Source organism: Carettochelys insculpta, chromosome 30 (genome assembly GCF_033958435.1).
Source record: "Carettochelys insculpta isolate YL-2023 chromosome 30, ASM3395843v1, whole genome shotgun sequence".
In the NCBI taxonomy this organism is placed as follows: domain Eukaryota; kingdom Metazoa; phylum Chordata; order Testudines; family Carettochelyidae; genus Carettochelys; species Carettochelys insculpta.
This window is the reverse complement of record NC_134166.1, coordinates 12,014,360-12,141,491: the sequence shown is the minus strand read 5'-3', so window position 1 is coordinate 12,141,491 and position 127,132 is coordinate 12,014,360. Positions and strand designations below refer to the sequence as shown.

Here is a 127,132-nt window from a genome sequence, read left to right as displayed (position 1 = left end):
GAGGTTGGGAAGGCCAAGGCTATAACAGGGCTCAAAAATGAACTAGATACATTCATGGTGGAAAGGTCCCTCAATGGAGATTGGCTGGGCTGGGCAGGGTGGTGTCCCTGGCGTCTGTGTGCCAGAGGGTGGGAATGGGTGAGTGGGGAGGGATCATCTGATGATTCCCTGGTATCAGCTGCTGTCAGAAGACAGGGCACTGGGTGAGATCACAGAATCAGAGAATCCGAGGGCTGGAAGGGAGCTCAGGAGGTGATTGAGTCCAGTCCCCTGCCTAAAGCAGGATCAACCCAACTCAATCATCCCAGCCAGGACTTTGTCAAGCTGGGACTTAAAAACTGCTGGGGATGGAGATTCCACCACCTCTCTAGGCAACACATTCCAGTGCTTCACCACCCTCCTGGGGAAATAGATTTTCCTAATATCCAACCTAGACTTCCCCCTTTGTAACTTCAGGCCATTGCTCCTTGTTCTGCCATCTGTCACCACTGAGAACAGCCTCTCTCCATCCTCTTTAGGGCCCCACTTCAGGAAGCTGAAGGCTGCTATCAAACCGCTCCTCACTCTTCTCTTCTGCAAACTAACTAAGCCCAGATCCCTCAGCCTCTCCTCCTAGGACATGTGCTCCAGATGGACCTTTCGTCTGGTCCTTCTGCACATTGTTATGTTCTGTTAATTTCATCAGGGTGTCCCTGGTTCTTGTGATCTGTGAAGGGATAAATAACACTTCCCTATTCCCTGTCTCGTCTCCACCTGGTCAGCCTGTCCCGCCTGTGTGGTCTCTGTTCTCAGCTGGCTGGTGGCAGCCTTTAATCTTTCCTCCTCCTGAACCCGTTCTACCCTCGTTCTGTTTTCACTGCTCTTCTCTGCACCCTTTCCACTTCTACTTCTGCTTGATTCCAACAGGGCAACCAGAGCTGCCCCCAGGCTGCTCCTGGGGTCCTTCAGCTGCCTGTGCTTGGCTCCCAGATGCATTCTCTGGCTGGCTGTGTGAAGCAGAATCAGGCTCGGAGGTGGGTTTTAGAAGCCATTGAAATGTCGGCTTTTATTCCAGCAATATGGGCAGAAGGGCAAAGCTTCCTGATGGTGCTCCCAGGGACAGGCCCCACACACGTCCTCTGGAGCCTGTGTAACCTCCCATGGGTGGACTCGAACCTGGGACCTCTGGAGCTTAGTGCAGGAGCCTGGGTAGTTGGAGCAAAAAGCTGCCTGGTGCTCACCAAAGGCTGCAGAGAAGGCTCATTCTTCCTTTATGTGAGTGGTTTCAGTGCCACCACACAGGACAGTGAACCTCACCAAGGTGTGGGGTTACACCTGCTCAGGACTGGGCTCAGACTCATGTTCTGTCTAAATATGGCACCTCCAGCTCATTTGCAAGGGAGCCCCAATGTGTTTCAGCCACTCCAGCTCCTCCGGTCAGCTTCACTGCTGCTGGAGAACCAACTTGCACCCCGAGTGACCTTAGCCACTAACAGAATAGAGGAGAAGAGGCCTGGGCCACCTCCCACGGCTGAGGTCCCTGAGCCATAATAAAAATAAAAACCGTCAACTCAGGAAAACATCAAGTAAAGAGTGAGAGAGAATTGGAATAGCTGAATATTAACGATCCAGAGCCGTTTCCGGTGCACTAATGCACTAATTACTGAGGGGCGCAGATAGAAATGAGCGGTGAAACATACCCAATGTCACAAAATCCACCAGTTCTAAATCGGAGGCCCCCTTAGAGCTTGAGGCCAAGGCCAAATGGCTCTCCTGCCCCATTGGCCCTGGACGAGGCAGAAACCCCAGAATCGATCTCTCTACGGGGCCCGAGTATGACTGTCCTGTCTAGGGTGGCACATGGGTCACAGGCTCCTGAAGCCGTTTTTGTTAAAAATTTATTGGTAACTTTTCCCAACATCATTTGATCCTCCTGATTTCAAACCCAGCAGTTACTGCGACCAATACATGCGGCCACCGAAATTCATTGGTGGATTTGTCAACCAGGCATGCAAGAACCTGTCTGCAAACTCAAAGGGGCTGTCATAACTTTGCTCAGTCTATTCTGACCAGAAATGAGCAGACCTGGACCATGGTCTGAACACCTCTGCCCCCCTGATTTCAGCATCTCAGAAAGTTTAGTCATCTGCTTTTCGGGACACTTGAATGAGGTGTCACACACAGCAGTTTATTTTCACAACACTCTTGAAACAGAGACTGCTGAATTCTCTTTTATATTCAAATTTGACACATTAACATGTGGTTTGAACCAGGATGGGAATTTTCTGGGTCATTATAGGGGCTCTTGTGCATACTTGGCTTAATCTAATTCTTGACTCCCCCCTCTTCTGCCCCTCTACTCTCTGATTTGCTCACCTTGATAATTTTTTTTTCTGATTTGTCCACCTTGATTACTATTTTTGGTTTTCTGTGCCATAAATATTGAGTCTGTTCTGGTCTAGGTATGGTCTGAAGAAGTGGGTCTGTCCCACGAAAGCTCACCTAATAAATTATTTTGTTAGTTTTCAAAGCGCTACTTGACTGCTTTTTTGTTTTGATAGCAGTTATTCTTCCTGTTACATGTGAAATTGTTTTCTCCTTTTCTCACATGCTTGCTACTCGTTTTACTGCACCTGAGGCTTTGTAATGAGACTAGAGTTAACACAGACGTGACAGGAATGTTTTTTAACAAATAGACCAATAGGTGTGGAGCAGTTCGCCTACTTGGGGAGTGTTATGGGCAGAGACGGAGGAGCAGAGAAGGATATCAGTACCAGGATGGGGAAAGCAACAGCTGCATTCAAGACTCTTTGTCCCATATAGAGATCACAAATAATATCTGCAAAGACAAAACTGTGGATCTTCCACACCTATGAGAAGCGTGTGCTCGTGTACGGATGCCAGACCTGGTGTACTAAAAAGTCTTCAAACCACAAGCCACAAACATCCATAAACAGATGCCTGAGGTCCATCCTTTGCATCAAATGGCAAGGCTGGGTCACGGACGAGGAGCTTTGGAACAGAGCAGGACAAGAACCAGTTGACATTCAACTCAGGAGAAGAAGGTGGGGATGGTTGGGCCACACTCTCAGAAAACCATCATCCAGCACAGTCCGTCAGGCTCTCACTTGGAACCCACAAGGAAAACACAGAAGAGGAAGACCTAGGACAAGGTGGAGATCTCCCAAGACTGAAGGACAACAACTGGGTGCTCCTGGAGTCAGCTAGAAGTTTTACCCTGAGACAGAGTGAAGTGGAGGAGGCTTGTAGATGACCTCTGCTCCAGTCAGAGAACAAGGCTTTAAATAATAAATAAAATAATAAGCTAGATGCGGTGGAGGCTTATGCCGCTCATTTGGGGTCGCTGGAAGCAGTGATAAATCTCAAGACAGTTTCCTTTAGTCACTGCATTATTTGCCGAGCATCAAGTAAAAACCACGCCAGTGAAGCCGGATTGCACAGACTAAGGAGGCAACAGACGCTAGAAAGAAACCACTTGGTGTCAAACGCAGAGAGGCCCCTGACGGAACTGAGTTTCACGGAGAGCTGACAGTACCAGTCACATGGGGCAGAACTCACTGTGCCCTAGGCAAAACCTCACCAGCTACAACTGACAGTGCCCGAGATTCTTTTAGACCCCGTCCTCCTCCACCGCCGGGTTCTGTAAAACCCACGACCGGGAGGTGCCGGGTGGGTTTGTCTGGAAAGGTGCCCTCGGCGGAGACACTGCTGCTGCCTCTGCTTTCAAGATAAGCAGTGACCAAAATCAGCTGCCTCCAACCACAGCACGAGGGTTCCTTGCGCTGACGGCTGGCATGAGTTACCACACAGCTGTGGGAGGGGGGAACAAGCTGCCTTGGTACAGCCACTTGCGAGGACACGAAGGACACCAGGAAGCTTTGGGTGTGGGTCCCAGGGCACTCGACCGACAAGCCAGGGGAGGGAGTAGCTTGTGTTGGACTGACGTCTCTTGCTTTCAAGCTACATGGAGCTGCAGGCGCCACCTGCCCAGTGAGGCGTGTGGGCCACTGTCCCATGGAGTGGCACCTGGACCATTTACACAGAGAAAGATCGAGTCTCCTCCTCAACCTTAGGTGGGAGATTTTAGCCCCAGCTCTCCAGGCTCCTGCACTAAGCTCCAGAGGTCCCTGTGTGGGGGTTCGGTGCCCCCAGTCAGGCCCCTGTCCCTCTGGAATCTGGGCTGATGTCAGATGGCTGAGACCATCCCAGCTCGTTATAACGGGGGGGTTTGGCACCTCCCCAGGCCTCATCCTGTCCTCAGCAGTGGGTCTGTAGTGGGACCAGGATGGTGGCTGTGCCCCACGGCCCTGCCTCCCCCACTTGCCCCTTTCCACCCCACTCCTGTGCAAGACGTGAGTGGGGCTGGGGGTGGAGCATCGGGGTGGCTGTGCTGGGCCCCACCTCCGAGATGTCCCAGCCCAGCCTGGCCTGCGATCGGGCAGGAAGGAGGAAGCTGCTGGTGGGAACGGTCTTGTCTCAGCCCCAGGGACCTGCCCCCCAGATGGAGCCAGAGCCAAGATTGGGAAAAGCCCCACGGCTCAGGGCGGGCCTGGCCCAGGAGGGGGGATCCCCTCACGTCCCACCAGCTGTCACAGCTCAAGGAGAAATCCTGTGTCCCCCTGTGCAGCATCATGTCCCCCCCTCTTATGAAGCATCTGCTGCAGCCCCGCAGCAGTACTGCCCCCGGGAAGCGCTGGCAGCCGGTGCTGGGGTAGGCTGGGGCGAGCTGCAGGGGAAGGCCAGACTCTAGGCCTTGGAGACCAGGCACCAGACCAGGTCCCAGCTGTGGTCACCCCCCTGGGTAAACGCCCTGGTCACAGCGACAGTCGCCTATTCACTGCCCCTGGCTGGCAGCCAGAGGGCAGCTACGTGAGGCCCCCAACCCCACAGTTGCTGCCCCCTCCCCGAAGCCCGTTGTCCCCGATGGACACATCCCCCTGCAGCCGTGTAACAACTCGTCCCTAGCTGGAGCCCGGGTCCCCCTGCGGCCCTGACCTGCCCCCCTTGGCGCTGGCCCCGACCACCAGGACGTCTGCAAAGAGCCCAGCGCCTCCTCTTCTGTTTTCTTCCATCACTGCTTGGGTGTGAAACCGCGCAGGGCTCAGCACCGTTCCCTGCAGCCCCCTGCAAACCGCGCAGGGCTCAGCACCCATTGCCCTGGTTCCTGCCCGGGTGTGCATTGGCCGACCGCGGATGCCCTGGGAAATGTGATCCCAGCTCTGGGGAGGCTGAGGCCGGCGGTCGCTGGAGCTCCGGTGTTCTGGGCTGCAGGGGGCTGTGCCCACGGCTGTGGGGTGATCCCCGGGCAGCTCAGGGTCACCAGATTGCCTAGGTGACAAAGGGCGGCGGGGGCATTGCCTGCGGGTGAGAAGTCCTCACCCCCAACCTGCCATCACCACTGTGCACTGATGCCGTCTAGGGAAACTGAGGCAGCGCTAGAGGACAGCGGGAAACACGCCACCCCACCAGGGGGTACAACCCTCCCGCGCCCCCACGTTCGCACATCAGCTTGGCCCGGCCCCCGGCGTTCCCTGCCCCCCAGCCCCCCAGCCCCCCAGGGGGCCCTGGCGCTCAGCCAGCCTGGGGCAGGGCCTGCAGCGGGGAATGCAAGGGCGCTGCTGGAGCCGGCTGGGCCACAAGGGGGAGCCCGGGCTCCGGCGCCGCCGCATCGGCCCAGTCCCAGGAGAGCGAGTGTCTCCCCCGCCCAGCGCAGCGCGGCGCCCCGCGGCCGGTGCCCCCCGCTCCAGACCGGCAGCCCTCTGCTATCCCAGCCCCGAGCTCCCTCGCAAGCCCTGCGGCTGCCCCCGCCGCGCCCGACCTGCCGCCCCCTGGGGACGCGCAGCGTTCGGCGGCCGGGCCAGGGGCGGCAGCTGGCGAGAGCGGCCGGGCAGCGTTTCCTGCCCCCGCCCCGGCCGAGGCTGATTCATCGGCCGGGCAGAGGGGCCGTTTCCAGGAAACGAAACCCCCGCAAGAGCCGTTTCTCTGTCCTGCCCCCCCACCCCGCTGCAGCCCCCCTAGCCAGCCGCTGCCCCCGCACCCCAGCGCCAGGCGAGCGGTGCCCAGGTGCTGTTATGTGCGGCTGTTCCCCAGCTGCCCTGCCCCAGAGCTGGCCGCAGCCCAGCGCTCGCCGAGCTCCCCCTGCGGCGCGGAGTTTGCAGGAGTCCCCTAGTGAAAAGGGAACGAGATGGGATTTAAATCCCGAGTCGGGACCGCCCATTCCCGGGGGGCGGGGGGAGCAAAGTGTGCCCGGGCATCGCTCGGGTGGATCGGCACTGACTGCCCGGAGAGACCACCCCCAACCCGCCTGCCCGCCCCCGCAGCGACCCCCGCTGCACAGCGCCCCCTGCTGCCCTTGGCTCTGTCCCCATCCAGCCCCTACCCCGCTGCCCAGCCCCAGGCGTTGGAGATGGCTGGGCTGTAAGTGCGGGACAGGTGCAGAGGGGTGCGAGGGGGAAGCTGCAGCTAAATCCCCTTCACTGGTGCGGGCAGGCGAGGGGTGGCCCAGTGCACAGGCCAGGGGCTGAGGGCTGCCTGAGATCTAGGGCCGGTGGGTTCAGGGTCCCTGCCCCCTGCCCCACCCCGGGGCCAGGCCCCCTTTCACCACTGCTGCTGCCTGTGCCAGCCTGACCTGCTGCTGGGAACTCCAGGTCTCCGAGGGGCTGGGGGAGTCCCTGTCCCAGAGAGAATCCCCTGGGGTATGCAGCAGGGTCACCTCAGCCAGGAGCCCCTGGGGCTTCCCCTTCCTCCAGCCAGGTACTGGGGGTGTGAGGCCAGGGATGACTCACCCAGTTCCTGGCCTTGGGGACAGTCCCTACCCCAGCCAGCGAGAGGGGCTGAATCAGCAATGGGGGGCTGCGGCACCAGCTGTGGGTCACACCAGAATGGGGGATCTGGGCTGTGGATTGCACCAGCCCCACACCAGGCCGGAGGAGTTGTGGGTCTCCCCAGCCTGAGGTGAATTGCTGAGTTTCTGGCTCACCCCCCTTCACAGACAGTTACAGGCCCCAGCCCCTTCTATTTGCATCTTCCTTTCGCTATGAATCAGCCCAGGGAGACGCTGGCCCTGCCCAGGGGCCGTCACTTCTGTGGGGCTGGAAACCCCAGTGGGTCCCACCAAGGGGCACCTACTACCCAGCTCCTCCTCCCGACCCCTCTGCCACAGGAGAAACTGAGGTACGTCATGGCAAGGAACTTGTCCAAGATTAGACAGCAAAGTCAGTGAAAGAAGTCAGGCATCCAGAGGACCAGTTGCACTCCCACCCCCACCCCAAGCCACGAAGGCCCACTCCTCTCACTGGGGCAGGGAGAGACCCCAGGAGTCCTGGCTCTCAGCCCCCTGCTCTGACCACTAGGCTTCAACCCTCTCATTGGGGGCAGGGAGAGAACCCAGAAGTCCTGGCTCCCAGCCCCCTGCTCTGACCACTAGGCCCACTCCCCTTGCAGAGCCAAGAAGAGAACCCAGGAGTCCAGGCTCCTGCAATTTTAGCCTCTCTGAGGCACTCTCACGCTGCCCTCCACCACCTCCTGCTGCCCTAACATTCTGGTGGCTAAAAATCCCACCGGGGACCAGGCACTCACAAAGGGAACCTTGTTGGGGGTTTGCAGCCCCCACAGCCACCCCTGTCTGGGCCCCCTTTGGTCCCACCCCACCCCCTTGGAGCTAGGGATGTGTCAGCCAGCGCCTGCCCTGCCACAGGCCCAGGTGTTGATTCGTCTTCAGCCCCTGCCTGCCCCAACCCCCTTCACTTTTGTTTCTCTGGGAAACTAAAACCAGCCCTTTTCGGGTCTGTCTCGGGAGGGAGGGTGCAGGGAGGGGGCAGAATCCCTGCATATGTGCCTGCCCCGCCCCCAAGCCAGCCCCTTCCCTGCCTTGGGGCCAGATGGGGGCTCCCGGCCCCCAGCCAGGCAGAGGGTGTACAGGCACAGCTGGGGTGGAACAGTGAGGACTGCTAGGACGTGTGGGGGTCAGGCTAGAGTAGGGTCTGGGCCGGGGAAGGGAACAGTGTTTTTCAGGGGCAACCTCCTCATGCTGCAGATTCCCCCCCACCAGTGGGAAGCTGCTAGGCCTGGGCTCAGCCTGGCACCCCCAACAGAGGAAGAAATCCTGCTGTGAGGGCGGCAGTGGGACAAGGCAGCCCCCCCTGCCAGCGAGGGGCCCTGGTGAAATGGGCGAGGGTGTGGGCGGGTGGAAAAACTGGATCCCAAGTCTTCCCCTCCCAGTCACTGGGTGTGTGTGTATTCAGTCTCCCTGTATTTAACGTCTGTTCCCCAGCTGCCCTGCCCCAGAGCTGGCTGCATCCCAGTGCTAGGCGAGCTGTCCACATGCAGCGCTCTGTGCGGCTGCTCCCCATCTGCCTCACCTCAGAGCTGGCTGCATCCCAGTGCTAGGTGAGCTGTCTCCATGCAGTGTTCTGTGTGGCTGTTCCCCAGTTGCCTCACCTCAGAGGTGGCTGCATCTTAGCTCAAAAAAAAAAATCAAGTTTCCCTTCAAAGAAAACATCATTTTTTTCTCTGAAAACTCATATCCCTCAGGGTGGTGCCAGATTGGTCCTCACTGACAGCTCCCTGTGTCCAATGCGAGCTCACCAGACACCTCCCCCAGCCAATGGCAGGGGTGGGTGGGTCCCCTGGCCCTTCGACGGGACCCAAGACCTTGACATCTGATTGACAGGGCTGTCAGTGGAAGAGGCACCTGCAGCGAGGGGAGCATGGACGGGGCTGGCTCGGTGTCCCTGGATGGGGTGAGTGGCAGGGCCTGGGCTCTGGCAGGACTGCGGCAGGGACCAATCCCGCGGGGAGCTGTGCCTTGCTCTTTCTCTTCTCTCTAGGCTCTGGGCACGGCTGTTTCCTCATGTCATGCACAGGATGTCCCACGCTTGCTGTCTCCCCGCCGCGGCATGCGTAAGCCTTTCCGATGGGGGCAGCCCCTCTGGGCCCCCGGGGAGCGCTGGGGAGAGTAGCTGTGTGAGCTGCTGGCCCCCCGCTGCTGTGTCTGGGACCCACTGCTGGTCCTTGCTGTGCCTGGGGACCCACCTCTGGTCCTTGCTGTGCCTGGGGATCTTCCGCTGGTCCCTGCTCTGTCTGGGGAGCCGCTGCTGGTCCTTGCTGCGCCCCAGCTGCTGAGCAGCAACTCGTGCCACCAATGCAGGGCTTCCGTTCCCGGTACGTGCTGGGCTGGATCGGGGCCTGTACTGGTGAGAGGGGACAGCCCAAGCCCCATTCCTCACCCCTGAGCTAGCGCCTCTTGTTTTCCAGCACCTGGAGTCCTGCAGGGGTCCCTATCCCACTCTTCAGGCCTGCTGCCCATGAGACTATGCAGGGCGTGCGGCTGCAAGGGAGGGAAACCGAGGCAGGGCTCCCATGGGATTAACCTGCCAGGTGTAGTTAACTCCCTGACTGAAATACACAGGTGCCAGCTGTGGGTCCCAATCTCAGGCCTCCATTGGTGTGTGCTGGCCCCCCAGCCCCATTGTGCCAGGTGCTGCCCCAGCAGACCAGAAGCCCATTCCCTGCCCTGAGGACAGTCCTAAGTGTCCCCACAGACCTGGGGTGCAGCCCTGTTCCCTGTCCGACCCTGAGCCAGGGCACACTGAGCTGCAGGCTGGACTAATGGGGGGACTCGCCCAGCGGACCCCATGAGCAGAGGGACAGGAATGGGCAGAAATCCAGCCCATGTTCCCCATCTCAGCTCAGGGCCAGAGCCCCTTGAAAGCCAGTCCTGAGAAGTGTCCATTTGCTCTGCTAATGTGTATGGCATGTGCCCTATACTGCTGATTCCCAGGAGGGATTCTTTCCAGGCTAATGCTGCTCCCATCCGGGCTCTGGGATCTATCATACTCCGGCAACCCTGGATTAATTGCAACCTCTTTCCTTTTGCACTTATTCACTGGGGAGCTGGGAAAAGGGGAGGAATGTCTGTACCCAAATAACCAGGAATTTACTGAGTTGACAGCAACTCCAGCTGCTGGCAGATGCCGTGTGGGGGCCACATGGCCAAGCCACTGGCCCTCCAGGGCTGGCACTCTTCTGTCACCTCACAAGTGCCCTGGAATGTGGGGGTACCCATGAGGGAATGAAGGCTCCTGCAGCTTTCTGACAGCAGGTGCAGCTGGTATTTGGGGGGGCCTTGTTGTTCCCCCACTGGAAATAGGTCGGGGTCCCCAGCCCCCCCCCTTTTGACCCAGGAACCTCTGCTCACGCCCTACAAAGGAGGCTTTGCAAGTGTCTGAGCTGGGTGACTGGGGGAGTTTTGGGGTGTGGTTCTTTGGGGGATTGTTTTCTGTTTAATTATAACCAACATGGTGAGTTTGGGATGCACCCCACCTGGGCCCAATCTCCAGCTTCGCCATGGAGTCCCCGTGGCACCTACAGGGCATCGCCCAGGCTGGCTTGGCCTCAGTTTCCTGATGGAGTGCATAACTGTCTTTTGTGTGCAATGTCCATTTGAATTGCCAGCTGTTCAGTGGGGCGGGGGGGAATCCCTCACTTTGTCTGCAGCTCCCGGCACAGCAGGGCCTTCATCTCCGTCAGGTCTCGGCAGCATCTGGCACAATGAGGCCCTGATCTCGGCTGAGCAAAAGCCCTAATATTAGTGGTGGCTTCTTGGGTTTAGGTGGCCCAAGGAGGGCCGTCCTGCTGCAGTGGGTGGAAAGCAGTTTGCTGGGGCTGAATGCATCCAGCTGAACCCAGCCAGAGCCCCCCGCCTGCCCAGAGCGACCCTGGGAGACCAGCAGAGGGGCAGGAGCTGGGGGGTGCGGGTGGAGCTGGTGTGTACGGGGTAGTGCCTATTATGACAGCCCGTCTCGCTGCCTTCCGCCCAGTCCCCTGCATCGGGGGCCACGTCGTGCTGGAGGTTTGGGGTTGCCAGTGGGGTCCAGTGCCTGGGCAGGACCAAAGTCTCCCCACATCGGGCTCTCATTACACAACCTGGGAATTGCAGGTCTGATCCCCAGCGACCCCATGGGGGGGGACAGCAGTGCGGAGCGCATTTTGAAAAGTGTCGGCGGGGGTGGGGCAGGGCAGGGTGGCGCAGGACTCCTAGGTTCTCTCCCTGGCCGGGGGAGGGGCACGAGGACTGGTGGGCACAGCAAGGGGGTCGGGATCCAGGTTCTCGCCCGGCAGCTGGTTGCTCTGAGCACTCGCCCTGGGCACGGGAGTCAAGGGGAGTTCTCCTGGGCGGGATGGGGCACACAGGGATCCCCGAGCTGGCTGCCAGCTGACCCCCCCCAGAGCACCCTGCTCCCCTCAGTGCCGCTTTCATGTGCCAAGCCTGCCCCGGTGCCGCTGGCTTTGTTGTGGGAGCGCAGGGGGGCTGGGGGGAAGCGGGGGACATTCTCTTGTGCATTGGAGAGACCCAGGCGCTGCCCCCCCCAGCTTCCTGCCGCGCAGACAACAAAGTAAAAACCCCAAACCCCACAGCGCTGTGCTGCAGAGGCCCTGTCCCAGGCGAGCCAGGCTCACGGCCCCCCCCAGCCCCAGTCCTGCCCCTTCCCCCCTCCCCAGCCCAGCTCCTGCCCCTCCCCCCACCGTCAGCCAGGCTCACCGCCCCCCTCCCCCCAGCCCAGGTCCTGCCACCCCCGCGGGTTGTGCTCACAACCTTCCTGCTGGCCCAGGTTCCCCCCGGCTCACAGCCCCCCCCGCCCAGGACCTGCCCCCCGCAGGGCACGCTCACCCACCCCCAGCCAGCCCACACCTTGCCTCGGAGGGATGGGCTCACTGCTTCCCCCCCAGGACCCCCAACCAGCCCAAATTAAACCAAGTGTCTCCCCCCCTAAGCCCCCACTCCTGCCACCCTCCCCCCATCCAACCCTCCGCCCCCTACTCCCGCCAGCCCTCCCGCAATGCACACTCCTGCTGCTGGACGCTGGCAGCCATCTTGTGCCCCCTGACGGTCTCCCTCTCCCTTTGTCCCAGGAGGAAGAGCCCCGGGGCTGATGGAGGAGCGGCTCTGTGGCTGGCTGTGCCCCTGAGCCCTGTGGCAGGGAGATGGCGCAGCGGGTTGGGCTGCACAGCCCTTCCCACCCACAGCAGCTGCTGCACCGGGCCGGTGAGCTGAGGCGAGTACGGGCCTTGTGCGACACACTGGTGCGTGTGGGCCACCAGGACTTCCCGGCCCACAGCCTGGTGCTGGCCTGTGCCAGCCGTGCCCTGGCCCGGCTCCTCCTGCCGCAGGGCCCCAGCAAGCTCTGCAGCCTGGACTTCCTCACGCCCAGCACCTTCCAACAGGCCCTGGACTTCGCCTACACCGGCTGCCTGGATGTGGCAGCTGAGGAGCTCGCCAGCCTCCTGGCCGCTGCCCGGGACCTGGAGATGGAGGAGCTGGAGCAGGCGTGTCTCAGGGCACTCAGGACTGGAGTTCACAATGGGACAGGCACTGGTGACAGGGCTGGCAGCCATGACGGGGCTGCCATTGACGACAGGACTGGCGGCCATGATGGGGTTGCTGTTGGCGACAGGACTGGCGGCCATGATGGGGTTGCCGTTGGCGACAGGACTGGCGGCCATGATGGGGTTGCTGTTGGCGACAGGACTGGCGGCCATGATGGGGTTGCCGTTGGTGACAGGCGTGGTGGCCATGATGGGGTTGCTGTTGGCGACAGGACTGGTGGCCATGATGGGGTTGCCATTGGTGACAGGACTGGTGGCCATGATGGGGTTGCCGTTGGTGATAGGGCTGGTGGCCATGATGGGGTTGCTGTTGGTGACTGGACTGGCAGCCATGATGGGGTTGCCGTTGGTGACAGGGCTGGTGGCCATGATGGGGTTGCTGTTGGTGACAGGCTTGGCGGCCATAACGGGGATGATGCCCAAGACCTGAGGAAGGAGACAGTAGATGGAACGTCCCAGAGAAAGTCTGTGGTCACCAGCCCTGTTGGCGAGACTGTAGTGCCAGGCAGCCACGACCTCGTTTTGTTGGACGATGGGCTCTGTCTGGCCCCGGTGAGGCCAGACTGCCAGGGGAGCCACCTCCAAGATGGCGGCTTGGCACCCAGCTGGGTTCTGTTTGAACAGTCCTACAAACCGCGGGGCAGCGTCATCCCAGCCACAGCCCGGCCGCTGCCTCCGGAATGCCGCGCCCATCCCTGGCCGCCAGATGCTCTCTGGGGGCCAGGCCGGGTGGCCGCTGGCTACCAGCCCTGCCCCCCACTGCTCAGCTACCAGCTGCGGATGCTGCCTTCGCCCTTGGGCGACCGGGGGTCCGGGCGCACGGCCCTCTCGGCGTCGATGGGACTCCACAGCTGCCTCTGGCCCTTCCCTTGCGGGCCGGATACAGGGAAGCCGGGAGCCCCCACTGGCTCGGCGGGCAGGAAGAAGCAACTGGACAACCAGAGGTGAGCAGCCTGGGGTGGGGGCAGCCACTCAGAGCTGGAGTCCCGGGGTCTATCCAGGGTCCCTCTAGATTTTTCCGGCGGGGGCACAGTACATGCTGCTCCGGGTGGAGGCGTGCATGTGGCCGGCGGGGCGCTCGGCTAACCTCCTGGCTGGCCACCCACACACTCAGCCCACAGGGATGCTGGGTCTCTCCCAGCTCGGGGAGCAGAGCAGGACCGGGTGCCTCAGGGGAGGGGGGCCTGGGGAGCTCGGGACCCGCTAACCTTTTCCAGCCACGTGCGCAATAAATGTTCGTGTGCACGGAGGCATGTGCGGTTGTGAAACACCAGCAGAAACAACCCCACCGGGGGGCGCTCTGCTGATCGGTTGGGCCGGGGCCGGCTCCGGCTCTTCCTGAGTGGTTGCACAGGTGCCCAGCTTACAGGAAACATCGGTTCTGGGAGCCCGGACTCCTGGGTTCTGTCCTTGGGAGGGGAGGGGGGACTGGGAGCCCGGACTCCTGGGTTCTGTCCCTGGGAGGGGAGGGGGGACTGGGAGCCCGGACTCCTGGGTTCTGTCCCTGGGAGGGGAGGGGGGACTGGGAGCCCGGACTCCTGGGTTCTGTCCCTGGGAGGGGAGGGGGGACTGGGAGCCCGGACTCCTGGGTTCTGTCCCTGGGAGGGGACTGGGGGTCTAGAGCATTACAGCAGGGGAGCTGGCGGGGGGATGATTCATGGCCACGAGGCTGCTTCCCCCGGGCGCCGTGGCTCTGGGGCTCACTGACTGTTGGCGGTGGGCCCAGCTCCGTGGGAACTGGCCACGTCATTTGTTTCCTGCCCGGTGTCCTCCTGGCGCCCTCCGCTTGAGAGCAGGAGTCGCGGGCTCTGCTGCAGCTCAGAGCGGGGGGCCGGGGGCTGCTGCACCTGTGCCTCTCCCAGCACTGCTGCCCTGTCGCAGTCAGCGGCCCTCTGAACCTGGGGTCAGCAATGCAGCAGGGGGTGCCCAGGGGGAAGCACTACCTGTGGGGAGCTCCCAGGTCCCCCAGCCTTGGCCTGGGGCTGGAGGGGGAAAATCCCCTGAGCTCTTTGTCTTGTCCTTTCACCGGCCTGGCTCAGGCCCTGGCTCCCCGGTGACGCAGGCACTCTGAGCCCAGGGAGCGGCAGTGCAGGCCTCCGCGGGAGGGGTGGGCGGGTGACTCGTCCATGGGGTTTCCCCCCGCCGGCCCCACACCCACACACCCGACTTCAAAGGGCCCCGTTGTTCCTAGATGACACATTCTCCCCCAACCCAGGGCCGTTCACATTTTCCTCCAGGCAAATGAGCTTCAGGCGGGGGGGTTGGGGAAGGGGAGAGGTATTGGGGGCTGTGGAGATGCATCTGGGTGGGTAGCGGGGGATATGGGCTGTAGGGGCGAAGCCGGGGGGCATAGGGGAATCTGGCTGTAGGGATATATCAGGGAGTAGGAGGTACATGGGGTTCAGAGGTGGATAGAGGCAGAGGGATCTGGGGTGTAGGGGTGGGTCGGGGAAGGGGGATCTGGGGTGTAGGGGTGGGTCAGGGTAGGGGAATCTGGGGCGTAGGGGTGGATTGGGGCAGGGGGATCTGGGACGTAAGAGTAGATCGGGGCAGGGGGACCTGGGGCATGGGGTGGGTTGGGGCAGGGGGATCTGGGGTGTAGGGGTGGATCGAGGCAGGGGAATCTGGGGTGTAGGGGTGCATCAGGGCAGGGGTTCTGGGGGATAGGGGTTGATCAGGGCAGGAGAATCTGGGGTGTGGGGTGGATCGGGGCAGGGGGATCTGGGGCATAGGGGTGGGTTGGGGCAAGGGGATCTGGGGCGTAGGGGTGGGTCAGGGCAGGGGGTTCGGGGGCGTAGGGTTGGGTCAGGGTAGGGGGATCTGGGGCATGGGGTGGATCGGGGCAGGAAAATCTGGGGCGTAAGAGTAGATCGGGGCAGGGGGACCTGGGGCGTAGGGGTGGATCGGGGCAGGGGAATCTGGGGCGTATGGGTGGATCGGGGCAGGGGAATCTGGGACGTAGGGGTGGATCAGGGCAGGGGGACCTGGGGTGTAGGGGTGGATCAGGGCAGGAGAATCTGGGGCGTAGGGGTGGGTTGGGGCAGGGGGATCTGGGGCGTAAGGGTGGGCCATGGCAGGGGGTTTGGGGGCGTAGGGTTGGGTCAGGGTAGGGGGATCTGGGGCATGGGGTGGATCGGGGGAGGGGGATCTGGGGCGTAGGGGTGGGTTGGGGAGGGGGACCTGGTGCGTAGGGGTGGGTCAGGGCAGGGGGTTCGGGGGCGTAGGGTTGGGTCAGGGTAGGGGGATCTGGGGCATGGGGTGGATCGGGGCAGGAAAATCTGGGGCGTAAGAGTAGATCGGGGCAGGGGGACCTGGGGCGTAGGGGTGGATCGGGGCAGGGGAATCTGGGGCGTATGGGTGGATCGGGGCAGGGGAATCTGGGACGTAGGGGTGGATCAGGGCAGGGGGACCTGGGGTGTAGGGGTGGATCAGGGCAGGAGAATCTGGGGCGTAGGGGTGGGTTGGGGCAGGGGGATCTGGGGCGTAAGGGTGGGCCATGGCAGGGGGTTTGGGGGCATAGGGTTGGGTCAGGGTAGGGGGATCTGGGGCATGGGGTGGATCGGGGGAGGGGGATCTGGGGCGTAGGGGTGGGTTGGGGAGGGGGACCTGGTGCGTAGGGGTGGGTCAGGGCAGGGGGTTCGGGGGCGTAGGGTTGGGTCAGGGTAGGGGGATCTGGGGCATGGGGTGGATCGGGGCAGGGGATCTGGCGTGTAGGGGTGGGTTGGGGCAGGGGGACCTGGTGCGTAGGGGTGGGTCATGGCAAGGATTTATAGGGTGAATGGGGAGCAGGGGGATCTGGTGTATGGGGGTGGACCTTGGGGGTACTCAGGCAACTGGACATCAGGCAGCCTCAGCTCTCAGCCTCTGAGTCCCACCCTGAGCCTTCCACAAGTTGCCAGCCCCAGCCCCCGCCCCACTGTTGCAGCCCCGCAGGCTCTGGGTGCGTAGCTGCTGTGCTCAGGTCGTGGTTTGAAGACGTGAGCCTTTCGGCTCGTGTGGGGCGCTGGGCCTGGGGGCAGGGCGGTGACTTTCCTGTCCCCAGCCATGGAGCAGGGCAGTACATCACACACCGCAAACTGTGCACACTGCCCCCACTGAGCCATGCCCGTCCCCTCACCATGTGTCAGCCCCCCCGCCCCAGCCTGCACCCGCCGGCCACCCTCTCATGCACAGGGGTGGCTGCTTTCTGGGCTGAACGGTCCTGGGTTCAGCTTCCAGCCTTCCATGGGGCAGATCTTCCTGTGATGAGCTGTGTCCTGTGGCCAGCTAGATCCATCTGGCACTGGCAGGCTGTCCTCCGGGGACTCCTTCTCCCAGCTGTGCTCTGGCCCCCTTCCAACATACCCACGTCCAGGGCCCCTGGACGAGCCGAGCAGGGGGCACCTCTGGGCTCCTTCTCCCTCTTCTCCGGTTTGTGTGGCGCACTGAGAGTTTTGGGCAGCCAGTTCTTTGCCACACCCCCAAGCCCTCTTGGGGGCCATCCCCACTGCCGTTCTGGGGTCCCGGGGCTGGTCACTGCCACTGAGCCTTGTTAAAGTGCAGAGCAGGCCCATGGCCTCTGAATCGGTATTTCCCACTCCCCAGCTGCGAGTCAGAAGCTCCTTTCTCAGGGAGATGTTACGCTTTCTCCCAGGACAAAAGAGGGCAGTTCGGGTTCTTCTTTGGTTCCAGTATATTTCACAAACTCCTCCTCGCTGCCCTTCTCTCCGGCCCCAGAGCCTTTGGCTTCCCTCAGCCGGTTTCTACCCTTGTGAGTTTCAGACTGGCAGCCATTGCCCTCGCTCTGCCTTGCTGTTCACCTTCTTTTTGTGCTCTAGAGCCACTTGCTGTGCCGCTCGCACCCAGGCAGCTTTCAGCACCAGCAGGGCTGGGGGCTGGGTTGGCTCTCCTGGCGCACAGAAGTGTTTGCATACTGCAGTTCCTCTGGTTTTGCCGCCCAGAGCCTGTCTCCTGGCTAAGGTTTGCTGGTGCATGGAGCCCTCTGGTGCCCAGCAGGGGACAGGCACCGCATTGCCCACCCTGTGTTCAGAGCTGGGCACCTGCCAGGGCTGTGGGGGTGTCCCGGAGGTGCAGGATTGGGGCTGTGCCCCCTGCTTTGGGACAGTCCTGCATGGAGCCCCTGGGGTGTGCCAGGCCTCTGAGAGTGGCTCACATTCTTCTGCCATGTGGCTTCAGCATCTCCCAAGCTGCCCCTCCTGCCACACTGCTTTGCTCTGTCCGGCGCAGCCACCGCTGCCTCACCCACTCAGCTGGGACTGATGCCAGCTCCTATGCCCCTCACTGTGCACGCCCCTGCCCAACTCCCCCACAGAGAGCAGGAACAACCTCTGGGGTCAGTGAGGCCGTGACCCTATTACCAACCCAGTGCAGGTTGGCAGCCAGGCAATGTCCGTTGTGTTGTCTACAGCCTGGCCATGAGCAGAGCGAGACCTTGCCTGTCCCTGGGCCGCCCTGCATAGGGGAAACTGAGGCACACATTCGGGGCATGAAAATATTACAGCTCTTGCCACATCGTCAAAGGGGAATTCTCCCCACATCTCTTCTGCTGGGCAGTGCCCTGGCCTGGCAGCCCCCAGGGGGCCCTGACAGGCCCCAGGCACAGGTGCCTCTCACCTCCGGCCTCCAGCTGCTGCATCTACCCAAAGCAGCCGCAGCAAGGATTCTAGAGCCCCAGGAAAACAAGGGCGCAGAGGGCCAGGCAGCAGGGTGCAGGCTGGGTTCGGGGCAGACCATGGGCAGGTGGGGTTCTAGATCATGCAGGAATAGCCCCTTGCATTGCATTCCCTCGCCCTATAGAAATCAAGAGGGTTCTGGAGTAGACTCAGGTCTGCCCTGGGGTCCAGATTCCTCCAGCACATTGCTTCTCCTCTCTGGAGCATAGCTCATGGCTGGGTGGGCTCCAGAACTGCTCTGATCCGCAGCAGCGAGGTTCTAGAGCACTTCCCAGCAGCACTGCTGGGGGGGTCTCTCGCGGGCGGTGCCGGCTGCTGCTCTGGTCTAAGGTGCCCATCCTGCACTCTGGAGTACGAGCGCAGGGGCCTGGGCTGGGCATGGGGTGTGCCCAGCCTGGCTGGGTGTGTGGCCTGAAGGGAAGGCAGCTGGGCTCCAGATCACCTGCTGGGACCGGCCAGGCTCTGGGACCAGTGCTCCAGCCCCCCGAGGAGCAATGGGAGGGGTGGTGAGCCCAAGGCTCGTGCTGTGTCACAGGGCTCAGGGAGGGGGTCGGGGCGATGGGCACGAGTGGGGGTCACTGGGGGGTGATGGGATGAGATGGGGAGTCTGGTGGCAGATGTCACTTGGCCCCAAGAAACCTGTGGGTTACTGGCCATTTAACCCCTTGTTTCCCTCTGCTCAGGGTGCTGGCAGCTCCAGCCAAGAGCTCTGGCTACGACCTCAGTCCCCAGCGGGGTCCGGACCCCCTGCAACTCCCGCGGCTCTGCCACCCACGTACGGACCCCTGCCCTGCCCCCGCTGTGCCACCCACGTACGGACCCTGCCCTGCCCCCGCTGTGCCACCCGCGTACGGACCCTGCCCTGCCCCCGCTGTGCCACCCGCGTATGGACCCTGCCCTGCCCCCGCTGTGCCACCCGCACACGGACCCCCGCCCTGCCCCCGCTGTGCCACCCGCACACGGACCCCCGCCCTGCCCCCGCTGTGCCACCCGCATACGGCCCCCCGCCCTGCCCCTGCTGTGCCACCCACGTACGGACCCCCCGCCCTGCCCCCGCTGTGCCACCCGCGTACGGACCCCCGCCCTGCCCCCGCTGTGCCACCTGCACATGGACCCCCACCCTGCCCCCGCTGTGCCACCCGCACACAGACCCCCGCCCTGCCCCCGCTGTGCCACCCATGTACGGACCCCCCGCCCTGCCCCCACTGTGCCACCCATGTACGGACCCCTGCCCTGCCCCTGCTGTGCCACCCCCTACAGCCCCTCTGCCCTGCCCCTGCTGTGCCACCCATGTACAGACCTCACCAACTATCCCACCCTGCCCCAGCTTCCCCCACACTGGCTGTAGCAGCTCCTGGATCCCTGTCCCCAGCCACCCACTGCCCCATTCCCTCCCACGACCCTGCCCTAGATCCTCAGCTGCTTCACCAGCCCCACCCCCGCTTCCCAGGCACTGTCTCCTGAGTCCTCCTGCCCCACCCCAACTGCCCCTCCCCCGATCCTCGACCCCCTTCCTCCCCCTCAGTTTCTCCTGCCCCAGACCCCTCCCACCTGCCCGACCCCCGCACCTGCCCCTCTCCCTGTCTGACAGTTGCTCCATGTCCCCAGGGCCCCAGCCACTTCCCTGCTCCCCCTGCCGGGCCCAGCAGAGCTGTGATACTGACCTGCCACACCTGAGCACGGTGCCTCCAGGAGGTAAGGGGCAGGGCCAACAGGGGAGACCCCGAGGGGGCAGGGACAGGAGACGGACCTGCTGGGGTGGGGGAGAGAGAATGGGCAGGACCCTGGTGGTAGGCACAGTGGGCACCCTGCCAGGGCAGGCCCAGCTGGGGGTCGGGGAGGGACCTGTCCCAGCTGGGGGCAGTCTGCTCCAGCACAGGAGAGGGGCTGGAGATTTCGGGCAGGTTGTTATTGTTGCATCACCTGGGGCTGGGAAAGCCGGGGGGGCCGGTGGGGTGGGGGGAAACTGGGTCCACTGGGGAGGGGCTGGTGGGGGCTGGTGGTCCGCCATGTTTGAGCCACGTGCTCTGCTCCTCCCCAGAGGCAGCTGCCACGGAGTCGCCCAGCTTGTACCTGATGTGCAGCCCCCGAGCCCTGCCAGCCGGTGCTTGGAGCTACATCTGCCAGCTGTGCCACCGGCGCTTCCCCAGCCAAACGGCGCTGCACAGACACAGCCGCAGCCACACGGGTAACAGCCAGGACATGGCACCCCTGCCCCTCCCCCAGCTGGCCAGTGCCCCTCACTCCTGACCCTGGGCTCCCCTTCCCACAGTGCTGGCAGGGCCCCTGCATGCCAGCAGCCAGCCCTGACCCCGGACTGTCCCTGCAGGCCAGCGGCTGGTGGATGCGGAGCTCTGCGCCCGCGGGTGCCGGGCTGGGCTGCGGGGGTCTCGGCGGGTGCCCCTGGGCGAGAAGCCCTACGAGTGCAGCCAGTGCAGGAAACGCTTCACCCTCAAGCACCAGATGGAGACACACTATCGGGTGCACACTGGTGAGTGGGACCCTCTGGTGGGGCTGCCCCCACCCCTGCCCCCAGCCGCGCACCCCTCCCCCGGGCACCAGCCCCCCCAGCTGCGTACCTCTGCCCCGGGTACCAGCCCCCCTGCTATGTGCTCCTCCCCCGGGCACCAGCCCCCCCGCCACGTGCCCCTCCCCTGGGCCCCAGCCTCCTCCTGCTGTGTGCCTTTCTGCCATGGGCATCAGTCATCTCCGAGCCAGGCGCCCCACCCCCTCAGGCACTAACCTCTGTGCCACACGCCCCTCCCCTGCCGGAGTCAGCCCCTGGGGTGGCCCTGGCATTTGGGGTGCTCCTTGCTCGTGTTGCACCCTTCGTTCCCCCTGGGGACTGGGTAGACACCTTCCTAGTGCCCCATTGCCCCCAGGCCTTTCCCCCGCCCCCGGGCCACTGCTGGGGAAGGGGCTGGAGCTGCCGGCCTCACACCCCCTCACCCCGCAGGCGAGAAGCCGTTCCAGTGCAAGCTCTGCCCCCAGCGCTCCCGCGACTACTCCGCCATGATCAAGCACCTGCGGACCCACGGCGGCGCCGCCCCCTACCGCTGCACCCTCTGCTGCCAGTTCTGCCCCAGCCTGGCCGCCATGCAGAAGCACATGAAGGGCCACTGCCCCGAGGAGCTGCCGTCGGACTGGACGATCGAGACCACCTACCTCTACTCCTGCTCCACCTCCTCCTGAGCCGCCTGCGCTGGCCGGTGCCCACCCGGGGGTGCCGGGGGACTCGTGCGTGGCACAGAGAGCGGGTGGCCACCACTGCGGGTGTGCGAGATGCACGTGTAGCTCTGCAGAGCACATAGAGTGGGCAGGCACCAGCGTCAGCATGCGAGGGGGATCTGCGATGGTGCGTGGCACGGGGATGGGGCAGGGAGGCGTGCCAGCGTGCAACATGGCTCTGCGATGGTGCATGGTACAAGGACCAGCGTTGGCATGGCAACGCAGACAGGAGTAGGCACAGCCAGGCATGGCTAGACCTGCAGAACGTGGCTGTGCGGCTCACGCTCCTGCCTGGCGCACATGGCACATCAGGAGTGGCGCCTGCTGGCTGGGAAGCTTCTCTGCGTGCAGTGTCCCAGAGTCACAAGCAGCTGAGAAAGGGCCATTACCCAGCGGGCGGGAGGGGAGGTGCGTTAAACTGGCAGCAGGTGGGACTCACTAGTCCCTGGGAATCCTGGAAGTGCTAAAGTGACCGGGGCTGCAAGCAGAGAACTGGACATGGCCTACGAAGGGGTGGGAGATCGGCCTCCAGGCAAGGAGTGGAGACCGGGGCGGGGCAGGAAGCCGGGGTTCGTGTGGTGGGGTCCCTCTCTCCTGCCCCCTGACCTGCTTTGACTCCCTGGTGCTGTGGCTGCTGCATTGACATCCCAACAAGACCAGGTCCCCATCACACTGAGCCCTGCAAGGACACTGACTCAGAGAAGCTCCCTGCCCTGCATAGGTGGTGCCTCCCCATTACATGGCTGGGGAAACTGAGGCCAGCAAGCCCCAGCTACTGCACAGCCTTGCCTGCTAGACCATTGTGTTCAGCTCTCAGCCCAGCTTGTCAATGGCCGTCGTGTGTTGTGTCCTGTCCCTTGCTCCTTTGTGGCCAAGCCCCACACATCGTGTGGGGGGGGTGGGGGACAGGCACTCAGTTCCTATTAAACGTCTCAGGGATACTGCAATTCTCTGTTATTGTCTCTTGATCACAAAGCTTCTGTCCCACACCGTCTGTGGATCCCTGCGCTGTGGCACTTTGATCTTGGGGCCTTTACCCCCCTCCGGACCTAGCTTCTGGAGTCCTGTGATCGCAGAGTCTCACAAAGCCATCCAGACGTTGGTTCCCACCCGCTGGGACTACAGCTGGGAAAGGCGCACGGGGGTCTCTGCTCCCCCAGGCCGGCTAAAAGGGCTTATGCCTGAGCCATTTCTTGTGGGGGAACCGCTCCAGTAAAAAGATGCTTTGCTACTGCGTGCAGGTCCTCCTTCCTTATCCCCTGGCTTTCATCAGTGGGACCTCCTCAAGGAGAATCCCCGATGGCTGTATGGGGCACATGACACGTGAATCAGCGTGACACCTGCTGGCTGGACACCTAGTGCCAAAATCCCCGCCGCCCTAGGTAGGACTACATGCCCCATAGTGCATTGCGGTCTAGTGCAGCGCAGTGTTTGCTGGGAGTTGTAAGCTTTTTCTCACCTTCAGCCCCGGGGAGGCTGGTGATACGGACGGATCAGTGTCCCAGAACTACATTTCCCATGGTGACCTGGGCTGAGCGGGCGGGACGAGCCAGGTGCACGATGGGAGCTCTAGCCCTCGGGCATTGTACGAGCAAACTGAGCGTTCAGGTCAGTCTTCCCATGGCGCATTGATGCTGAGCCTGAAGGGCCGGGCTGCAGGGGGATGGAAAGGCAGCTGGGGCCACGTGTCCCAGCATGCATTGCTTCTCTCTCTCATGGGCAGTGCCATCTGGGAGCGGCGGTCTTGTCCCCGTCTGAGTGCTACACAGGACTACAACTTCCACGGTACCCTGCGGAAGGCGGGACGGCAACCCCATCATGCAACAGCACCCGAAATGCCTGCTGGGAACTGTAGTCCCTCATTATTGTTTTCGGCTTGTGACATGGCCTCTCCCATCCCAGACTCCATGCCTCACGGTGCCCGGGGTCAGTGGGTGCCGCAGTGCCCGCTGGAAGTCTCTGTCCTGCTTCTGGGGCCACCTTTCCCAGGATGCATGTGGCGCAATGCCTTCCGGGAGCTGCAGTCCTCCCGTCCCCGTCTGCGGGGGCCCTGAGCGGACTACAGTTCCCATGGTGCATCGCAGCCCGGCCCTCGCCCCATGGACTCCAATCTCCACAATGCATCGGGGACTCGCTATGCGGCTGGGAGCACCAAGGCCTGCTGGGAGCTATTGTTCCTCACTGGTGGACTCCATGCCCCAGGATGCCCCGCGGTCGGGCGGGTAGAGGAGGCGCAATGCCTGCTGGGGGCTGCAGTCGCCGCCCGTCTTTGGCCGGTGGGCGCCCCCGCGTCCTGGATTCCATCCCTCATGGTACCCCGCGGCCAGGCGGGACTGAGGGCGCAATGCCTGCTGGGCGCTGTAGTCTCGCTACCTCTGTGGCCAATAAGCGCCGTCCCCGCTCGGACTCCATTCCCCAAGCTGCACCGCGGCCGGGCCGGCCGGGCGGAGCGAGCCGCAATGCGTCCTGGGGACTGTAGTCCAGACCCCGCTCTGGCCAAAGGCCGCCGCCGCTTCCCGGACTCCATCCCCCAGGGTGCCCCGCGGCCGGGCCGGGCTGTTATTGCGGCGGCCCCGCCCCCTCCCGGGCCAGCCCCCTCCCAGCGGTTAAAGATGGCGGCGGCTGCGGCTGCGGCGGGCGGCGGCGGCTCCGCCTGGGCCCGGGGCCGCTTCCCTGGGCGGCCGGGCGGGGGCCGCCCCCTGCCCCGGGCCGGGCTGCGCGCGCGGCTGCCCCTCCGCGGCGGGGCCGGCGGGGACGGGCCCGGCCTGGGGGACCCGGCGCTGCGGAGCCTCCTGGGCCTGGGCTGGAGCCTGCGCCGCCTGCGGGGCCTGCTGGGCGGGGGCAGCAGCGAGGAGGAGCCGGTGAGCGCGGGCGGGGAGAGTGGGGGGCTGGGCCCGGGGGTCGGGCTGGATTTGAGGACCAGAAGTTGGGGGAGGGGTGGGCGGGCGGGGCGGGACGGGGCGGGGCCCGAGTTGGAGGGGGGGCAGCGCTTGCGGGGTGCCGAGGGGACTGGGGGCTGGAGAGCAGCCGGCCTGGGGGGAGCTGCCCCGAAGTGAGGCAGGGCTGGGGCTGGGGTGCAGTTGGGGGGCTGGGAACGTGAGGCGCTGGGGGGCATGTGAGGTTGAGGCGTGGGGGCGGCAGCATCCCGGGGCTGACCCGTTTGTGGGGCAGCTGGAAGTGAGGGGAGGAGCTGGGGAGCAGCGCCGGGCGACACTGTGGTGCCAGGGGAGAGGGTGCCTGGGGCTGGGCCAGTGTTAGGGCTTTGCTTGAGGGAACAGGGCACTGCTGGTGGGATTAGGGGTCTGGGTCACCTGGTGGGGGGAGGGGTTTGGCTGCTGTGACAAGAGGGGCCCCTCGTTAGGGGAGCTCCTCCCAAACCAGTTCTGGTTGCCCCGTGCTCAGGTAGTTGGGTAGGACCGGGCAGGGCTGGCAAGGGCAGTGCAGGAGGAGCCCTGCCCCACCTAGTGTGCTTTGGGCAGCAGTCGGTGTGCCCATCTCTGCTGGCTGTTCTCCTCCCTTGGTAGCAGTCTCTGAGGGGCGCTATCTGGGGCTGGGCTCATCCAGCTTTCCAGGCCCCCTTCCAGTGCCAAAACTTGGTTGGTGACAGCTAATGCTACCCCCAGTAGGTTCCTAGCCTGCCCCAACAACAGCACCACTGGGGTGGTGGATCGTTGCCATGAGCCAGTTGGCATCGGCCCTAAAGCTGTGTGCGGTTCCTCACCTGCCGCCTCCTTGCTGGGTGGGCCTGTTTTCATGGGCATCAACAGATGCTCTCTCCTTTCACCTGCCTGTACAGTGGGCTGGGGGCCTTATGAGCACCACCTGCTGTGGCTAGGGGGCCAGTAAGGCACTAGGTCACCCTGCTGGCAGTGCCCAGCTCCAGGAGCTGGTCTCTAGTACTGGTGGCCCTGCCCCTTGTCTTCCTGCTCCATGCTGCTCCTGCTGGGGGCCAGCCGGTTCTCCCTCTGCTCAGGCTGGCTGGTGCTGGAGCGCTGGGTGTGTGGGTGGGTCTTGTCCCAGCTCAGGGCTCCCTTTCGCTTCTTCCTTTGTGGGCAGAAAAAATTTTATGTGCACTGAGCCATGTGCGGATGTGCACCGCCATGGATGCGCTGCCAGCTGGGGGTGCTTTGCTGGCCGGGGGCAGCACCTGAATGTCTCCTGAGTGGTCGCCCAAGTGCTCAGCTGCCAGGGAGCACTGCTGGTCTTCCTTGGGGCGTGGGGTTGAGCGGTGTGGGCTGTGCCTTCGGGGGAGTGGGAGCTGCCCTGCAGCAGGGAATGCGGGGGCCTAGCAGACAGAGCACTGGCACCCGTTAGATGTGGGGTCCAACCCTGATTGTGCTGCAGGCCTGTGCCCCTGCTTGGTGCCTCAGTTTCCCCACCCACGTAATGGGGTGACTTCCCTGCAGTCTTTGGAGGGAGGTGGAAGTTTACAGAGGCAGAGAGGGGTCGGCCCTGGCATAGGTGGGGGGGTCGTGCCCTGGCCCGACCCTGATCAGCCTAGATGCTGCGTGCACCAGCTTCAGCTCCACAGACTGAGCCGTCACTCCTGCAGCTCTCCCTGTCCGCCAGAACAGGGAACTTGCCTTTCCTGCTCAGAGAGAGGAGCTCTTTGCCTGCCTGCTCACAGTACTCCAGGAGCCTGGCCTTGGGGAGAGGCACCAGCCCTGCTGGTATGGGCAGCAGTCAGCGCTGGGCTGGCCCTGGTGAGGGCAGCCAGGTGGCAGGGATGCTGCGGGTGGTGGATCAGCCTGCCTGTAGAATGGGCTCGTCAGTCTCTGGTCTGTGGGGGAGCAGAGAGCCCCGGCCCATGGGCCTGTGCACAGCCAGTGCAGCTCAGCTTTGCAGGGGAGTTAGGAGGTGAGACCCTTGGCTCACGGAGACACTTGGGGTAAGATCTCTGTAGCCTGGGGGGGTCCTGATTCCTTGTCCCTACATCAGCCACCCTGCTGGGGGCGGGGGTCTGCTGGAAGCCAGTGCCCCGGAGAGGGGAAGGCTGCATGTCCCTGTTCCCACATCCCTGAGCCAGCCTTGCTTCGGTCCTTCCTACTTCTGGGCCCCATCTTACTGCAGCTCTGCCAACGTGAGGTTGCTGGTTCCCTGCCCTAGACAGGCTCCTTTCTGGGACCTGGGGGATGCTGCAGCCCCTAGCAGAGGGGACTGGCTGTCAGGGTGGGGTGTGGTGGCATCTCCTGGCACCAGCCCCAAGGTGTTTACCCAGCAGTAGCTTGGCCTGCTTTGGGAAGCAGTGGGCGTGTCTGCAGCTCTGTGGCCGGGCTGGCCTCGGGCAGTCCCCAGCTCTCCTCCAGCAGAGGTGGATGCCGCCTGCTGCGTGGGGTGGGATGTGAGGAGGGAGCCTGCCCAGCCCCTTGTGAGGTGCCTGTGGTGGGGGCACTGTGTGGGGTTCATGCCCTGGGGGGCCTCTCACTGTACCCAGCTGTGGGGCTGGTCGAGCGCAAGCCTGTCGCGCAGGGATGGCTCACCCAGCGCTGAGATGCAGCCACCTCTGGGGGGTGCTGGGAAAGAGCCACACAGCGATGCAGCTCTGGGGCAGCTGGGGAGCCGTCGCTGGGGCAACGGTATGGGGGTGATGAAGAGCTCGTCTTGTGTGCTTGCTGGGGCTCTGTGAGGGCAGCTGCATCTCGGGGCTGGGCAGGCCTCTGTGTGGCGTTGTATGCTGCTGGTTGCCAGCTGCTCAGCCCCAGGGGTGGCTGCAACCTGTTGAGCTCCTTGCTATCCTCCTTTGGGCCCTGTGTCGCTGCAGGGGAGCAGTCGGTACTTCCCTTGGGATGCTCCCATCCCCCAGCTTAGTTGTGTCCCGCTAGGGCCCTGCCCTTGCGCTGTCCCAGGTATGGTGGCGTGGCAGCTGGCCTGCATAGCTGGGGCCATGGGCCCCAGCCGTGCACTCTGTGGTGACCTGCGGCTGGTGGCTGCATCTCCCCTGCCTTGGTCTCCTCCAGAAGCTAGGGCAGGGGCCCCCCCGGCTGGGGCTGGGCCTGGGCCATATCAGGAGGGCCCCGAGTGTGCCTGCCACAAGAGCCCATGGGCTGTGTCCCTGGGCAGCAGGGAAGCCAGGCAGGAAGCCGGTGAGCCAGTTATTTAGTGGTTAGTGCTGGGTCAGTCTCTGCCAGTGCTCCACTGCCCAGGCCAGCCGAGAACATGTGGCTGGGGGGCTGGGTTCAGAGGAAGGGTTGATTCCCGTGGCCTCTCCAGGCCTTGTCTCTCTGCCCCACTTGGTGGCTCAAGGGGAGTCTGCATCCCTGGGGTGGGAAGCCCCCGGCTCACCTCCACCCCCACTGGCCCGGCAGCACACCAGCAGCTCTTCCTGACCCTCCCCAGCCTGCAGTGGGGTGTGCCGGCCGCCCTGTCTGGCACTCGCTGCCAGGAGCAGGTGGGGCAGCTCAGTGGGGGTGGCTGCAATGGGTCTGTGCAGCGGGGGAGGGGCAAGCGGAGGGGGGGGAGAGCCAGGATTGGAATGGATCTGTGCAGCATGGGGGGGGGGAAGGTGGGGGGGGAGCTGGGGTTGGAATGGGTCTGTGCAGTGGGGGAGGGGCATGGCCCAGCTGGGCTCCCCTTGCAGTAGGTCGGTGGGGCCCAGGGCTGCACCTGGCAGGCCGGTGCCTCCCATCTAACCCTCTGTCTCTTCCTTCCCGCAGGAGGAGTTCTTGGGCTTCCCTGCCGAGGAGCCCGTGTCCCAGAGCTCCCTGCGCGCTGCCCTGCGCTCCCAGAGAGGTGAGGGCCCCAACCCAGCACCGCGCTGGCAGGAGCCCCCCAGCCTCCGTTCCAAGCTCCTCAAGCCAGCATGTCCCTGGGGACCGCGGGTGCTGCTCGGGCTGGGCCACGGGGGTGCCGGTGGGGGCTCTGGCCCCACTACGAAGTGACAATGCCGGACGTCCAAGCCGAGCTGCCCCCGTTGTGCCAGTCAGGCAGAGGCAGACATGTGGAGGTGACCCCCTTGTAACAGATGTGGGGGGCCTGTGCAGTGCCTGGTGTGAGGAGGGGATCTCTCAGCTGGGGTGCCCTGGTACAAATGGGGCCAGCCTCCACGCGGTGCACCCCCAGCGCTGGGGTGATGGCTCCTGAGCCCCCCAGCAGTGAGGGGCTGGGTGGAGAAGGGGTGTGTGAACCTTCCTGGCTGGCTGAGCGCGTGGCAGGCCTGCGGGGGCGAGTCCTGAGTCCTGGCCCCCAGTTCACCCCGTCTCCCTCCTTGCAGGTGCGTTGCCCCAGTCCGGCGGCAGGAAGAAGCCGGAGGCAGCCCGGCCCGCCACCCCCTCCAAGGCGCTGGCCAGGCCGCGGAAGGGCGAGGCCCAGCGGGAGCGCATGGTCAAGGCCCTGGCCGAGCTGCTGCAGAAATCCAGGCCGCCACCGGCCCGGCCCAGCCCGCCTCCGGGCACCAGCCCCACCCAAGCCAACAGGACAGCGCCTGAGCAGGACCCAGGGCCCTCTGAGGCCACTCTGCCTTCCCCATCCCCCAGCAGCCCCCCTCGGGGGCAGAGCCAGGACCCTGCCATGCCCCACCGCCCCCGGGGCCGCCCCCGGGGCTCCTTCAAGAAGAAGCCGGGAGCCACTCGGCGGGGCCCCCCGGATTCTCACGGCTCCCTGGCGCCCCCCAGGAGGCGTCAGCAGCCAGCCCCGGGGGCCAGCTCGAACTCCCAGGGCAGAGGCCCTGGGCCGGGGCGCAAGAAACTGCCCCTGCTGCTGAAGTTTGTCTCCAAAGCCAAGCGGCTGACGTCGGGGCGGGCGGCGCTGGCCCGGGCCCGGCTGAAGCCTCCCGTGGGCCGGAAGCGGGGCCGCAGGAGGAGGAAGAGCAGCCCGCCCAGGCGGAGGAGGGGCGCCTCGCCGGGGGGCTCTCCCAGCCCCCCTGCTCCCTCCCCTGAGGAGCTGCCGGCCCAGCCGGCCTCGCCCAGCCAAGCCCGCTGGAAGCGGCGGAGGCGGGCGCCAGGGCCGGCCCAGGCCGAGGGTGCCAAGGAGGAGAGGCTGGAGCCTCCGCCCCCCGCCCAGGTCGAGGAGGAGCCAAGCGCCCCGGCCTCCATCGCCCAGTCCACGCGGGCGCAGTGTCTGAAGCGGGGTCGGGGCCGGCCCCCTCTCACCCCCAGCCAGCGGGCCGAGCGGGTGGCGGCCGCCCAGCGGGAGGGGGCTGGCGAGGAGCCCCCCGGGCACAAGGCCACCTTCCTGAAGAACATCCGCCAGTTCATCATGCCCGTGGTGAGCGCCCGCTCCTGCCGCCTCATCCGCCCCCCCCGGCGCTTCTTGGACGAGCCCCCCCGGCGAGTGCCACGGGCCAAGGCCCCCGGAGCCGGGGGGCCCCCCTGTGCTGAGCCCCCAGCCCCCCCTCAGGCCCCTCTCCAGGTGCCCGCCCAGCCCCTCTGCTCACCCACAGAGCCCCCCTCCCCGCCTCCATCCCCACTGCCCAGCAAGCGGCGCTCCATCCTGCGGGAGCCCACCTTCCGCTGGACCTCGCTCAGTGCCTCGCCCCCTCTGCCCCCTGAGACGGGCAAGTCCCTCTTCCGGCTGCCCCCAGAGGAGCCCCCCCCGCCGGCCCGGCGGCCCCCGCTGCTTCGGGCGCCTCAGTTCACCCCCAGCGAGGCCCACCTGAAGATCTACGAGTCGCTGACGGTGCCGGCCGAGGAGCCGGAGTCCGCGGGCCTCTCTGAGGCAGGGAAGGAGCCCCCCCTGTCCCCCGTGGCCCGGCCGGAGCCCCCCTCCCCGCACTATGAGCCTGTGGTGACCCGCAGTGGCAAGCGGCTGCTGGGCCGCACCAACCACCTGACCCTGCCCCTCTTCGGGGCGCCCCCCCAGCGTGCGCCTGCCCCCCCAGACACCGAGCTGATCAAGATGGAGGACGTGGACGCGCCCGGCGTGGTGCGCAAGGTGGCCATCCGCCGCGTGGCCTCGCTGGCCGGCCAGGAGTCCGAGGGGGAGGAGGGCTCGGAGCGTGAGGCCGAGGAGCAGGGGGCCGCGGTGACCACCCGGGAGGCGGCGGTGCCGGCCGTGCTGCCGGTCCGGCTGTCGGGCATGGACAAAGTCTACAGCCTGCTGACCCGCGCCAAGGTGCAGCTCTTCAAGATCGACCAGCAGCAGCTGCTCAGGCTGGCCCCGGTGAGAGATGGAGACCTGGGGCTCCGGCAACGGGGGGCGGGAGAGGAGCTGAGTGGTCCCAGCCGGGGGGGCGGGTTCTGGGAGTGCCTGTGGGGGGCATGTCCCCAGTGGCGTCTGTCGGGTCAGCTCTGGTGCCCCACGGCAGTGGAGCTTAGCACCTGTCGCTGTGCTGGCTGCTGGTCTCCAGCTGGCAGGACCTTCGCCCTTGCCCAACAGTAGAGCCCCGCAGAGGGGCTGATGGGGGAAGTAGCTCGTTAGTGTAGTGGCAGCGAGCAGCACCCCTGGGCCGCCAGTGCAGCCTGCCCCACGCACGGGCCCCTGGGTGGCTCTCCAGAGAGCTGGGGCTGTGCCAGGGCTGCAGGAACCTCAACCCAAGAGCCAAAAGAGAGCGACTCCCCTGACGTCCCTGCTTACAGACCCGGCGCTTCACCCGCTTCGGCACCAGCCAGGCCCGACGTGCACCGAGTGCCCTCCCCGGTGCGCTGGCATCTGGGCGGAGAGCCTGGCTTGGGCCCCCGGCGCCAGCTCCTCTGTTGCCCAGGCTCGCTGCCGAAGCAGCAGGCGATGGTCTGGGCACGGTGTGTGGCGCCCGCTGTCGGCGGCGTGCAGATTGCTGGCACTGCTGACTTCCCCCACCCCAGGAGGGAACCTGCCAAGGGGCTCCCCACTTAGGGTGCCCTGAGACGTGAACAAGACCCTGGCAGCTGCTCCTTCCCTGGAGCCAGAGGGCTGCTGTGCCACTCCAGCGGGTGCACGGATCCATGGACGCCAGCTTCCACGGGCACCAAGGATCCCTTGGGTTTGTGGTGAGCCAGAGCCACTCTCTGGGCCCGGTGCTGCCCCTTGGCCTGTGGGCAGCTGCGCGAGGCTCCCAGACTGCAGGGCGGCGCTCCCCGCAGCGGGCTCGGCCTGGCCAGCGTCCCGGTGAAAGGACGGGCCCAGGGCCAATGGAGCGACATGGGGTGGTCGCCCTGTCCTCTTTCCAGAACCCGGGGCTCCTGCTGGAGGCCTGGAAGTGCCCTGCCCGCCTGTGCAGAGGTTCGGTTTGTAGGCACCATCCATGCCATGAGCCAGGGCCGCCCTGGCCACAGACCCACCACCCCGCAAGGAGCTGGGGCTGGTGCCGGGGCCCCCTGTGCTCGCGTGGCGCAGCGTGAGCATCTCCGGCACGGGCTCCGCCGCTGTGGCTGGCGTCGGCGGGTGTTAGAAGGCCGACCCCCTCCCCCAGCCACACCTCCAGCCCAGCAGTGGAGGCGGGATCATGGCCTGGTATTCCCTCGGCAAGGCCTGCGCCAGTGGCTGAGCTGGTCGGGTGCCCCAGCCAGGCCCTCCCTAGGCCCGGAGCAACTACCCCCTGCCTCAGACTGTGCCTTGCCAGGCTGCTCCCTGGGTTCTGCCCCTTCCACTGAGCACTGCTGGGGTGGATCACTCCCTGGTGCTGGCACCTAGTCCCCCCGCTAAGCTCCCAGGCTAACCTGCAGTGTGGGGTCCCCACAGCACCCGCAGCTGGAGTCTGCCCACTTGGCACCAGTTTGGCCCTGGCCGTCTGGATGGGGGGAAGCAGCTAGATGGGCTAGGCCGGCCCATCTAGCTACATGGACAAAGGGCTCGAGCAGGACGCTCGCCCCTCTGGTGGCCCTGCTGCCCCATAGGCGGGACTGCCCGCTCCATCAGAAGGGGTGGCCTGGCTGGCTCTGCCATCAGCCTCCACTGAGCTCCAGGAATGGCGGATGGGCTTTGCCCACCCTGACTGTTGCTGGGCGTTGCACCCGCTTCTGCCGGGGGAATCTGGCACATGGAAAGCAGCTGCCTTGGCTGGAGTCGTGCAGGAATGAGCTGGGGATCATAGGGGGCCATGAGGACTATGAGCCAATGGAAGTGTCCTAAGCAGGACATGAGATGTCGCTCTTCCGCTGTACTCTGTGCTGAGCAGGCCTCAGCCGCAGTGTTGTGGGCAGTTCTGGGCAGCACAGTTCAGGAAGCAGGTGGAGAAATTGGAGAAGGTCCAAAGAAGAGCAACAAGAATGATCAAAGGTCTGAAAAAACAAGGCGTCGAGGGAGAGAGAGAACTGGGTTGGGTCAGTCTGGGAAGGAGGAGCCTGAGGCGGGGCCGTAACAGTGTTCAGGTACCTAAAAGGGTGTTACAAGGACAAAGGAGACAAAAATCTCCTCCTTGGTCTCTGAGGACAGGACAAGGAGCACCGGGCTCCATCTGCAGCAAGGGAGGTTTAGGTTGGCCATTAGGAAGCTGTCTGTCAGGGTGGTTACACTCTGGGACGAATTGCTGGAGGGGTTGTGGAATCTCCTTTGCTAGAGACATTTAAGAGCAGGTTGGCCGGATGCCTGTCAGGGATGTGTGCGTGGTGCCTGGTCCGGCCATGAGGGCAGGGAACCAGACTTGACGGCCTCTCAAGGTCCCTTCCACCTCTGAGTCTGTGGTGCTGTAGCGGTTGATGGATCCCTTAGCAGTGTGCCAGACGTAGTTATCTGGGACGACTTCCTTTCCAGCGGCCTCGCCTCTGCCAGGCGGGCATCAGACCTGGGCCAACGTCTGAGCCGCCTTCCGGCTCTGCTCAGGGATGACGTCTGGGGGCAGCCACATCTTTCCTGAAAGTGCTTTCCCGTCGTCCGTCTTAGCCCCCGGGCTGCTGACCCAGAGCCGAGGCTGCGCTGCTGCCGCTCAATGGGCTCTGGCCTCTTGCGTCGAAGGTCCCCTTGGCAAGGCCCCAGATCGCCCTCGCTGTGCAGAGAGGGAGAGGCAGCCGGGTCTGGGCACGGAGGATCCTCCTGGCTGGTTGCTCTGCGCGTGCTACAGCCTGGCACAGGGGCTGCACTGGACAGTGCGCCCTCTTGCCGGCAGCAGCGGAGGGTGGTTGCCTGCGAGGTGGAACGTGGTCCTCCAGCCATGCCTTGGAGGTGCCCTTACCCACAGGCAGGGGATGATGCCGCCCTCGGGGTAGCGGCACTGGGTGTGGCATGGGAACTCTGACCCCACCGGCCGGCCGATGGCTGGGGACGTGTGAGCCAGAGCTTCAGGAGGAACCGGTCCATAAGGCTTGTTCTTAGGGACGTTCCTGCCCGTCCCACCCCACAGTCTGCCCCCCTGCCTCCCGGCGGCATTGCTGGCGAGAAGGAACTGGGGGCTGGGTGCTGATCTACCAGTCGAGCTCCAGGGGTGCCAGAGCTGACCCAAGAGAGACCCTGGGGGGAGTTGTGGGGACTGCGAGTGCTGGCGCAGCAGAGCAGGCACAAGGGGGTGGAGCTGGGAGCCCAGGACTCCTGGGTCCCGTCCTGCTCCTTTCCCAGGCGTGCTGGGTCCCCAGGCCTTAGCTGGGGGGCGGGGAGGGGCAGGGTTGGGGCAGGTGAGCTCTGCCTGCAGCGTTACTGGCCAGGTCTGTCCCGCCTGCAGCCCTCGTCCAGCGTCAAAGCGGAGGGGAGCGCGGAGGCTGTGCCAGGCGGGGCCGAGTCGGACCCAGCCATCGCGGACAGGACGGAGGCCAGGAATCTGGTATGCTGGGCTGGGAGCTGGATTCCTGCTGGGGGTGGGGGGAGACAGCCTGTTCCTCACCCCCCCGCACCTTTCACGGGTGGGGGCGGGGCTCGCTGGCAGCCCCAGCACCCACTCTGCTGTGGTGTCCCCGCAGGGCCAGGAGTCGCCGGTGCAGGGCCCCCGCATCAAGCATGTGTGCCGGCATGCGGCGGTGGCACTGGGGCAGTCGCGGGCCATGGTGCCCGAGGACGTGCCCCGCCTGAGCGCCCTGCCCCTGCGTGAGCGGGAGGAGATCGCCGCCTCGCCTGCCGCCGAGGGTGAGTCCCTGCTCCGGTGCCAGGGATGGGGGGGGGGAGGGGGTGGCTGGGCTCTGCAATGCCATGTGGCGGGGAGGGCTCGGAGAGGGACTGTGCCGTGGGGTGTCCTGCAGGTAACCCCCCTCCCCACAGAGACCTCCTCAGCCTCGGAGGGCGAAGGCGGGCAGGCGCGGCGGGGGAAGGTGGAGCCGGTGGCCGTGAAAGCCCCGCCCCCCACGCGCCGTCCCATCCCCCACCACCACCACCACCACCACGGGGGCAAGAAGAACCGCATGACACGCTGCGGGAAGTGCAAGGGCTGCCTGAGGCTGCAGGACTGCGGCACCTGCGTCAACTGCCTGGACAAGCCCAAGTTCGGCGGCCCCAACACCAAGAAGCAGTGCTGCGTGTGAGTGGCTGCCGCGCCCGGGGCCGGTGCAGGGGCGGGCTGGAGGTGGGAAGGGGGCTGGGGGCCAGCGTCTAGTGCTTGCTCCCCTGTGCCCTGCATGGCTTAGACAAGTCATTGCATCTTGCTGGCGCTCCCTGCGTGCCCCCTGGCGCTGTGTTTCATGCTGGCTGCCGTCCAGTTTGCATGTGAAGGACCCACCCCCTTGCTACCCCCTCCCAAGTGCTGAGGCTCCCACTCTGACAGGCCCCCTCTGCCCTGACAGGTACCGCAAGTGTGATAAGATTGAAGCACGCAAGATGGAGCGGCTCTCCAAGAAAGGTAATGCTGGGCCAGGGGGAGGCCTGGCTGGGGGGCCGGGAGCCAGGACTCCATCTCTTGCACAGCAGCTCTGTGACCTCTGTGCCGCGGCCCATGGGGGTGCTCTGCAGGGCTGCCCCCCCACTACATCAGGGTGCTCTGGGTCCCACTGACCTGGTGCTCCTGTTGCATAGGGTGACCGTCCGTCTGTCCCGTTTTAGCCAGGACTGTCCCTTTCTTTTGCTCCCTGGAGTGTGTGCAGACTCTTTTAGAAATAGGCTAATTGCCCCCTGCATTGCAGAGCAGGGCCCTGAGTTTAAGGACAGCTCTGTAAGCAGCTGGGGCTGGCCGGAGGCCGGTGCTATGTAGCTCTTTCAGCAGATGGGTTAAACCCCAGGCGCTGTTACCAGCAGCCCCAGGGCGATGGTCGGGGAGGCTGGAGGGGCAGAGCTAGGCTGGAGGCTGCCATGCACTCTGCTTACACTGCCTGAGAGAGACAGAGGCGGCTGTGTCTCGGGCAGCCCCCCTGACTCCTGGCAGGCAATAGGGGTGGGGTGGGGAGGGGGCAGCTGCTGGGGGTTGTATTTAGCTTGGTAGTCCACAGGCAGCGTGGTGAGGCTGCTCTCTGGAGTGATGGGCAGCTGGGCCCAGGCCTGGGGTTAGATGGGGATCCTGGGCTTGGAGGAGCCCCATGAAGGGTGGGGGACAGGAAGAAGGGGAGGAGGAAGATGAAGCGTGGCCGAGGGCTGGATTAACTCTGCTGGAGGCCAGGGCTGTCGGACTGCGTGGGCCTCCCAGGGTTTGGGGTGAGCGGAGCAGTCGGGTTCAGACTACGGGAGGGTTTGCACTGGCCTGGGCCAGAAGGTGGGGGTGTGAGATGGGGGAAGGGTGCTCCAGCTAGTGGTGTGTGCGCTGGGGTGAGCCTGGGATGAAGGGTTTGCGGTGTAGCAGGAGGGGGCCCAGGGGTTTGGAGTGTGGGACGGTGCTCAGCTTGGCCCACTGCTAGATGGGGGCAGAGGGTTAAGTGCCCAGGTCCCCAGGCAATTTAAAATGGCCTGGAAGGGCCAGACCCTTTTAAATTGCTCAGACAGGTGTGGCAGGTGGAAACACCCCCACCCCCTTTGGGGAGGCTAAACTTCCCCTCCCCCACTCCATTCTTTCTGCCTGTGCCTTCCCCCTTGACCAGGGTGGGGGGGGGGGCGGGGGGAGGCTTGTCCGCTCCACTTTGTGGAGGCGTTAACGGGTGAGGAGAGAGACAACTCTTTTTACAGCCTAATTCTCTAGGAGTTTTGTAGCTTTCGGAACCGGACGAATATTTAAAAAAAAATAATCCTGTTACTTTGCTGTTTGGTGGGTAGTAAATTCAACGCTGGCAGAACTTTTTCCATCGATCCTGTTGTTTTTGACTTCTCAATTAGAGTTGGATTTCCAGCTAACTGATTTCCATCAAGTTTTAGCATTTGTTTGGGGAGGGGTAATTGAGCCCTTAGGCCACAGCTTTTATCTTCATGTGCTCTCGCCCTGGGGAATGAGAGCCCTAGCTAGGCCAGGACTGCCCAGCGGGGGAGAGTCTGAGAGGCAGCCAGGTTAGTCTGTTGTCACAGAACAAACAAGCCATCCTGAAGCACCTTAAAGGCTATTTATTAGCTTCTGAGCTTTTGTGGCACAGACCCACTTCCTGGACGGGGTGGCCCCCAGGCAGCATCTGGCAAACAGGCACCATGTGGCCTGGGCGTCTCTGGAGTGGAGAGGGGCAGTAAGGCCTAGTGGTTAGAAGGGAGGTGGTCAGTGTTTTGGGGAGAGGGAAACCCATGGGCTGTGGCTTGGAAATCCTCGCCCTGAGGTTTCCTCCTGCTGAAGTCCCCCATCACGGCTGTGGCCACACTTGGCCAAATCTTCTAAAGGGCCATGCTAATGGCCAAGTAGATGAATAGTAATGAGGCACTGAAATGAATATTCAGCACCTCATTACCATACTGATGGCCATGGCACTTCATAAGTGCAGCATTTTGCTCGCGCGTGGGTCATCTACACAGGGCTCCTGTTCGAGAAGGCCCTGCAAACATCAAAATTCTCTTATTCCTAGTAGCTGGTAGGAATACGGGGATTTTGAAGTCTGCGGGCCCTTTGAAAAGGGCCCTGCGTAGTAGCCGAGCCGCTGGCGAGCGAAACGCCGCACTTTTGAAGTGTCACGGCCGGCAGCATGTTAATGAGGTGCTGAATATTCATTTCAGCGCCTCACTAGTATTCTAATCAAAGTTCTGGCCAAGTGTGGCTGCAGCCATGATGGGGGACTTCAGCGGGAGGCAGCCTCAGGGTGAGGGGTGAGGATTTCCAAGCCTTTTGGTGCTGTACAGATACGTGACGAGCTCTGAAAATCCCGTGTACGGAGCAGGCTGTTAGCATGCAGGTGTGTGGGATGCAGACTGGTGGCAGGTTGGAAGGGTTGGCGATGGGCTTGGCACAGCGTGCGTGGCTGTTCGGTTGGCCGTGCTGTACTGGCTACGCTGAGGGGTTGGAAGGTATCAGCTATGGGATAATACGTTGTTTGTTTGAAAGCTAAGGGTTTATCTGTTGGAAAGACACTGACTCCAGTGCAACTAAATGGGGGGAGCGGGAAGCAGCCTAGTAGGTTTCCTTCTCTTTTTATACTGCTACAAAAATATCCAATGGCTTACGCCAGAGTTTCCCAGGGTGTGGTCCGTGGCCTGGTACTGGTCCTTGGAAAACATGCAGATTGTCGTTGTGTGCTGTTAGTGTTGTGAATAAACGACAAACAGTGAAAATTTATTCGTTTTTTCATTCTTTTTTATACGAGTTTATATTTTTAGGACACAAAAAGTGGTATGGAAAAAACCGGGTCCTAATGACATAAATTCTGGGAAACCCTGGCTTATGCTGCTCCAGAGCCCAGCCCCAGGGCTCCTCCTGGCTTCTGGTCTCCTGCACACACACCCAGCCCTGACTTCTAGCAGCTCCCCCAGCCTCCTGCACCTCTCGCTGCCAGCGCAAGCTCGGGGGCACAAGGCAGGCGCTTCCACAGAGCGATACCCGCCTACGATTGAGTGGGTGTTTAATTCTTACCTGATTGGTTCCAGCAACGCTGTGTGAGTTTAAATGGGGGCTCCATCACCTTAGTGGTGTTGCTGTGTTTGCGTTGCCCTGTTGTCAGGGGTGGCTCTTGAACTCGCTGAACTCCAAGCAGTTTTGTGGGTGTGCCCGTATTTCCCCCAGGGAAACGTGGTCAGCCTGCAGCCTGGTGCCCCCAGCAGCGCCCTGGGCTGGCGGCACCAGCAGCGGCCACAGGGAGAGCAGCCCCATTCCCAGTGGCCCAGAGTGGAGCTGCTGAAACTCGCTGGGGTGTTCCGTGGGGCTGTCAGGAGCCGCCTCCCCCTGCAGCAGTGGGCTGTGGAGGGAGTACGGGCGCTGCCCTTGCAGAGCTCCGGGGTGGGCGAGCGTTGGTGGGGGGTGGTTGGAGCAGAGCTGCTGTTGCCTCTCTAGCTGTTGGCAGAGAGGACTCCCCGCCCTGTCTGTGTCTGCCTGGCCAGCTCCAGCCCGGGCAGGGTCAGCATTAACACCACCATCGTCCTGGGGGAGTAGATAACGTGAGCTGAGGCAGGCGCTCCTGGGTTGGCCGTAATGGAGGCGTCGGCATTTGGAGTGACGGGGCAGCCAGGCTGTCGCTCGGGTTGTGTGTTAACACAGTGTTTGGTTGATGCACTGTCCTTAAGGCTCTGAGCGTGCTCACTGGCCAGGGAAGCACCTGAGTGCCTGGCCGGGGGTTTAAGCTGGCGGCCGTTGGGGGTCCGAGAGGAGGTGAATGAACAATGTTTGGCGGGGGGAGGGCTCGTGTGCACTGGGCTGGCACTGGGCGGCGCTGGGGCTGGGCCGGAGGAGGGCAGTGAGGTTCGTGAGCGTGGTGCCGGTGTTAGATGGGGTCTGTGCACAGCGAGGGTGGCAGGGACGTGGGCTGAGGGTGGGGTCGGGGGGGTGACATGAGGTGGGTGCCTGGCCCCAGCGGGGGCAGGGGGGAGGTGACGACGTGAGCAGCGGTCATGTGGCGTTGGCTGGAGGTGGGAGCAGCGACTGGTCAGTGGGGTGGGCGGGTGGGTCTGTGCCCTGTGAGAGGAGCTGGCTGGGGGCGCTGCCTGCCATAAGCTGGGGATGTACCACTCTTCAGGGTGCAGGAGGTGGGGGCGCTGCCTGTCTCCCCTGCCCCAAGGGGTTACGTGGCCTAGGGGCTAACGTGCTGCTGTGGGGCTGGCCCTCTGCACTAGGGCTCGTGCTGCCGTGGGGCTGATGCTTCGGCCGCTTGCAGCACGTGTGGGGCAAGCGTTGCTATAAGCTCCATTTCTGTCTGGCCTGCCCACGGGTCATTGGTGGTCCAGGCGCTGTGGCATTGCTGGGTGCCCTGTGTTGCGCAGTGACAGGCTGGCGGGATGGTAGGTGCTCCCTGGGTCTCATCCTCCTGCGGGTGGCGTGGGAGTAGGGCTGGCAGCACCGAGGGCAGGTGCTACCATGTCTGCGTCTTGGATGTGCGGCAGTAGGGCCGGGGGTGCTGTGGGTCAGTGATACCCCGTTGGTGTCTCGGGTGTGGGGTGGTAGTGCTGGGGGCTGGCAGTACCAGCTTAGTTACATGGTGGTAGGGCCAGCGGTACTGCCTGTCTTGGGTGGGCAGTGGTCGGGCCAGCAGGGCTGGGGATGCTGTTTTGTCACAGGGTTGTAGGGCTGGCGGTACTGTTCTGGTTGGGCGGCGGTTGGCCTGGCAGTGCGGGGGCGGGGGGGGGCAGTGCTGCCTGTCCTGGTTGGGCGGCGGTTGGCCTGGCAGTGGTGGGGGCCGGTGGTGGTGGTGCCTGTCCTGGTTGGGGGGGGCAGTTGGCCCGGCAGTGCGGAGGGGGGCGTGGTGGTGCTGCCCGTCCTGGTTGGGCGGCGGTTGGCCCGGCAGTAGCGTGTCTCACCCCCTGGCAGGCCGCGGGGTGGTGAAGCCGGCAGCGGCTCGGGACTCGGAGGACTCTCAGGAGGAGTTCCCGGCGCCCTGGGAGCTGCTGCTGGGGGCGACGGAGACGGCAGAGCAGGAGGCGCTGCTGCAGCGCAAGTCGGCCCGGCGCTGCGTCAAGCAGAGACCCTCCTACGACATCTTTGAGTCCACGGACGACTCGGAGGCGGAGCCCCAGCCCGGCTCTGCCACGCCCCGCAGGAAGCTCTCCCGCGACTCGGGTGAGCTGCCGGCCGGCACCTCCGCGCCCCGCCCCCGCCCCCGCCCCGGGCACTTGCTGCTCGGGGATGCAGAGGGCCCAGGGCTGGGGACCTGGCTCCCTCTGACCTCCCCCTTCCCCTTGCCCAGACCTGCTCCCCATGGATGCGGAGGAGCAGAGCCGCCCCCGGAGGACCCCGCTGCAGCCGGTCGTGCAGCTCAAGGCCAGGCGGCGGCTGGAGAAGGTGAGGTGCCCTGGGCACACAGCGGGCGGCATGTGGGACTCAGGCCCCAGCCCTGGAGTGGCCCAGGGCAGTGGGGGAACTGCCACCAGGCTGGGTGGGCAGGAGTCTGCTGGGGGGCAGGGGTCCCCCACCTGGGTCTCCAGGACTCCCCACAGCTGCATCCCTCTTGCTGGTTGGGGCCGGATGGGAGCTGCTGCCCCATACAGGATGCAGATTCCCCCACTGCCCCCCCACTGACTCTCCCTCTCCTCAGGACTCTCCCTCCCCCGGCTCCTTCCCTTCCCTCCCCAACGGCTGGAATGGGAAGCAGAAATCCACCGATGGTGTCCACCGCCTGCGAGTTGACTTCAAGGTGAGGGACAGCAGCGGGGGTGGGGGGAGCTTGCCCCTCTGAGCAGGGGTGGGCACAGGGTCCTGGCCCAGAGCAAGCCCCCGGTCCCTCCCCATGTGCGGTGCTGAGGACATGGGGCAGCTCCGTCCCGGGCGGGTGATGGGCTGAAGGAACAGAGTCCTGGCTGGGTGCCCAGCGGGTTGGGGTACCCGGCGGCAGCTCCTCGCCTGGTGACTGCACTGGGGGCGGGGAGGCCCTGGAGATGGCACAGGGGGCCAAGTGCCCCCCCCCCCCCCCCCCCGGGATCATGGGGTGTGTGGCTGCAGCAGGGGGTTGGCCCTTCCCTGGCTGTCGGTCTTGGGGCTCACGCTGTGGGCCGGGTGCTGTCTGCGCAGGAGGACTGTGACCTGGAGAACGTGTGGCTGATGGGCGGCCTCAGCATCCTGACCTCTGTGCCCGTCACCGCCCAGCTCATGTGCCTGCTCTGTGCCAGCAAAGGCCTCCACGAGGTGAGAGCGGGGCCTGGGTGCCCCTGCCTGGGGAGTGGGGAGCCAACACCCCGCGTGCCCTGCCCTGCCCTGCCCTCGAGGGGGGGAGTCGGTGGGGCCTGGAGCCTGGACTCGGGGGGCGGGGGGGGGGGTCCCCTCGTGGCTCTGGGTGGCTCTGTCTCAGTGGCCCCCTCCCCTCCCTGCCCTCCAGCTGGTGTTCTGCCAGGTGTGCTGCGACCCCTTCCACGTCTTCTGCCTGGAGGAGGACGAGCAGCCGCAGCGGGAGCAGGAGGAGAACTGGTGCTGTCGCCGCTGTAAATTCTGCCACGTGTGCGGGCGCAAGAACAAGGTCTCCAAGGTAGGCTGGGCCTCTCCCCCCGCCAGTGCCCCAGGCCACCCCTGGGGGGCGCTGTGGTGTGGGGCACAGCCTGGGGCTGCTCAGGTGTGGGGGGGCGGCCCGGGGTGCTCCCTGGCAGTCAGGGCTGGTCGCTCTGCCCCCTGCTTTGCACACGCTCGACCTGAGCCCCCGGGGGCCGTCCAGTCCCTTCCCTTCCCTTCCCAGGGAAGCCGGGTGCAAACCCGATGACCAGCCCTTGGTCCCCACCCGTGAGGCTGGTCTGCCCCCTGGCCCGGGCAGTCTGGCGGGGGCTCTGCTCCACTCCCTCCCCCCGGGTGAGTAAGTGCAGCTGGGGGTCCCAGCGGGTCAGCCAGGGGCTCTGTGCGACCGGCCCAGGGGAGATTCGGGGGCTGCCCAGCGCCCCCTGCAGCAATGTGCATTGTGAGCCTGGCTGGCAAAGGAGAATCCTGCCCCCAAGGCGGCTGGTTTGAGCCCTGCCTGGTTTGCTGCCCCTGCCAGCCGGGGCCTGGGGGGCTCTGTCTGTCTCCCACCTGCCTTCTCCTCTGTGCCCATCAGCCCCTGCTGGAGTGCGAGCGCTGCCGGAACTGCTACCACCCAGCCTGCCTGGGCCCCAACTACCCCAGCAAGCCCGGCCGCCAGAAGAAGGGCTGGGTGAGCACTGTGGGAGTCGGGGGGGATTGGTGGGGTACTGGGAGGAGGGGCTGTCTGGGGATTGGTGGGGTACTGAGGGGGGGATTGGCAGGGTACTGGGGGGAGGGGGCTTCCCCCACTCTAATGCTCCTGTTGGCTCTCCAGATTTGCTCCACCTGCATCCGCTGCAAGAGCTGCGGGGCTGCCCCGGGGAAGAACTGGGACACGGAGTGGTCTCAGGATTACAGCCTCTGCGCCCCCTGCTCGCTGCTCTACGACAAAGGTCCGTGGGGTGGGGCTAGGGCGCGGTGTCAGCTCCCTCCAGGGGGTGCCAGCTCCCTTGTGGCCCCAGGCTGGCGAGTGTCTTGGGGTGGGGGTCGGGGTAGGGGCACAGAGCCTGGTCCCTCCCAGGGTGCTGGCACGGGGGGAGCCTGGTGTCTGTCCACCCCAGCCCCATGTACAGCCCTAACCCCTCGCCCCGCCCCCCCAGGTAACTACTGCCCCATCTGCTCGCACTGCTACGAGGACAACGACTACGAGAGCAAGATGATGCAGTGCGCCAAGTGTGAGCACTGGGTCCACGCCAAGTGTGAAGGACTCTCAGGTCAGTGTGGGCACGGCTGTGCCGCGGCTGGCCAGCGCGTCCCCTGCCCTGGGCTGCCCTCAGCCTGGCCGGCCGCTCTGCTCTCACTCCCTGCGCTCTCCCCAGACGAGGACTACGAGATCCTGTCCAACCTGCCGGAGAGCGTGGTCTACACCTGCCGGCCCTGCTCCGGCAGCGACAAGGCCAAGTGGCGGGACGTCGTCAGCGCCGAGCTGCGCAAGGGCCTGCGTGGCGTCCTGCAGGGGCTGCTGGCTTCCCCCCAGGCCGAGCCTCTGCTGCAGTGTGCTCAGGTACGCCCCGGAGCCCTGCCCCCGCACACCCCCCCCCCGCCCCCGGCCGAGCCCCTGCTGCAGTGCGCCCGGGTACGCCTCGGAGCCCTCCCCCCTCCGGCCGAGCCCCTGCTGCAGTGCGCCTGGGTACGCCTCGGAGCCCTGCCCCCGCACACCCCCCCCCCGCCCCCGGCCGAGCCCCTGCTGCAGTGCGCCCGGGTACGCCTCGGAGCCCTGCCCCCGCACACCCCCCCCGCCCCCGGCCGAGCCCCTGCTGCAGTGCGCCCGGGTACGCCTCGGAGCCCTGCCCCCGCACACCCCCCCCCGCCCCCGGCCGAGCCCCTGCTGCAGTGCGCCCGGGTACGCCTCGGAGCCCTCCCCCCTCCGGCCGAGCCCCTGCTGCAGTGCGCCCGGGTATGCCTCGGAGCCCTGCCCCCGCACACCCCCCCCCGCCCCCGGCCGAGCCCCTGCTGCAGTGCGCCCGGGTACGCCTCGGAGCCCTGCTCCCGCGCCCCTCCCCCCCCCCCCCCCCCCCGGCCGAGCCCCTGCTGCAGTGCGCCCAGGTACGGCCCCAGCGCCCTGTCCCCCCTTGCCCAGGTATGGCCCTGGTCCGTGTGTGCTTGGCCTCCCCCCCCGGCCATGCTGAGCCCCTCAGAGGGGGGGTGGTGGGAGGAAGGCCCTGGCCTGAGCCAGTGGAGTGCAGTGTTGTGGGGGAGGGGTTGGCCTTTTCTGGGGGGCGCTGACCCCTTCTCCCCTGCCCCCAGTGCTGCCTGGCTGATGGCGTGAAGGTGCACCGGCGGCCCTGCGACCTGCGCACTGTCAGCAAGCTCTTCGAGCAGGGCCACTACGGCTCCGTGGTGAGGGGGTGGGGCTGGAAGCGTGGGGGGTGGGCAGTGCGGGGAGGGCCGGGGGCATTGGGGGCTGGGCATGCACAGGGGGCTGGGCAGTGGGTAAGTCCGCCCCCACGCTCATCCCCCCTCCCCTCGCAGCACGGGTTCAGCGAGGATGTGGTGGGGATCCTGCTTCAGCACCTGGAGGAGCTCCCGGCCCCCCCGGAGGAGCAGGGCAGCCCCTCTGCCAAGGACCTCTACCTTGAGGTACTGCAGGGGGTGGCTGGGGGGCCCTATTGATGGGGGGTGTGGTCTGGGGAAGAGGCTGCTGGGGTGGGTGGGGGCAGGGCCGGGGGGCAGGGCCTGGCTCTCTCCTGCCCCCTGCGCAGGCCCACGCCTCGGCTTGGCTCTCCCCCACAGCTCATGGCGTGCTCCTTCGGCTGGTTCAACGCGCAGGATGCCAAGCGCTGGCAGCCACGCAGCTGCCTCCCCAAGTGAGTACCGGGGGGGCAGGGCCACGGCCGCCGGGGGGTCTGGGAGGGGCCAGGCCCCCGGCCTCACGCTGCTGCTCTGCCCCCCCCAGTGGCATGCTCCCCGAGGCCGTGCTGCCCCCCTCCTCCGACCACATGTACGCGCAGTGGCGCCAGCCTGAGGAGCCCAGCGCCACCGAGAACGGCCACCTGGTGCCCAGCCCCATGGGCAGCGGTGAGTGCGGGGCGCTGGGGGCCAGGGCACCGGGGCTGTGCCCCTGGGGGGTGGGGGGAGCTCTGGGGCTCAGGACACCGGGGCTGTGCCCCCAGGGCAGGGTGGGGGCGGGGCAGGAGGTCCATTTGCCGGCTGGGTGGGTAGGGGGGAGGTACCAGGCGGGAGGCCGGTGTCCCCCATGCCCCCATGGTGCTGGGCGCCCCCAGCTGGCCGGGCTGCGCTCACCCCATCTCGTGCAGGTGGGAAGGGCCCGGAGGTGGCGCTGTGGAAGCAGGGCTCGGGCAGCGGCTCGGAGGACAAGCGGCAATGTGCCCTGTGCCTGCAGTACGGGGACGCCCCCTCCAAGGTAAGGCCGGGCCCAGCCCCGCACTGGGGGTGTCGGCGGCCCGTGGGCAGGGGGACATGGGGGGCTGGAGTTTGCGCCCCGCCTGGTGACGCGGCTCCCACCCCCAGGACGCCGGCCGGCTCCTCTACATCGGCCAGAACGAGTGGACGCACGTCAATTGCGCCATCTGGTCGGCCGAGGTCTTCGAGGAGAACGACGGGTCGCTGAAGAACGTGCACGCGGCCGTCGTCCGGGGGCGCCAGATGGTGAGGGGTGGGGCGGGGCGGGGGGCTTCAGGCCTTGGTGTGAGGGTGGGGACAGCTGGGGGGCAGGTTTGGTGGTGGGCGTGGCAGTAGGGGAGAGGGCGAGGGAGTGGGTGCGGGGGAGGGGACAGGGTGTGTGGGGGAGGGGGGGGTGGCCAGGCCACCACCCCCCTGACCCCGCTGTGCCCCCAGCGCTGCGAGCACTGCCAGCGCACGGGCGCCACGGTGGGCTGCTGCCTCTCAGCCTGTCTCAGCAACTACCACTTCATGTGCGCCCGCCGGCGCCGCTGCACCTTCCAGGAGGACAAGAAGGTTTTCTGCCAGAAGCACACGGACCTGCTCGATGGGACGGTGAGGGTAGGGCCAGGGGTGGGGCGGGGCTGGGATGGTGAGGGTGGGGGTGGGGCCAGGTCAGGGGTGGGGCCAGGGGCCCCTCTCTCCTGGTGCTGACCCACCCTGTCCGCTCGCCCCACAGGAGATCGTCACGGAGGACGGGTTCGACGTGCTGCGCCGGGTCTACGTGGACTTCGAGGGCATCAGCTTCAAGAGGAAGTTCATGGTCGGCCTCGAGCCCGACACCATCAACATGATGATCGGTGAGGGGGGGCCAGGCTGGGGCAGGGGGCAGGGCCTGGCCTGGCCCTTCAGGCATTTACCTTCTCCCGCCTTCTCCTCCAGGTTCCATCAAGATCGACAGCCTGGGGCTGCTGACGGACCTGTCGGAGTGCGAGGGCCGCCTCTTCCCCGTCGGCTACCAGTGAGTGCCCCGGCCCAGCTCTCGTGGCACTGGGGCAGCCCGCACCCCCCAGGCTCTCCTAGGGTACACGGCATGTGCTGCAGGGAGGATAGGGTGTACTCGGCCTGGAGGGCAGGACACGGGGGGGGGGGGCCCCAGCGCAGGGCGCCTGGTGGAGACCAGAGCCAGTGGCTGGCAGCAGCTCATGCCACAAATCAGGCCCAGGGGGCGGCGCAGCAACCTGGGGCTGAGCTCAAGGCCGGGGGGTTGCTGGCTCCGAGCGGGAAGGGGCCCCCCCCGCGGTACCTCCTCAGCTGCCGCCTCCTGCCAGGTGCACCCGGCTGTACTGGAGCACGGTGGACGCCCGGCGGCGCTGCTGGTACAAGTGCCGGATCCTGGAATGCCGGCCCCGGCCCAGCCAGGAGGAGCCGGATTTGCTGGGGGGCCAGGAGGAGAACCGGACCATCGCCCACAGCCCTGCCACAGGTGAGGGCAGAGTGGGGGCTTCCCCTGGGGCTGGGTGGGGGGCATGGACCCCTGCTGGGCAGCTGGTCTCCGCGCGCTCAGGGTGACATGCCCTTGGCCCTGGAGCACAGGGTGGTGGGGCTGGTCCCCAGAAGCGGCCGCATCTCTGCGCGAGGCCCGGGTCGTGCGGCCTCTGCCATGGCTGGTGTCTGTGTCCCCATTGCAGATGCTCACCTCGGGGAGCCGCCTCTCCTGTGCGCGGCACCGGCTGGCCTGGCCCCAGAGCACCACTCGCCCTCCCGCAACCCGGGGCCCCTGCCTCCGCCAGAGTCGCCCGCTGCCTCTGTGCCCCGCTCCCAGGGCGGAGCCCGCATCAAAGTGCCCAACTACTCGCCGACCCGCCGGCCGCTGCCCGGGGTCTCCTCCCGCCCGCTGCCCTCGCCCGGTAAGTGCGGCCGCCGGGCAGGAGGGGCCAGGCCGTGGGCAGCACTGCCAAGGGTGCAGGGAGGCTGGCATGGGGGGTGGGGGGGAGGCACTGTTTGGGGCTCCAGAGGGGGGCACTGTGCCCACATGAAGGGGGGTGTGGGGTTCCAGCTGGGGCCGCTGTGCCCTGGGGGATTGGGGTTCAGGCTGGGGATCATTCCCCAGGAGCTGAACGTCCCCCCCAAGGGCATGGGGACCCCCCGCTCCGGTTCCTGTGTGTCACCCCCTGTCTCCCCCCCAGGTAGCACGGCCATGGCTCATCACATCCTGACAGTGGGGGACCCGGACTTCACGCCCCCACGTCGCCCCCGGCGCCACAGCCCCCTCTCGCCGCGCCCCCTCCCCCGCCGGGCCCCATCCCCCCTGCGCCCTGCCAGGACTCGGATGTCGGGCGCCACCTCTCTCAGGGCAGGGGCCGCTTCCCCCGGGAGCAGCCCCCAGCACCCCCCTACCTCAGCCGGGCTCGGGCAGCCCCCGGCCCAGCCACCTACCTCGCCCCCCGGTCCCCCCTCGCCCCCTGGCGTGCCCCCCGAGCTGGCCTTCGACGAGCTCAACGTCTCGGACCTGGAGTTTGACGACAGCCTGCTGGACGAGCCCTTCCAGGAGGGGGGCGAGGGCCGGGGGCCTGGCCCCAGTGACGAGGATGAGGAGGAGGAGGAGGATGGGGCTGGGGGCGCTGGGCGCTACTTCCGCTTCCCCCGCACGGTGGTGACACGGGAGCTGGACTTGCCGCCGTACCCCCTGGACCTGCCGCTGCCCCACATCGACCAGCTGGATGGGGTGGACGATGGGGAGGGCGAGGGGCGGGGCGCCAGTGCCAAGCGGGCAGAGCCAGGGGCGGAGCAGGGCTCAGGTGGCCCTGCGCCTCCACCCGAGGACCTGCCCTCGGAGATCGTGGACTTTGTGCTGAAGAACCTGGCAGAGGGCAAGGCCCCTGAGGCCAGTGTCAACGGCAGCGAGGCCGGGCCTGCGCCGGAGCCCCCCCCGGCTGTGGGCTGGGTGCCGGGCAGCCCGGGCGTCCGGGTGCTGGGCCCAGAGGTGCCCACACCCCCCAGGCCTGGCTCCAAGGTCATCCTGGTGAACAAACTGGGGCAGGTCTTTGTGAAGATGCAGGGGGAAGAAGCGGTGGGGGGTGGCCTGGAGGGGCTGGGCCCCCCTGCCAAATCCAGCCCGGCCTTGCCCCCGCAGCCCCCGCCCAGCCTGGGCACGGTCGTCTTCAGGGCAGCGGCCCCCCTGGGTGTGGCCAGGAGCCCCGGGCCCACCTGGACCATCCGGGCGCCAGTGCTCAGCATGATGCCCATGGTGAATGTGGTGCAGGCACCGGCTGCTGGGGGGCAGCTGGCCCTGGGCCCCTCGGCCCTGGTCACGCCCTCCCTGGGCCTGCCCCAGCCCTGTGTCCTGCAGCGCCTGGCCCTCAACTCCGGCCTGCTGCACCTGCCTGGCCCTCCGCCCCCCACCGGTACCAAGCGGGGCTCTGCAGTGCCTGGTGCCCCCCCCAAGCGCCCCAGGCTGGAGGAAGAGGAGGAGCCGCTGTCCCCTGCATCCCCGGCCAGTGTCCCCGAGAGCCAGAGCAGGAACGGTGTCGCCAGCCCCCCACTGGGCCCCGGGTAGGTGTCCCCCGAGCCCCGGCCTCCTCCCCGGCCAGCCCTGCCCACGTCCTGGGCTTCCCACAGCTGGGCCAGGCCGGGTCCCTGTCCCTGAACCCTGCTCTGCTCTGCTCTGCTGGCCTTGCAGGCCTGGCCGGGTGCGGATGAAGACCCCCTCGGTGAGGAGTGTGCTGGAGCTGAGTGACGGGGACAGCCCGGGGTGAGTGAGAGCCCTGCCCCGTCCTGCCTCCTTCCCGGCAGCTCAGCCGTGCTGAGCTCCTCTGCTGTTCTCTGCAGATCACCCTCAGATCCTTCCCTGGCCACTGTGTGCAGCCCCCGCAGGCCGGACCCCAGCCTGGCGCCTCCACCGGAGCCCATGTGGCACCGCTACACAGGTACCGCCCCCAGGAGCGGCTCGGGGGAGGGTGGGGTGTTGCCGTGCGGGGGCCGGGGAGGGAGGGAGGCAGGCATCCTCGCTGTGCAGACGTGGGTGGGGGCCGGCCCTGTCTCAGCCTCGCCCTGTACCCCCAGGGGAGCCGTCCAGCTCAGATGATGATGCCCTGTACTGCGAGGACAAGGAGAACGAGGCGCCTCCCAAGAGCCAGCCGCACCTGCGCTTTGAGATCAGCAGCGAGGATGGGTTCAGTGTGCAGGCGGACAGCGTGGATGGTACCGGGGGATGGCCGGGGCCGTCATCAGACCCTCCCCGGCAGGGCATGGGCAGGGGGTGCTGACAGGGACCTCGGCTGGGCCTGGGCAGTGCCAGCTGGGCTCAGCCCCTCAGCAGGGTACAGGACTGCCTGGGGCTTATGCTCTCTCCTGCTCTCCCCAGGTGCCTGGAAGGCCGTGATTGAGAAGGTGCAGGAGGCCCGAGCCCATGCCCGCCTCAAGCACCTCTCCTTCGCCGGTGAGTGCGAGACCAGGACTACACCGGGGCCGTGGGCTGGGCTGGGCTGGGCTGGGGGCCGGGGGCCGCCGGGCTGGGCCAGGCGCTGGGGGCATCGCTGGCTGAGTCCTTGCTCTGCTCATTTCTCTGGGCATTGGGCGGGAGGGCCCTTTGCTCTGAGCCAGTGGGGCTGCGCCTCAGGTGGGGGCTGGGGCGCGGGCGCGGGGAGGTGGCCACGGCCTGGCCCTCTGAGCCCCAGGGTCCCGCAGGCATGAGCGGGGTGCGCCTGCTGGGCATGCACCACGACGCCGTCACCTTCCTGGTGGAGCAGCTGCACGGTGCCAAGTCCTGCCACAAGTACAAGTTCCGCTACCACCAGCACGAGGAGGAGGAGGAGCCGCTGCCCCTCAACCCCAGCGGCTGCGCCCGCGCCGAGCTCTACGTCAGGTGGGACCAGGGGCCGTCTCTCGGGGCGGGGGGGATGAGGGGGCGCAGGGGGTCAACGGTCTGGTGATCCTGCCCCTCCTCTGCCAGGAAATGCACCTTTGACATGTTCAACTTCCTGGCCTCCCAGCACCGCACGCTGCCCGAGGGCGGCGCCTACGATGAGGAGGAGGATGAGGTGCAGCTGAAATCCACCAGGTAGTGATGCCGGGCGCCAGGCTGTTGGGGTTCTGGGCCTGGGGGGGGGGGGGGGGGGGGGGGCGGGATGCTTGGCATGGGGGGGCTCCAGTGTGACTGTCCTGTGCCTGGCTGGGGGGAGAAGTGGGGGGCTGGGAGCCAGGACTCTGGGGTTCTGTGCCATGGGGGCTGGGGGGGGCGGTGCTCTGGCGTGACCTGCTTGGTGTCCTGCTGTCCCCAGACGAGCCACCAGCCTGGAGCTGCCCATGGCCATGCGCTTCCGGCACCTCAAGAGAACCTCCAAGGAGGCCGTGGGCGTGTACAGGTAGTGGCTCCACCCCTCCTGAACAACTCCCTGCCAATCCCAGGGCCTGCCTGCGGCCCTTCCCACTCATTGCATGTATGGGGCAGAGCAGAGATGGGCAGCTGGCTGCCCTGCTCCTGGCCCCACTTGTGCTGCCCCCGGCCAGCGCTGCCTGGGTGCCCAGGTCTGCCCGGTGCCCCTCTGCCCCCCCAGGTCGGCCATCCACGGGCGTGGGCTGTTCTGCAAGCGCACCATTGAGGCGGGTGAGATGGTCATTGAGTACTCGGGCATCGTCATCCGCTCTGTGCTGACGGACAAGCGGGAGAAGTACTACGACGGCAAGGTGTGGGGCGGGGCAGTGAGTGGGAGCGGCTGGGGGGGGGCAGGAGCGGCTGGGGGGGTCACTGGCTTGGCCCCCCCATGACCCCCTCCCGCCCCCCCAGGGCATTGGCTGCTACATGTTCCGCATCGACGACTTCGACGTGGTGGATGCCACCATGCACGGCAATGCCGCCCGCTTCATCAACCACTCGTGCGAGCCCAACTGCTACTCCCGTGTCATCCACGTGGAGGGCCAGAAGCACATCGTCATCTTCGCCCTGCGGCGCATCTTCCGGGGCGAGGAGCTCACCTACGACTACAAGTTCCCCATCGAGGATGCTGGCTCCAAGCTGCCCTGCAACTGCGGGGCCAAGCGCTGCCGCCGCTTCCTCAACTAGCCCCAGCTGGGGCCGCTGGCCCCGAGCACCTGGTGTGGGGCAGGGCCTTGGGGGCTCCTGCTGGGGAGGAGTGCACCCTGCCTTGGGGCAGGCCCCTGGGGAACAGGGTCTGCCCCCGCCTGTGGGCTGGGCAGGGGTGCATGGTAACCTCCCCCTTCTGCACGCACAGAGGGATGGGGTGGGGGAAGCTCCCCTGGCCCCCACCCACAGCCTGGACTCCTAGGTCCCCCCGCTGGGGGATGTTCCTTTTTGTATGGGGAGGGTGAGTGGGGCTGGGGGCTGGGGCAGCCCCCCTGCCCTGTAGATATTTGTACAGATGTTTCTAAACTGGTTTCTTTTCTATGCACTTTTTTATTTAAAGTGGCGAGTCGGCCCTGCCCCCTTGGTATAATTTTAAATAAATGGCCCTTTTCACATGCTGCGTTCTTCCTGGGGCAGTGCTGGGACTGGGGAAGTGGGAGGTGGAGGGAGGGGGCAGCTGGGCCCCTCTTCGCTGTATGCCCTGCTTCTGCCCCAGGCGCTGGTTCTGGCCCCCTGCCCTGCATCACTGGGCATTTCTCATGGTGCAGAGCCAGCAGCAGAGTGGCATTGAACCTGCAGGGCCTCCTGCTGGCCCTGGCCTGGGCCAGTGCTGGGCCTCACCGCAGGGTAGAAGCCAGTCCCTGCGGCTGCTGTGCCTCACCCCTTCTGCAGCGGGGAGCCCGCCCCACGTCCAGCTCTGGGCTGTGCTCTGGGCGAACTGGAGTAGGGAGGTGATGTAGCTACAGCGTAGGGTGCAGGCCCCCACCCCCAGTCCACTGGTTTGGTCCCTGCTGTCACAGGGGGCCTGTGGAGCTGGGGGCACCTCACCCCCCCAGCTGCACCCTGTGCAGCACCTGGAGGGCATCCTGGCGTCCCATGGCAGCCAGCAGCCCGGCCAGCTGCCCCAGCGTGGCGTCGGGCTGGCGCGCAGCCACTGTCTCCAGGGTGGCGCGCAGGGGGCTGCGGGTGCTGCGCAGGGAGTAGGCGTAGTCGATCCAGGTGGCAGAGAGGCCGTAGCGGGCGGCCAGGTGCCGGGTGCCTCCCCCAGCCTTGCCCTCGGGGTCCAGCAGCATGATCAGCTCCTCCAGCGCGTCGGCATTGTCCAGCAGGCGCTGCAGCGGCAACCCCCCCAGGCCTTTGGGGCACAGAGCAGGGGTTAGCGGGCCCCTGGGTGCCTTGGGGCTGGGCTGGGGGCAGGAGCATGTACCTGCATGACCAGCAGTGGCTGCCATGAGCCCAGCTGTCTGCTCTGTGCTCAGCGGGTGCTTAGCCCAGCAGCTGCAGCCTGAGGGGGGGAAGGAGGGAGGTGAGGGTTGGAGCCCTGGACCCCCAGCCTGAGGGGGGGGAGGGCAGCTGGGGCTAAAACGCTGCTGCCCCCAGCACTCTGCAGGGGCCAGGGAGCAGAGGTGCTGCCCCCTCTTCAGCCCTGCCCGTTAGGGGCCAGCCCTCCTCCGCGACCCAGGCCCCGCCCCCTGCTCGAGAAGCTCCACCCCCGAACCAGGCCCCGCCCCCTGTTCGAGAAGCTCCACCCCCGAACCAGGCCCCGCCCCCAGGGTAAGGGCTCCTGTTCAGACCGCGTTAGCCGCGTGTCAGGAGCCGCTCCCGGCCGCGCCCTCACCCTGCCGGCGGCAGTGGCCCTGCTGTCTCCAGAGGATGACGAAGGCTGCAGCCAGCAGCAGCAGCAGCACCAGGACAGCCACGTACAGCCCGTAGCCTGCAAGGGGGGACAGCGGGTCAGCGGGGCCGCTCCGGCCGGGCTGCAGGGCGCTGGCCCGGGGGGAAGGGCCCGGGGTACCTGGAGCACAGTCTGCGCTGCAGCTGGAGTTTCCGGGGGCCTCTGAAGGAGGGAGCGGCGGGGGCGAGGCGGAGGCTGAGGACGCGGTACCGGGGTCCTGAAAGGCAGAGCCAGGCACGGGAGAGTGAACGCAGCCACAACCAGCGGGCGCGCCCCGCTCCCCTCCCGTGCGCACAGCCCCGAGGGCCTGATTCCCTGGCCGCCCCCAGACCCACCTGCGGGGCGGTGCTGCAGTCGATGTAGCGGAGGAGCGCGGGGTGACACTGCTTGGGGGAGACGCAGCACAGTTGCTGGCACCTCCCGCCCGGCCCCCACAGCTGCCTGCCGAGCGGAGAGCAGACGCGTCAAGGAGCAGCCGCCTCTCTCCGCCGGCTACGGAACCCAGGCGTCCTGGCTCCCGGCCCCCCACCCCCAGCCAGGGAAAGGACCCCGGCGTCCTGGCTCCCGGCCCCCCCCCCCCCCGCCAGGGAAAGGACCCCGACGTCCTGGCTCCCGGACCCCCCACCGCCAGGGAAAGGACCCCGGCGTCCTGGCTCCCGCCCCCCCACCGCCAGGGAAAGGACCCCGGCGTCCTGGCTCCCGGCCCCCCTTCCAAGCACTGCTGCCTCCCGCCCGCGCCCCAGGAGTGAACCCAGGCGTCCTGGCTGCTCGCCGCAGCGGGTCGCTGCCGTACCCCGGGGGGCAGCACTGGGTGTCCTGCCGGCGGGAGCAGGGGGCGCGCTGGGCGCCGGGCGGGCAGGCGGAGCAGCGCTCGCACAGCAGGAAGCGCCCGTCGTTGAAGGAGCCGGGGGGACACTCCGCGATCGGGGGCATGAAACGGCCGCCGGTGTCCAGCAAGCCGCAGTTCACGGTGAACTCCCGCCCTGGAGAGAGAGAGGGGTCAGCGCCCCCCCCCAGCGCCCGCAGCGTGTGCCCTGGGGCCCCTAGTGACCCCCCGCCCGCAGTCCCGCCCCCACAGCCCAGCGCCCCCGCCCGGCCCCCCCCTTCCAGGCCCCCCACAGCCCAGTGCCCCCTGCCCAGTCCCCACCCCACAGCCCAGCGCCTTCGCCCCCACTCACCCAGCAGCGGGACATGCTGCGCGTAGCCGACCTCACAGGGGACGCAGGCCTGGGCCGCCTGGTGCCAGTACTGCTGGTGGTTGCAGCGGCTGGACACAGGGGTCCGGCCGGTCGTGCAGGTGCTGGGGGGCAGCAGGTAGAGCAGCAGGGGCAACAGCATGGCTGGACGGGGGGAGGGGTGGGCTGAGACCTGGGAGGGGGTGACATGGGGAGGGCTGAGTTGGGGGGCAGCTCCCTCCCCCGCCTCAGCCCCCGCCCCCGAAGATAACCATATCCAAGTCTGCACGTCCCCCCTCCTCCCTGCCAGCTGCCCACAACCCCCAGCGCACCCCCGCCCCGCGCTCCTTCTTCACCCCTGCCTGTCCCCCCAACCAGCCAGCTCTCCCCTACAGCGCATGGACCCTGGTCCCCGCTGCGCCCCCCCACCCGTCTGTCCGGCCGGGCTGGCACGGTGCACATCTGTTTCACGGCTATCCTGTGGAAGGCGAGTGTCTCCCCGCTGCTGGGCTCCCTCCCTTCCTTCCCCCCACATCAGCCTGCCCCCTCATTTCCTGTCCCCACCCTGCAAGGCTTCCTGCCACCCTTAAAAACAGATGGCAGAGGCTGATATAAATCATTCAACTTACTGGCAGCCACATGGGGATTGCCCAGCCAGTGCTGAAACGCAGCCACCCTGGGGCGAGTGGGCTAGGGACCTGCTGCAGAGGACACTGCATGGGGACAGCTTGGCTGGTGCACAGATGCAGCCACCTCTGGGGTGAGGCAGTTAGGGGACAGCCCATCAGAACACCTCCTGGAGCCAGCTTGCCTGGCACTGAGCTGCAGCCAGTTCTGGGGCAGGACACTGGGGGAGGGCATGCCCAGTGCTGTAACACAGCCTCCTCTGGGTTGGGACCGCAGGGGAATGCCAGGCAGAGCTGGCTTGCCTGGCTCTGACACTTGGCCAGCTCTTGCAGCTATGAACGCAGAGGATACATGCACAAGAGAAGGCGATGACCCGGGTGTGTGGGCAGCGCAGCGAAGTGGCAGAACTTTCCCAGTAGAACCAAGTCTAGCGAGTGGAAATATCTTACATCTGTAACGCTGGGGGGTGGCAGCTGCGTCCCGGCTGCCCCACCTCCAGAAGTGGCTGCTGCCCCCTGCCACGGCAGCCAGCCCTGGGTGGCCGTTAGCATCCGCTGGGGAGAAAAGCTTTTTAGCGTGGGAGGCGGCTAAGGGGGCAGATGCACAGGGACCATTGATTTGTCTTTGGGGGCCCAGTTCATTCCAAATCGCCCCATCCTGCCCCCTGCCAGCTCCTGCCTGGGCTGTGGGTGTCACCTGAGACCTAACGGACTCGTAGCTGACATGCTGGGTGATGGGACTGGCTTGAGGGGTTAGGCTCCACCACCTGTGTCCATCCACCTGTCGCAACATCGCTGTTCCTGTTTGAACTTGTGAGGCCAGGACCAGGGCATTACCAGGAGCCCTGCCGCTGCTGGGTCAGCGCTCGGGGGAAGAGGCCAGAGATCCGAGGGTCTACCCCGAATGCTGGACAGTGAACTCAGTCCCGGTGCCGCCCCAGGCTGTGGGCCTGGCCTGGCCCTAACCTGCATGAACCTGCTGAACAGAGGATGGAGCCTGTAACTAACTGTGGGGGAGAGCTCGCCTGGCAGCTGCCCCGGGCCCCAGGGCACATGGACCTGTGCAGACCACTCCCAGAGCTGGACTGCTGGTGCAGCTCCCTGGAGAGCCGATGGTTCCTGGTCTGTAGGTGGCGCCAGGGGCTGCAGCCCCCAGGACCCAGGCCTCCGCTCTAGGGGGCCCTGGCTCTGGGGATGACTGGTGTCCTGGGACAGGCTGGGACCTGAGTGCCAGGCTGGAGTGACCCAGGGGCTTCAGCTGTGGGCTTAGGGGGCCCTGCAAAAAATACCCTTGTGGCAGCCCCCGGCCACATTCAGCCCCCCATTTATCTTCCAACCCTGGCCTCACGCCCCTGCTCCCTGGCAAGAACCACAGCCAATAGGAGCCACAAACCAGGCCAGGTTCACGCAGAGCCACCTGCCCCTGCCCTGGGGCTGCAGGGACATGCCAGCCAATTCCGGGAGCAGCGTGGGGCCAGGGTAGGCTAGAGGCACCAACCACCTGGTCCCCTGCCCTGCACCAAGGTGCCCTGACTGGCACAGCATGGCACAGCACCCCCTGCTGGTCCCCCTGCCCCACTCCCTGCCACGCTCTCCACCGCATGGTACCCCCTGCTGGACCTGCCCCCCCCCATCACTGCCACATCCCCTCCCAAGCTGCTGCCTGCTCCCCACAGTACAACGCCCCCAACTGGTCCCCAGCCCACTCACCCCACTGCCAGTCCATGCTAGTGGGTGCACCCCGAGTGAATGAGGCGGGGTGGGGGGTGTCATGTCTAGTTTATTCCACCTCTCATATTCCAGCCTGCTGGGGGGAGGGGGCAGAGTTCGGACCAACGCTCCCTGAGCAGTGCTCCCCGGATGCCTGGGTCCTGCTGACCACGCAGCTGGGGAGATCCCCCCTCCCCCCAGACAATCGGACTGGGCAGGGTTCAACTAGCAGAATGGAAACAGAGAGGGGCCTTGGGGACCTGTCCCCCGAGGGCTCCAGCCACTGCGCCCTGCTGGGTCCGAGGCAGGTGGGGGCTGGCGAGGCCAGGAGCCAGGGGAGGGGTCAGAAGCGGCCGTAGCGGTGGTCAGGCGAGCGCTGGCGTTTCTTGCCACGGGACCGGTCGGAGCGTGAGGGGGACGGGGCCCTGGGGGAAAGAGCAGAGTCAGCAGGGCCATGGGCTGACACCAGGGGCTGCTGTGTCCCCCCATATACCAGAGCTCCCCTGGCTCCCTAGTGGATGTAGCATCAACCCTTGCCCCAAGAGCTCCCTCCCCCAGCCTAGGGGTTCTGCGTCCCCTCAGGGGGTGCGGTGGAAACCCCGCATTCCCTAGCACTCCTCTGGCCCCCCAGGGTGCACTGAGTTTCCCTTCATCCCAGACCTCTCCCTTGCTCCCCAGGGGTTCCAGCATCACCCCTCTTTCTTCCTGAGCTCCCTCTGAGATCCTTATACCTCCCCTCATCTCTGCTCACCCAGCAAACCTGGCCCCCATTTGCCCCATGCCCCTCCCTAGGGCCCCCCCGCCGGACCCCCAGACCCCCCTGCTCCAGGAGAACCGCTGCCCCTGCCTTCCGAGCGCCCAGCCCCCGACTCACCGCCGGCACCGGCTGCGCCCATAGAGCTGCCGGCGCAGCTCCCGGGAGATGGGCCGCAGGTGCATGAAGTTGCAGAACCCCCCGCGGGTGCACTCCCTGGCGGCAGACAGCAAGGGAAGCGGTCAGCGAGGGGGGAACCTCGTGGCAGCTAGTACAGCCTGGGGATGCCTGGTGGGAAGCTGCCTGGGGAGAGGGATCCCCCAGGAGGCCACGGGCTCCCAGCGGGTCCCTGCTGGGGAAGGGAGGTCCAGGAGGGGTTCACAGGGCCAGTGCACCTGGCAGGTGCTGGTCAGGGTGGGTGGAGGGGGAAGGGAAGTCTCTGGGGGGTTACAGGGCTGGGGTAACTTCATGGGCAGGGATGAGCTGAAGGGACTGGGGGCCTGGACAGGGTTTCCTCTAACTTTTAACAGCCACATGCGGAATGCACATTGTTCTGTGCGCAGAGGCATGCACGGATGTGTACCACCAACAGAACCCACGCGGCCAGCGCTGGGCGCTCTGCCAATCAGGTGGGCAGCACTCGACTCCCTCCTGGGCAGCCGGCCAAGTGCTCAGCTTTCAGGGAGCGCTGGGTCTGGGTGCCCTGTGGATACCAGCCTGGAGAGGGGGCTCTGAGGGCTTAATGAAGGCAGAGTCTGAGGAGGTGCCATCCCGGTGCCCATCACTTACCCCATCTCGTACTGGCGGCAGCAGGACTCGCGGAAGTCGGTGACTGGGGAAAGCTCGGCCCGCACGGCCTGGCCGTTGAACCAGCGATTGTTCAGCTCCCCCACGGCCCGCTCGGCGTCCTCCTCCCGCCGGAACTGGCGAGGGACGAGAGTCAACACAGCCTGCTGGGGGCACTGGCCTGATCTGGCCCGAGGGGAGGAACTGGCTGGCTCTGGGCCAGGGCAGGGAGCTGGGGGTTACCTTGACATAGACGTTGCCAACCAGGTGGTCCCCAAGGTTGTCACAAACATTCATCTCCTTGATCTCCCCGTACTTCTCCTCCAACTCTGTGAAAACCTCCTGGCACAGGGACAGAAGGAGCTTCATGGGGAGAAGGCCCAACACTGCACAAGGCAGGGCAGCGGGGAAACATCCACATATAACACCGAACTGGGACAGCTCTCCCAGCCCTGGGAGGCAGGCAGGATTTCTAGCTTCTATTTCCAGTTTGGGATGTCACCATGAGAGGTGAGCTGGGACCCAAGACTCCTGAGTTCTGTCCTAGCTCTGGGAGGGAAATGGGGCTTAGTGGATAGAGCTGTGTGCGTGTGCGAGTGTGAAAGAGAGAGAGAAACAGACAGAGAGACTGAGTGTGCCAGGACTCCTGGGTTCTATTCCCAGCCCGCTTCCACTGACGTACCTCAAAGAAGTTGTCGTAATGCTCCTGCACTTCCACGTCACTGACATGGCCTGGAGGAGAGACAGACAGACACTCTGCTGTCACACAGTGGGCAAGCTACATGCAGCACCTTGTGCCTCCTATCACCAGGAGCATCTCTAGAGGCTGTGAGCTTCCCCATGAGCACAGCACTGTCCAGGCCCACGTACAGAATCTAAGATCCTACTAGGGAGTTAAGGGACCTGAAGGCCTGAGAGGCTGTGAGCTTTCCCCAACAGTGCTGCCATACAGCGGGGCCAGAAGGGGCTATTGAGTACTCACAGTGCGAGCCATCTGCTGACTGGGCCGTGTTTTGCGGGTTCCGGTACAGATTCAGCAGCACAATTGTCTACAAACAGAGGCACAAAGTGAGATGTCTGTATTCCCAGCTGTCCCACCCCAGAGCAGGTTGCATCCGAGTGCCACGAAAACGGCCCCATGTGCAGCATTGCATGTGGCTGTTCCCAGCTGCGCTCCTGCCCAAGGTGGTTGCTTCTGAGCATGGGCGAGCTGCACCCCATGTGGTGTTGTGCCATTATTCCTAGGCTAGCTTGCCACAGAGGTGGCTGTATCTCAGCACTGGGTGTGATGTTATGTGTGGCTGTTCCCCAACTGCCCCAACCCAGAGGTGGCTGCCTCCTGATCCCCCAGACTTGGCGGTGGCGCCCCACTGTCCGGCTCACCTGGCTGAAGGTGGGTCTGTTGTGGAGGCGGGAACACCTGTCTCCATGGCGACATGCCCCGATCTTAAAGTAAAAAGAGCAGTTAACCCTGGAAAAGGGCCAGAGATGTTTAGTGAGTGAGGGGCTGGTGGCTGCAGCTCCCCACAGACTGCCTGGGCCCCAGGAGTCCTGACCCCTCCGAGCCAGGGAGAGAACCCAGGAGTCCTGCCCCCACCCCACCCGTCCCCCACCTGACCCAGGGAGAGCACCCAGGAGTCCTGTTCGCTCTGAACTTTGACCCCGTGTCACCTCTGACCCCCTTCTCTCCACTCACTTGTCTTTCTCGGTGCCGAAGATGGAGGCCAGGTACTCAGCCATGTTCCTTCTCGCGCCCGCCCCGGGGCACGCTGGGAGTTGTAGTCCCCGGCGGTAGGCCCTGGGCCGACTGAACCGTTGGGCTCATACTGAGCATGTGCGGGCGGGCAGCGCATGCTCAGTTAGATCTGACGGCGCTGCCCTGGGAGTCAGGGTCTGAGGTGGGGGAGGGGCTAGGTCTGAAGGGGGGGTAGGGTCTGAGGTGGGGGAGGGGCTAGGTCTTAAGTTGAGGGGGGGTAGGGTCTGAGGTGGGGGAGGGGCTAGGTCTGAAGTTGAGGGGGGGTAGGGTCTGAAGTTGGGGTGTGTGACCCTATTTCCCTGGGGCCAACTGGTAAAAATTCTGGAATTCAAGTGAGTTCAATGGTGACCAATCAGAGCTGTGCAAGTGCACCCCCCAAATGTTCTAGGAACCCCCCAGGCTCAGGAGGATGGGGGGGGCTGGGACACTGAGGGGGGCTCTGGGTAGGTGTAGTGTGACTTCTGTTGAAGAGCAGGGCCCCCAGACTCAGGCCAGCACGATGCGGCCAGACCGGAAAGGTAGCACCATCCCTACCCCCATTCGCCCCAGCAGCCCCTTGCCTGTCTCATTTTGGGGGGAGTGTTAGGGGTGCAACTGAAATTATAGCTCAAGTGTGGGACAGTCAGCTCAAAAAGTCTGAAAATGGCTCAGGGTGTAGGAAGGGGAATAGTGGGGTCCATGAGGAGGGTAGGTGGGGAGCTAAGGGCTGTGTCGGGGCCATGTGGGGCAAGCAGGAGATAGGGGCCATGCGGGGGCGGGCAGTAGTCAGCTGGCTTCCTTGAACGAACAGCCACTGAGTGGGGCGATCCCCAGGGCAGAGCACAAACATGGGTCAGGACGTCAGCCCAGCAGGGGAAAGATAGCTGTGGCAGTGACATCACACAGGCCCTTGGTGGGCCCTTGGCATATAGGGCAAAAGTGGTGGGTAGCTGGTGACCTCGCAGAGAGACCCCAACATCAGCCAGGCAGGACAGAAGTGTGAGGCCAGGATGACCTCAGAGGCTCCTGTGGCTTTTGCTTCAGTAGGTCTCTCTGCGAGGGCTGAGAGCTTTCTGGTTGACGTCCACGAGCACTTGGAGGAACCTCTGTCAAGCTTTCTCCTTTCCGTCGCCTGATTGGTTTTCGTTTTCTCCTTCCCCTTGCCGGATTTGACTACCAACTGGATATCCCATCTGAGAAGGTCAGAGCCTCTGACAGGCTGGGAGCCTGCTCAGTCTGCTCCACCTGGTGCCGGCTGGATTCTAGGCCTGGCCAGCACAAAGTTAAGGTGACAGAATATTATTCCCCACCTGGGCCTTTGTCCTTGGGAGCCACTGGGCCTGTGGGGGTTTCTCCTGTTTAGTTTGAGTGTTGGCCTTGTAAACCCAGGGGGTTGTGAGTTCAATCCTTGAGGAGGCCATTTAGGGGTCTGGGGCAAATAGATTTAAAAAAAAATCTGTCAGGTAGGGTGATAGACCCTGCTGAGAGGGCAGGGGACTGGACTTGATGACCTCTTGATGTCCCTTCCAGCTCTATGAGATATGTATGTTTCTCTTTCCCTTCTTCTCCCCAACATTCCTCTATTTCTTGCCTATTTTGTCCTTTCCCCCCATGCCCTCCCCTCACCGGCAGCTGGTGAGGTGGGGTGGGTTAGGCAGCTCCTATTGTGGGAGGATCAACAAAAGGTGGAGCTGAAATACTCTGACAGGGATCCTCCCCTGGGCCATGCATTAGGCTCGTTTAGTGAGAATGTGTTCTATTTCCCACCCACCCCCGGCCTCACCTCTCAGTCTCTTCCCTGAGCAGCTGAATAGGGGCTTTTGACAGGGAAGAAACTCAGGTCCTTGTTCCAGTGCAAGACGAAACCAGTAGGTTAGGACCAAGGACATGTTTCACTAACGTTGGTGTTTCTCTGACTTCATTGTTTTGAGACTATTCATGATGCAAAACACTCCACTTAGGATGGAACGATCAGATGCATACACACAAATTGGGATATGAGTGCCTAGGAAGGAGGATTGCACACACGGCTGTAGGGGTCATAGTGGACCATCAGCTAAATATGAGACGGAAATATAATTCTGGGATGCATTGGCACGAGTGTTGTGAGAAGACACGAGAAGTCATTCTTACCTCTACATTCATTAGGCCTCGGAGTGTTGTGTCTAGTCCTGGGCACCACATTTCAAGAAAGACGTGGAGAAATTGGAGAGGGTCCAGAGAAGAGCAACAAAAATGATTAACGATTTAGAAAGGCTGACCCATGAGGGAAAGCTGAAAAAATTAGGTTTGTTTAGTTTGAAAAAGAGAAGTTTGAGAAGGGCCACCATAGTAGTTTTCAAGTACCAAAAAGGCTGTTACAAGGAGGAGTAAGAAAAATTGTTCTCTTTGACCTCTGCAGATAGGACAAGAAACAATGGGCTTCAACTGCAGCAAGGACTGTTTATGTTGGAAATTAGGAAAAGTTTACTGACTGTCAACGTGGTTAAACACTGGACTAAATTGCTTAGGGAGGTTGTGGTATTTCTATGAATTCTAGAGTTCTGTGATTTTTCTCAGACAGTCCAGTTCTTCTAAAACACCTGCTGAATCATCACAGGGAACAGCAGTTGGTTTGGAGCTTGTTTGAGGGGATTTTCTTTTTCCCATTGAAAGTGTGACATTCTGGTGGTGATGTTTGGTGTGAAGGTCAGGGCTCCTGGGTGCTTTTCCCATCTTCGCCACAGACCAGTTGTGTGACCTAGCAACAGTCACTGCTCCTTTCTCAGCCTTAGTTTCTCCCTCTGTCCTTTAGGGATCACAACCCTCTGCTCCCTGTCTCAGGGAGTGCAGGGGTGGTGGGGAGAAGGGCATCCTCACACTCTGTCCTATCAGCTTGTGACATAAGAGAAGAGCTGAAAGATTTGGTGTAATTTTCATTTCATCATTGTGAAATTGTTCAGAGCAGATTGAAACAGCTCACAGAATTCCCTAGATCCTAGTGTCTCCTCATTGTGTGTGATAAGACAACGACAAGTATCAGAGGGGTAGCCAGGTTAGTCTGTATCTTCAAAAACCATAAGAAATCCTGTGGCACCTTATAGAGTAACATTTTGGAGCATAAGATTTTGTGGGCAAACACCCGCTTCATCAGATGCATGAGTGGGAGGTTTCAGAGGAGGATTTAAAGCGGGGGGTGGCGGGGTCTCTTGACAATGATACATGCTGTGACCAAGGGGAAATGGTTTTGTTTGGCCGCAATATAATTTCACAATGAATTTTCCTCCTGTCTGTGGTTGGAAGTAATAAACTGGTTTTGCCTGAATGGGATTTGACTGAAACCAAGTTCAATGAAAAATTTCCCCACCCTTTGGTTTCCTGGGCTCTGTCCCTGCCTGCGTGGGTGTTCTGTGTCACGTAGAACAGAAGTTAGAACTGGTGGCTTCTCCTTCTGGCTCTGCCATCACCTTGCCATATTGGACCCTGGGGTTCCTTCCTTTCTCTGTACCTTGAGATCCCCATGTGTCACTAACTCTGGGCACTTGTGAGCCTGGGGGACAAGGGGAGTTGACACCCTGTGTGAAGGAGAAACAGGTGTTTCAAGGGGTTGAGCACCAAGGAATTCTAAACTTTACTAACATGGCCCATCTGTGGCCCATCTGTGGATAGAAAAAATGGTCAGGACAATTTTAACCATTGCGTTTGTAAAGCCCATTCACCAGTGAGAGTCCTGCTGTTTTAGTCACCTGTAATTCTTAGCCAGGAGGGGAGAAGTTCCTGCCTCTATTTTTGGGGCTTGAATAAATCAGGCGACATTCACCAGTTCTCTTCTGAGATCACCCCCAAAACGATCTCTTCCCACCCGTGAACAAGACAGTCCCTTGTTTTATAGGATAAACAGAGAGACCCCAGTACTTACAGACTAGACAGCTCCTGGCCGGACCTGTAAAGGTGCTGGACCAAATGATGAGACGGGCGCCCGGCAGCTGGAGCGGGAAGGGAGGCATGGGACGGGGAGGGGAGGGGACTCCCCAGCCCATAGGGTGAGGGCGGAGGTGCTGGGAGGGTGGCAGAGGCTGGGATTGCTGGGGCTGAGCCCTGGGGAGGAGACAGGAGAAATTCTGAGCTTGTTTGCTTGGGGGCAGTGGGGAGTGAGGGGCTGCTGGGGGGGCTGAGGCTGAGGCTGGGGGAGGAGCTAGTACAATCTCGGGAGCTGTGAAGGTGCTGGATGGGGCCATTCTGACAGGGGAAGGGGCTGGGGCTGAGCTAGGCAGGACCCCAGGGAGGGGCCCCGTGTGCTGGGCAGAAAGGGAGCAGAGGAGCTGGAGGCTGGGATCCTGCTGGCTGGGGTGGGTGCTGGCAGTGGAATCTCCTGACGGGGGTGTGTCAGTGGGGCCCGAATCTCACACGCTCCTTTGTCTCCTTGGGGTTTCACCTGCTCCCGCTTCACAAATCTCCCTGTCAGTAACATGAAGAGTCCCAGTCATGCTTCTTGTAGGGCTGGGTCGTGACATTAACCTGCTTAGACATATTGTCACATTGCCGTCAACCACATCCTTACAAACTGAACTTGCAAAAGGATACAGTCTCTGCAGCTCTTCCCATTTTTTCCCAGCATCCTCCTCTTCTCTCTCAGCTGCTTCTCTCCCCCATTTAGCCATCTCCTGCTTCTCCTTTAAACAGGTGCCTGCGAGGTTTTGTTCCTGCTCACAGTGCTGTTTCTTTGCTGGCTTCTGCACTTGTGTGGCTTCTGCAGCATCTCTGGCCATCGATAAAGGTCTCAGGTCTCCACTAGGAGCTTTCTTTCAAAAGGCAACTCCTTTTTTAGAGCACGTAGCTTCCGGGCCTCTTTTACTAAGACCCTCATATTGTTGCTGTCCCCCTGCAGCTGCTCTTTAGCCAATAAGACTCTGAATCCCAAAATTCAAATTGAGAAGAATCCTGATCCAAAGCTTAACTGACCTGGCTCTGTGGATCCAAGTGTGACTATACCACCGTACAGGGAGCACCACTGAGAAAATCAGATTAGGGTGAATTGCCTAAAATAGAGCCAATTACAGTGCAAGGCTGGGGTCCTCCACCATAAAGCATCAAACCAGCCACAGGGAGCACTTCTGTTCTCCACAGTGAATTGCTTAAAACGGGCACTTAAGTGACGTTTACACTACAGAGTTATTTCGAGAAAACACTGGTACGTGCAAAATGCATTTCGACATAGCACCCAGCTGTTTGAAACAGGCGTTTCAACGAGGTTTGCTGATTTAGAAATAGCACACCCACTACAAGTGCGGTGTTTCATTCCTGGTAACTCTCGTAACCTGCACCAGGTTCAGAATAACGGAGGTCACAATAACTTATGCAATTTATGCACCACAATTTGTGTAAGTTATTTTGATCGAGGGTGACAGTGCAGCCCTTGCCTAAAGGTTTATTAATAATGGGCAGAAAGTAAAGGTTGAAAATAAAATTTCAAAAGACTCCAATTAAATACACCAATGCAAAGTTGCTGGTGCAAGTAGCAGAGATGAAATAATTGTCTGTCTGATCCATTTCTGGAATACAGCCTTTGTTCGGCTGGGTCATCAGTCCTGGTAGGCTCAGTTCGTAGCACAAGGGATGAGTTGGAATGAAGGTAAATGGAGGGAGCTCTCGGGCCCTTTTTATAGGCTTGCCCATGTGGAGGGAATTCCATTATTCTCCCTGGGTGACCCTGCCTCCCAAGATGGAGTTTGTCACGTGTCCAGGCCTGACTGTACCGCCATCATTGCTGACATGCCAGTTGGAGTGTTCCCAGTAAAGTTTCTCAGATGTGGATTGACACCACTTGAGCTGCATTGTCAGTGCCAAACAAAGAAGCAGTCAAGTAGCACTTTAAAGACGAACAAAATAATTTATTAGGTGAACTTTCGCGGGACAAAAGCTCACCTAATAAATAATTTGGTAGTCTTTAAAGTGCTACTTGACTGCTTTTTTGTTTTGATAGTATGTAGACTAGCACAGCTCCCTCTCTGTTACTGTTGTCAGTGCAGTGCCGCTAGCCGCTTGATTAGCAACCCTTTCACAACAGATTGGCCAAGGCTCTCAAGTGTTCTCTCAAACATTTGCAAGACAAGTGCACAGTCAGCACTGGCAACTTCACCCCCTACAACAATGACACACACGTCTGAGCAGTAGTAAGAGAATTAGTGACTCAGAAGCTCTCTAGAGACATCTCCCTTGGAGCACTTGGCACCGCATTGGTGCAGACATGGAACAGTTTTGTGTGTTCACTACAGACTCCCATAACGTCACCCCGGGCTGTGCTGATTCCCTGAGGTTTCACGTCCACGCTGATGCTGGTCCCACTTCAGCAGTGCACAGTCTGATCCCAGCTTCTCTCTCTTCCCAGCACCATGAAACCGGCCTTGGAGGCAGAGCAGCTGACCCTCCTTCTCAGGGCTGCCCTGCATGCAGTATTCACCTGGGATGCAGAGCAGAACACCACCCAAGGCCAGGTAGAGCCTCCTCTGACCCCACCCTCCAGGAGCAGGAGTGGCCTCTGGTCCCAGTTCCAGAGACGGGGTGTGTGTATGAGAGGGAAGAAGCTGCGGGGCAGATCCTTCCCTCTTGGGGGATGCCATTGCCCTCCTGGGGGAGTCCTTCCTTCTGGGCACAGCCTGTTTTACTCAGCTGCCAAACTCCCATCGGCTGTGTCTACACGTGCCCCAAACTTCGAAATGGCCATGCAAATGGCCATTTCGAAGTTTACTAATGAAGCGCTGAAATGCATATTCAGCGCTTCATTAGCATGCGGGCGGCAGCCGCGCTTCGAAATTGACGCTCCTTGCCGCCGCGCGGCGCGTCCAGACGGGGCTCCTTTTCGAAAGGACGCCGCCTACTTCGAAGTCCCCTTATTCCCATGAGCTCATTGTCCCCTGCTCGTGCACAACTGTACATCTTGGGTGACTTCAATGCAAGAGTTGGAGCTGATTGGGCCTCATGGCCTTCCTGCTTAGGACACTTCGGTGTGGGAAAAATGAATCTGGACAGCATCTCCTTGAACTGTGCATGTACCACAATCTGTGCATCACAAAAACACATTCTTCGAAACGAAGCCACAGCACAGAGTGTTGTGGAGACACCCACGCTCAAAGCACTGGCATCAACTAGACGTGGTCATCACTAGGCGTAATAACGTCAAAAACGTCCTTCTGACACGCAGCTATCATAGTGCTGACTGTGATACAGCTCACTTGCTAGTTTGCTCCAAGCTCAAGCTGAGACCCAAGAAGCTGTACCACTCTAAAGCTGCTGGAAGGCCCCGCATTGATGCCAGAAAGACGGCAAACTTGGAGAAAGCTGAAAAGTTCAGAGAAACCCTCCAGGAAAATCTGCGCAGCGGCCCTGGGGGTGCCGATGCGCCATCCAAATGGCAACATCTGAGGGATACAGTTTACAACACGGCCTTGTCTGTGTTTGGAAGAAGAGCTAGAAACACGAATGGCTGGTTCTAAGCTAACTCCGATGAGATGATTCCAGTCATTGAAAAGAAGCGCGCTGCACTCCTGGAGTACAAACGCTCACCGAGCCAAGTACCCAGCAAGCACTTAGAGCGGCCAGAATAACAGTACAGCAGACAGCCAGGCGCTGTGCCAACAACCACTGGCTCCAGCTATGCAGCAGCATCCAGACCTGTGCTGACTTTGGTAATCTCAGAGGAATGTACGAGGGTATGAGGAAGGCATTAGGACCTTCCTAACAAGATGGCACCTCTGAAATCCAAATCTGGTGAAGTCATTGCTGACAAAGCCAAACAGATGGAGCGCTGGGTTGAGCACTACTCCGAGCTGTACTCACGTGAGAACGTTGTGGTTGACGCAGCCCTCAATGCCATCGAGCTCCTACGAGCAATGGACGAACTGGATCAAGAACCGACTGTGGATGAACTGAAGAGAGCCACCGACAGCATTGCAGCAGGAAAGGCCCCTGGTCAGGATGGTATACCACCAGAGGTAATCAGATGTGCCGCGGACACACTCCTGGAACCCCTACATGAGCTACTGTGCCTGTGCTGGAAAGAGGGTGAGCTTCCACAGGATACGCGCAACGCTAACATTGTAACGTTGCATAAGAACAAAGGAGGCAGAAGCGACTGCAACAACTACCGTGGAATCGCCCTCCTAAGCGTCACTAGTAAACTGTTCGCTTGCGTCATCTTTGGCAGACTCCAGAAGATTGCTGAGAGGGTGTACCCCGAATCACAGTGTGGATTCTGCGCAGAGAGGTCTACTGTTGACATGGTCTTCTCTCTAAGGCAGCTGCAGGAGAAGTGCAGGGAGCAGAGGAAGCCACTCTACATAGCCTTCATCGACTTGACCAAAGGCCTTTGACTTAGTCAGCGGGGATGGTCTGTTCAAACTGCTCCACAAGATAGGCTGTCCTCCACGGTTACTCAAGATGATCCAGTCGTTCCACGAAGACATGAGAGGAACCATCCAATATGACGGCGCATTATCGGATGCTTTCAGAATCAGGAGCGGCGTCAAACAAGGATGCATGCTTGCTCCGACATTGTTCGGGATCTTCTTCGCACTCCTCCTGAAGCATGCCTTTGGATCGTCAACAGAGGGCATCTTGCTGCACACAAGATCTGATGGGAAACTGTTCAACCTTGCAAGGCTGAAAGCGAAGTCTAAGGTGCGGGAAGTCCTCATCAGAGACATGCTGTTCGCAGACAATGCTGCTGTAGTGTCTCACACAGAAGACCAGCTTCAAAAACTACTGGATCCATTCTCCAAAGCGTGCAAGGACTTTGGGCTTACCATCAGCCTAAAGAAGACAAATGTACTCGGTCAGGATGTTGCTGAATCCCCATCAATCAGCATTGACAACTATACGTTAGAGGTCGTCCACAAGTTCGTGTACCTTGGGTCCACCATCACTGACACCCTGTCGTTGGACACTGAGCTAAATAGGAGGATCGGAAAAGCGGCCACAACTCTGTCCAGACTCAGCAAGAGAGTGTGGAATAACAACAAGCTGTACACTCATACAAAAATGCAAGTCTACAGAGCCTGCATCCTCAGCACCCTCCTTTATGGCAGCGAGACTTGGACCCTGCATGCCCGCCAGGAAAAGAGGCTGAACGTCTTCCACTTGCACTGCCTCAGGCACATCCTTGGAATATCATGGAAGGACAGAGTGACCAACACCGCCGTCCTCGAGCAAGCTGGAATCCCAACCGTGCACACCCTCCTCAGGCAGCGTCGGCTCCGCTGGCTTGGCCACGTCCACAGGATGAATGATGGAAGGATTCCAAAAGACATCCTGTATGGTGAGCTAGCCTCTGGCAAAAGACCTCCCGGACGCCCCCAGTTGCGCTACAAAGATGTCTGCAAGAGAGACCTCAGAGAGGTAGACATCGAGCTGGACAACTGGGAAGAACTAGCAGATGACCGCAGCAGATGGAGGCAGGGGTTACACAAGGTCCTTCAGAAGGGCGAGATGAGGATCAGACAGCTAGCAGAGGAGAAGCGAGCGCACAGAAAGCACACTAAGGACTTGCCAGACACCCACCACATCTGCAAGAGATGCAGAAAGGACTGTCACTCTCGTGTGGGTCTTCATAGTCACAGCAGACACTGTAAATGAAGTCCTCAATTGAAACTATAAAGGGCGCGATCAATAGTCTATGCAGACTGAAGGATGTCTACGGGCAGCACTGCTGAGACCCCCCGACACACGGCCTGATCCTGCCCATTCCCACCCCACGGCCAGCAGCTAGCAAGAGCTCAGGGCTGGCTCTGGGATCCAGAATCTGAAGTGGGCTCTGCAGGGGGCACTGTAGGCAGCAGAGTAGGGAAGAGCCAAGTGGCTCTGGATGGCTACGTCTACATGTGCCCCAAACTTCGAAATGGCCATGCAAATGGCCATTTCGAAGTTTACTAATGAAGCGCTGAAATGCATATTCAGCGCTTCATTAGCACGCGGGCGGCAGCCGCGCTTCGAAATTGATGCTCCTTGCCGCCACGCGACGCGTCCAGACGGGGCTCCTTTTCGAAAGGAAACCGCCTACTTCGAAGTCCCCTTATTCCCATGAGCACAACTACAGTTGTGCACGAGCAGGTATTTGCGCTACAGCAGCACTAAGCACGTCATAGAACTTGTCTTTTACTTCTGGTGTGGCCTACAGGGTTGGAGCATAAGCGCTGATCAGGTGGACGGGACCGGCGCAAGTTTGAAGAGTGATCCGAAGAAGTCCTTCTGATCCACCCATGACTAATTCCACCCTTTGTAGAAGGGTGTTTCTGACAGCAAAGCCAACACCATACTCTCTGGGTTCTTCTTGGGCTTTACCCTGCCAGAAAAAGGTGTAGTCCTTTTCCTTTAGAGATCCTGAATCTGCGAGCTGCGTCTCTTGCAGTGCAGCAATATCAACTCGGAGCCTCTTCAGTTCCTCGTTGATGACAGTGGTCTTTCGGGTGTCACTGATGGCCTGAAGATCTTCAGTCAAGCCGGTCAGCATGGTCCGCACATTCTAGCAAGCAAGCTTAAATTGTTGATGTTTCTCATTTCTTGTTGATTTTCTTATTGGTTTGCCTGGTGCCCAAATTTCAGTCACTTGTCAGGTTCAGGAACCTTAAGCCTCACGGACCCAGCGAGGCAGGTGAACTGTGGCGGGACAGTACCCTATTGGCTGGGGGCTGCCCAGCTTGAGGCGGGCGGTGACTGTCCAGTGAGATGCGAGGATCTCTCCCACTGTCGAAGGCAACCGCTGGCGCTTGTTCTCTACGCCAAACGAGCAAGAGCTTATAACTGGTATCTGTTGTTTCCCGTGTTGCTGCAACGCTGTTCAGCGATGCTGGAGCACCTCTCTGGCATGAGCCTGGGCACTTATTATGGAGACTCTGGGCTGCCCAGACACCAGTGTCCCCCTCTCGGCTTTACTGGTATAGTCAAAAGAAGAGGATAACCTCCACGTCTGGTACCAGCTCAGCTGCAAGAGTTGCCGGGACAGTGCCAGAAGTTGACACCAAACTGTCTTCAGACTCCACTCCGAATTTTCTGTCAGGGTTTACTCCCTTAGCCTTTCTCCTTCCCAGGATAACCCACAAGGCAGTGGGGTGTGGAGAATGTGGTTAAGGATCCCACTACTTCATACCTCCCTGTCACCACGAGTCACCAGAGCTCCCTGTGGAGCAATGACCTCATATCCCCAGGACCCTCCTCCCCAACTTTCGCCCCCCCCCCACCATCACCATAGGACCCTCCCCAACCCACTACCCCCATCTGCTCCCATGTCTGCCCTCCTCACTGCACTGGCCCCTCTCCCCCCAGCTGCTGTCGGTGCCCCCAGGTCCACCTTCCCCCCATCGCTCTTCAGGCTCTTCTCTTCAGAGACTCCTTTTCCTGATAGTGCTGCCTTGCAGGGCACAGGTGGAACACCATACCTGAAAAGGACAACAAACACGGGGCGCCTCCCTCGGCGAACTCCCAGAGGCAAACTCCCTTCCCTGTTAGCTGCTGCCCCTGTTCGCTGCTCCAGCAGCACTGCTCAGAGCATCCTTTTCCCATCCTGTGCCCGGGACAGCCCCAGGTTCCCTCACTCTAAGCCGTGGCTCTCCCTTGCTTTGCAGACTTGGAACAAACCCTTACCGGAGAGCTTGGACTTCATGCTGGGGAATCTGCTGGTAGAGTCCCCAGACACCAGCAGGCTCCACTATATCTTGGAGGTGAGCACAGGGGAAGGGGTGGGGGCAATTTTACCTGGACTGTTAGGAAGACTGGTACGGAGAGACTGGCAGCTGCATTTCCCCATCTGTCTCCCTTGCTGGGTTCCCTCTCCTGGGTTGTCCTTGGTTGGGGCAGTCAGGGCCCAGCCTCCTGGGAGGGCAGAGGAAGGAGCTGGGGCTTCCAGCCAGAGCTCTGCCTGGGCCTGCTGAGCACTGACCCTCTGACTGGCTTGATGGGTGAGAGTCTGAACCCCCTCTGTGAGCTCCAGGAGCTGGGCTCGGAGAAGAGCCACTGGTGCCTGGCGACGGACACAAGAGGGCCCTGGGGAATCAGTCCTTCTCTGCGACTGGCCCGGAGATTCCCAGAGGCAACAATCCCCTTCTAATTCTGTCAGCACCTCAGTTTTTCTGCCCTGCATGCAATGTCTCAGCCCCGGGGGCTGGGGAGGGGCTGGTTAGCACAGCACTGGCCCTGCCCATTGATCTTTGCCTGCCTCCTTCCCCCACAGCACCGCAACTTCTGGCTGGTATCCCATGTGCCCCGGGGCGAGCCAGCGTCCTTCAGAGCAGCACGGCCCTGCTCAGAGTTGCTGTCACCCTCCGGCGTTTGATGTAAGTGACCTCTGAGCCCAGTGCTGGCTCCCACGGGCTGTAGGTGCGGCAGGGAGGGTGGATTGGGAGTGTTCCTTTGAGGAGACAGAGTCCTACACAGGGAAGGACACTCCTGGCCCGGGGGGACTGGGAGCTGAGGGGATAGTGCTGATGGAGTTCCCTCTTCTCTCTCCACATTAGAACTCAGCTGAGTTCCCTGGGATGGATCACCGTGTGGCTCAGCTGGCTCTGTTCGTTGGTGACCCATCCACAGACACCAGCCGACTGGCCCAGGAGGGTGTGTACCCACTCTACCAGCTGCTGCTGCACCACAGGGGTAAGGATCCCAGCTAGGCAACGGGACCCCGTGATATACTGAGAGTGACGGCAGCTGGGTGCTGGGACCTCCGCCCATTTCTGTCAGGCTGACCCACGCGGGGGGATGTGACAGTCTCCGTCTCTGTCCTGCTGTGCTCACTGCCATTCTGCTGGGCCCGGAATGAAGGTGAGGCTCTGTCCACTGTGCAGCCATAAGGGATGGGGAAGAACTCAGACCCTGCAGAGTGCACCAGCCACCAGGCAGAAGACCTGTGGTGCTGGGACTTGGAGGATGACAGCAAGAACCTGGACTACAACATCACCGCCTGGATGGGAGAGGTAAGGACAGGGCAGGACAGGGCTCAGGGGTGGGGCTGGCTGGGTTCTTCGTGTGATTAGAAGTTTCTGGTGTGGGGCTCTGACAGGTATTTCACTTTGTCCCCTGAGGATAAGTGTTGGGCTGCGTGCGTGTGCTCCCGTCTGCTGCGGTGGCTCTTTGCAGGTAGCCAGGGCAGCAGACTCCCAGCGATCCCCCAAAGAGCACAGAGCCACAGAAGGGTGGAAGGCACTGGGTCAGGTTTATTGTGAACGAAGCGCGGTTCTGGGTTTTCCGGATTAGTTGGCTACAGCTACGCTAACACATGTGCTCGGTGGAAGGGACTCAGCTTAGTCAGTGGGAGACCCCACAGTCCCCTGGGCTGGACAGACAGCTCCTGCAAGCCACATCTTTACACACAGGTGCAGACACGTTCCACATCACTCCTGACGTGTCTGATGTGAGCTCGATACCAGGCATTACCTTGCACCTGTGGGTCAGTTCAAACCCCTTTTCCCATTGCTGGAAGATTTGCACGGCATTGCTCAGGTCCTTAACTCTAGGAGTTTAGTTTTTCTTTGTGCAAGTCATTGCACGGGGGTGGGGCTGGGCAGGCCGGGTTCAGTCTGCAGCCTGCCCTGGGGAGAGGATGACCCCAGTGCTCTCTCATGGCAGAGGCTTGGGGCCAGGCGAGTTGTGCCGCTCCATGGCTGCTGCATCTCCTGGGGACAAGCCGAAAGGCCACTCCTTTCTCCCAGTTCCCTGTCCAGGCCACGGGCGGGGGTGGAGGGAGTCTGGTACTGACGATCCCACGCTGGAATCTCACTAGTTGCTGGGATTTGTATGTCTGACATTGCTACCTGGCATAAGGAGAATCAGCAGGGGCAAGTTAAAGGGTTCTGGGAGGGTGAAATCTGCACAAATTGCTTGGGAGCAGGGCCACTTGCAGCCCCAGCCTGGGGGTCCTTCTCTACAAGGCACACCTGACTAGTGACAAAGAGCAGCTCTGGCTAGCAATCGTCACACTGGGAAACCTCATAGACACCCCAGCTTGTCTCTGGAAAACAACCTTAGTTTGGGTGGGTTTCTGAGCTCCATTCAGAGATGTTTCTGAAGGGATGAGCTGGGGTGAGGACTACCTGGGGGACCCCCAGGGCTCTTTTGATACCCTTGTCCATGTGGCTGGAATTCCTCATTCTCCTTGTGTGAAAGTAACTCTCCAAATGGAACTTGTCACATGACAAGTCACCTGATCAGGCCTTTGCACAGAAGCAGCCATTGTTTTCGTGCTGGTCTGCAGGTTTGCAGCATCCCTTAGATGTGAATTGCACCACGCGAGGCCCATTGTCTGCCATGTACTCCGATTCGCTTGACTGTTCAGCCTTCCATGACTGGTGGGTGAGGCCTGTTGATAAACTCCCAGAAGCAAACATTTGCAATACAGTAAACCCTCAAGTTACACAGGGGTTGTGTTCTTGCAACTCCTGCGTAACTCAAATTCTCATGCAAGTTGGTGGGGAGAAAGAACCAGGCTGCCACCTGGTTCCCAGCTCCCCAGGCCTTGCAGGAGCCAGGAAACTGACTTGCCCACTAGGATGGGTCAATTTCCTGGCTCCCAGAGTGGCAAGGAGACAGGAACCAGGGGCCAGCTGGTTCCCGTCTCTCTGTCTGCTGCTTGTGGGACTCAGGAAGCTGTTCAGCTCATGGCTGGTTAGTTTCCTGGTTGTGTCAGCTCCAAACCCTCCATACCTCTAGGGAGATATCCCTGCCCCCCAGCCCTGAGCCCCTGGGAAGCTGTGGGGCTGTGCAACTTAGGGGCAACTTCCCAGCTGATTCCTGTATTCTGAGTTCAAGTCTTGGGGGGACATTGTGTCACTATATTTGTTTGTTGGGAAGCTCAGTGTGCTCGGCTTCTCTGCCCCAGTGACTCTTGTACCTCTGGCAGTGTCCTTCATGCCCACTTCAGCCAGTGGCCACAGTAAGTTGGGTCCTGAGAACTTGCCAGGCTGGCTAAACAGTCCTCAGCAGCTGAAGGCCGGTTTCTCTAACACAGGAGCTCCACTGCTCAGAAGCCTGTTGACAGGAGCTGTTCTGGCTCCCCTCTCTTTGCACAGTCTCTGGCATGCTGGGCCTTTTTTAACAGGAGAGCGGTAACCTCAGCTGGGCGTTCCGCGCAGTCACTCCCTGCTACCAGGCCTCAGATGGGTGGAGAGAGGCACCGAAAAGGCACATGAATGAGGATGGGCCTGATCTTCCTCTGTCCACCCCACAGGCCTTTGCTCTCCTGGCTCCCATGGCCTCTTTCCTTCCTCTGCCCAGCATTTGATGCTGGTGCTCTTCTGGCTGGTTTGGTTGCAGACCCCTGCTGTATGCTATGTGCACGTGCTCTGGGACAGCCGGGCCATGCTGAGCACTGTGTAGGTGTTTGCAAGAGGCTGGAGCAGCGCTGGGTCTCCTATTAACAGTGGGCCGAGGAGTGGCCATGTGGACACCCCCTCTGCTGCAATCCATAAACAGCGCGGCAACAGCCAGAGCTTCACCCTTACCAGTGCAGACGTGGCCTAAACCACTCAGCCCCCTCCCTCCTTGCTTAGACCTGCACATCACCCTCCAGAGCTGGGGCCAGGACCGGGGCTGTGCCTCTGGGTAGGTAGATAGGAGAAGCGGACTGGGTTAAGGAGGTCAAGGCTGGGACCTTGTGTGCAGGACTTGGAGCACAGCTCCCAGTGCAGGGCCTGCAGCAGCTGGGACCCTGCCTGTAGATGCCAGGTGCAGGGCTGTGAACAGAGCCCCCGTTGGGAACAGGGCCAGTGGCAGCCAGGAGCTGAGCCCTGGGTGCAGGGGTGGGAGCAGCCAGAGCCCTGGGAGTGGGGCTGGGAGCAGAGACCCCCCACCGGTCCTACAGCTGTGATGGCAGGTGCAGGGCCAGGAGTGGAGGCCGGGGAAGGCCCTGCCAGGACTCTGGCACAAGGGAGCATGTGGGAACAACACACAAACTGGGGGGTGATGCAGCACCCTGCGCCCCTGGGTCCTGCACCTGTGCTCGAGTCCCCTTTATTGGGGTCACTCAGGCTACGTCTACACGTGAAGCCTACATCGAAGTAGCCTATTTCGATGAATAACGTCTACACGTCCTCCAGGGCTGGCAACGTTGATGTTGAACGTCGACTTTGCGCAGCACCACATCGAAATAGGCGCTGCGAGGGAACGTCTACACGCCAAAGTAGCACACATCGAAATAAGGGTGCCAGGCACAGCTGCAGACAGGTTCACAGGGCGGACTCAACAGCAAGCCACTCCCTTAAAGGGCCCCTCCCAGACACAGTTGCACTAAACAACACAAGATCCACAGAGCCGACAACTGGTTGCAGACCCTGTGCATGCAGCATGGATCCCCAGCTGCAGCAGCAGCATCAGCCAGAAGCCCTGGGCTAAGGGCTGCTGCACACACTGACCATAGAGCCCCGCAGGGGCTGGAGAGAGAGCGTCTCTCAACCCCTCAACTGATGGCCGCCATGGCGGACCCCGCTATTTCAATGTTGCGGGACACGGATCGTCTACACGTGCCCTACTACGACATTCAACTTCGAAGTAGGGCGCTATTCCCATCCCCTCATGGGGTTAGCAGCTTCGACGTCTCGCCGCCTAACGTTGATGTTAACATCGAAATAGTGCCCAACACGTGTAGCTGTGACGGGTGCTATTTCAAAGTTAGTGCCACTACTTCGAAGTAGCATGCACGTGTAGACACGGCTTTAGTGTGTGAAAGTCCAGATGGACGGGGAGTGTGAAGTCAGGGCTCCTGGGTCCGGTTCCCAACGTGGCCCCCGACCGGCTGTGACGTCAGACAAGACCCTTCGCCTGCCTCGGCCTTCGTTTCCCCTCTGTCCGTTGGGTGTAACTGCCCTTGCCCACCTGCTGCCTGGCCGGGGAGGTTGTGAGCTGGGACGGTCCGGGTGTGAGCATCGCTGGTGGCAGAGAGTAATGCGAGCTGCCCCCTCACGTTTAGCTGTCCCAGATGATGAGCTGGTGCAGCTGAGCCTGTTGTTGCAATCAGTGCTGCTGACAGCTGCTGCGGGCAGAGGGGCAAGGTGGGATTGGGGGGGAGGTCCCCATCCCTGGAAAGGGGCAGGCCCAAGAGTGGAAGGGGTGGGTGCCCTGTCCAGTCCCTCCACCCCACTCCCAAAGGCAGAATGGTGGCCCAGCGCTCCATGGCGTCTCTAATGGGCCGGAAGTTCCGGTCACTGCTGCTGCGGTGGCTGGAGCTCCAGGCCCCTTTGAAAGGCCGGGCCCAGGGGCAGCTGCCTCCTTTGCCCCGCCATTGGCGGGTCTGTTTCCAGATGAGGGGCACAGAGCCGGTGGGAGCTGGTGGGAAACATTTCCTTTCCCACTTGTCATAGTGCGGCTTTCTGTCTGCACCCACAACCTGCACAGGCAGTTCCCGAAGAAGGTGATTCCTCCTATGGCCTCTAGATGGCAACGCTGCCTCATGCTTTCCCATCTCCCGTGCCTCTGACTCATGCATCCGATGAAGTGGGTCTTTGCCCGCGACAGCTAATACTCCAAAATATCTCTTAGGCTACAAGGTGCCACGGGACTTGTCGTGGTTCTCAAAGATACAGACTAACACAGCCACCTCTGTGATACGCTGACTTTTTGGTGAGTGGATCTGACGTGGGTCCCAGCTGAATGTAGTATGTGGGGCTGTGCCAGACAGCAGCCGAAATCGTCATTTCTAGTGGTATTTTATCCTGTCGGTCACTAAAAGGAGCAGCTCCTCAGCCCAGACTGAAGCCTCTTCTCTAGTTCCTGACTCCAAGTGTCTCCCCCTTGTGCCTATTGCACGGCGTGCGACAAACCTGGGTGCTTTTGTTTCATAATAATGTATTTTTGCTAAGAATTTTCATCCAAGTGGATTCAGGAGTTGAGAACATGTTTAATGCTCGTGAGATTTTCCAAAAGAAAACTGTTTCAATTAAATGTTTCCCACCAGCTCCGTTTCTGGGCTCTGCCCCTGGGGAGTTTGCTGTCTCGTGCGTAGAGCTTGTCTCTGGCCTGCCATCGCCTTGCTGTGTCACCGGGGTAGGTCGTCTGCCTCCTCTGGGCCTCAGGGCTCCGGTGTGTCCAGTGGGCAGAGAGACATGTCTGTACCTCGAGGTGGAAGTGAGCCTGGGGAGACCATGGCCGCGTCTACACGTGCACGCTACTTCGAAGTAGCGGCGCCAACTTCGAAATAGCGCCCGTCACGGCTACACGTGTTGGGCGCTATTTCGAAGTTGAAATCAACGTTAGGCGGCGAGACGTCAAAGTCGCTAACCCCATGAGGGGATGGGAATAGCGCCCTACTTCGAAGTTGAATGTCGTAGTAGGGCACATGTAGACGATCCGTGTCCCGCAACATTGAAATAGCGGGGTCCGCCATGGCGGCCATCAGTTGAGGGGTTGAGAGACGCTCTCTCTCCAGCCCCTGCGGGGCTCTATGGTCAGTGTGTGCAGCAGCCCTTAGCCCAGGGCTTCTGGCTGATGCTGCTGCTGCAGCTGGGGATCCATGCTGCATGCACAGGGTCTGCAACCAGTTGTCGGCTCTGTGGATCTTGTGTTGTTTAGTGCAACTGTGTCTGGGAGGGGCCCTTTAAGGGAGCGGCTTGCTGTTGAGTCCGCCCTGTGACCCTGTCTGCAGCTGTGCCTGGCACCCTTATTTCGATGTGTGCTACTCTGGCGTGTAGACGTTCCCTTGCAGTGCCTATTTCGATGTGGTGCTGCCCAGCGTCGAAGTTGAACGTCGACGTTGCCAGCCCTGGAGGACGTGTAGACGTTATTCATCGAAATAGACTATTTCGATGTCGCTACATTGAAATAAGCTATTTCGATGTAGTGTGCACGTGTAGACATAGCCCATGTGTGTTATGGCCCTTTTAGGAGGGGTACGGGGGTTGTTTCGTGGTGGTGTTGAGCATAAAGATGGTCTGAAATTTGCTCAAAGGTCTAGTGCAGAGAAAGAGGAAACCGTTGGGGACAAAGTCCACAGTAGGATGTGAATGAGAGAGGCTAGGGTGTTTGTGTGGGGTCTCACCAGAGCTTCACACGCCTGATGGTCCTGGGGCAGGTGCAGCCCCAGACCCATGTCTCTCCCTTCCCTTCTAGCAGTGGGGAGCAACCTGCAGCCTGGCCCAGTGCGGCCTACGGACCCCTGGCTGCGTCTCCCTGCCCGTGCCCTTCACACACCAGTGCCCCGAGCCCCACACTTGCTACACCTCCCTCCTCCCTCCCAGAACTGCCAGAGGAGCTACAAGTTGCCTGGTTTGCTGTTTTAACAGCACCTATTTTGAAGTATCTATTCCAGAATATCTTATTTTGAGATAGGGCTGCTGAGTAGACGTAGCTCTTGTGCCCTGATCAGACAGAGTTGTCTCCCTCTTTTCCAGCAACACACTAGCAACAGGCCAAAAAAAAAAGGAGGGGGGGAAAGGCAGCAGAATTGTTTGATTTCTGGGATTCTCTCAAGACACCAACTGGGTTTGACCAAATTAGAGCACCATTCTCCCTAACAGACCCACACTTGGAGCATTCCTTTTCTGTATTTCAGTTGTATCCAGAGCCAGCTCTAGGACAACTGCACCATTCTCAGCCAGCACAGGCTGAGAGGCAGCTTCCACAGCCAAAGAATTATCACAAAACTCTTCTTCCCTAGGCGGCTGCTGCTGCTGCTCAACACAGACAGACAAGTGGAGACATTCTCTCCTTTGTCCCAGCCCCCATGGCTGGTTTTACACACACACGTGGAAATGGAGACAGCTTGCTTGACAAACAGCCACTCCCAGCAGATAAACTGCTACGGCTACACTGTAGCCATAACCTGAAATAACTTACACAGTGGACACAATTCAAATTGTGTAATTTATTTAGAGTTAACTTATTTCAAACTTGGTGCCATCCACATAGCACTGAAGTACAAAATAAGTGGCTATTTTGAAGTTTATGCTACTCATACAATGAGGAGTACTGGAACCGGAACACGTTTGCAGTAGTGCTGCTATTTCGAGTGCAGTGCTTAGCTGTGGAGATGCTATTTTGGGCTACATTTGTCTCTACAAACAGCGGCTGATCACACCAAGCTCCCTTAAAGAAACTCTTCTCATTCTGTTTAGGGTTACTTTCACAAGCCTGCCAGGTGGGCAGCTCCTGCCCCACTTTATTCTGATCCACTCCAGCCTGCAACCTCTTTGGCACCAGGTGTGACATGGGGTTACCTCCAGGGCAGCCCAAGTGTCTGTTAGTGGCACCTCCCCTTTCCCTCACAGACAGCCTAGGCCAGTGCTGGCCACTGACTCCTCTGCCCCCAGTGCCCCTGCTGCAGTCTGGGCTGGCCCGCGCTGTGCATGAGTAGCCTGGAGAGGGAGAGAAGCCAACCTGCGTCCGCCTGTGACAGGGCCCATCAGGGGAGAACAACTCCAACCTCCCTCTCCAAGTGACACAGGCAACCCAGACAGAAGCCATGACTGTCAGAACCCCCATAGGTCCCCTGTTACATGGGCAGCCTGGGTGCTGGAGAGAGTGGGAGGCTGAGGCTGGAGCTCAGGCTGCACCCACCTGTGCATGATGAGTGACAACAGTAGAGAGGGTTTAACATTTAATTTCTACCCCAGGTTTCTGTGGCCGGGGGAAGAGGGAATTCTCAGCAGTGCGTTTCTGGATGAGATGCCAGGCAGGGACTGACTTGTCCAGGGGCTGCAAGCCAGCAGGAGCCAAAGGGTTAAACAGCTGGCTTGGGCAGAGCAAGACACTGTGGGGGTGTGAGTGGCGAGGGACAGTCGGGTGGGCTGATGTTGTTAAAGGCCTGGCAGCACCAAGGAACGGCAATGGAGGAACTGGAGAGATGAGGGGAACCCCAGTGGTTGGGACATTCGCGCCCAGCACTCACAGCGGGAGGTTCAACTTCAAAGGCCCCAGCTGGCCGAGGTGCTGACAGGCATCAGGTGCTGCAATAGGGCTGGGTCCCTGGAGAGACGCGCAGCTCTGGCCTGGGCCTGGCAGACTCAGCCTGTGTCTGCACTTCAGACACTACAGGGGCAGCACAGTTACATGCAGTGTAGCTACTGCCAGGAGCACCCGGAGGGGACTCTCCCATCGCTGGTGTTAATCCACTGCCCCAAGGACAAGAGCCAAGTGGACAGAATTCTTCCATTGGCCCAATGCTACGGCCCCGGGTCTTGCTATGCTATGATATGCTTATCTTTCTCAGGCGAGAAGGGAATGCGCCTTGTTTATTGCAAGTACAATCGAAAATCACTTAGCATCTGTCTCTCTGTCTCTCTCTCTCTCTCTCAGACACACACACACACAGAGAGAGAGAGAGAGAGATGTGCATGCGCTTTCCTGCCAGTTGATGTTCTAGATAGCAGTTTGTTGCTGGCTTTCAATGAGTGGTCCTAGCTAATGAACTACTTGTCTGGGTCGGGCCCAGTTCTCTTTCAGCCTGGGCTGAGATCCCAGAGGAAGTAGCAGATGAACCCACAGTCTGTGACAGGAGAGCCTCCTTCTTAGAGCAGCTTTCTGCATTGGGATCAGTAGGTTTGGCATGTATTTGAGAGCGCTGGTTCTCTCAAATTTCTGAATGTTTCTTGAAGTAGTTCTTCTCATCTGTCAAGTATTGTCCTCTCTGGCTGACTGTCATTGATGCGTGCCACCTTCCTTCTTCCGAATTATCAATGTGCCCTCTTCTGACTTACTAATGAGGATATGCAGCAATAGGGCTGTGTCCTAGTCTCTTCCCGGTATTAATGGTGAAGGTCTTGAGTATATACATTGTCACTCACACCACAAGGGGCCTTCATTACCATAGGGACTATATCAGCATTTAGACAGAACCTCAAATTAGTTTTAACAAACGCTCTTTACACTCTTTTGCAATATGAGTTTGACATCAGAGACAGGTAAAATATTTCACCATTGTAACAATATTGTCCTAAATTATATATAACTGAAATTGAAAGTTGTACTACAATATCCTTCCCTGCAAGAAGTCCACTCATAGCGCCTTGTGGACTATCCTCTTGAAGGTTGGGTTCCCCAAAAAATTCATTAGCATCTTGTGACTGCTTCATGACAACATGACTGCCACGATATCGGGTAACAACAGATCCCAAGTTAAGCCATCTGAGGTAAAAACAGGAGTCAAACAAGGCTGTGTCATTGCCCCAGAACTGTTCTGTATCTTCATCGCCATGAGCCTTCACTTCATTGATGGCAAGCTTCCAGATGTGGTGAAAATTCTCTGTAGAAGGAAGGGGAAGCCTTTCAAGCTCAGGAGAGTTATGCTTCTTTGAAGCAAGGCCCTTGTGGTGTCACTGCCACACCCACTACTGCCCTTTTGTATGTCTGAGCGGCACCCCCACTCCCTCAGCGTTTGTTCTGGGGACCAAGCCACTTTACACATGGCCACACCAGAGGCCGCTCAGTGCTACACACAGTTTTGTGTAGATTTTTAGACTTTAAGATCAGAAGAGCCTCTTAGACCATCTAATCTTTCCCCTGCAGGTCACAACCTCCGGTATGGGGCATCAGTGAGTTCTGGACCAAAGCGCAGCCAAGGATGGCATCTGGCCTTCCCTGGAACACATCAAGGATGGAGAAACCACCATGTCTCTTGGCTGGTTGGAGGAAATCGATACAGTGGCTGAAAGGGAAGTGTCCCCAAGGTCACACTCGTGACTCTGCATCATAAGCCAGAACAGCCCGGCACTAAGGAAACACCAGAGGTGAGTTACTGGTAAAACCTAATGCTTGCAGGTCTGGGGTGGGACACCTCACCTGGCCTTGTCTGCTGCCCCTGTGAGCTCCCCCAGGTGTGTCCCCCAGCACACTTCCAGGTGCTGAACCACAGTGAACTGAATTGTGGTAAACTGAGACGCAGTGTCTCCCCCATGGCTCCATCTAGCAACCTCCACATGTGTGTGAATCGCAGAGCTCTGTAGGATGCCATCAACGAAGTGTTGCACTGGAAGGGCCCCAAGAAATCTTCAGGTCCAGCCCCCTGTGCTTAGACACCACCAGGTAAACCCAGACCAGACGTCTGTCCAGCTTGTTCGTAAAACCTCCAGTGAAAGGGATCCCACAGCCTTCTTGCACCGCCAATCCAGAGCCAGACTCCCCTGGGCGCTAGAAAGCTTTTCCTGGCATCTGACCTCAGTCTTCAGCTGCAGATAAAGCCCATTCCTGCTCATCCACGTTTATGACCAATGTGTGCCCCTGTACAGAACTACTAATTTGGTGCTGTTACCCACCATGTATCTAAGAGCTGCGTTGCCTCCCTTAGAACAGGGTTATAAGGAGGAGGCAAAAGACCAGATTGTTGTATCTAACATGAGGAATTAAACCCTGGGGGAAGGCCTCAGTCTTTGGACTCTAGGAGGAGGGAGGTAAATAAATCATTGGCTGGAAGAAGAATGTTTGAGCTGGCCTTGGTGGGTGAACAGGCCAGTGTCTGAGCTAGCTGAGGTAAGCGGGAGAACCCCCAGAGAAAGATTTCGTCGGTGAACAAGGAAAGATAGAATGTGGAGAAGAGGTAACGAGCAGGTCAAATGTGGACAATATGCAGCCTACAAAGTAACCAAGTCAATTAAAAAAAGTGCGCTGCAGCGCACAGGGGATGCGGCAAGATGCGTCCGTGTGTTTGAAGGGAGAGGGTTGTTGTGTCTCCTGGGAGACACACTGGTACATCCCAGGCCACTGAGGGTCTCCCACCTACCCTGGGTCCTCTGGTTGAGTCCTCAACTCCTACGGGCTTCAGGTTAGAGGGACTCCCCCGTTTACTCCAGGTCAGACTGGGAGATGGGCTGTGCCCCACATGCAGAGGAATTAACAGCCCCTACCGCAGGGTCTTGTCAACCTGATCTGGGGGAAGGCACTTTTTATCCAGGTGGATCATGCCAGGGCAGCCTATTCTGTTATCTAGAGCTGCATGTTGCCCTTCTGCCACCCTGCCCTCCTTTGGGACAACTTTCCCTGGCTCCTTCTTGGCCCATTCACCCCCAATCTCTTTTCCAACAGCTCCCTGCTCCCTGAGGCCTCTCTGCAGCTCTTTGGCACACTGGCTGGTTTGGTTGCTCCACCATGGGTGCAGGTTCTTTCTGCAGAGTGTCCACCTTGAGCTCTGAGGGACTGAGCAGTTCCAACTGCTCTGCACCACCATGGTGCGACTCCTTCCCTGAGTGCTGTGCCCTGGCACTTGGCTCTCTAAACAGTCCTCTGGGTGGGCAGAGACGGGGGGAAAACATAAGGGGCTCTTACATCTAGCAGAGGGAGGCTGAACCCCAGCACAGGCTGGGAGCTGAAGCTGCCCTAGGTCAGGCTGGATCTGAGACGTACGTTCGTAACAAGGAGGGGAATGAACCACTGGTGCCATTGCCCACAAACCAGGTTGAATTCTCCCTCGCTGGCCATTAGAGCCCCAGGACGGCTGCTTTGCCAAGAGGCCTGCTTTTGGGATCATTACGGGGTAGTTCTCTGGACCCTGCTACCCAGGAGGTCAGACTGGCTGAGCTCCCTGCTGTAGAATCCTGCAACTCCATGGAGAGCTGGTACAGATGTGGATCCAAATGTTGTATCCACCCAGAGCCCAGAGCTCTTCCCTTTTGGCCTTGGAGTTCATGAACCAATGAACCTGCCCCTTGGCACAAGCTTTACCCTCTTTTTATGCATTTCCTTCTGAGATGCTCTGGAGTCAGCATGATCCTTCTTTTCCCCCCTACATCCAACACTCCATCTTTGGTGCATTGACCATCATCGACTGTTCCCTCTAATTATCTACCCAGAGACTCAGTAGAGGGTGCTGTGCTGCAGACAGCAGGATGGGGGCTGAGTAAGTGGCACCATACTGGAGGGAGCGGGCCAGGGAGGCTCAGCAGGAGACTGTTTGTTTGTCTGTCTACCTGGCCACATGCAAAGAGAAATCATAGAATCCTAGGGCTGGAGGGGACCTCAGGAGGTCATCAACTCCAGCCCCCTGCCTATAGAAGGACCAACTCCAACTAAATCATACCAGCCAGGAATTTGTGAAGCCTGGACTTAAAAGCCTCCAGGGATGGAGATTCCACCACCTCTCTAGGTAACACATTCCAGTGTTGCACCTCCTTCCTGAGGAAATAAAACAAAAAAAAGCAATAACGTAGTCTTTAAAGTGCTACACGACTGCTTTTTTGTTTTGTGATGATACAACCTAACACAGCAACCCCTCTGTGACTATTCCTAATGAAATAGTTTTTCCTAATATCCAATCTGCACCTCCCATGTTGTAATTTGAGACCTTTGCTCCTCCTCGTTCTTCCATCCATCGCTACTGAGAACAGTTTCTCTCCATCCTCTTCAGAGCCCCCTTTAGGAAGTTGAAAGCTGCTATCAAATCACCTCTCACTCTTCTCTTCTGTCGACTGAATAAGGCCAAATTCCTCAGCCTCCCCTCATAGGTCATGTGCTGTAGCCCCCTAATCATTTTGGTTGCCCGCCGCTGGACCCTCTCCAATGCATCCATAACCTTTCTATCCTGGGGAGCCCAGAACTGGACGCAATATTTCAGATGTGGCCTCACCAGTGCCACAGAGAGGGGAATAATAACTTCTCTAGAGCTGCTGGAAATGCTCCTCCTAATGCACCTCAATATGCCATGAAAAATGGCTGGCTAAGATGTAGCGGGTGGAGAAATAACAGTGCAGAAGTCAATCCAAAGCCCTTGCCAGAAGCTTTTTATTGATTAGTAGATTCTTACAGCACGTTCAGTTGAATCCAGGATTTTCCCCCACTTCCTGTCCCAAAGTGTTGCTGTGCACCTGTGTTTTCAACACCTGTTCCACCCCACCCCAGAGAAGTGCAGCTCAATGCTGGGCAAGTCCTCCCTTTACAGCTGTTCCCTAGCTACCCCACCCCAGAGGTGGCTGCATCTCAGTGCTGGGTGAACTATCCCCATGCAGCATTGCTGTGAGGCTGTTTCACTAGTTGCCTCCCCGGAGTTGGCTGCATCTCAGTGGTAGGTAAAGGCCTCGACATAAATAATTTGCGTAACACTTTGAGACAAAAAGGGGCTTGGTAATATTAAGTTAAAAACACAGGCCGGTTTGAAATCAGGCATTCATTTGCAAGCTAGACTAAGCTTTTCAGCTGGTAGAAATCCATCACTGGGTCTGTGCCGATTGGCAGCAGCTGAGGATCGCCCCCACCGGCAGTTTTTAAACAGCGTCTCTGCGTAGCAAGCTATCCACAAAGTCGGCTGCTCCGCACAGGGATCTAGGCAAGGGAATTTTGTGCTTGTGCTAAGCTGGGATCCACTGTGTGTCAGAGCCTGGTGGATTTCCAGAGGGAAACCCAAATCCTCGAAGGGCATCGGCAACATGGCGCTCAGTCGTAATCTACAATAATTAAATAAATAAATGACATAAAGGGACGGGGGGAAAGTGGGAATAGAAAAAGCCATCACTCAACTTCCTCATCATTTGAGAGTCAAAATCCTGGTGTTCCAGAAATATAGGTCTAGGGGGCCCATAAATCTGAATAGGGGCCAGGGTGGGTGTACACTGGGTAGGATGGGCCTGATCTGGGCGAGTGTTGTTGGGGGAAACGATACCAGGCAATGGACCTGTGAATGGTGGGGTGGAGGGGGCATATCAGGGTAGAGGGGCCCGTTGGTCTGATCTGGAGGGAACAATACCAGATAGAGAAGCCCATGAATGGCATGGTGGAGGCAGGATACCAGGGTAGATGGGCCCATTTTAAAGTGGAGGGCAGCTTGAGAGAACGTGACCATGAAATCACAGAGTTTACGATTCTAAGAAATGGTGAAAGGGAGAACAGCAAAACAGAGACAAAGGATTTCAGGAAGGGCAGGTTTTGATAAACTCAGAGAGCTGGTAGGTGAGGTCCCTTGGGAAACAAAACTAAGAGGAGAAACAACTGAAGAGAGCTGGCAGTTTTTCAAAGGGATATTATTAAGGGCCCAAAAGCAGGCTATACCCATGTGTAGGAGAGCTAGAAAGTATGGTCTAAGACCGCCCTGGCTTAGCCATGATCTCAAAATCAAAAAGGAGCCGCGCAAGAAGTGGAAATTAGGAGAAATTACAAACGATGAATATAAGCAAACAGTACACATAGGCGGGGGCAAGATTAGAAAGGCAAAAGCACAAAATGAGCTCAAACTAGCTAGAGACATAAAGGGTAACAGGAGGACATTCTATAAATATATTAGAAGCAAAAGGAAGACCAAGGACAGGGTAGGCCCTCTACTCAGTCAGGAGAGAGAAGCAATATCAGGAAACTTGGAAATGGCAGAGGTGCTTAATAACTTCTCTGTTTCAGTATTCACCAAGAAATCTGATGCAGAATTGCCTAACATGGGAATGCTAGTGGGAAGGGGGTAAGTTTAGAAGGTAAAATAAAAAAAGTCAAGTTAAAAATTACTTAGAAAAATTAGAAGTCTGCAAGTCACCAGGGCCTGATGAAATGCATCTAGAATACTCAAGGAGCTAATAGAGGAGGTATCAGAACCTTTAGCTATCGTCTTTGAAAAGTCCTGGAAGTCTGGAGAGATTCCATAAGACTGGAAAAGGGTAAATATAATGCTTATCTATAAAAAGGAAAAAAGAACGACCCAGGAAACTACAGACCAATCAGTTAATTTCTGTGCCAGGAAAGATAATGGAACGTGTAATTAAGGAATTCATCTGCAAATGAAAGAAAGAAGAAAATAAGATAATAGGTAAGAGCTAGCATGGATTTATGAAGAACAAATCTTGCCAGACCAATCTGGTAGCTTTCTTTGACAGGATAACAAGTGTTGTGGATAAGGGAGAAGTGGTGGATGTGGTATACCTAGACTTTAGAAAGGCATTTTATATGGTCTCACATGATCTTCTTATCAGTAAACTAGGCAAATACAATTTAGGTGGGGGTACTATACGGTGGGTGCATAACTGGCTGGATAATCATTCTCAGAGAGGAGTTATTAATGGTTTGCAGTCATTCTGGAATGACCTAACAAGTGGGGCTCCGCAGGGTCTGTTTTGGGGCCGGTTCTATTCAATATCTTCATCAGCATTTTAGATATTGGCACAGAGAGGATGCTTATTAAGTTTGCAGATGATTCCAAACTGGGAGGGGTTGCAAGTGCTTTGGAGGATAGGGTCATAATTCAAAATGATCAGGACAAACCGGAGAAATGGTCTGAGTTAAACAGGATGAAGTTGAATGAGGACAAATACAAAGTTCTCTGCTCAGGAAAGAACAAACAGCGTCTTACGTACAGAATGGGAAGTGACTGTCTGGGAAGGAGTGCTGCGGAAAGGGATCTAGGGGTTATAGTGGACCACAAGCTAAATATGAATCAACAGGGTGATGCTGTTGCAAAAAAAGCAAACATGATTCTGGAATGCATTAACAGGTGTGTCGTGAACAAGACACGAGAAGTCATTCTTCCGCTCTACTCTGCGCTGGTTAGGCCGTAGTTGGAGTATTGTGTCCAGTTCTGGGCACCACATTTCAAGAAAGATGTAGAGAAATTGGAAAAGGTCCAGAGAAGAACAACAAGAAGGATTAAAGGTCTAGAGAATATAAGCTATGAGGGAAGACTGAAAGTACTTGCCTTGTTTAATTTAGAAAAGAGAAGACTTAGAGGGGACATGATAGCAGTTTTCAAGTACCTAAAAGAGGATTACAAGGAAGGTGGAGAAAATTGTTCTCCTGGGTCTCTGAGGATTGGACAAGGAGCAATGGGCTTAAACTGCAGCAAGGGAAGTTTAGGTTGGACATTAGGAAAAACTTCCTAACTGTCAGGGTGGTCAAACGCTGGAATAAATTGCCTAGGGAGGTTGTGGAATCTCTATCACTGGAGATATTTAAGAGCAGGTTAGATAGACATCTATGTGGGATGGTCTAGATGGTGCTTGGTCCTGCCATGAGGGCAGGGGACTGGTCTCGATGGCCTCTCGAGGTCCCTTCCAGTTCTAGTGTTCTCTGAGACTATGATTAATATGTTCTGGGGTTGGGGATATCAGTCTGGAGCCATTGGCCCTGGAGATCCCTTGGGCACAGGCTCTTGGTTCTGCCCCCTGTCACGTACCTTCCTCGGGGCTCTCGGAAAACCTCCAATAGTTGAGCATCTCGCTGATGTTATCCAGCTCCGTCCCATCTTGTAGGCGCAGGTCGTCAGCTCGGTTCTCATTATAGTTCCCGCAGGCAGCTTGCACTTTCCCAGCTAGCTTCCCGCTAATCCTCACCGTCACGCTCCCACTGGTGGTGAGGAGAACCCGCAGCCCTGAGCCCTGGGCCACTGTTATCACGTTCCTTGCCCGTCTCACCGACACAGTTTTGGAGGGCCTGGCTGGGAGTCGCACTGGGCGCTTGTTCACCTGGAACGTACGGACCAAGAGATCATTGCCAGAGACCCAAAGAGAGAGGATAGAGAAACCGCTGAGCTGGAGCGGAAAGGGTCCACAGTAGGTGAGTACAGAGACGGACACTGTAAGGGCAAGGGACCCATGGATATGCTGGGTACAAGAGACAGACGGAAAGCTGGATGGATAGATGGAGGCTGTAAATGTTATGGCTTGCTGGACATTGGGGCTATGGATGGATGGATGGATGGCCATCGGGTCTACAGGTGGTTGAATAGATGATTGGTGGGCATCAGTGTTCCCTCTTAGTTGCACACTTATGTGGCCAGTCAGGCGATTCAGATGCTGCTCAGCTGATTAGCAGAGCACCCACAACTAGGTTTAGTTTTTACTGGTGGTGCACATTCAGATATTCCTCAGTGCACATGGAAAAATTTATTCCATACATGGAGGAAAAAAATCTGCCTGTGGATGGGGAAGATGGGTGGGCATTGTGGGTGGGTGGTGCTGGGGGGATACAACAGATGGATGGTTCAATGGAGGGAGCGATGCTGTAAGTGCAGTGGATGGGTGGATGTTGGAAGTGCCATGGATGAATGGGTGCTCAAGGTACAGGAGAGGGATGGGAAGATGCATGGACATATGCCATGGAGGCAGGTGGCTGGAGAAGGTAAACAGTATGAATGGACAGACGCTGTAGGGCCCATAGGCAGACAAACCGACTGGCACCTCCCTCCACCTTCCTCCTTACCAAGACTTTGCCATTGGCATAGACCAGGACGACAAGCTTGTGGAAGTAGACGGTGATGGCTGTGACTCGGGGTGCGCGGCACTTTTTGCAGGTCTGGAACTCTACCACCACCCGGAACCAACTGGCAACCTTGGTGTTGATGAGTGTGGAAATCTCGTAGGTACCCGCCTGGGGCACCTTCCCTGAGGCCCCGTCGTAGGAAGTGAACAGATCGCCGCGGGTGATGGTGCAGTTCCCATGGCGTCTCACGCAGCCCCACCGGCCGCGGCTCAGCTCGCAGAACTCCCCCGCTGGGCACTGGAATGGCTGGCACACCACCCCACCCCTTGGCATGCACATGCACTGCTGCTGGCACCGGGCCGTCAGCACCCTCTCGCCTGGCTGCCGGGAGAGACAGATGCATAGTTGGAGAGGGAGCAGACTCTGGGGTTTGGTTCCTAGCTCTGGGCGGTGCTGTTAGAGCGGGGGGTGGGGCAGGGAGCCAGAGTCTTGGGTTCTGGCAGAGGAGTGATATCTGGTGGCTCAGAACAGGAGGGCTGGGAAGCAGGACTCCTGCGTTCTATCCGCGGCTCTGGGAGTATCCAGAATGGGACCTTACACCCTTTCTGCTTCCATAGTAGCTCCTTCAGGTGGGAGGGTTCAAATCTTAGGGTATTTCAAACTATCCACCCCCATCCACACCCCACTCTCAGCCTCTCCACAGCCTGCTGCCTGAGCCCTGGGTTCTCCACTTCAGTGTGGCGCAGCTGTTCCGTGTGAGCCTCTCTCTGAGACTGAGCCGTGGGTGCTCATTTGGGCCCTACTCTGCCTCTGACTGCGTGGTGTGCGGGGCGGTACCAGCCAGGGGAGGGCTCACCTTGTAGTACCTGCCCTTGCGGAAGCAGTGGCAGTGGAGGATGGGAACGCACTCGTAGCCAGCCCAGAAATAGCCTTTGTTGCACTGGCACCCCTCAGCACATCGCTTGGGACACTTGATGATGTTGGCCACCCCTTTGCAGCTGCTGGAACAAGGGTCGGCACAGAGTTTGTAGTGGCTGTTGGCCGGGCAGCTCATGGCTGGAGGGGAAGAGAAGGGAATGGAAAGGGTTAGTGTATGGAGAGGTGCGGAGGGATGGAGCAGTTAAGAGAGGGGAGAAGGGATTTTATAAGAGTGTCCTCTTTCTGCTACTCTTAAATGAAAGGGTGGATGGATGGACAGAGATACTGATGGATGGTTGGATGGATGAAGAGATGGATGGTAGGATGGGTGGGTAGAAGGATGAGGAAGAGGAGAGGTGACATTACTGTGGATGGCTGGCTGGCTGGAGGAAGGGCTGGATGGAAGGATGAGGGAGAGGAGAGATGACATTACTGTGGATGGCTGGCTGGCTGGCTGGCTGGAGGAAGGGCTGGATGGAAGGATGAGGGAGAGGAGTGATGGAGATACAGTGCTGTGGAGGGATGGATGGTTGCTGATCTGGAACTCTGTGTGTTTGCAGATCTGGAACTCTACCACCACCTGCAACCATCTGGCACCCCGGTGTGCGTGAGTGTGGAGATCTCATACGTGCTGTCCAGGGGCACCTTCCCTGACACCACACCATAGAAGGTGAAGATGTCACCCTGGGTGATGTGCAGTTCCCGTTCCATCTCATTACGCTCCATGGCCATGGCTCAGCTCTCAGAACTGCCCCACCAGGAGCTGGAATGGCTGGCACCCTATCTCACCCCTTGGGGCACACCCTATGTTGTGGATGGATGGAAGAAGGGATGGAGGGATGGACAGCAATACTGCTGTTGGGTGGATGGAAAAATAAATGGCTAAACAGAGAAACTGCCAATAGAGGAACAAAAGAGATACTGTAGACGGATGGGTAGATGGGCAGACACAGAAACTAGGATGAATGGATGGAGAGATACACTTGACGGATTGATAGAGGGATGAGTGACAGGGGGATGGATGGATGAATGGACAGATGGACAGACATACTGTGGTTGGATGTAGAGAGGGTGGATGGACGGAGATACTACTGATGGATGGAGGGAGGAGTGATGGAGGGATGGATGGATGGTAAAGGGATAGGCATACTATGGATGGATGGAGAGTGTGTAGATAGATGGAAACACTGCTGAGGGATGGATGGGAGGATGGATGGATGAAGAGATACTGTGGATAGATGAATGCATGAAAGCAGATACTGCTGAGGGACGGAAGCATGGACAGTTACTGTGGATAGATGGTTGGATGGACAGAGATATCGCAGACAAAGGGGTAGGTGGCTGGATTAGCAGATAAGTGGAGAGGAAGCCCTTGTGCCTGGATGGCTACTGCAAACAGATGAAGGGATGAAGAGAGCTATCATGGGTGGTGGAACACATACTCTGAGTGGATGCAAGGATGGTGGATAAACCCTGTGGATAGAGGGATCTATGGAGAGAGAGATCCTGAGCAAGGATGGAGGGAGCCTGAGAGAGATTCCAAATAATGGACGGATGTAGCTGGAAGGATGGACAGATACACAGATATTGGCAGTAGCTGGAGGAGTGGAAGGAGAGAGAAGTAGATTCTTAAGAAAGAGAGGGTGCCATGAATGGATGGACCAAGACAGAAACAGATGGAGGGACACAGAGACAAGCAGAGTGGTACTGAGGAGGGATGGATTGGTATCAGCCCTGACAACACTTACGGCAGAACTTCTTGGTCCTCCAGGGCTTGATCTTGACCCCAGCAGTCTGGCAGGCGGTGACATAGCTCTGGATGGCCCTGCACATCAGTTGCTGGTTCCCCCTGGCCTTACACAGGTCGTGCACACAGTTGTTGAAGAAGACGGTGGGGTTGATGGTGGAGTAGCAGGTGCTGAAGGGCCCATAGGGTGCCCGGATGATGCCACAGTAGTTGTTGTGGACATAGCTTGCCTTGCGGGACACCTGGCAGGTGGGGCAGACCAGGGCGCGACAGCCATGGTCACACACTTCCCCAGGGACTCTCACCTTCCAGGAGATCCCAAAGTCCCGCAGGTCCCGGGCCAGGTGGCCATTGGGCCGCAGGAGATCATCATGTGGTTTGCCATTGTAGTTGCCGCACAGGCCGCAAGTCTGACTTCGGTAGCTTTTGGGTACCGTAACGGCCAAGTAGTAGTGCTGGTCAAAGGAGAGGTGCAGGCCAAACTGGGTGTGCAAGACCACATTGGCACCGTGGTAGTAGACACGAACCAAGCCACTCTCCAGCTGGAAGGGAAGGTAGTAGGAGATGCCGTCCACCTGGGACAGGGGAAGAGAGAGAGTGTGTGTAATAGGAATTGCGGCATTTACCATATAATGCAGCTACTGCCTCCAACAGGCCCCTGTCCATATCCTCCCATCCCCCCACTTTATCCATCCACCCATCCCGTTCCCTTTCCCCACAGAATCATAGAAGATTAGGGTTGTAAGGGACCTACTGAGGTCATCGAGTCCAGCCCCCTGCCTCAAGCAGGACCAACCCTAACTAAGTCATCCCAGCCACGACTCTGTCAAGCCAGCACTTAAGAACCTCTAAGGATGAAGATTTCACGCCATCCCTAGGCAACCTATTTCAGTGCTATGCCATCCATCCATCCACCCCACTCCCTTTGTCTGTCATTCAGTCATCCCCTCCTTTATCTGTCTATCCATCCATCCCCCTTGCTTGTCCAGCCACTACCTAATCCATTCATTTCTCTTACCTATTCATCCATTCGGTTACACTCCCACTGTATCTTTCCAACCTCTCATCTGTCCATCCCTCTGATCCATCCACTCACCCGCCCTCTCACCATATTCATCTCTCCCCACATCCTCCCATCCATGCACCAGTGTGCGCTCATCCAATGAGCTGTATCTATCATCCACTAGAATCCACTTATGTTTCTCCTTATCTGCCCACTAATTTATCTACTCACCAGTCTAGGATCCATCTCTCCTTTCTTCCCTCTCTGCGTCCCCTTTTCCTTTCATCTACCACCCTCTTACAGCCAGTCAGAGACAGGTCGCCCAAGAGCCCTGCTTGCACTCTTACCAGCACAACTCCATTCCTGTTCCGCACCAGGGTAAACGTGTGTCTGTAGACGATGACAGACACGGAGTTTGTGACAGCGGCCTTGGTCCTGCCCAGCCGTTTGTTCTTCACTTGGATGGTGAAGGAGGGCAGGTAGCCCTTTCGGACACAGCTCTTGGCAAGGACGTAGGTGCAGTTGCCTTGAAAATCGAAGGGGGTGCCATCAAAGCTCATGTAGTGGGGATCACCAGCCACATGACATGTGCCGGTCCTTGGCACCACCGGATGGCACTTGTGGACCCCGTCCATGACCCGGCATTCCTCGTTGGGGCCACAGGAGAACTGGTGGCACTCCACGATCCCACCAGCCTGGCACGAGCACTTCTGCTTGCAGAAGCCACTGGGGTAGAAAGTCTCGCCTGGTTTGTAGTAGAAGCCCCGGTAGACACAGCCGCACTGGGAGATCGGAACGCACTGGTCACCGCTCAGCACAAAGCCCTCGTCGCACACGCAGCCCTCCCGGCACTTGCTGGGACAGCGGAATGGGGTATAGAGGCTGCGGCAAGTAGCGGGACAGCTGCTGGAGCACATCTCGTAGTGGCTGTTCTTGGGGCAGGAGGGCCCTATGAGGGAACATCAGATGGCTGTGGATGGCCCAGCTTCCTAGCGTTGACCCTAACATCTATTCCCATCCCTTCTATGCTTCCCATGTCCCTTCCCATCTTCTTCAGCCCCTGCCCCAAACCCATCCATTCCTCCTTTGTGCACCTGCCCTTCTCGCACCCAACCAGAGCCCCAAGGATTCCACTCCTTCTCGGGACAGCTAGGACAGGGCACTCCGAAGAAACTGACTGCGCAAGTGTCATCAGCGGGTTGCCCATCGGGATAGACTTATTAGGGAGAGCCCATTAGGGATTGAACTTGGGACCTTCGGATCTAAAAGCACAGCCCCTCCGCCCCAGGGGGAAGAGGCCACACTATGCTGGGGGCACACTCACTGCAGAAGTTTTTGGTCCTCCACTTGTAGACCTTGGCGCCAGCTGCCTGGCAGGCTGCAGCGTAGCAGGTGAGGATGTGGCAGACCATGGATTGGTTGTCCTTGTGGGAACAGCGGTCAAAGATGCAGTCTTTGAAGTACCCCTTCGGATTCACCTTGCTGTGGCACTTCTTGAATGGGCCATCCTTGTCCAGGAGGAGCCAGCACTCCTTCTTGCCTTTCTTATGCTCCTTCTCCACCCTCGCGATGTCCACGCAGTCTTCCTTCTCCATCTCCATGCAGCCTGGGATGTCCCGGAACTTCCAGCTCCTGCCAAAGTCGGAGGGGGTGGGCGCCGGCAGCTGGTTGCTCATGGTCATGTCATTGTCACCTTCCCCATCGAAATTGCCACACAGGCCGCACACCGAGCGCCTGTAGGTGGCTGGCACCTTCACACGGATGTGGTTCTTGCTGTCGAAGGTCACAGTCAGGCCGAAGGCTGTCCTCACTACTATGTCCCAGCCCTGGCGGTAGGCTGAGACCTTGTCATAGTCAATATTGTAGGGGAGGTTGATCTGCAGGCCGTTCAGCTGTGGGGAGCAGCAGGGGGATAGGATTAGAGAGAAAACTCTGGGGGATTAAACCTGACCCCCCCTGAGCCAAGGAAATATCCTTAGTTCAGGAGAAAACACCCATCAAAGTCTAGGTGAATGACAGTTCCACCTTGTGGGGACAGGCCTGAGGCTGGAACATCATGTGCTCAGGGACTCACAGAGCCTTAAACCTGAGTCCTGGGTGTTCAGTCAGTAGTTTTGATTCATTGCTCACTGTAGGGTAAAATTCCTAGACAAGCCATGATATTCTGTTAAGGACCACAGCTCTAAATATGGGTCTGGAAACTAGGCCTACACCAGTACCATGAGTTTCCCCTGCCCCCACCTGGAAGGCCATCCCGGCATGAACAAAGACAGAGATAGTCACCCTGGCAGCCACAGTCCAGGAACAGAGCCTTAGGATGTCTCAGAGGGGGCAGGAACAAATGCTTGATTGTCACGTACCTTCATTACCTTCTGCTTTGATTCTTTAGATATAACATGAATGGTCACATCCGTGGGAGGATAACATTGTGATGCTGACATACGCATCACCACTTTACGCGTTATTGTTGATTAATGTTTGCTTTGTTCAAAGAACTTTCCGTAAGCTACGGGTGGAGATCATTATTGTAACCTTAGATTGTCAGCTAATTGTGCTAATTTCCCTTGCTGTTAGCGTCTATCCAGGGGTTCTGGGGTGTCTTTCCCACTCCGTTGCTTCACTCTCCACCCATCAACATTCTATATAATCAGTTGTAACCTGTGGTTTGGCAGTGTTCACTAGCCTACAAGTGAAGTGACACTCCACCAGTGTTGTGTGTGTACAAAACCCTCCTGCTTGCTTCACATACGGTGTCCAGACTTTGTTCCAACACTCATGACTTACCCATAATTCATTCCTTGCTCAGTAGTTATTTGTCTGCTACTCACCACATCTTATTCAACAGTTATTCATTCTCTAATTGCTACTTACTTATTCCTTACTCTATAATTATTCATTTCACATTCACTGTTTCTCATTCCTTACTGGAAGTTGCTCATTTGCTTACTTTTGCTTTCTCCCTCATTCCATACTCACGCCTTACACAGTAGTTACTCATTACCCACTAAAAGTTATTATTTTCCTCTTCCTTACTCAGTATTTATGCCTTATACATTCCTTATTCAGTTCTTACTACTTTACTAAGAAGTTACACCTCCGTCAATAATTATGTGTTATGCATCCATTTCTTACTCTGTCCTCACTCACCTCTTACTCTGTAGTTAATACTTCTTTGTTCCTTATTCAGTATTTACTCCTTACTTTTTCAGTATTTACTTGCCATTTGCTCATTCATTACTCCTTATTCAGAAATTCGTGCCTTGGTCCTTAGCAGTTGTTGAATTACTCACTCTTTACTCAGCATTTGTTTCTTCTTTAGTAGGTACTCCTTACATATTTTCTTACTCACTTCTCACTCAGTACTTATTAACTATTTATTAATAATTTTTTCTCATTCCTTACTCAGTAGTTACTTCATCTTTTCTCAGTACTCTCTCCCCACTCATTTTCTCATTACTTGCTTTTACTCCCTCTTTCTTCCAATAGTTACTTCTTCCTTACTATTGGCTCATTCCATACTCAGTAGTTCCTTTCTTCAACATCATTCCATACTCTGTGCTAACTCACTTTTTACTCACTCCATATTTTGTGGTTACTCACATCTCACTTTTTCCTTTACTCATTCTTTATTCTGTATTTACTCACTCTTTACTAGGTAGTTACTCCTTGAGGTCAGAAAGATGTGTCTGCATCTGTGCAGCTGCCACAGACACACCACAAAGTGAGTGCACACTTACCCTGACCTTTCCATGGATGATGACAAGCTTTGTCCCATACACCTGGATTTCTACCATCTTGCCGCCCCTCTTCTCATGCTGCACCAGGATTTGGAACTTCACCAAGTTGGCGTTCTTTTGGCACAAGCCAGCCAGGAGGTAGACGCAGGTGCCGCGGAAGTCATAGCGCATCCCATCAAAGGTGATATAGTGCGACTCCCCCAGGGCAGAGCAGGTTCCGTAGCTGGTTGGGTAGCAGCCCCGGATGCCGTTGACCACTTGGCATTCCTCGCCCGTCTGGCACCGGGAGGCCTGGCAGGTGACCTTCCTGTTGCGCAGGTTGCACTGGCACTTCTGCTGGCACTTCTTGTCCCCCCAGAAATGCTCTCCGGGAGCATAGAGACGCCCTCTGTGGATGCAGCCACAGCGTTCTTTGGGGATGCACTGACCCCCATCCAGCATGTAGCCTGGCTTGCACTGGCAGGTCTCTATACAGGGCAAGTGGCACTTGTCAAGGGGTGCAAAGTTGTTGCATGTGGCAGGACAGGCAGAGCCACAGAGCTGGTACTTGCTGTTCTCTGGACAGGTCAGAGCTGTCAAAGGGACAGGACACCAGCGTCAGGGGTGACGGCTTCCTAACAAAGCCACGGCCACCAGAATCTCTGCTGCATTTTCTGTTTCCCTCAGGGGCTGTATGGCATACTAAAGGCACTCAGACCCTGCAGAGCTAAAGGGGAATTGCTCCATGTTGACAGCAGTGGGTGGGGGTCTGACACACATCCACTCAAGTCTGATTCCATCCAGCACACACATGCAAGAGCACACACATAAAACCAGATGCAACACAGTCTGAAGAAGGTGCTAGTTATACACACCACACACAGTATATCCATTTACCCACCCAATCACAGTTCATCTCCATTCACAGCACACATCTAACAACTCTGTGGCAAATCCATCTTCCATCTGTTCATCCCTCCATCCATCTGCAGTATCTGTCATCCATCCTTCCATCGATCCTTCTGTCTCTGCCTGCCTAGTCACATGTCCATCCATCCACGGTATCCACCCATCCATACATGTCTGTCTATATGTTGGTCTACTCTGTCTATCCACCCTTCTGCAGGACTTATTCTATCCTAGCCAGTCATTTACACCACGCTCCATCATAGCGGGACTCAGAGCTGCATCCTGGTGGGAACCTAGTGACATGCACCCATAGGGAGCGACACCCATGTCTCCGGCCTCTACCCAGACTCAAAGCATTCAATGATAGGGCTGCCCACAGCCCGGTATCCTCTCATTCACTACTCACGGCAGCCAGCCTGCTTCCTCCAGTGTTTCAGCACTGCACCCTCCCGCTGGCAGGCATCCGCATAGGTCTTGAGCGCCCGGCACAGGATTTCCTTGTAGCCATCGTAGGTGCAGAGGTCAGCCATGCAGTCATCCAGGAAGGTGCTGGGGTCGATGAGGGCATGGCATTGCCAGAAGGGGCCGTCTCGGCCTGCCTTGGTGAGCAGACCACAGTAGGCCTCTCCATGGTAGCGCTTCGCTTGCTTTGGCGAGCAGACCCCGCATTTGCCCTTGCAGCTGTGCTGGCACTTTTTGTCACCGTCCTCCACCCTCCAGCTTTTGCCGAACTCCACCGCGTTGGCTGCCGGTTGCCCCGATGGTGTGGTGAAGTCGTCACTAGCGTCCCCATTGTAGTTGCCACACAGGCCGCACAGCCGGCCCAGGAAGGCCTTGGTGACCTTGACCACCAGGTAGTACTTCCAGTCATAATAGACCTTCAGGCCAAAATCAGTCTCCACGACCAGCTGGCCTCCCCGTTGGTGGAGCCAGAGCTTCCCATCGTACAGGGAGACAGGCAGGCGGGTCCGCTGGCCGTTCACCTGGGGACGTTAAAGGGAACAGCCTCCATCAGGCTAAACACCCAACACTGAGGGCAAGAGCAGCCTAGTGGCTAAGGCCTTGGCTGGGGTATCTAAAGACCAAAGCGTAATTTCCACCTGGGCTACCAGGGGGTCTCCCTCAGCATCGGCTTTAGAGCTTGGCTTGGCTTCAGCAGTGCTGATTCTTGTCCCCTTAGAGTGGGGTGGGATTTACTTCCCACAGCCTTTCACTGGGGCCTGGATGGCAGGCAGCCTAAGTGGAAGAACTCCAAGGGCCGCCTTGGAAAGGGTGTTTCTTGGGTGCGCCCCTGATCTCCTCCACTGGAGCTTCTAGACCCCTTGCAACCCTTAATGGGTTTGACCTCACAACCCCTGGGAGTGAGAGCAGGACCATTATCCCCGCTGCTCAGGGGTCAAACAGAGCATCTCTTGCGCAGCAGGACATTGTAAACCCAGCTCTCCCGCCTTCTCGGCTGGAGCTGCCGCTGCTGCCGCTGGATATAGATTGTGAGGTCTTCAGGACAGGGGCTGTGTCTGGGTAACACCTGGCACAACAGGCTCCAGTAGCAGCAGGGGCGGGATCTGTGTCTCTCTATGGCTGAGCAGTGCCCAGCAGTAAAGTGGTGGCCACTGAGCGCATCTGATCCGGCCTGGCTGGGGTCCTGAACTCAGTTCATGTTGGGATTGTTTTGGAAAACAGAATGAAAATGTCCAGGCTCCATTTGAATCACAGCTCTGGGGTGGGGCTGGGGAAGAGGGGTTCAGGATGCAGGTGAACTCGGGGTGAGAGGACAACTTCAGCCCTCTCTCAATGCAGCAGCTTGGGGCCAGGTGAGAAGCGCCTCTCCATGGCTGCCGTTCCAGCAGGCACAGCTGAGGGAGGAGTGCGTCTCTGTCCAGGTTTGTCTGCCCCTGTGCTCCCCAGGCACAGCGAGGAGACCAGCAAATGGTGCATGTTCCCCCTCACTCCCTGATGAAGGAGAACAGCCAGTGATATTTCTGTACAAATGGCAGGGGAGCTTCAGCCCCCCAGTTCCCTTAAAGGACACCTGGTGGGTGGGAGGTTCATGGCTGAGGCAGTCCCAGGACAAAGGAGGGGGCGCCCCAGCCAGCCCCTTTCACCTCTCTGGTGCTTCTGTCTTGTTTGAGGAGAAACAGCCCCATTCCAGGCACATCCCATTGTCCTGGCACAATCAAACCCTTATCTTGCTTTCAATTATGGTCAGAGGGAGCTGAATATGGAACTTGGTGGTCCTAGCTCTTACCATTTAGGAGGAGTTCTTGGACAGACAGACAGACAGACTTTCTCAAATACATAGGAGATGGAACCTGACCCTTCTTATGGCTGTGGGTTGTCCCTGGGCTGTGCTACGTTCTTACCCTGGCGAGCCCATACTCGTACTTGACCATGGTGATGTTGTAGTGGTAGACCTTGACAGTGACCTGGCTGACGAAGGAGACATGTGTGTCGCCGCGCTTCTGACTCTTGGCGATGATGTGGAAGGCAGGGACTTTGGGCTTAGGGTGGCAAGTCTTGACCACAGTGTAGCTGCAGGTGCCGGGGAAGTCATACCTTCGCCCATCAAAGGTGTGGTAGTGAGGGTAGCCCGAGGCCCAGCAGATGGGCTGGGTGTGTGACGCTTGGACGCACTGAGGCCAACCATCTGCCACCTTGCACACCATCCCTTTGCTGCATTGGATTGTGTCACAGGAACGGTGAGATGGAACGCACTTGGACCAGCCATTCACCACCTGGCACACGGTGCCCGGTTTGCAGTACATATCGTCGCAGGAAGGTATCTTTGGCATGCACTTGGGCTCTCCAGCTACTATCTGGCACACAGTACCTGGTTTGCAGTTCCTGTCATCGCAGGATGGTTTCTTTGGCATGCACTTGGGTTGTCCAGCTACTATCTGGCACATGGTACCCTGTTTGCACTTCCTATCATCGCAGGATGGTTTCTTGCGCATGCACTTGGGCTGCCCAGCTACTACCTGGCACACAGTCCCCAATTTGCAACGGATGCCCTCACAGGAGGGTTTCTTAGGCACACACTGAGGCCAACCCTCCACCATCTGACACGAGGCATCTGATTTGCAGAGGATGGTTTCACAGGAGGGTTTCTTGGGCATGCACTGGGGCCAGCCATTCACCATGTGGCATACGCTGCCTGGCTGGCAACGGACAGTCTCACAGGACGACTTCTTTGTCATGCACAGAGGCCAACCATCTACCATCTGGCAGACAGAGCCTGATTTGCAGCGCATGTTGTCACAGGAGGACTTCTCTGGCACACACTTGGGCCAACTATTCACAATCCTGCACACGTGGCCTGCATTGCATTGGATGCCATGGCAGGAGGGTTTCCTTGGCACGCACTGGTGCCGGCCCTCCACCATCTGACACACAGTATCTGCTCCGCAACGGATGTCGTCGCAAGAGGATTTCTTTGGCACACACTTAGGTTGTCCACCCAGAATACGGCACCTCATACCTCGTCCGCAAGGGACATCATCGCAGGAGGGTTTCTTTGGAAAGCACTTGGGCCTGCCATGCGTCATCCGGCACGTGGAGCCGGGTTGGCAGACCATTTCAGCACAGGACGGTGGAGACACTGGGGCAGCTCTGAAGAATTGCATGCACTTGGGCCAGCCATCAGTGGCCTTACACGCTGTCCCTCCCTTGCAATGTACACCCTCGCAGGGCGGTAAGGTGGGCACGCACTCTGGCTGGCCGTTCACCAGTTTGCACACGCTGCCCTCTTTGCATTTGATGTGGTGGCAGGATGGCACTGGGACACAATTAGGCCAGCCATTCACAATCTCACACTCAGTCCCTGGTGGGCACTGGAAATTTAGGCAGGATGGTGGCACAGGAACACATCTGGGGCCATTCTTCCCCATCTCACACATGGTCCCCTCTGGGCACAAAATGGCAGCACATGATGCAGTTGGAGAAGACACACACATAGGCCAGCCCTGAATCATCTCACACACCAAGTTCTCTTTACACTGGGTGGTCTGGCAGGATGGCACAGGCAGGCAGTTGGGCCAGCCGTTTACCATCTTGCAAACAGTTCCATCTCTGCATCGGATTCCTTTGCAGGATGGCAGGATGTGAACGCACTTGGGCCAGCCAGCTTCAACCTTGCACACAGTTCCATCTTTGCAGGGCATGTTCTTGCAGGTGGGTATAGGGACACACCTGGGCCAGCCCTGTTCCTCCTGGCAGAAGGTCCCAGGTGCACAAGAGGTGGTCTTGCAGGTTGGCATAGGGACACACTTGGGCCAACCGTCTTCAACCTTGCACATGTACCCCTTTGTGCAATGGATGTCCTGGCAGGTTGGCAGACGGACACACCTAGGTGAGCCCTTTATGATGCTGCAGAAAGTCCCCTTTCCACAATGAGTGTTCTTGCAGGTTGGCACTGGGACACATTTGGCCCGGCCCTCTTTCTCTTTACACACATATCCATCTTTGCAATAGGTGTTCTTGCAGGATGGACTTCGGACACACTTGGCCCAACCATCTTTCTCTTTGCACACGTACCCCTTTTCGCAGTAGATGTTTTTGCAGTTTGGCACAGAGACACACTTGGCTTTGCCATATATCTCAAGACATACAGTCCCTTTTTTACAATTGGTGTCCTTGCAGGATGGCAGTGGGACACACTTGGCCCAGCCATCTTCCTCTTTGCACATGTACCCCTTTTTGCAGTAGGTGTTCTTGCAGGATGGCACTGGGACACACTTGGCCCAGCCATCTTTCTCTTTGCACACATACCCCTTTTCGCAGTAAGTGTTCTTGCAGGATGGCACTGGGACACACTTGGCCCAGCCATCTTTCTCTTTGCACACGTACCCCTTTTCGCAGTAGGTGTTTTTGCAGGATGGCGCTGGGACACACTTGGCCCAGCCATCTTTCTCTTTGCACACATACCCCTTTTCGCAGTAAGTGTTCTTGCAGGATGGCAGTGGGACACACTTGGCCCAGCCATCTTTCTCTTTGCACACGTACCCCTTTTTGCAGTAGGTGTTCTTGCAGGATGGCACTGGGACACACTTGGCCCAGCCATCTTCCTCTTTGCACACGTACCCCTTTTTGCAGTAGGTGTTTTTGCAGGATGGCACTGGGACACACTTGGCCCAGCCATCTTCGTCTTTGCACACATACCCCTTTTCGCAGTAAGTGTTCTTGCAGGATGGCACTGGGACACACTTGGCCCAGCCATCTTTCTCTTTGCACACGTACCCCTTTTCGCAGTAGGTGTTTTTGCAGGATGGCGCTGGGACACACTTGGCCCAGCCATCTTCATCTTTGCACACGTACCCCTTTTTGCAGTAGGTGTTCTTGCAGGATGGCACTGGGACACACTTGGCCCAGCCATCTTCATCTTTGCACACATGCCCCTTTTTGCAGTAGGTGTTTTTGCAGGATGGCGCTGGGACACACTTGGCCCAACCATCTTTCTCTTTGCACACGTACCCCTTTTCGCAGTAGGTGTTTTTGCAGGTTGGCAGTGGGACACACTTGGTCTTTCCCTTTTTCTCTTTGCACACGTACCCATCTTTGCAGTAGGTGTTCTTGCAGGTTGGCACTGGGACACACTTGGTCTTTCCCTTTTTCTCTTTGCACACGTACCCATCTTTGCAGTAGGTGTTCTTGCAGGTTGGCACTGGGACACACTTGGCTCTGCCCTTTTTCTCTTTGCACACATATCCATCTTTGCAGTAGGTGTTCTTGCAGGATGGCACTGGGACACACTTGGTCTTTCCCTTTTTCTCTTTGCACACGTACCCATCTTTGCAGTAGGTGTTCTTGCAGGATGGAACTGGGACACACTCAGCCCAACCATCTTTCTCTTTGCACACGGTGCCCTTTTCACAAGGGAAGTTCTGGCAGGATGGCACACGGACACACATGGCTCTGCCATATATCTCAAGACATACAGTTCCTTTTTTACAATGGCTGTTCTTGCAGGTTGGTACAGGAACACACTTGGCCCTGCCCTTTTTCTCTTTGCACACATACCCATCTTTGCAGTAGGTGTTCTTGCAGGTTAGCACAGGGACACACTTGGCCCAGCCATCTTTCTCTTTGCACACGTGCCCCTTTCCACAGTGGATGCTCTTGCAGGATGGAATCTGGACACACTTGACCCTGCCCTCTTTCTCTTTGCACACGTACCCCTTTTTGCAGTAGGTGTTTTTGCACGTTGGCAGAGGGATGCACTTGGCCCTGCCCTCTTTCTCTTTGCACACGTACCCCTTTCCACAATAGGTGTTCTTGCATGATGGAATTTGGACACATGTAGGTGAGCCATCAATTATGCTGCAAAAAGTCCCCTTTTTGCAGTGGGTTTTATGGCATGTTGGCACAGCGACACACTCGGGCCAGCCACCTGTGTCTTTGCACACGGTGCCCTTTTCGCAATGGAAGTTCTGGCAGGATGGCACATGGACACACTTGGGTCGGCCATATATCTCAAGACATACAGTCCCTTTTTTACAGTGGGTGTTCTTGCAAGTCGGCACTGGGATGCACTTGGGCCTGCCCTCTTTCTCTTTGCACACGTACCCCTTTTGGCAGTAGGTGTTCTTGCAGGTTGGCACAGGGACACACTTGGGCCAACCATCTGTGACCTGGCACTTCTCCCCATCTTTGCATTTGGTGTGCTGGCAGGAGGGTACAGGGAGGCACTTGGGCCCATCGTCTGTCGTCTGGCAATAGGTCCCGTCCTTGCAATGGGTGTTCTGGCAGGATGGTACAGGGATGCAGTTAGGCCAGCCATTCTGAAGTTCGCACACTGTCCCTGGTTTGCATTTGACGTTATGGCATGACATCATGTTGGGAACACACATGGGCTGGCCACGAACAATCATGCACATTGTCCCTTCTACGCAGTACATTGAGTTGCAGGCTTCAGATTGAGGGACACAATCTGGCTCGCCATTCTTGACCACGCATTGGTACTTCTGTTGGCACTGCACCCATCTGCAGGGATCTGGGTGCTTCGGGTGCTCAGGACCAGCAGCTGATGAAGAAAAATAAGCACAATTCATTGGAAAGGCTACAGTGGAAGAAGCACTCATGCTTATGGCAAGACCTGCTGCGTGTGGGGGTAGCTAGTGGGAGCTGGAAACGAAGCTGGCTTCTACAAAGAGCAATGTGAAAGAGGGCGGTACAGGGACCCCCTGGAGACAACCAGTGTACATAGTCAGCCTTGACTCTAATATGGAGTATGCGAAGCAGGGTAAGCGTCTGGGAAGAGGAAGATCTATAAAGCTGAAGGAAACATCGGTAGAAGAACCAATGTGAAGAAACTGGCCAGGGCTGAAGATTTTAGCCATTCGGGAGGAGAGCAATCTGCCCGTAGGAACTATGGGAGCTGTGAGCCAGGAATGTCCTGAGTCCGGTTGGCATGAGGCTCCGAAGTTCCACAGTCAGACGTTTGCCTCTCGAGTTTACCAAAAGGTTCTACAAAGAGCCCCAAAACTGCCTATCATCTTTGTGGTTGCAAAATGTACGTATGGACCACACTGAAGGAATTATGGTCTGAAAGCCTGAGAGATGCAGCAGGGCCCCATGCTATGAGAGGAGTTGGACCTCAAGTAGCCACAGCCTTTTTGTGCATGGAGCCACTGTTACTTGGAAGCAAGAACACCATGGAGTCAGGAAGAATTTAGCCTTTGTCTAAGAAGGGGAGGCAAAACAGCTGCTGAAATTCAGTGCTACCAACAAAGAGAGAGAAAGTAACAGATTCAGGAAAGGGGAGGGAGCCTGGATAGCCAACTTTGAATCTGAGTGGCTCTGAATATAAGTGCTTCTTCTGTTGTTTGGGAGGGCGGGGGGTGGAGGTGTTGCTTTACTGAGAAGTAAGTTTATTAGTCATGGTTGGTGTTCCCAGGGAAAATGTAAGCCCCTTAGGGTTATGATGAGTTATGTGTTTTGCTTTGAGCAACCCATCAAAAATTAGTGTGTGTATCAAGAGAAGAAAGTGGGGTTGGCTAGGCCACACTGTCAGAAAACCATCATCTGGCATAGTCTGTCATGCTCTCCCATGGAACCCGCAAGGAAGATGCAAAAGAGGAAGCACCAGAGGGATGGCTGTGTGAGTCTGTACCTGCAAAATCAACAAGAAGTCCTGTGGCACCTTACAGACTAAGAGATTTTTTGGAGCACAAGTTTTTGTGGGCAAAGACCCGCTTCATCAGATGCAGTCCCCTGTCTCCACAGAAGGACCAATCACTGTCTAGATCATCCCACAAAGCAACTTGCCCAAATCAGGGTTCAAACCCAGGTTTCTTGAATCTCAGGCTAGCAACTCTACATCGACCCCCATCAACAGTGCCAGGCTGAAGGGAAGTTGGTGGGTCTCTGTTGACTTCCCTCCATGAGGACGGCCAGGTGAGTCTATTGTAGATACATCCATTCCAGCTCTCCAACTGCCATAGCTAAAACTGCATATCAACAATCCACTTTAATGTCAAGTGTGGACCTGGCCTGTTTAACTTCATCTCGCAGCCACTGGGTGGCACTAGACCAGGGTTGGCAACCCCCGGCATGCATGCCAAGAGCAACACACCAGCCGATTTTTATTGGCACTGGGGGTGGGAAGTGCATGCTGTGTGCGGAGGGGCTGAAAGTGGGGGACCACGGGCCCTGGGTGGGAAGTGGCCATGACAAAGAGGTGGCGTCTCTCTGAGGCACATGCAGGGCCACACAGGCCAGGGAGGGGGCTTCAGGTGGGGAGGTGGGAGGTTGCTGCAGAGTGTAGCCCCACCCTGGAGCGACCTCTCGCCTCCCTAGCTCGAGCTCCCTCCCCAGCCCCCTGCAGAGCGTCAGCCGTGGGGCTGCCAGCTTCGGGGAGGAGGGAGCTGTCTGGGGCATTTCGTCCACCCCTCATGCACTCTGTGGCAGCACAAAGGAAACCCCTGGGGGCCGAGCTGGGAACTGCAGGTGGCGCCTTTGCGCTGAAGGGAAGGGGAGCGAAGACGGGTGCGGTGTGAACGACAGGGGGTCGGTCTCTTCTGCAGCATGTGGGGGGCAGTGTGTGGGGCAGGGTGAGGGAGGGGTGATGGGCTGGGCTTGAATGGCGGGAGGGTTGACAGGTGGGACGGGGGGAGGGGTGGCCCAGTGGTTACAGCATTGGCCTTATAAACCAGGAGGGAGCCAGGTAGGGCCAAGCTGCCAACCAGAGCCCAGCTAGGGATGGATGGGCTCAACCTGGGCTCTGGGCCAGCAGCCACCACAGGCTCCGGGGTGAGGTGGGAGGGGTGCTTGGCTCCGCATCTCCAGAAGGGGCGGGGTCCAGGGCAGAAGGGGAGGGGCCAAGTGCAGGGGGGGCAGGACCAAGGACAGGAGGGGCGGGGCAAGGCAGTCAGCCCTTAGCACTGCCTGGGCAGTGGTGCTGCCCTCCCCAACCTGTGGGAAGTGGCATTGCCATGGCAGGTCAAAGGGACCAGAGCTCAGATCCCCGTTGCGGAAACTCTGGGCCCCTTTGAAATGCTGGACCCCCATGCAGCTGCCCCCCTTTCCCACTCCCCTGCCCTCCTGGTTGGCTGGCCTGCATGCAGCTGGGCTCCCTGGACAAGGAGGCCTGTGGGAAGCCATTCAGCATCCAGCACCCCCAGTGAGGCAGCTGGGGGCCCAGTCCACCAGCTTTGACTCTGCCAGCTCCTGGCAGGAGGTGATGGCTTTGGGGCACCCCCCTCCCCCGTGTGAAAACGCCTGTGCTAAACGGGCAGCAGAAATGTGAGTGGGTGTGTGAGTGACCTGGAGTGCCCCACCCCTGTGCTGCCTCTCCCCAGGACAGGCCTCATTTAACTTGTTTTGCAGAGATCTTAAAAAATTTATGAATGGGACAGCCAGACGGAGCTGCTTCTCGTAGTGAGGGGCACAGCTCGGCCGACTTGGAGGTCCCTTCTGGTTTATGTCCAATGGGCCTAGACTCTCGTTCTTCATGGCTTCAGACAGTCCCTCCCCGGGGGCCGGCCAGGAGTCAGCCCTATCTCTATTCTGGGTTGCAATTTTTGTCCTGCCTCTGAAGCACTGGGGTGGCCACACCTGGAGAGGGGACACTGGGGGGTGGGAAGGGCAGAGCTCTGCAGGGGCACCCAACATTCTGTTACTAAGGGGCTTGGCTAGTTGGTTCTCACCCTCAATGCTCAGTGTCTGGCTGATCACCAGCGGCGGGGTCTGGAAGGTTATCTATGACCTATTGCCAGGTTATCTGGATATTCCTCACTTAATCCTGTGGGGGCCTTAGGCACTGGTGGACTGTGATCTTTCCTATCCTCTGCCAGCAACACACCATCGTCCCCATCTCCTGTGAGCTGTAGCTTTGGTCTCATTTTAGTGGTTGGGTCGAGTGTGTGGGTGTGGGATGGTGTTGAGGGACTAGTATCAGAGAGGTAGCCGAGTTTGTATCTTCAAAAACAACAAGAAGTCCTGTGGAACGTTATAGACTAACAGATGTTTTGGAGCGTGAGCTTTCATGGGCAAAGACCTGCTTTGTCAGATGACGAAATATTTGTTAGTCTATAAGGTGCCACGGGACTTCTTCTTGTTGTTGAGGGACTGTGATAAAGAGGAGGTGAGGCTGGTTCATCTGGGGGTTCCCCAGGGCCTTCAACAATAGGTCTCCAAGATTTTCTACACCTGTGGCTCTTGATGTTACCCTACTGCTTCACTCCTTTTCGGAGTCTGATTTGTCTGGTGTAGCCTGAGTTTCACCTCCTTTAAAAACTACTTGCTTACAGAACTAGGTAGAACAATGCAAAAATATCTCCATGCGCTGTCACTGAAAAAAATGCAGGCGCTTCCATTTTTACCATATAATTATAAAATCAATCAGTTGAAATATACTCCTGGAACTTATATACTCAGTGCACTGTATATAAAGCAGAACAAACAAATTGTCTCTCTGAAATTTTAGTGTGTACTGATTTGGATAGTGCTTTTTATGCAGTGTCTTGTAATAAAACTAGGCAACTGGCTAGATGCATTGATGTACCCCCAAAAGACCTCTGTGTAGCCCACAGGGTACATGTACCCCTGGCTGGAACCAGCACTCCATAAGACCTAACCTGGAGTCACTCTCTTTGACCCCAGATAGGCTGTGGCTTTATTGACAGGACACCCCACTGAGATCCGAGGCTGATGAAGGGCACTGGGGAGGCTCTGGGGGGCAGAAGGATGTGTGTCGGGGTGGAGGACATAAGAACAGCCAGACTGGGTCAGAGCCATGGCCGGTCTAGCTCAGCATCCTGCCTTCTGATCTGTGCGAGATGCTTTAGAGGGAATGAACAGAACTGGCCATCAATCTTTTTAATCACGCCTCCTACAGGAGCTGTTCCGGACCCCTGCTCTTTTCTGTTGACCTTTCCCCAGGTCTATTTCTCATATAGTGTTTCTGAGAAGAGGAGACCAGTGCTGCACACAGTATCAGGGGTGGCAGATTTGCAGAAATTTTGGAGGTGCCCAGAATGCCCAGATCCCAACCCTTCCCCACCCAACTTCATCCTAACCTGCTTAAAGCTTTGGGAGGGAGTTTCTTTAGCTGGCTTCATTCACCTAGTGTACTTAAAAATGTCGCTATTGCTTTCTGAAGTTTTGGTGAGTTCTTCAGATTTTTTTTGGCTTTCCAATTATATTTTGTGACAGGGTCAGCTGAGCTGGAAGGATGAAAGACAGCTCAGGATGCAGCCTGGGCCACAGGGAGAAGAGAAAGAGCTAGTTAAACTTCCAGGTGGAGGCAACAGGGGGTGGCAGCAATCAATCCATGAGGGTCAGCTGATCTCATTGCCAGCGTTGGCTGGGCTTTTAAAAAACCTTACCAGGCAGGGGAAGGGAGAGAGAGGGAGAGCAAGAAAGGAAGAAAGAAAGAAAGAAAGAGATGAACAAGGTAGACAAGTGGAGGAGGAGGACAGGAGGCAGATGAGAAGAGCAAGCAGTTAACAAAAGACAGCAGAGGGTGTAGCTCAATGGGAGAGTGCTGGGACTCCCCTCCCTGCGAGAGACTGAAGCCCTGACCATGGCAAAGAGGGAAGGGACTGACCAGCTGGCCCCGACTGGCAGAGGGTGGTTCAGCCTAATCCCTCCAGCCAAAGGGAGAGGTGTGGGACCTTGGCTAGACCTTGTCACAAATTTTACACTTTGTTTGATAGAGTTGATGCTCCTTTCTATTTTCCTCACTAGAATTTAACCTCTGCTTTTTAAACAATGCTTTTTATTTCTCATTGTTGCTTTAACTTGGTTGTTAAGCCACAGAGGCACTTTTGTGGCTGTCATACTATGATTGTTTAATTTGGGACATACATTTAAGTTGAGCCTTTATTATGGACTCTTTGAAAAGTTCCCATGTAGCTAACAGGGACTTTACTTTTGACACTGTACCTTGTAATTTCTGTTTAATTCCTCATTTTGTGTAGTTTCCTTTTCTGAAATCAAATGGCATGGCACTGGGCTGCTGGGCTGTTTTTTTCCTCCATCATAGGGATGTTACATTTAATTCATTCACTGTTTCCAAGCAATCCAGACCCCAGACCAGATCCTGGGTTCCAGTGAAGACTAAATCTAAGATTTGCTTCTCTGTTTGTGGGTTCTAAAACCAGCTGCTCCAAGAAACAGACATTTCAAGTGTCAAAAACTTCATCTCTGTATCCTGTCCTGAGATCAGCTGTACCCAGTTTATATGGGGATAGTTGAAATCCTTCATTATAACTGAGTTTTTTAAAATTATTTTAATCTCTCTCTCTATTCTCTGTCGGAGGGGTAGCCATGTTAGTCTAGATCTGTCTGTAAGGTGCCACAGGACCCTTCGTTGCTGTCTCTATTCTCTGTTAGCATTGCACAGTCACTAGCACCATCCTGGTCAGAGAACAACAAAAGATCTTGTGGCACCTTATAGACTAACAGATATTTTGGAGCATAAGCTTTCATGGGCAAAGACCTGCTTTGTCAGATGCATGAGTGGCGGGGGGGGGGTGGTGGTCTGCATCTGATGCATGCATCTGATGAAGTGGGTCTTTGCCCATGAAAGCTCATGCTCCAAATTATCTGTTAGGCTATAAGGTGCCACAAGACTTTTTGTTGTTTTCAAAGCTACAGACTAACACAGCTACCTCTGTGATACTTATCATCCTGGTCAGGTGGTTGGTAAAATATCCCAGCTGCTATATTCTTATTATTAGAGCATGCAGTTACTATCCATAGAATTTAGGGTATAATTTGGTTCATTTAAGAGTTTGACTTCATTTTATTCTATGCTTTTTTTCACATATAGTGCACCTCCTCCACCAGCACTACCTGTTCTGTCCTTCTGATATAATTTGTACCCTGGTATAACTATGTTCCATTGATTATCTTGATTCCATCAAGTATTACATAAGAACATAAGAACATAAGAATGGCCATACTGGGTCAGACCAAAGGTCCATCAAGCCCAGCATCCCATCTGCCGACGGTGGCCAATGCCAGGTGCCCCAGAGAAGGAGAACAGAAGACAAGTGATTTATCTCCTGCCATCCATCTCCTGCCCTTGTTATGAAGGCTAGGGCACCATACTTTATCCCTGGCTAATAGCCATTTATGGACCTGACCTGCAAAAATTTATCAAGCTCTTTTTTAAACCCTAATAGAGTCCTGGCCTTCACAGCCTCCTCGGGCAAGGAGTTCCACAGGTTGACTGTGCACTGTGTGAAGAAAAATTTCCTTTTATTAGTTTTGAACCTACTACCCATCAATTTCATTTGGTGTCCCCTAGTTCTTGTATTATGTGAAAAGGTAAATAATTTTTCTATATTCACTTTCTCCACACCATTCATGATTTTATATACCTCTATCATATCGCCCCTCAATCGCCTCTTTTCCAAACTGAAAAGTCCCAGTCTCTCTAGCCTCTCCCCATATGGGACCCTTTCCAAGCCCCTAATCATCTTAGTCGCCCTTTTCTGAACCTTTTCTAATGCCAATATATCTTTTTTGAGGTGAGGAGACCACATCTGCACGCAGTACTCGAGATGTGGGCGTACCATAGTTTTATATAGGGGAAGTATGATATCTTTTGTCTTATTATCGATCCCTTTTTTAATAATTCCTAACATCCTATTTGCCTTACTAACTGCCGCTGCACACTGCGTGGATGTCTTCAGAGAACTATCCACTATAACTCCAAGATCCCTTTCCTGATCTGTCGTAGCTAAATTTGACCCCATCATGTAGTACGTGTAATTTGGGTTATTTTTTCCAACATGCATTACCTTACACTTACCCACATTAAATTTCATTTGCCATTTTGCTGCCCAATCACTCAGTTTGCTGAGATCTTTTTGTAGTTCTTCACAATCCCTTTTGCTTTTGACTGTCCTGAACAACTTGGTGTCATCTGCAAACTTTGCCACCTCACTGCTTACCTCATTTTCTAGATCATTGATGAACAAGTTGAACAGGATCGGTCCCAGGACTGAGCCCTGGGGAACACCACTAGTTACCCCCCTCCATTGTGAAAATTTACCATTTATTCCAACCCTTTGTTTTCTGTCTTTTAACCAATTCCCGATCCATGAAAGGACCTTTCCTCCTATCCCATGACCACCTAATTTACATAAAAGCCTTTGGTGTGGGACCGTGTCAAAGGCTTTCTGGAAATCTAGGTATATTATGTCCACTGGGTGCCCCTTGTCCGCATGTTTATTAACCCCTTCAAAGAATTCTAATAGATTAGACAGACACGACTTCCCTCTGCAGAAACCATGCTGACTTTTGCCCAACAATTCGTGCTCTTCTATGTGCCTTGCAATTTTACTCTTTACTAGTGTTTCTACTAATTTACCTGGTACTGATGTTAAACTTATCGGTCTATAATTGCCAGGATCTCCTCTAGAGCCTTTTTTAAATATTGGTGTTATATTGGCCGTCTTCCAGTCATTTGGTACCAGAGTGGATTTAAAGGATAGGTTACAAACCACTGTTAATAACTCCGCAATTTCACATTTGAGTTCTTTCAGAACCCTTGGGTGAATGCCATCTGGTCCTGGAGACTTGTTACTATTCAGCTTATCAATTAATTCCAAAACCTCCTCTAATGTCACTTCAATCTGAGTGAGTTCCTCAGATTTGTCGCCTAAAAAGGCTGGCTCAGATTTAGGAACCTCTGTAACATCTTCAGCCGTGAAGACTGAAGCAAAGAAATCATTTAATCGCTCCGCAATGGCACTGTCTTCCTTGATCGCTCCTTTTATATCTTTATCATCCAAGGGCCCCACTGCTTTTTTAGCAGGCTTCCTGCTTCTAATGTATTTAAAAAACATTTTACTATTGTTTTTTGAATTTTTGGCTAGCTGTTCCTCAAACTCTTTTTTGGCTTTTCTTACTACATTATGACAGTTAATTTGGGAGTGTTTATGTTCCTTTCTATTTTCCTCACTAGGATTTGACTTCCACTTTTTAAAAGCTGCCCTTTTCTCTCTCACTGCCTTTTTAACATGGCTGTTTAGCCATGGTGGTTCTTTGTTAGGTCTCTTATTAGAGGGGTAGCCATGTTATTCTATATCTGCAAAAGCAATGAGAAGTCCTGAGGCACCTTTTAGACTAGCAGATGTTTTGGAGCATAAGTTTGCATCTGATGGAGTAAGTCTTTGCTCATGAAAATTTAGCTCCAAAAAGTCTGTTAGTCTATAAGGTGCCACAGGACTTCTTGTTCTCTTTCCATCAAGTTTCTGTGATGTCCCTCAAACTCTGCCTCTAACTCCATCCCAAAATGCCCCTTAGCCTACCTTATCTTTTGACAGGTGCATCTGACAATGCTTTTGGGATAACCTAATGATCTTTAGTTCATTTTAATGACAAGCCTTTTGTTACGTTAGTCTCCCTGCTGGATGTGTCTCCTTCATAGCATGTGATGTGGATTCCCGTCCGCCTTAATTCACTTCTGTGATGAAGTGGTGTGTGTTTGTGCATGGTAATGGGCTGTTTCAGGGTAGTGACTTAGAAGCAAGAAAAATCCCTGCTCTTTATAACCTGGGCAACCAGGTGACACCATGGTTCCCTGGGAAACAGGACAAAAGAGAGAGGTGGAGCCTGTTTGTTTTGAACTGGGACAGGGCAGTAGGATGTGGCTTAGTTTCAGGCTGGAGAGGAACAAAGGAAGCAGGCTCCCAGGTTCGGGAACCCCCCTTGGGGCCTCCTCTCCCCAAAATGGATTGGCTTGACTGTTTCTGGTTCCTGTGGTGACAAGTCTGTATGACAATGTGTCCCTGCTGACTAATAAACCATCTGTTCTACCTGCTGAATGAGAATCACATTTGCCTGTGGATGGCGTGTGGGGCCTGGCGACCCCCAGACTCTGTGACAGCTTCATTAACACTGGTCCTACAACTGACAGGTAACTTCTTTTGCTGTTATATATGCCATGGATTCTGTAATTTCCACTCTACCTATCTGATTAAGTACTTTTACCCAGGAAAACTCATGACCTAATACATTTGTTAGTCTGTAAGATGCCACAGGATGGCTTGTTGTTTTTAGTTACAGACTAACACAGTTACCGTTCTGAGACGTCTTTTCTTTGAAAAGTCATGGAAGATAGGAAAAGGGCAAATATAGTGTCCAGCTATAAAAAAGGGAAATAAGGACAACCTGGAAATTACAGGCCAGTAGGTTTAACTTCTCTGCAAGGAAAGATAATGGAGCAAATAACCAAAGAATCCATTTGCAAACATATAGAAGATAATAAGTTGGTAGGTAACAGTCAGCCTGGATTTGTCAAGAACAACTCATGTCAAACCAGCCTGACAGCTCCCTTTGACAGGGTAACTAGCCTTGTGGATAAGGTGGAAGCAGTAGATGTGATATACCTAGATTTTAGAAAAGCATTTGACACAACCTTGCAATCTAGATGGGGCTACTATAAGGTGGGCGCATACCTGCTTGTATACCCATTCCCAGAGAGTAGTCATCAGTGGTTCAGAGCCATGCTGAAAGGGCACAACAAGTGAGAGTCTCTAAGGATCAATTCTGGGTCTGGTTCTCTTCAAATATCTTTCTCAGCATTTTAGACAATGGCAGAGAGAGGGCGCTTGTAAAGTTCATGGATGATATGAAGCTGGGAGGTGTTGCAAGTGCTTAGGAGGATAGGATTATATTTAGAAATGATCTGGACAAACTGGAGAAATGGTCTGAGGTAAATAGGTGAACATCAAGAAGGACAAATGCAAAGTGCTGCACTTAGGAAGGAACAAAAAGTTTCACACATCAAATTAGGAACCGACTACCTATGAAGGAGCACAGCAGTAAAGCATTGGGGGAGGGGTGGTCAGTAAACCAAAAACTAAATATGAATCTAGAATGTGACACTGGTGTAAAGAAAGCAACCATCATCCTGGTATGGACTACGAGGAGTGTTGTTAGGAAGACACAAGAAGTAATTCTTCTGCTGTACTCTGCACAGATTAGGCTTCCGCTGGAGTAGTGTATCCAGGTCTAGGTGCCACACTTCAGGAAAGACGTGGACAAATTGGAAAAAAGAAAGTTCAGAGAAGAGCAACAAAAGTGATCAGAGGTCTAGAAAATGTGGCCTGTGAGGGAAAATTGAAAGAAGTGGGTTTGTTTGGTCTGGAAAAGAGAAAACTGAGAGGGGACATGATCACAGCTTTCAAATGCAAGGAGGAAGGAGAAGAATTACCTCTGATGATAGGAGAATGAGAAATGGACTGAAAGTGAAGCAAGGGAGGTTTAGGTGGGCCATTAGGAAAGACTTCCTAACAGTCAGGGTAGTTAAACGGTGCAATAAATTGCCTAGGGAGGTTGTGGAATCTCCATTAGTAGAGATTTTTAAGAGCAGGATAGGCAAACACCTGCCAGGGATGATCTAGATGGTGCTTGTGTAACCCACACACCTGTGGATGTGTCACTGTCCCATGTAGTGGCACCTAGATCAATTCACAGGAAAAGGGTGAGTGCCCTCTACAGCCTAAGCTAAGAGCCCCATGGCTTTTGGCTCAAACTGTAGTGATGCTTGTACTGAAGTCCCAGGTTTGAGTCTGCCTGTGGGCAGTTACACCTAGCCCTACCACAAGGGCAGGGGATTAGAGCTGATAACCTCTTGAGCTCCCTTCCAGTTCTATGATTCGCAGCGTGTGCCTATCTGGGGTTTATATAGTGGCATTATGAAATTTGCAGCCTTAATTTCCTTCCTTTTCTTCCTAACATGCTGTTAGCTTTTTGCCTGCCCCTGCACAAGGAGCAGGCGTTCTCAGAGAACTATCCATGGGGACTCCAATAGCTCTTTCTCCAGTGCTAACAGCTGATTCAGACGCTATCATCATGTATTGCTGGGCCTATGTTTTCCAGCGTGCATTGTTTTGCATTTATTAACATGGAATTTCACCTAGCATTTTATTGCCCAATCACCCAGTTATGTGAGATCTTTTTGTAGCTCTTCACCGTCTGCTTTGAATTCAACTATCATGAGAACTTTGGTATCATCTGCAGACTTTGCCAGCAGACTGCTTAACCCTTTCCCAGGATCATTGCTGGATCTGTTAAACAGTCCTGGTCCCAGTCCTGTGCCCTGGGGGACAACACCGGTTACCAGTCTCCATTCTGAAAATTGACCATTTATTCCTACCCTTTGTTTCCTGTCCTTTAACCAGTCACTGATCTATGAGAGGACCTTCCTTCCTATCCCATGACAGCTGGGGTGATTAATGAGGGGAAACGTGGGGGGGCCACTGGCCACGTGCCCCCCCAGTCATGGAAGGACTAGAACAACCACCCTTTGCCCCAAGCCCTGCCCCTTCCTGCCTTTGCTCCACCCCTACCCCGCCTCTTCTCCCAGTGGATACAGCTCAGGGAAATAGCAGGGCTAGGGGCCCAGCACCAGCAGTGGGGGTCTGGCCCGCTGAACTCACCAGCAGCGGCGGGAGAAGCAGGGCAACACAGCCCCTGTTGCTCTGCTCCTCTGGCTGTGCTACTCCACTTCCTGCCGGTGGGTCCAAAGAGGCTGGAAAAACACAGCCAGGAGAGCAGAGTGCACTGGGGCCACATTGCTCTGGTTTCCCTAATGCTGGTGAGCGTGGGGGGACTGGAACGCTACTGCGAGTGCCAGCCCCCTCTGCTACCTCCCTCAGACACCTGCTGGATGGCCCCTCGCCTCTCCTACTCATGGTGTTTGCCCCCTTGTGCCCCCTCATGTGTCTGTGACATCTTACTCTTCTTGAGAGACTCTTAAGAGAAAAATCCAAGTGTTGTATATCAACTGGATCCCCCTTTCTCATCCATGTGTTGACCCCCCCCAAAGGAATTCCAGTAGATTAGTGAGGCACAATTTTCCTTCACAAAAGCCCTGTTGAGTATTCCCCAACAAATGGTATTCATCTGAGTGTCTGACAATTTTGTTCTTTCTTGTCTGGTCCCAAAACCAGCCTGACTGGCCTGTAACTGCCAGGGTTGCCTGTGAAGCCATTTTAATAATCAGAACTACACTAACTATCCTCCAGTCATCTCATACGGGGCAGGGGGCAGATTTAAGCACTAGGCTACATACTGCCGTCAGTAACGCTGCAATTTCATATCTGAATTCCTTCAGAACTTGGGGGCGGGGGGGATTGTATCTTGTCCTGGTGACTTATTCCTGTTTATCAGTATATCCCCAAACCTTCTCTATTGACTCCTCAGCCTGGGACATTTCCTCAGATTTGTCACCTAAAAAGAACGGCTTTGGGATGGGACTCTGTCACATCCCCTGCAGTGAAGACTGAGGCAAAGAATTAATTCAGCTTCTCTGCAACAGCCTCTTCTTCCTTGAGCGCTCCTTCAGCCCCTCAGTCACCCAGAGGCGCCATACCTTCTTTGCCAGGCAACCTGCTGCTACTGCACTTACAGGTGTTTACCTCTTAGGCCTTGTGTCTTTTGGCTATTTGCTTTTTGGGTTTTTTTCTTGGGGCGTGCGGAAGAGGGCCGGCTAGTTTTACTGCTACGCTTGGCACGCCAGCGTCTCAGCTCTGGTATCTTGTCTTCACTAGGATTTGACTCCATGTTTTTAAAGGGTGTCCTTTGGCCCATGACCACCCCTTCTGGTCCCATGGTGGCATTTTCTGCCCCCTTTCAGAAGGTGAGAGGAGGAAGGCTAGAAGATGTGGGGGGGGGGCAGGAGGGTGAGTAGGAGGACGTGGGGGGCAGAATGGAGGCTGAGGGAGCTGGAGGGGGATGTGGGGGCAGATGGGAGGCTGAGGGGGCAGCAGTGCAATATGGTGGGAGGAGGGATGATAAGGGGAGCAGGGGATTTGGAGGGCAAGAAGGAGACTTACGGGGTGTGGTGGGGACAGGAGGGATCAGCGTGATGTGGGGGATTGGAGGGCACCAGAGAGGGGAGCAGGAGGATGTGGGGCAGGAGGGAGGCTGAAAGAAGTGTGGGTATGGGCGAGAATCAGAAGGGGAGCAGGGGGAGGTAGGGGGCAGGAGGGCAGCTGAGAAAGAGCAGGAGGATGAGGGAGGTTGAGGGGAAGGAGGGGCATCGGGGCCAGGGAGGGGCCATGCAAAACACTAGGGGCAGAGGGTGTCTATGTCATGACAGTTGAGGGGGTGCTGTGCTAGTGCAGGGGGAAGGGGGGTGGCCCGGGTGCAATACCATTGCCTGGTAGCTTAGACTGATGAGCTCTGAGAGTGGGAGCATCCCTCCATGTATAGCACCTGGTCACTCTCCCCATATGCAGCACCCCCACCCCCAGCACATGGCATGTCCCCCCATGTATGCAGATCTTCCCCTCCATGTGTATTGCATGTCCACCCTCCCAGGACACAGCACCCCCCAGCACACAGCCCCCGCCCCACAGCTATACAGCCCCTGACACCCACCCTGTCCTGCTAACTAGGCGCTTTACAAATTCATGCTTGGTTCTAGTAGATATCACTGCCAGAAATGGCTTTTTTTCAGATATTTAACACAGAAGGGTCTTGGTGTTGCAACTGGCAGGAGTGGAGGGGGAGGGTGCTGACCCCAAAACTGGAGGTTGGTTGGCGGGGAGGTCACCCAGCTGTTGCAGGGAGGCTGTGGTATTGCCACTCTTATGGCAGCGCTGCTGCTGGTGGCAGATCTGGGCAGCAGGAAAACAGTGTTCGCTGCTGGTAGCCGAGCTCTGAGCCAACAGCTGCATAGAAGTGTGAGTGGTATGCCATGATAGTGTCACCCTTACGTCTGTGCTGCTGCCTGCAACAGCTGTGGAGCTTCCTGCAGCCAGGGGAGGTTGCTGGAGGTGGGTCTGATCTGGCCTCAGAGCAGGGTAAGAGGAATTCATCCTGGCTGGGACTAGTAGCTGGAGGCCAGGAAGGAACCCTTAGGTGGGGTTCCCCCAACCCTGCCCCTTCCTCACTCTGGCCCCAGTTCTCAGGGTTTAAAGGGGCCTTGGGCTTGCTGTGTGTGTGTGGGGGGGGGGGGGAATGACCACAATGCTCCCTGACCAGAGTGCCTTAAGTGGCTGCCCCTGTCACCCACCCTCACCTCTGTGCTGTGTCTGGCAGCAGTGCTGCCGTTAGAGCCGGGTGCCCGGCCAGCAGCTGCTGCTCCCCAGCTGCCCAGCTCTGAAGCCTGCACCAATGGAAGGGTAGCAATACTGTGACCTTCCTACAATAGCCAGATTTCATGGGGGGAGACCAGATTTCAGAGTCCATGATGTTTTTCCTGGCCATGAAGTTGACAGAGCCCTGACACCAGCACTCTGCTTACCCCAGTGGACAAAGGTCCCCGACCAGGCATGTGGCACATGCCCTCTTCTGTACAGCACAGTCCTCCACCCTGCATACATCCTCTGTCCCACAGTTCAACTCACCGCAGTGGAGTGCGAGCCAGGCCCAGAGCAGTAGCGTCCAGATGGGCCCCATGTCTACAACAAACAACGGAAAGTCAGACAGGGGACTTGGAAGTGTAACAAAGGCTGGGGAGAGACACAGCACTCCCCGCCACACCCACATTTGAACCAGAGCTCCCTCCAGTGCGTTCCATCCAAGGGTGAGATAGGTGTTGTCCTGCGCACCAAGGCATGTGCAGGGGTGCACCCCCAATAGGCACACGCTGCTGTCTGTGGGTGCTCTGCTGATCAGCTGGGTGGCAACTGAAGCTCTCCTGGGTGGCCGCACAAGGGCTCAGCTAACAGGGAATGCTGATTTTAAGCACTAGATCCTAGTCCTTTCCTAGAACTGGGGAAGGAGAGAGCCCAGGAGTCCTGACTCCCAGCACTCACTTCTCTAACACACTAGTCCCCACTGCCCTCCCAGTGCCAGGGACAGAACCCAGGAGCCTTGGCTCTCAGCCTGCCTCTCAAACCCCATGACTGGACTTACCTCATCAGGGCCATCTGACTGAAACCCTACCTGAGTTCTCAGGCTTATGTATCATCTGCATCCGGGGACCCAGCCAATGGCACGAGGGACATGCCCACTTGGCATCCTCCAGGAATACTTCACCGCAGCCCCTTTCAGGGTAGTTGGAGCCTCCTGCTCATTGGCTGCTCAGAGATTTGGTGGGTGGGAACAGGAGCCATCTGGAGAGCGTGTGGGACCCACCCAGTGCTGTGCTGAAGTATTGCCAGCTGCCACATGGGGGAGCCCTGCGTGCTCAGTGCAGGATGTCTGTTGATCAACTGATCCATCGATCAATCCATTCATCCATCCACCTGTCCCCACCCATCTCCTCGATCCACCCCCATGCACCCTATCTATCTATCTATCTATCGATGTATCTATCTATCCTATGGCCGATTTGCCATCCCCTTCATTCTCAGAGTTCCCAATACTCCATCCCATGCCGACAAAGAGGAGAAGAATGTTATGCTGGGACTCCAGGTCTATTCCCCAGCATGGGGGGATTTGGGCAGCTGGGGAATCAGCTCCCTTGTGGGGTGAAAGGCCCCTCACTTTGGACGTGAAGTGCTAGGGCTGGGTAGAGCCATGAGAAGCAGCCTGAGGGGATCCTCAGGCCTTGTTTGGGATTGGTTTGTGCTCCAATTTCTTTCAATACTGAGGGTCAGTGGGGCCCAGTGGCAATGATGCTTCTGGATTCCGTTCCCGGCTTTGCGTTGGAGGTACTCTGGGATCTTGGGCAGGCCTCTCCTCTTTGTCCCACTTCCTGTTCCCTTTGTCTGTTCATATTGTGAGCTTTTGGGGGCTCTCGTTGTGTGTCTGTGCAACACCTGGTGCGATGGGGCCTTGATCTCAGCTCAGGCAGGGACAGTCTCTTGGGTGTCTGTCCAGCGTCTGGCACTGTGAGACACTGATCTCAGACACCAGCTAAATCCTGCTTTGGAAATCTTTCTAACAGCAGAGCTGAGACCAGAAGCCAGGGCTCTTGACTCCCAGGTCTCAGTGCCAACCGCTCCATCCGAAGCTAGGGATACAACCCAGGAGTCCTGACTCCCAGGCTCCCTTTCTCTGACCCAGTAGACCCAACTTCTCTCCCTGTTCTGGGAGCAGATACCAGGCTGTTGTCAATATCACATCCTTCTGAAAAGCATGGCCCATTACGACACGAAGGTGCACACAGTGCCAGCTGGTTGCAGTACGGAATGTGGGATCTGATGCTTTGTTTGAATGGCTCTGACCTCGAATGGAACTACCCAGACTGATTTTATCCATTCAGCATTGGGTCAACTCTACACTATCGCTTCTGCCTTTTCTTCTGATAATTGCTAAGCAAAGGAACAGCTGGGACTTAATCATCTTTCAGGACGTAATGCTCTCTATTTATTAGCAAAAAGTTGGATTGTATAAATACACAATCCTGAGCCAGAAAATACTGGTTCAAAGATTTTTTTTTTCTTGGCTTGAGCTCTGTGCATCAAAACATTGTGGTGCAGAGGTATTTACTTACTAATATTTCTATTACAGCATCTCCGAGAAGATTGCCAGTTGAGATTGGGGCCCTAGTATGCACAGATACACAGGAGCCAAAATCACGCCCTTTTGTGCCAGGCTTGGTACAGAAAAACAATAGCTAAAATCAGGGCCTCGTTGTTCTAGGTACTGTGAAGATGCACAATGAGAGACAGTCACTGTGCCCATGAATTCCGAACTGAAGCAGAGATGGATGACAAAGGAGGGACAGCGTCTAAATTCACAGTTGTGTTGTTTTAACTGTAAATCAGAATTAAATCAATTTACTTGAATGGCTACAAAATGCAGCTTAATCTGAATGTAACCTGCTTTATTATAAGCACGGCTCGCAGTGCTGCTTTAGTTAATGTTGCCTGGCACATCTAACAGCCTATTTCCAGTTGCTTTTAACTTTGCCAAATTTGGTCTGAAATCGTCCATGTTGGGTGTCTGACTCAGGCTACTGGGATGAATTTTTTTTAAAGTTTCAGCGTAAGCAGTTCGGCCTTTTTCAGTGTTACACGGGAATACCTGGTTTTGACATTGTTAATTTTTTAGCAGTGGTTGCCTTGAGAAGCGGTAGTGCAGGGGTACTTTGGAGCAGGGACTGGACATTTGGAAGGGGAGTGGTCACCTGCCTATCTGGTATTTCTGGTGTTTGTGAAAACCTGCCTGAAGCTGGACAAAAATGAGCTTCTTTGTTCTCACGTGCGCAACAGAGACACGTTGGCTGCTAAATTTGCCAGTGGTTCCATCCGCACTGAGCATGCTCCAGCTCCTGTGTGTGCTTGGGCTGCACATCCCAGCAGAATGGAGAATGCTCCAGCCTAGGGCAGGTGGGTTTCACCTGGACTTTCCCTGGAATTGCTCCTCCACAAGTGGTGGAACAGGCAGCAGCGACTGTATTTCTTCCACGCTGCTGCTCCATTGTTTGCGCTGGGCAGCGTCGATGAGGACTAGCTGAACCTGAATGGAGAAGGGACAACAGCTGGATTTTAGGTGTGGAAATAGGCTGGGACAAGGTTGTTGTTCCGCTCTGGCACCGGTGAGGCCACATCTGGAGTATTGCATCCAGTTTTGGGCCCTCCCCCAGCATCAGATGTGCTGGAGCAGGTTCAGCGGAGGACAGTGAAAATGATTAAGGGGCTGGAGCACATGACCTATGAGGAGAGGCTGAGGGATTTGAGTTTATTGAGTTTGCAGAAGAGAAGCCTGAGGGGTGATTTAGTAGCAGCCTTCAACTTCCTGAAGGGGAGCTCTAAAGAGAATGGACAGAAACTGTTCTCAGTGGTGACAGATGGCAAAACAAGGAGCAATGGTCTGAAGTTACAGAAGGAGAGGAGTAGCTTGGATCTTAGGAAAAACTACTTCACCAGGAGGGTGGTGAAGCACTGGAATGTGTTGCCTGGAGAGGTGGTGGAATCTCCATCTCTAGAGGTGTAAGTCCCAGCTTGACATAGTCCTGGCTGGGATGACTTAGTTGGGACTGATCCTGCTTGGGGCAGGGGGCTGGACTCGATGACTTCTTGAGGTGACTGCCAGCTCTGTGATTCTATGGAGCCTTTTGGGGGAGGCTGGGAGCCAGGGCATGAAGACTGAGCCTTGGAAGGAGGAACTTAGAGAAGGTGACAAGAACTGGCTGGACAAGGAGCCTGAGATGAGGAGAGACTAGAGGGGTGGGAAGAGACAAGACTGGGAAGGGGACAGGCTGGAGGCTCCCTGCATGGGTGGGAGGGTCTGTGACTACAAGAACATGTGCCTCTCCAAAGCCTGGGGTAGAACTGAGGTCTCCCTGTCCTCTGCTGTCAGCCAGCACGTGTGAAACCTATTGGCAAAATGTGTGTCTCATCCACCTCGAGTGGCTGGTCTGCACAGAGCATAACAACCTACCACTGCTGTCAGCTGATCTGTTATTGCACGGCTAGTGGCATCTTCTGGAAACAAAAGGGTGTGATTGTGTAACCAGTGACTGTCTCACAATGCAGCTGCCCAAAGGCAGGTTGCACAAACAGCATTAACGCTGGCTTTTCCTACTTGGCTTTGCCACCTTGGTCATGTTCTTTTAAAAGAGTTTAGCTGTTGTGTTGATGTTGCTAGATCTGGAGAAGTGGATCTGTCCCACGAAAGCTCATCACCTCATAAATTATTTTTTTAGTTTTTAAAGTACTACAGGACTGCTGGTTTGTTTTGATAAAGACCAGGGTGGGAGGGACTAGCTGGGTCGTGGAATGAGATGTGGAGCCTTTGGAGGAAACCAATTCCCACCCATTTCACTGCCCCTGTACAGCTCTGTGCTATTGGTGCAATTGATTCAGGCTCTCTGCAGACTCAGGCACCAGCCCCATGTTGTTTACACTTCCATTGAATTTTCCAGGCTTTTTTGCAGCCATGATGGCTAGTGGGTGGTGGGTATTTTTGCGAAGTGTTTGGATTGTGGAGTACAACTGAAAGTTTCTTCTGTTCTCATTTGTCTGGCGCGACGTGGTCTGAGAGACAGCAGGGTTGGGGGGCACTGTAGCTCAGATGTTGGGCCAGGATGCCTGGTTTAGTTTTGTGAGTCTGTCCTGAACTGCCTGAGTGACCTTGAACAAGTTACTGCCCTGCTCTGTGCCTCAGTTTCCCCATCTTTGATGTGCCTCCCCCGACTCCGAGATCTGGGCACAGGCTCCATTTCTGACCTACCCAATACAGCTCCACCTCCCAACTCCCTTCACTATCCCCCTGCTTCTTCAACCCAGAGTCACGCCATCGGCCACAGCATTGCCTGGTGAGCTTAGGGGCAGTTGGCTCCACCAGGACACCTGGGTCCTTCCAGAGTTGCCGCTTCCCAGGGTTCAGCCCCGCAGCCTGTGGCCTGACAGTCTGCGTCTCCCTGTTTATAACCTCCCAGTGGGCTGTTTTAAAATGTTGCTCACGTGAGCCTAGCAAGAGCGCTACGATGCGGAAGTACCATCGTCAATGAGGTTCTGCCTGTCTGTGCTGGGGTTAGAACCCAGGAGGCCAGCAAGCAGATAGCTTGAATGCAGAGACAAACTAGGATTTCAAGCCCTCATGCCCACTGTCCTACGTGGGGCGCAGTCTAGTCCCTCGGTCAGGTCTGCTGTTCTTGGGGATCAGCGTATCTGATGTGCAGGGGTGGATTAAGAAATGGGCATCCGAGCTGCCAAGCTGTGGCCCTGGTGCCCGGAGTCCTGAGAGTCCAGCATTTAAGACAAAGCCCTTGTCCATGTGGTTGTGACAGTAAGTGATGCCTGATGTCTGCCTGGCTCTGGACCCATCACTGACAGAAGAGGCAGCTGCCCCGTGCGTGACCCATGCAGTGACTGCCGGAGTCTGCAGCGAGCCTGGGCCCAATGCTGGGAGAGGAGGAAGCTGTCCTGATGTGGCTGATGCAGCAACGCTGGCTAAGCACTAGCTCATTGCTTTGCTCCTGTGTGCATCCCAAAAGGGTGTCAGGCTCCCACTCCTCTGCCGTTGGGGTCATGCCAGCCCTACCCCAGAAGGGAGCTCCCTTGGACGCTCTAACCAGTACATCCCACTCCCATTCAGAGCCAGAGATCAAACCCAGGAGTCCTGACTCACAGAACCTACTGCTCTAACCACCAGACCCCCACTCTCCTGCACCCAGGGATCGAACCCAGGAGTCGGGGCTCCCAGTTCCCGTCTCCTCATCTCTCTGAGGCCAGGGAGATGCCCCATCTCTGCACTGCCAGCATCAAGCATCTATTCTCCCGCATTAGTTCCAACCTGCCGGTTGTGCTGCTTCCGCCTGCCCTAGGCTCCTTGCGTGTCTGTGTGCTGGCTCTGCAAATCATACCACAAACACAGGCTGGCCCACCGACACCACTCCACCCTGCAGGGAGGGGTGGGAGGCCTGGGCTCTGGGGAATCCGGCTGCCCCTGGGAGCTAAGGGAGTGGGGTGCCAGGCTTGGGCTGTGGGCAGCTCTGCTGCCAGGAACCAACCAGGCTGCAGCCCCTGTTCCAGCTCCTCCAGAACCTCTTACTGAGGGTCTGGCTGTCTTCCTCCCCACACCCGTTCCTCTTCGCACACCCCATCCGTGGGCCCACAAAGTCATGAGACGTCCTCGTCCGCCTCCTCCTGGCCCTTGCCAAAGCTGCAATCTATCACACCCGGCGGAGGAGGGTGGACGAGGGCGCACTGCGGCTCTGGGGCCTATTTCTGTCCCTCCCTTATCTCAGCCATCTGGGCAGAGTTCTCCTGGGCGGTATCCTTAGCCAGCTTTGAGGAGCCGCTGGTGCTGGCCAGGGCTTTCTGCTCTGTGTCCCCTTCTGGGTCCCTCGTTTTAAACCTGTGACCCTAGTTTTCTCTAAGTTGTCCCAAGTGTCCGGTTGAGCCTGGGTCCAGGAGCACCTCCCGCTAGGCTGGGGGAGGGGCCTTTGTGGGTGGGCCTAGGTCCACCACTGTCACAACCAGCACTCAAGTAGCGCCAGGAACCAACTCATCACCCAGTGGCAACTGGATCAGAGCTGACTCCCAAGAGGGGAAAGGCCCCACATCCCATTCCCTGCCCCGGGGTGGGGGCAGTAAATCCCCTGCCTGGGGCTGGATGGGAACTAGCGCCCTCTTGGGGGGAAAGGCCCCATCTCGGACATCCCCCCACCCCATGGCAAGCCAGCCAGTCCCTCCTTGGTCTCAGCCCAGCCCTAGGCCTGGGTAAAAGGAGCCGAGGGGGAGCCGTGTTAGTCAGTATCCGCAAAAATGAGAAGTCCTATGGCACCTTAGAGACTAACAGATCTATTGGAGCATAAGCTTTCAGGGGCATCGGAGTTTGTGATGCATCAGATGACGCGGCTCTTTGCCCACAAAAGCTTATGCTCCAATAGATCTGTTAGTCTCTAAGGTGCCACAGGACTTCTCGTTGTTAGTCCTGGTTAAGTTCACACCCAGTGCCTATAGGAAAAACTACAAGATTCTCTTCCTGGGCACATCCTAAATTTCGTCAAAGCGGTATGGGCACAACCCCGCTGTTATGCCCCAGAGGTGGTTGCATCTCAGCCCTGCACAAGTCCCCACCATGCACTGCTGCTATGTGGCTGTTCCCCAGCTGCTCCACCCCAGAGCTAGCTGCATCTCAGCACAAGGCAAGCAGTCCCCATGCGGTGTTGCGATGTGGCTGTTACTCAGCCACCTTTCCCCAGAGGTAGCTGCAGCTCAGTGTTGGGTGATAGGTCCCTGTATGGTGAGTCATCTCCAGGCACCTCCTCTTCATGGCTGTTCCCCAGCTGCCCGGCCCCAGGGGTGGCTGCATCTTGCCTGGCGGGTGCTCCCTGCAGAGTGCTCTGAGCTCCTCCACAGAATGCATTGTTCCAAAGCAGGAGATTGGCTCACGAGTCCCTCGGGGGAGGAGAAGGGGTGTGCAGGAGGGTGGTTATGAGTTAATTACCTATTGTTTGAAAGAACAAAAGGATCCCAAATTAATTCCTTTGCAGCCACAATTATCATGAGCAAGGGAGCAAGAGAACCTGAGAGGACCCCACCTCCCTGCAGTGACCAGATAACAATAGGCGCTGACACCACCCAGCCCA

The 127,132-nt window shown here is 58.2% G+C and overlaps 5 protein-coding genes across 9 annotated transcripts; 2 read left to right on the top strand and 3 right to left on the bottom strand.

Moving 5' to 3' along the window:
* The first annotated feature begins 11,985 nt into the window (after positions 1-11,985).
* On the top strand, positions 11,986-21,251 carry ZBTB32 (zinc finger and BTB domain containing 32). Its single transcript, XM_074981337.1, has 6 exons — positions 11,986-13,331; positions 18,743-18,834; positions 19,668-19,754; positions 20,101-20,247; positions 20,389-20,550; positions 21,016-21,251. The coding sequence occupies exons 1-6, from the start codon at positions 11,986-11,988 to the stop codon at positions 21,249-21,251; spliced, it is 2,070 nt and encodes a 689-aa protein (XP_074837438.1).
* Positions 21,252-23,888: 2,637 nt separating this feature from the next.
* KMT2B (lysine methyltransferase 2B) lies at positions 23,889-50,926 on the top strand. Of its 2 annotated transcripts, XM_074981382.1 has the most exons (37): positions 23,889-24,148; positions 27,941-28,016; positions 28,498-30,383; positions 33,793-33,891; positions 34,028-34,190; positions 34,323-34,578; positions 34,841-34,896; positions 39,844-40,092; positions 40,220-40,314; positions 40,568-40,666; positions 41,041-41,154; positions 41,345-41,491; positions 42,047-42,142; positions 42,287-42,404; positions 42,612-42,725; positions 42,831-43,015; positions 43,759-43,851; positions 43,984-44,091; positions 44,245-44,318; positions 44,408-44,529; positions 44,769-44,875; positions 44,983-45,120; positions 45,310-45,468; positions 45,593-45,713; positions 45,796-45,874; positions 46,185-46,339; positions 46,545-46,763; positions 47,043-48,408; positions 48,536-48,607; positions 48,685-48,782; positions 48,919-49,056; positions 49,220-49,294; positions 49,543-49,720; positions 49,808-49,915; positions 50,136-50,219; positions 50,412-50,541; positions 50,642-50,926. In XM_074981382.1, exons 1-37 carry the CDS (start codon positions 23,900-23,902, stop codon positions 50,915-50,917), a joined length of 7,902 nt encoding a protein of 2,633 aa, XP_074837483.1. In that variant the 5' UTR covers positions 23,889-23,899; the 3' UTR covers positions 50,918-50,926. The 2 variants fall into 2 exon arrangements, 1 of the variants encoding a protein (XP_074837483.1); XR_012642921.1 differs by lacking the exon at positions 50,642-50,926 and having other exon boundaries at positions 49,848-49,915; positions 50,412-50,462.
* Positions 50,927-51,762: 836 nt separating this feature from the next.
* IGFLR1 (IGF like family receptor 1) lies at positions 51,763-56,259 on the bottom strand. 4 transcript variants are annotated; one of them, XM_074981385.1, is made up of 9 exons: positions 56,125-56,259; positions 54,865-54,969; positions 53,792-53,981; positions 53,407-53,596; positions 52,949-53,054; positions 52,734-52,830; positions 52,557-52,652; positions 52,146-52,223; positions 51,763-52,073 (listed from the first exon to the last, which is right to left on the bottom strand). In XM_074981385.1, the coding sequence occupies exons 1-9, from the start codon at positions 56,185-56,187 to the stop codon at positions 51,763-51,765; spliced, it is 1,236 nt and encodes a 411-aa protein (XP_074837486.1). In that variant the 5' UTR covers positions 56,188-56,259. The 4 variants fall into 4 exon arrangements, with proteins under 4 accessions (XP_074837486.1, XP_074837484.1, XP_074837487.1 ...); XM_074981383.1 differs by having other exon boundaries at positions 51,763-52,223; XM_074981386.1 differs by lacking the exon at positions 52,146-52,223.
* On the bottom strand, positions 56,215-59,419 carry U2AF1L4 (U2 small nuclear RNA auxiliary factor 1 like 4). Its single transcript, XM_074981387.1, has 8 exons — positions 59,361-59,419; positions 59,048-59,135; positions 58,647-58,713; positions 58,347-58,396; positions 57,908-58,006; positions 57,668-57,801; positions 56,999-57,094; positions 56,215-56,549 (listed from the first exon to the last, which is right to left on the bottom strand). The coding sequence occupies exons 1-8, from the start codon at positions 59,402-59,404 to the stop codon at positions 56,468-56,470; spliced, it is 660 nt and encodes a 219-aa protein (XP_074837488.1). The 5' UTR covers positions 59,405-59,419; the 3' UTR covers positions 56,215-56,467.
* A 28,989-nt stretch (positions 59,420-88,408) lies between these two features.
* LOC142004028 (uncharacterized) lies at positions 88,409-104,810 on the bottom strand. The gene is made up of 9 exons (XM_074981449.1): positions 100,098-104,810; positions 98,141-98,717; positions 96,847-97,418; positions 94,434-95,001; positions 93,457-94,058; positions 92,108-92,681; positions 90,298-90,497; positions 89,442-89,822; positions 88,409-88,705 (listed from the first exon to the last, which is right to left on the bottom strand). Exons 1-9 carry the CDS (start codon positions 104,808-104,810, stop codon positions 88,409-88,411), a joined length of 8,484 nt encoding a protein of 2,827 aa, XP_074837550.1.
* Positions 104,811-127,132: the final 22,322 nt, after the last annotated feature.

What these genes read in the sequence shown, in the direction of transcription:
- KMT2B (XM_074981382.1), top strand. Translation starts at nt 23,900, where the DNA reads ATGGCGGCGGCTGCGGCTGCGGCGGGCGGCGGCGGCTCCGCCTGGGCC. An exon ending in TGCCCTGCGCTCCCAGAGAG is followed by an intron (nt 28,017 to 28,497) that starts GTGAGGGCCCCA and finishes CCCTCCTTGCAG; the next exon opens with GTGCGTTGCCCCAGTCCGGC. An exon ending in GAAGCTCTCCCGCGACTCGG is followed by an intron (nt 40,093 to 40,219) that starts GTGAGCTGCCGG and finishes CCCCTTGCCCAG; the next exon opens with ACCTGCTCCCCATGGATGCG.
- U2AF1L4 (XM_074981387.1), bottom strand. Translation starts at nt 59,404, where the DNA reads ATGGCTGAGTACCTGGCCTCCATCTTCGGCACCGAGAAAGACAA. An exon ending in ATTACGACAACTTCTTTGAG is followed by an intron (nt 58,007 to 58,346) that starts GTACGTCAGTGG and finishes TCCCTGTGCCAG; the next exon opens with GAGGTTTTCACAGAGTTGGA. An exon ending in TTGGCAACGTCTATGTCAAG is followed by an intron (nt 57,802 to 57,907) that starts GTAACCCCCAGC and finishes GTCCCTCGCCAG; the next exon opens with TTCCGGCGGGAGGAGGACGC.
- ZBTB32 (XM_074981337.1), top strand. Translation starts at nt 11,986, where the DNA reads ATGGCGCAGCGGGTTGGGCTGCACAGCCCTTCCCACCCACAGCAGCTG. An exon ending in GAGCACGGTGCCTCCAGGAG is followed by an intron (nt 19,755 to 20,100) that starts GTAAGGGGCAGG and finishes GCTCCTCCCCAG; the next exon opens with AGGCAGCTGCCACGGAGTCG. An exon ending in ACACAGCCGCAGCCACACGG is followed by an intron (nt 20,248 to 20,388) that starts GTAACAGCCAGG and finishes CTGTCCCTGCAG; the next exon opens with GCCAGCGGCTGGTGGATGCG.
- LOC142004028 (XM_074981449.1), bottom strand. Translation starts at nt 104,810, where the DNA reads ATGAGTGCTTCTTCCACTGTAGCCTTTCCAATGAATTGTGCTTATTTT. An exon ending in TCATCCATGGAAAGGTCAGG is followed by an intron (nt 95,002 to 96,846) that starts GTAAGTGTGCAC and finishes TGCTCCCCACAG; the next exon opens with CTGAACGGCCTGCAGATCAA. An exon ending in ATGCCAATGGCAAAGTCTTG is followed by an intron (nt 88,706 to 89,441) that starts GTAAGGAGGAAG and finishes CGTACGTTCCAG; the next exon opens with GTGAACAAGCGCCCAGTGCG.
- IGFLR1 (XM_074981383.1), bottom strand. Translation starts at nt 56,187, where the DNA reads ATGACACCCCCCACCCCGCCTCATTCACTCGGGGTGCACCCACTAGCA. An exon ending in TAGCATGGACTGGCAGTGGG is followed by an intron (nt 54,970 to 56,124) that starts GTGAGTGGGCTG and finishes TTTTCTCCCCAG; the next exon opens with CGGATGCTAACGGCCACCCA. An exon ending in CACCCCCCAGCGTTACAGAT is followed by an intron (nt 53,982 to 54,864) that starts GTAAGATATTTC and finishes ACCCCCTCCCAG; the next exon opens with GTCTCAGCCCACCCCTCCCC.